The 144,179-nt window shown below is 46.5% G+C and overlaps 1 protein-coding gene across 2 annotated transcripts; it reads left to right on the top strand.

Moving 5' to 3' along the window:
• The first annotated feature begins 25,625 nt into the window (after positions 1 to 25,625).
• Positions 25,626 to 142,888, top strand: GABPB2 (GA binding protein transcription factor subunit beta 2). 2 transcript variants are annotated; one of them, XM_086947432.1, is made up of 9 exons: positions 25,626 to 25,777; positions 38,399 to 38,530; positions 41,731 to 41,838; positions 54,001 to 54,168; positions 54,808 to 55,002; positions 76,064 to 76,205; positions 81,358 to 81,546; positions 91,156 to 91,313; positions 138,418 to 142,888. In XM_086947432.1, the coding sequence occupies exons 3-9, from the start codon at positions 41,731 to 41,733 to the stop codon at positions 138,712 to 138,714; spliced, it is 1,257 nt and encodes a 418-aa protein (XP_086803558.1). In that variant the 5' UTR covers positions 25,626 to 25,777; positions 38,399 to 38,530; the 3' UTR covers positions 138,715 to 142,888. The 2 variants fall into 2 exon arrangements, with proteins under 2 accessions (XP_086803558.1, XP_086803559.1); XM_086947433.1 differs by having other exon boundaries at positions 25,642 to 25,777; positions 54,001 to 54,162.
• The last annotated feature ends 1,291 nt before the right edge of the window (positions 142,889 to 144,179 follow it).

The following is a 144,179-nucleotide window of genomic DNA, read 5'->3' as shown; positions in this document are numbered from 1 at the left end:
CCACCACCGGTAGTGGTATAAGGGGGTCCTTTGTAGTGCCGCCTGATTTGCCACTGGCTTGGCAGGTGACACAGGAGCGACAAAACTCCTTGGTGTCTTCTGACATGTGAAGGCAGTGAAAGTGAGGGACAAGCCTGTCCCAAGTCTTGTTCTGGCCAAGATGTCCTGCAAGGGGAATATCATGGGCTAGTGTCAAAAGGAAGTCCCTGAATGCCAAAAGTATGACCAACCTCCTGGAAGCTCCAGGCTTGGGGTGTCTAGCCTCTGAATACAGGAGCCCTTCATCCCAATAGACTCTATGGGTTCCACTAGCATTCCCTGCAGCCTCAGCAGCAGCTTGCTGTCTGAGGAGTTCAAGAGAAGGGCAGTCCAACTGCGCCTGCCTCAGATCTGCCGTGGAAGGCCCCCCTGTCCCAAGAAACTCAACCTGATCAGGCTCAAGCTCTTCTAGGACAGGTCCTTCTTCAGGCTCACAATCAGCTTCCTCAGAAGGCTGATCCTCTTCCTGAGGCAAGGGGGAAGGCACTGCCTTAACCCTACTGCTTCTCCTCCTGGTAGGCAACTGGTCCATTATTCCAGAATCCAGGGCCTGTTCAGTGTTGGTTGCAATTTTCGACCTGTGACCTAGTCACAGCAAGCACATGTGCTGAGATGCCTAACATTTCTGCATGTGTCCTATACTCCACTTCAGACTGGCTGAAGTCTCTAGGTCATTGCCAAGCAAACATTCTACAGGGAGGTCTGAGCTAACAACAACCTTCTTTAGGCCAGGTACCCCTCCCCAGGAGAAATTAACAACTGTCATACTGTGTGTGGTAGCAACATTGCTAGCATTGGTCACTAGGTAATTTTCCCCTAGTATGATCTGGGTGTCACCATTGTGACACTAGCACATGTGTCATTGTAGGCCTGTGCCACTTTTTCATTAATTAAAGGAGTTTGTCTGTACTTGCCCAAGTTATTGGGACTCACAGTAGAGGACATGGGTATGTCCACATCACAAATCAAAACAGCTTGAGTTGGTATCCTGACTAGGCCAGAATCCATCTCAGTTCCCAGGGTTTACCCTACTACACCCTTCTGTTGAGAACCACCACTTGTAGCTGAACTAGGGGAAACAGTTGCCTTAGGGGCAATGGTGGCTGGAGCTGTCTCCTTCTTGGTGCATTCACTGGTCCAGTGAGAATTTACTTTACAAACTTTGCACCATAATTCTTAGGACCTTCTTTATTTTTAGATTGGTGGATCCCCCACCATTAGAAGCTTTTCGGGGACCTTTAGAAGACTTCTGGTCTTTTGCTTTCTCGCCACCCTTTTGGTCACCACCTTGGTTCTGTAACTTCTGCTTCACCCTGGTTCTGACCCATTTGTCTGCCTTCTTACCCAATTCTTGGGGAGAGGTGAAATCAGAGTCAACCAAGTGCTGATGCAATAACTGTTCTGACAATTATTAAGAATATGTTCTCTCATTATAAGGTTATACAATCCTGTATAGTCACATACTTTACACCCCAGTAACCATCCTTCCAGAGCCTTAGTAGCACAATCTACAAAGTCAGTCCAGTCCTGAGTCTGTGTCTTCTGGGTGTCTCTGAACAGCAACCTGTACTGTTCAGTGGTTAGGCCAAACCCATCTATTAGAGTACTCTTCAGGACATAGTATTTGTCAGCATCTTCTTCTCTAACAGTGAGGAGTTTGTCTCTGCCTTTCTCTGCGACGGAGAGCCACAACATTGCTGCCCACTGACTTTGGGGTACCTGCTGTACTTTGCAGGCCCTCTCCAAAGCAGTTATCCACTTGTGGATGTCATCCCAAATCTGATAGGGAGGGACAATTTTGTTGAGGTTTCTATGGTCATGAGACCTTTCCCTACCACTAGGGTTGTTGCTGCCACCAGTGGGCTCAAGCCCACACAATTCTTTCTCTCTTTCAAGAGCTAGGGTCTCTTTTGCAAGGGCAATTTCTTGCCTCTTGATCCTAAGCTTGACTTCTTTCATTCTAGCTTCATGCTCTCTTCTCTGAGGGGAAAACATTCTCCTTAGAGCTGAGGCATTGGACCCTACTGACGAGTCAGAATGTTCCGATTCATCTGAAAGAGATCTGTGTCTTCTGTTCTGACCATTAGGGCTAATTGGAGGTCTGGAGTGAGGTCTTCCTAGGTAGTCCTGTGTTTCCCAGGTTGATGTCATAAACCTCATCCTGGCCTACATCCTCATCACCAGCATCATCATCCTGGTGGGGAACCCCACTAGGATCTTCTTCTGATGAGGGATGGCCCCTCTCCCTGCTACCCTGTGTATCTGTGTCTGATGCTTTTTAGGTCTCGCCCTGGCGAAAGCGCGAAGCGCGCTCTCGCCACGAGACTGTAGCTGTCGGCTCAGCCGACAACTAGTGGAGACAAGAGATGGCCACGCGCAGATTCAGAAGCATGGCAGAGTCGGATTCAGACACGCGCTTTGGGATTTGGTCGCGCTCGTGAGCTTGTACCGTAGACAGCTCACGTCGCGCAGCTTGTGTTTTCTATTTCCTGTCTATTCCTGTCTTTGTTTACCTGGGTTTTGGTCTCCATTGTTTCCTTTCAGTTTCTGGTTTCTATCTCGTTTTATTGTGCCACACACTTTGCCTTCGCACCCTTTCTTCTTTGTATTTCTGCTCTTTACTCTTTCTTTTCCCTAATTTATGTTATTGCCCCCGGCCCCCCCATCCCCGAGGCCCCATCTGCTTCCATTTGCCAGGGCCTGTTCTCTGTTCTTTCCTGTCGTTTGGAAGTCTTCGTTTTTTTTCCAAGCGGGAGACATTGATGCAAAGGCAACTTAATTATTACAAATCAATTAAAAGGTGCCGTTAGTGAGAGGGAATCCGGGCCCGGCCTTCTAGTCGCCTCCCCGTCTTTCACTCATCCACTTATTTTATTTCCCTGCTTCCGCCCTCCCTTCCTCTCCAACCTCCACAAACGCGCCTTCCTTCTCTGCGCACTCCTCTTTTCTTCCCCCCTCCCCCTATTTCTCCCGCCGTTCCTAATTTCTATCCTATCTCTCTTCTTCCCTCCGCCTTCCTTGATTTTTCTTCTCTTTCCTTTTTCCCCCTCTCGCTTCAACCTTTCGTCCACCCTTTCATCCGTTCTCATTGAGTCCCTTGCCCCATGCCCTTCTTCCTCATACCCCCACCCTTTCCTTCTTTTTTTATTTCCTTTTATTTCCCATTTTCCTTTCCTCCTTCCTCCCAACTTTCCTATCCGCCACATTCGCTCCTTTTGCTTCATTTATTCTTTTCTCTGTTCAACCCTTCTCCTGTTTGTTCGCATCCCCCCTGCACTTTCGTTTTCCTCTTCTTTTCCCACCCACCCTTTAACACCCCTACTAGTTGTTGATTGCCCTCTGTTTCCTCTTGCTTTTCATTCTTTCCTTTCAGATTCCTTCTGCCCCGTGCCCTCCGTCCTGCCCCCTCGTCCATTCTAATCTCTTTTACTGCCCGCTCCCTCTTCCTTCCGCCGCTCGCTCACACAGTTTCCCCTTTTCGGTGACTCACCCTCTATTTCTTCCTTTTCACCCCCCCCCCCCCACCCCCCTCAGTATTCCCAGCCGTCCTTAGGGTTCCATTCTTGGCTGATGTCCCCCCTCCCATCCCATGCCCCCCTTTTCACCAAGCGCTGCCCTCCACCTTCCTTCTCTGCTCCTCCCACTTGTGCCCCCATGCACCGTGGGTCCCACCTTCTTTCCCTGCCCTCCCCCGCCCACACCTTGTTCTGAGTCATCTGTCACTAAAAGATTTACTAGGTGCTGGGTGGTTTGGACTCTGTCCTTGTCTTAACTTTCTGACAACACACAAGCTTCTCAAATCTTGGAAACTAAAGGTGTCATACTTAATTGTCTGCACATGGCTGACATCTGGCAGAGAGGTACTACCTCCTGCTCTTAAAGACATGACTAGTGAGGTGTGGTGTGTGCACCTACCTACACTACTTGTTTTCCTACTAGAACCTCTCTAGGAGTTGTAGTCAGGGTGTGCTAAGCCCTTACCACCTTCAGTAGAACTTATGTATTATAAGACTTGATTCATATGTACCTACAGGTAACTTGATGTGATTTTTCAAATGATAGTCTCAAGACTATTTGGTAAAGCAATGCAAGCTCTTATCCCATTCGCTGCCTACCAATGTGAGAAGTTAGCCTGGCATTTGATGTCCACTACAGTGTAATCAACCCTTATTGATGGTGGTTGTAAAGTCAACCTTATAAAAAGCTATCCTAGTGGTAGCGTGGACCAGCAGTCATCAGGCTAAGACTCCAGTAAGCTATGTTAAGCAAGTTGTTTTACCAATTATAATCCCTTGAGTACCAAATGAAAGCACACCACACAAGGTATATATCAAATATATATGTATTTATTTGAAACACAACCCCTCTGCACTCTTTATGAGGTCAGAGGTAAAAGTACAATACAAGTTACTTAATTGGCATACGAGTTGCACAGTATACGTTTTGCCCTAGGGGCCTCACAACCCATATACTAAAATAGTGGTATAAGAACCACATCTGAGATAGAAAGTAGGCCTAGGGCTTAGGGAATCGCTGGGGCTTCTAGGAACAACCAAGGGTTAGGAAGTAGGAGGCCCACAGGAGATGCGTGCAGTGTCTAAACACAGCCGCGAGTTACCATTGACTTTCTATGGGAAACAAACAAGTTACAAATTTACAGTTTAAGGATACTTCCGGATGGACTACGATGAAACCCTTTTAGACTTAGACACTGGGAGGGCCAATACCCTCGAGACTACCAGAGTACTCACCCACGGAAGCCGGGTGCATAGGTGTCTTTTGATGTCGGGTTTCGTCATCGATTTCAGTGGAGAGCTGCAAAGAAGTGCTGCAGGCGACTAGAGGAAAAGTGTCCCGATGGATCCAAGGGTGGATTGAAGATCTGAAGAACCTGAAAACAGAAGGGACAGAGTCTGGGTCACTTGCCAGTGACCAGGATGGTGATGGAAAGCTGCCAGCCAATGTCGGGTGATTTTAGGTGAAAAGGTGAAGCTTGTCTCTTCAGCCACGAGGTCCAGGAGGTGTTGACGACAACCAGGAGCTGGATTCGAGCTGTCCCACGAAGGATCTAGTTGACTGCCATGTCGGTATCCGGATTGGACCCAACAAGCCTTGGCAAACGCAATCCACACAAGATGTCGAGATTGGCTTTGGTGCAGACCAGCAAGATCTGTGGCGCTTCTCCTTTGTAGGGAAGCTGGAGCAAGCCTGGAGCAACCGGGAAAGCAAGTCACATTCAAAAGGAAGTCTTCCGGGGGCTCACTAGCCAACGGACTAGGAACCGGGAAGACGCGTTGAGCTGAAATGCAAAAGCGGGGCCCACGGGACACTCGTGGAGTGTGGGTGCCTGAGCTTCGGTGCAAATGGTGCTCGGGGCTGGGGCTTCAAGTACCCCAATGCACAACTGCGAGATACCTCGGGAGTCGATGCAAGCAAAATGCAGGATGTCCAGGAGTTCCGGTCCCACGTCTCTCGTGTCAGCCACGGGTCTCAGCTTTGCTGTGAGCGAAGGTCGGGGTCAGAGATGTCTGGAAGCCATGTCCTGTGTCGCAGATTCTTCTGGATCCGGCGGGAGCCTCGAAAATGCAGACCGGCAAAGTTGCCGTTGGTGCCTGCTTGAACAGGGTGGTCAGTCCTTGACCACAAGGGAGATGTCTTCCATCTTTCAGTCGGAATGGAATGGAATGTCGAAGGTCCAGGATTTATGCTTCAGAGTTTGGTCCAGGGTAATCTAAAGTCCTAGGGACTGGGTTCCTATACCTGTACTACGTTTAGGGGCTGGACTACCTTTAAGGTCCCTCCTATGGGTGGACCTGGGAAGGGGGTGGTTACACCCCTTTCCCTTTGTCCAGTTTCGCGCCAGAGCTGGGGCAGAGTGCCCCAGCAACCGGTTTGAACTGGGAAATGCATGGAGCACCTAGTGTGCCCCAGGCAGTGTCTGGAAAGCATTCACTTAATGCAGCCTCCCTGCCCCAATACACAAAAGTTTGTCTGAGGAGGTGCCACCACCTCCTTGGACAGGAAACCTATTGTCCAGACCTCCCCTGCCGGAGTTTCGTCCAGCAGCAGGAGGGTGGACTCGTGTCTGTGGCAGCAGCATCCATTTTGTGATGCTGAGGCTCTGTTTAACTTTAACGGGGTTTACCAGTAACTACATGTCTTCTCCCTCTAGAAGGGTGGAATGCTACCCCCGCCACCAGGACTGGCCGGGCGGTAGTATACCAAAGTGTTTGACACCTTACACAACATGTTTTGATAAAGCCAAACCAAAGTTAGCATTAACCGCGAGGATTATAATGCACTTAAGAGTATAAGGTATGGCTATATCATAGAACAACTATAAGGAGATGCTTCCGAAAGCTGCAGAGGGGCTCAGCTCATGCTAGGGCACCTCTCACATAAAACCAAGCACTCTACCTCCAGGATTGTCGAGGTCTGCCATAGGACTGACTTATAGGTGTATATGTGTCTATATAGGTATACTATATTTAAGTAAGGGGTGATTACAACACCTTACCCAGACTGTGTGAACAGACCTGTGGTGTCAGTTTGGGAGGCAAACCAGGGGTGGCACAATACATGCTGCAGCCCCTGGTAGGCCTAGGGTGCACCTATGCCCTGGGTACCTAGGGTATACTATACAGGGGCTCACAGGGGTGACCCAGTAACCAATCTGGTATGTACCTAAAGTACATGGTATCAATTTAGAGAGAGACAGCTAGGCTGTGGGCCTGATTAGCAGGGCCACAGTCAGACTAAAGTCGAAAAACCAGAGAATCACAGCAAAAAGTGGGGGTAACCATAGGAAGCAGACCCTATCCTACATCCAATGTGTATTAAAAATAACACTTCTGTAATTAAAAATTATATCATAGTATTTATTGTTTCAATACAATAAAAATTCCAACTTTCATTAATAAAATATGCTATTGATCACATATTATAAATATTTAAAAGACAATAAAATGTAAAACACACTTCTTCCCATCATTATATAAAATTCATAACACATAATAAAAGTAGTTCTGTTTAATTGGATGGATGGTGATGAAAGACTGGTGATGCAAAATTTAGGTGGAATAAAGAGTTTAGCCCACTTTTTAAAGGACATATATTGCAAAAACATCTATTAATACTGTATCCAATCAATACACTATTAACAACATTAGCATTGCATTATACAGCTACTCTTATTCTTCTACTTGACAGTACTCAGACTAAACGGGTCCAAGACTGAGATACTCCTGATGGGCCACAAGGAGCCATCTCTGCCAACTCACCTTTGGCCTAGCTGCCTAGGTGACCCTCCCGCACCCAAGGAAGAGGTCAAGAGCCTTGGTGTGTGGATCGAGAAGGACATGAGCTTTAAGACCCAGGCTAAAAAGACAGCAGGAACATGTTTCGGGTTACTCAGAGCCTGCAGGAAGATCTTCCCCCTGCTCCCCGACACCGCAAGAAGGCTCCTCGTTCAGGGTCTAATCCTAGCAAGATTAGATTACTGTAACGCCATCTACCTGGGAGCTCCTGAAGCCACCCTAAACACTCTGCAAAAGGTCCAAAACGCCGCTGCCCGCCTACTCACGGGAACACCAGGAAGATCCTCCGCCAAACCGGCTCTTAAATCCCTTCACTGGCTCCCAGTGAGAGAAAGGGTCGTCTTCAAAGCCCTCTGCTTGGCCCATAAAACCCTCAACAACAACGGCCCCCCTCTTCTCAAAGAAATCCTAATTCCCTACAAAGCGGACAGAGATCTTTGATCCAGTACAGAAAATCTCATCGCGACTCCCAGAGTCAAAAAAGCCAAGACTGGCGGCCGTCGTTTCTCGGTTCACACGGCCAAACATTGGAACCATCTTCCACGAAGACTCAGGATAGAACCGAACTATCTCCAGTTCAGAAAATCCCTTAAAACCTCCCTTTTCCCCCAAACATAATGTCATCAGACGGCAGAAACCCCTGGAGAAGCAGGTCAGCGCTGGGATGCTCTTTGAGTTACTACGCGCTTTACAAAACCATTAAATAAATAAATAAATAAATACTCTTATATAGTCATGATGGGTTCTCTTGCTTAAACTTGTTATTTATCTAATTATTGAAAAACCCATCACCACTTAGGATTCCATCTCACATTAGTGGCTCCTCTGTGCTTGATAAATTCTATTAAACACTTTCATGATCCCCTCTAAAATGTATTACCATCATTTTGGAAATCGTTTTTTTCCTTTTTAATTCCATACTTAGTTTCAATTCAATCACATATGGCATCAATATGGATCAATCTTATATTTCTTGATCATTATAGCAATCCTAGTTTACTTATATTTGGTTGACACATATGCTTCCAACTGATTGTATCCATGGCCTTGCCGTGCGCTGTCAGCTGAAGTATATTTGAGAGCGAACCAACCACATTCAATAATCTATCTTGTCAAACCACCCATGAGTTGTCAATTTATTTTTTTGAGATCCTTCATGCACTTTGCAAATAATGTGCGCATTTTGCAACCTCTGGCAAGGTCACTTGAGCCCCCCAAAGAGGATCTTGGGCACTCAGCCCTCAATCTCATTCTCACCTTTTTATCAAAATGCTGCCTAATCTTCTCTACTAAATAGTCTCCCACCTTCTACTCTGGTATCAATTATTAAATTCCAGATTGTTATAGATGCTCTGCTTCAAACATGTCTGAGTGAACTATTCCATTATATGTCACTCCCGAAGGAATGACAGTCATGGTCTACAACCACCCAGATCTTTGTCTGATGTCTGATCACCATCAGTGACCCCCACCCATTATGGCGGACCCTGACGTTCATTCGATGTCTGCAGCAACGTCTTTGCAAATCTTTCCAGGTACTACTGCCTCTGGAGAAGAAACATGATTAATGTACGGGCACTTTTAAAAAAGGATTCTCATGATTTGTTGAACCACTCCAGGGGACCTGCCTCATGTTTTCTAGGTGCCTTCTTAGGCCATTGACCATCCAATCCCTCACATTTATCCTGACTTTACCCTGCTAGGTTAAACTCTTCCCAAACAAGTTGGGGAGTCTTATCATCGGCATGAGGAGCTGTCCATGAATAGGCCTGCAGTTTCTGAAACTTCCTGGGAAGGGTCCTTTCTGCATTATGACAGACCTTGCCCCGATGGGAGCCACTCGTTTCCACTCCATCAAAATACAGTGAGTATTTGTGATCCTTCAAGAAATCAATTCTATGATGGGGTAGGTCACAGTATAAAGCCCCTGACATGCCCCAGTTATTGGCGTTCAACATTAAAATACTCCCTCATGGGGATGAATCTCACTGCATTTGCAGTGTTACCTAAGCTGAGCAGGGTTGAAAGTTGGCAAAAGAACACTTTAAAGTAGGTATTCCCTGCATGCATTGGTCCTATCGGGAGGCCTCCTCTCCGCCCACTCTGACTGGGCATGCTTTGGGAGCACTCTACACTGACTGACACTGCACAGCACCACTGAGTGCCATCCCTCTGGTTAAACGCAGGGGCTTCCCCTGTTAAGGGCCTATTGCTTCTACTTGCCAGAGAAAAATAACTAACATCAAAATCAGAGTAAAGTAATTACACAAGGATCGTCTTAACTATGACTCCAGCAGATCTTTAAGTTTACAGGCCACCCTGCAGCCCCACCAGTGTCTTGCTACATCAGACACCCTTTGGAGCAGGGTGTATGCCTCAATTTTAATTTCAAAAGGTGAAAGTTTGTTTGATGTCTATATCCAGCTGATCAAAAGCAGCATTATTTTACGCATTGGACAAGGACGAGTGTAAAGATGATGTAAGCAGAGACTTTTGAATTTATTTTTGGTGGAGGCAGCATGTGTGGCAGACACCATCTGGCGGAGGAGTCAAGCTATCCTGGCTGAAGACGGCTGATAGCCAGAAACCGGTCCTAGGATGCCAGATTCCGGTCCAAGGAAGACATGGCTTGGCAGTTCGGTGTGGACTGTTCCCATGAGGCACAGGGTCAAGACTGATTTGCATATGGCCATGTCTAAACTGGGGTGGCGTGTTGAGCAAAATAACGATCGATTAAACCCAGATCTGTGACTGGGGGTGAATGTTTTGCCAGTGTGCAACATTCCGTCCATCACCTTGTGTGTTTTACCATCTAGCGGAGGCCCAGATGTTTTGGTGGAAAGACTGTCACACTCGGAGGCCAGGATCCTTATTCGGGTCTGCACGTTTGGGAAGAACGATATTTTGGATGGTGCAGTGTTTGAAGTGTAAACTTCTGCGCATTTCACAGCGCGAACCTACAAGTTTCATCTCTGGAGGTTCCCTCTGAGGTGCGCGTGCTCCCTTACCGTTTGCCATTGTGGTGTGGAGTGTGCTACAGAGCAAGTGATGACTCCATTTGAATGTCCATTCTTGCAGGACAGTGTTGTGCAGTGCTGTAGTTGCACGCCTGTGCCTGGAGCCGCACAGCACATATTTTATTGTGTGCCGCCATCTTGGTTTTGGAGCAAGCTGTCCAGTACCAGCCTGGATTCTAACCGAGCTCCGCTGTTCCAGTATGGTGGGAAGTGCTGTGATCACCTGTATTGGAAGTTCGCATAGCAGGATGTTTGTTAAGTGGGAAGGAACGTCAAGTGCGCTGGGGCATGCACAGATGAAACGAGGCCCTTACTGCTTCGTCCGACTGCCGTCTTAAGTCATGGAGGCTATGGACTGTACATTGCTGTTTCTCTTTTTGCCTCAAGTCGACTGGTTGAACTGACGTTTTGTAGTGGGATAGGGTTTAACATCGTAATTCTGATAGCCTCTATGCCATCCTGTCATCGCTGATTTGCTGCATTCCTCCATGACATGTGTCAGAAAACAGGAGTATAAACCCATCAACCGATTGGGATTGGGGTCTGAAGAGGTGCATATGAAACAATATCCCAAGGGGTATAATTATACAGATTAATAATAAATTACTGGTAAGGATATCTCTACAGTATTATCCTAAAAGAATCAAGGAGTCAAGTGTTTCATTCAAAGTAGTGCTAAAAAAGCATCATTTTTTATATACTGGTCAAGAAAGGATGGGGGAAGGAAGGGGAGAACAATGGGAGGGGGGGCAATAAACACAATTAATTACAGCACTGTGAGAACAATTAAACAAATGACAAATGACAAGTATCAGCCCAAAAGGTTGTACAAGGTGCACGAGTGCAGTGAATTGTGACACTACGGCAGCGCAAGTGACAAGAGATACAGCGTGAGCTGCGCAAAGTGCAAGGTGCAAATATATACAGTGACAATACAATGGTTTCCAGTTCAATTATGGTATCCTAATTTAATCTTTCTAAGGAGAACCACTGTAGGGGGGCGCCTAAAGTCTGGCTGTTTGGTCGACGACGTTTCGATCCGGTTGAATGAGGATCATCTTCAGGACATACAGGGCTGGGTGCAGTGCGTTGATCAATGAATATCTGATCAATAGAAGGGAGTTAGCTTGGGGTCAGGCCAAATAAGGTCCAGGTCCGGGCAGCACGTGGAGAACAGCAAATTACTTGAATTGGCTACAGTGCTGTAATTAATTGTGTTTATTGCCCCCCCCCCTCCCATTGTTCTCCCCTTCCTTCCCCCATCCTTTCTTGACCCGTATATAAAAAATGATGCTTTTTTAGCACTACTTTGAATGAAACACTTGACTCCTTGATTCTTTTAGGATAATACTGTAGAGATATCCTTACCAGTAATTTATTATTAATTCCTCCATGACAGGCACACCAGGGTAAAGTACTGCGTACAATGAACAAGTTACCTTGGATTGTCCATGCTATTGTATGACAATTGTTTTCTAAGCAGGTCAGCGCCGTCTCCTCCTCCTGCTTCAACACCCTCTGCATGCTTCGCAGGATCTACAAGTGGATCCCCACCAAAACAAGCACGTTCATCCAGACCCTCGTCAGCAGTAGACTGGACTACGGAAACACACTCTAAGCAGGAGCCCCGGCCACACTCCTGAAATGGCTCCAACGCATCCAGAACGCCTCAACACACATGATCCTCGACAACCCTCGCCGCAGCCACTTTACACCCCACTTGCGGAACCTACACTGGATTCCCATCGACAAGAGGATAACCTTCAAACTCCTCACCCATGCACACAAGGCACACCACAACACAGGACCAGCATACCTCAACAGCCGGCTCAGCCTCTACACCCCCACCCGCCAGCTCTATTCCGCAGACGGCGCCCTCGCCACAGTCCCCCGCATCCAAAGAGTGACCGCTGGCGTCAGATCATTCTCCCACCTCGCCGCCATGACATGGAACACCCTCTCCATCTGCCTGCAGCAAAACGAAGACTTTCTAACCTTCAGGAGACTTCTCAAGACCTGGCTCTTCGAACAGTAGCAGCTCCCCCCCATAGCGCCTTGAGACCCTCACGGGTATGTAGCGCACTTTATAAATACTATGATTGATTGATCGATTGCCATGTATTAATCTAGTCTTTGTTTTGCTGCAATGTTTTCTTTCACTTTTCTCAACGGATCGTATCAGTTTAAGGGTTATTTGTTGTTTTAAAGTATGGTGTGGTTACTTGTGCAATATATATTTTCTTTTAATTTTAGTTGGAGACAGTATAGTTGTAGTGTGATGCTAATGTGGGCATGGTATGTAGGAGACGGTGTTGTTAAGGATATTCCTGTGTGGGTATCTTTACTGTGTGTCAGCCATGATACTCCATTTACAGTGCATGTGTCATTTACTATTGGACGCAAACTTTCCATGGGAATTGTTACTGAAATTCTGTTAGGTCAAGTATTTCCTGTGACAATGTGAATTCCTACCTGTGCGCAAATTCCTGTGAGTGGAATCATCACCTATATTTCTGTGTTGTTGATTTGAGGTTCTGTTATTGATTTGCAAGTTTTCCTGTACGTGGGAATTTTTACTGTGATTCTACCACGTTATAAGGTTTCCTGTGACTGTGTGTAAGTTTCTTGTGCATGGAATCATCACTTATAGTACTTTCCGGATGGTTTGATTTTTCTGATTTGGTACATAAGTTTTCTGTGCCAGGGAAATATTGCTGTCATTCTACTATGTGATAAGGTTTTCCATGACTGTGTGTATTCCTACTTGTGTGCAAGTTCCTTGTGCATGGAATCGTCACCTATATCACTGTCATGGTGGTTTGAGTTGTCTGTTACTAGTATGTAAGTTTTCCTGTACGTGGGAATTTCTATTGTGATTCTGCTGCGTTAGAAGGTTACCTGTGACAATGCGGATTCCTACCTGTGCGCAAATTCTTGGACGGGAATCATCACTTATTTACTGTCATGTTGTTTGTTGATTTTACACTAAATGTCCTTGATTCAAGGTTGAAATGTGGATGTATTCTCGCATTTTCTTCAGTGTGGGGTGCTGGTTGCCCATTGATTCCTATTGCACCTTATGCCTTGTTTAGGGGATGACCTGTGAGGTGTTTCACCCATTGCTTCTGTACGAGGTTAGTGTTTTTGTAGGGTCTGTGTGTAGGAGAGTTCTTTGTGGTGTAGATGTTTGGTAGGTGTTGGTGGTGGTGTCTCAGTGGATTTGAAGTGCAGTGCCTCATTATTATTGGTGAAATGAAATGAAATGAAAAGGGGTTTTATTGAGCGCGACTGCTGCCTTTAGGCGTCCAAGCGCTGGGAAGAAGAAATTGTGCCTCACGAAGCAACAGCTTGGAGAAGAGTTCAGTTGGTAAAGAGGAAGGTTTTAAGCTGTTTGAGGAATGATAGAAGGTTGGAATTCGATCTTAGATGTACAGGGAGTGAATTCCACAACTTAGCTGCGTTGAGCGAAAACGATCTTCCTCCTTATCTTTTGATCCGGGGGACAACAGCTAAAAAAGCGTGAGTAGAGCGAAGTTGTCTGCTGGGGCAGTAAGGGGAGAGGAGGGAATGGTTGATCTTGGGACCGGCTCTCCAAAGGGCTTGATTGGATACGCACAGGGCTTTGAATTTTATTCTCTCCCTGACGGGGAGCCAATGTAGAGTTCTCATCCCGGATTCTATTGATGCTCTACGTGTGATCTGAAGCAGCATGCGTGCAGTGCAGTTCTGGACCCGCTGGAGTTTTTGCAGCACATATTCCGGTGCCCCCAAGTACAGGGCATTGCTGAAATTGAGTCGGGATTGTATTAGGCCCTGTATCACAATCTGTTTGGCTTCAAAAGGTAAGAGTGGAAGGATTTTTTTGAGCATCCTGATAAGCCTGAAGCAGATTGCAGATGTTTTCGTTGCTTGGGTATTGAGAGTTAAAGATTTGTCCAACAAAACCCCTAGACTTTTTATGTTATCTTTCGGGGTAGGTGGTGTGCCCAGGCTGATTGGGCATAAGCGGTCGATAGTGAGCAGCGCTGGGGGGCCGAGTAGCATAAGCTCGGTTTTATCTCCGTTGAGATTATGAGAGGATGTCGTCATCCATCTCCTGATCTCTTCCATGCATGCCGCCAGGTTGGTCTGTGCCAGCTCACTGTTCTTCTGTGCAAGGAATACCACTAACTGTTTATCGTCCGCATATGTAATGATCTTAATGTCATATGGGCGGACGATCTCAGCCAGTGGTCCCATGTACACATTGAACAGCGTGGGGCTCAGCGACGATCCCTGCGGAACCCCACAGTCCAAAGGCTTGCTTATGGAGGTGGAATCTCCCTCAAAGACTTGGAAAGTCCTTCCACTCAGGAAGGATCCCAACCAGGCCAGAGCATCCCCGGACACTCCTAAATTGGAGAGTCGACACAGCAGAGTTTTGTGACATACCGTGTCGAATGCGGCACTCAGATCGAGGAGGATAACTGCCACTGATCCTCCTCGGTCCAGAATCCGCCTAGCTTCTTCTGTCACGGCTAGCAAGGCAGTTTCCGTCCCATGTTTGGGACGGAACCCTGTCTGCGAGGCATTGAGTAGATGGTTGCACTCAAGATACCTTGTTAGGTGGAGGTTAATGTGTTTTTCCAAGATCTTACTCGCCCAAGGCAGCAGGAAGATTGGGCGGTAATTGTTGAGGTTATTAGGGTCCAGGTTTGGCTTTTTCAGGAGTGCTCTCACCGTGGCTTTCTTCCAGAGGGGTGGAACGCTGCTTTTTATTAGGGAGTTGTTGAGCAGCTCCATAAGAGTGGGGAGAATGACTTGGCTGGCGGCGACCATTGAACGGGGTGGGGCTGGGTCACTGGGTGAGCCTACCTTTACTTGAAGTGTCAAGGGTTCCAAAGACTCTAGGTCCAGCAAAGGTAAGTGATTCAGAGTTATTTGAGGAGAGAGCTCTGCTTCCAATAGGGGCTGGAGAACATCAGTGGGGGGTTCCAATAATGGGCTAGCGAATGTGACATAAATTGTATTTATTTTCTGGTAGAAAAATTCAGCTAGGTCATTACAGCGCGCAGTGGGGTTGTCATTAGGAGCTGTGGGTGGGGGGAGTTTAGTGAGGCGTTTAACTGTTTGATAGATCTCTCTCGGTTTTGATCTGTTTAGTGAGGCGTTTAACTGTTTGATAGATCTCTCTCGGTTTTGATCTAGCCATCATTATTTGTCCATTGTAGTAAGTGGATTGAGACATTTTTATTTCAAGTTTGTAGGCTCGGATAGCTTCCCTATAGATGACTTTGTCTGTAGTGGCATATTCCAGGCGCCACTTCCTTTTGAGCTTCTTACAATGGCGTTTTTTCGTTCTGAGCTCCTCTGAATACCATGGGGAAGTGACCCGGGGCCTTTTTAAGCTGATTTCCCGGATGGGGAGTATGGAATCAAGAGACTTCAGAATCCAGTTATCAAAATTCATGTTGTCAGAGGAGGGGTCCTGTGAGAAAGAGGGTCTTGAGTCTGCCAAGGAGCTAGACCACTGTTCTAGAGGGAGCCTGGACCAGTTCCTCATTTTTCACGGAGATGGGGTACGCCAGACGGGTTTGTAAGTGGACCAGGTAAGGGGGATTAAAAAGTGGTCGGTCCACGGAAGATGAATAATGGGGGCTACCTTGAGCTCAGCGCAGTTGCTGAACACAGGGTCCAGCAAATGTCCTTTAATGTGCGTGGGGGTATGGACAAGTTGTTCTAACTGAACTGCGCCCAAGCTCGCGGTTAGCTCTTTTACTACACTATCTAAGCTGTTATCAAAATGAATGTTGAAGTCGCCCAGCAGCGTATAGTTGGAGGGGGAGGAGACCAGTTCTGCTGCTATTGATGGCAGTGTTGTATGAAATTGGTTCAGAGGGCCTGGGGGGTGGTATACGAGGGTTCCTGTAAAGCTCTCATTAGGGGTAAGTTTGAGGGAAAGGGACATGCTTTTGCAGTCGGGGACAGTATCTGAGATGCAATAGCACTGATATAGATCTTTATAGACAATTGCAATTCCCCCGCCCTTCCCCTGTGCCCGGTCTCTGCGTGTAATCTGATAACATGGGGGAAGTGCTTGTTACAGATCAGGGTCGGAGTCAGGGGTTAACCAGGTTTCGGTTAAAAAGACTGCGTCTGGCGCGAGTTTCTCTAGTAATAGTGAAATTTCCGTACTATGCTTTGGCAGAGATCTGCAGTTTAGAAGAAACATAGTAAAGTCCTGTAAGTTAGTTCTTTCCTGGGCAGTGTTGAGCCTCGTCTTGCAATGTGAAGAGAGGGTGGGTAAATTGAGGGGTTGAAAAGGATGGCAGCATCTGTTTTCTGAGGGGGGCCTTAGGTTGTGAAGGGTGCCTAAGCTGTATACCTTCCTAGGGGTCTTGGAATTACCAGGGGTTGTGGCCTCTTGCCCCGGTCGGCCGCGGACGGGCGCAGACGGGCTTGCCTTTGGCGCGCCCGCTGCACGGCTGGGGTAAGCACATTGTTTAAGGGGGAACAGGGGGGGCGTGGCCGAGTGGCAATGGGCGTGGCCTGGCTCGAGGGCTTCCCTCGTAATGGCGGCAATCCCGCGGCAGCGTTAAGATCGGCTGCGCCTCAAGAGTCAATTCCTTCTAATGCTCTGATTTATTCCCCTTTTCATGCTAGTCTGGCTAGCTGGTGTGTTTTGGTGGTTGTAGCAGGATCGGCATGTGTTTACATGTGTTTGCATTTGATGTGTGTGTGATGTCCTTAGGTGTTCTGTGAAGGGGTGGTGTGATGCATGCATGACCCCTGAGGTATGGCATGTTTCCTTGTATTAGTGCTTATATTTTTCCATTCATATTCCTTTATGTAACGCAATGTTTCCACCTAGTATTACATTAATATATTTTTCCAAGCATGTTCCTCTATGTTATGCAATGTTTCTACTTAGCATTTTGTGGTATGGTTGCTGGTTCTGTAAAGGGGGAGATGTGTTATATCTGGTGTTGTACTTTGCATCTTCCCTGTTGCTTTGTCCTTCATCAATAATCTACACCTCGGCTACTGGATTTATTCATTACAACACAGTGACTGGTGACCTATAAGGCTATTTTATTTGATTTATATTTCTCTGTGATTTTGGGAAACAGCCCTGCCAAGTATCACGCACCAGGCGTTTATACTAATGCATTTCAGTGTGGTGATCCGCATCACCGCACTGAAATACAAAGTCACGCATAATAGCGCCTCCTCAGCTGTCAAGCTGGAGCGCTAGTTCAAGTACCATACTGAGACTGAAATTAAGCTGGAGCTCAGCAGCAGCGATATTCCCGGCATGCTTTAGAGCTGGCTCAGAGTCCACAGAGCTAGCTGGTACTCTCACAATGTAACAATATTCAACCGCGACAACCCGACGCGTCTTTGATACATCGGTGAGGACGTGACGCACGCTTCAGTAGCCAAGACGGGACATCCTGCTGCTGCCGCCCGCGGCTGCCTCTAGGAGAATAAAGTTGCAGGCTCTTCAAGTCAATGGCAGCGCTGATCGCACCACGTGTGCCAAGGTACATTATTTAAAAACGGGGGATATCATGACACCTGACAACCCACCGGCGGCTGAGAGCACCGCAGGGACCGCTGAGGTTGCTGGAGTGGTTCCCCAGCAGCGCCAGCCCAGAGAACACAGCACCAGTACACCTAACTATGAAGAGCTGCGAGCCTGTCTCCGAATCATGACCGGCCGCGTTGTTTGCCGTGGGATAAAGTGCGGCCACGAGGGGCGCGTAAAATTGCTTGCCATACTGACAAAATAATTAAAGTGAGCAATATGACAACAACTCCGAAATTTGCTGACCGTGGCATTCAGGAATACTAGGTTCCTAGGAAGAAAAAAAAATGGGACACCCACACTTGTTTCCTAATTAACGCTGCTGCTGAAAGAAATGATTGGAACTAAGAGTCCATGGAAGAACAAAGCTATAAATGCAACTATCCAAATCGAAACAAGGTTGATGCGAAGAGGTCTTTATATAACTTAATTCTGGGTTCCCACGTGGAACACAACCACTTCCTCCACATGAGGACTTTTCAGAGCGTCTGGTGGTTTTAACTAGCAATTGAGCTGGAATTCAGGCCCATTAATATATTCGATGTGTGGTTGGTGGAGAGGTGGGGGCAGAAGTTAGGTGCTGGAGGTAAACTTCTGCCTCTAATCCTTCAAATTAAGTAGCGCATGGGCATGATGAACAGCTGCAGCTGCCTGGTGCCCTGTTTCAAGCAGGCACGCTTTCAGGCAGTGATGCCTGATAATAATGTTTCCTAGCAGGTTTGCGCGAAGCTATAAAGGATTTTTGGAAGCCTTTGTGTAGGTCTCTTGAAAACCTTACATCTTCACAAGAATTGCAAACATTTCCATATTTGTATTTCTGTTAGAAAGACTTTTCTGACAATTTATGCGGCACATTTACATAACGTGAACAAATCGATTTGTCTAAGATAAACTTAACAGGAAAGAGGTTGGGCCTGATGTTCATACAATGTTTACATGGTGTGTGAGCCATCTCTCTTATTGAGTGGTAAATTGTGCTCAAAGCTTCACCAACCCCCCACCTCAAAAACTTTATAGAGAAAGCAATAGATTGCACCTGCTTGTGAAAAGCAATGCTGAGGCCTGCGTGAGACAGCAGAGTTCCAGCCCAGCATTTGTTACTGTGGTTTGCCTCAGTTTGTGCAGGGGATTCTCAGCACAGCATGATCAGTTCATGCTGAGGGAGGTACATGACTCTGTGTATGTCCACCCTTGAAAGATCTACCCTCTTTTTTTTGGGGGGTGGGGGGAGAAGGGGGCGCTATGGAACATGAGACTCATTTACAGGCATTATGGTCTCTCACGTCCTGTTTGGTATAGTCGGTTCCCAGTGTGTAAAGATGCGGAGGAGGCAAATTAGGGTTTCAAAATATGGATTTATTTAGCTCAATCCAAGGACCCACCAGAGCACAGAGCAAAGCTTCTAAATCAGATAAGCTCCAACCGCTCCTCTGATTTAGAACACAAAACGTAATACATTCTAAATTGCATAGGCAACACTCTACAATGACATATTAAAGCTCTACAATGGAAAGGAAAGAAGGATATACCACATGTATCCTTTTTACAGAAAACAAAAAAAGGTGGAAAACCAAAAGAACAAAGAAAAGTAAAACAAAAGAAAGAAAATCAATCCAAAACATAGTCATCAAACTTCTTAGGCAACTTAACAAATCTTTTTGCAGGAACATGAGAATCTAGAACAGATGAACTAGAAGCAGCCACATCGACAGGAGCATGTGAGTCCAAAACTGGGTCTGGACAAGGACTAGAAGACGAATCACATGAATCCTCAGGTGATGGACTGAGGGACGAGTCATATGAGTCATCAAACCAGACATCATCCTCACCATCTCCCTCTTTATCAAAAAAAAATTCTTGGCCAGGTTTCAGAACAACCACAGAACTTTTACACCACCACCCTCTACCCTTGAGGAAAACAGAGGAATCAGAAACTCGTTCCACCAGGAATGGCTTACTGAACTTTGACAAACCCTTAGGAGTATGAGAGGGATTAACAATCCTGACCCAATCGCCAATATTTACAACTTTGCTCTTACAATGATGAAACTTGTCATGATAAGATTTGCCAGACAGCCGTGCAGAGGTGATATTATCCCTAGCTTTAGAGACAGAAGTCTCAAAATTCCCAGACACACAGCTCTTGTTTGCAAAATGAGGTAAAAACAAAGATTTAGCTTGTGTGCCTCTCATAAGACAAAAAGGAGAGACTCCTGTACAGGTATTGGGAGTAGTGTGATAACTCCAAATTTTGTCTTTTAAAAAGTCAAAAACATCCAAATCACTCTCCAATGCAGCTTGGATCCCCTCCTTAAAAAACTTGTTGGCCCTCTCAACCTGTCCATTAGAACGTGGACTATAAAGAGGGGCCCTCTTAGTAGACACACCAAACTTTTTTAAAAAACGCTCCCATTTTACTAGAGGTGAATTGAACACCATTGTCAGACCTAATGAAGGTAGGTGCCCCTTCATGTCTAAAGACATTGTCCAAAAAACCAATGACAGCATCAGTACTGGGATGCTCCACAAAAGAATAATGTAGCCACTTGGAAAAATCATCAACAAGGACAATGAGAAATCTGTTCTCCCTGCCAAGACAATCGTAAGGCCCGGAAAAGTCAATAGAGAGGCTTTCCCACGGACCAGTAGGAGCTTCACAAACAGACAGAGGTTCAGTGGACACCTTCCAATGTTTGTCAGACCTGACACAAACGGCACAGTTGTTGATAAACCTCTCAACAAAGGAATCCAGCCCAGGCCACCAATAGTGACACTTAAGTATCCTTTTAGTACCAGAGATACCAGGATGACCAAAATGAGCCAACCTGACAATCTTCTCTCTAAGGCTACCAGGTGGAACAAATAAATCATTCCTCAACAGAATATCATTTTCAATGGATAACTCACTTGCTACCTGCGCAAAACTCCTCAAAGAAGACTCAATATTATTAACAGAAGGCCAACCACTAACCACATAAGATTTGACTTTAGCTAAAACATTGTCCTTAGAAGCATGATCGTTCCATTCACACGTATCAATACCGGAATTGCTAGATTCCACAGCATCCACAGCAGCTACAACACACTCATGCAGATCAGTGACTTCATCATGAGTATCACCAAGTGGAGGCAACCTGGACAAACAGTCAGCAGCAAAATTCTTCCCACCAGGAATGTGCTGAATCTCAAAATTAAACTCCTGCAGTCTTGCAATCAACCGAACCAACCTAGAGGAAGCGCTACCACTCCTGACCCCATCCATCATATAGACTAACGGTTTATGGTCAGTCACCAAAACAAAGGGTCTACCCCACAAAAAATTCTTCAATTTCTCCACAGCCCACACACAGGCAAGGGCCTCCTTTTCGACCGTGCTATAATGCACCTCAGCACCTCTAACAGCCCTTGAAATAAAAGAGATGACTCTCTCCTTGCCATTAACCATCTGAGTGAAAACAGCTCCTAAACCAATAGCGCTGGCATCCACAGTAACAAAAGATTTCCCCTCAGGATCAAAAGTTTTGAGACTCGGGGCATTGGCAATAAGCTTGATGACACCATAAAAAGCAGAATCATGCACATCAGTCCAAATGAATCTAGCCCCTTTCTTAAGCAATTGCCTGAGAGGCTCAACAACCAAGGCATAACCTTTAACAAATTTTGCGTAGTACTCTCCTAGCCCGAGAAAGGAACGTAAAGCATCCTTGTCCTGAGGTTTACTGGCATTCTCAAGATTACTGATGATATCCTTTTTAGGAAAGATCCCTTCTTGAGTGATTTTATGACCCAAATAGTCAATTTCCTTAACAAGAAATTTACACTTTTCTTTACTCACAGTCATGCCTTTGCTGCTAAGAATCCTCAAGACTGTTTCTAAAGTGACATTGTGTTCATCAATAGACTTAGCGAAAATTAAAATGTCGTCTTGAAAAGACTGTACCCCCTTCACGCCACGAAACAAATTTTCAATTAATTTCTGGAAAACGCTGGCCGCTGACGCCAGGCCAAAAGGCATTCTCAGGAATCTAAATAATCCAAACGGAGTTATGAACGCCGTCAAATCTTTAGACTCCTGATCCAGAGTGACTTGATGGTACGCAGCCTTTAAATCGATAATAGAAAAAATTTTTGCTCCATTTACAGCAGCCAACATTTCCTGTATTCTGGGCAAAGGGTATGTTTCTACTACAATATTTTTATTGAGAGATCGAAGATCAACACAGAGCCTAATCTCTTGGTTCTTTTTAAGGGCAATAACAATAGCCGAAACCCATTCGGAGCTATCAGTAGGTTCAATGATCCCCTGGGAACAGAGACCATCCAAATGCAACTTGAGCTTGTCTCTCACCCCCAATGGTACCATGCGAACCTTGTGTTGCACAGGTAAGGCTCCTTTTTTAAGTTTGATCCTGTGCGAAAAGCCTTTGACCTCCCCCACAACATCCTCAAAGACATTCTTATATTTATTGAGAATAGGAGAAATAGGATAATCCAAAGAAATACTGTGTACAGGCATTTCCCTCAACTGAATAGGATGATCAGATCCAGGACATAAATTAACGCCAAGTTTACCCAGGTCATACCAACCAACAATGTTCTGCCCATCAATTGCGACATAAATTTTGGTGAAAATGACACGAGACTCAAATTTTAATGAGTCCTCAAAGAAGCCTAGCATTTTGATCTTAAAATTACCAAAAGCTTTAGGGTTGATATCAGATTTGGCCAGTTTAACATCCTTCCATCTCTCATAAAAGAAAATATCAGATAAAATGGTCACAGGCGAGCCGGAATCAGCCATAGCCTCAAAGGCAATCTTCCCTACCTGAACTATCCCTAAAGGAGCCTTGAAGGGAAGAAAAACACTATTTATGTAACTGTCAAAGGAATCATCATAAATGGTAATGACTAAATTCTCCAAATCATCATGAACACAAGAAACACTGGAAACAGCGGTATCAGGTTTACCACCCTTCCTTTGAATTCTACAAGAAGATGCAAGATGACCAATCTTACCGCACTTGGTACATTTCCTCTTGAGAGCAGGACAATCTGGAGAATTCGCCAAGTGTGCCTTTGAGCCACACCTAAAACAGCTTAAAACTTTACCAGGCTGAAAATTACTTTTACTGCGCATTTGAACAGCACAAATTGGGGCATCATTGGTACACTTATTTTCATTAGCAGAAATGACTTTAGAAGACTCAATAGATCTCTCAATCCCCTTGGCCAAATCAATTACTTCAGCCAGGGTGGGATTGCGACAGGCTAAGAGTCGTTCTTGAACTTTTTTAGCTGCGCAATTAAAAACAAATTGATCCCTTAAAGCAGTATCAACATAGGCACCAAATTCACAATTAGCAGCTAGCACTCTTAGAGCTGCTATATAATCCTCTACAGATTCATCTGGAAGCTGTTTTCTCTTATGAACGGAATGTCTTTCAATCATGACGTTAGGCTCATCTTCGAATTGTTTTTCCAGTCTTGCAACAGCTTCGACAAAAACGTTCCATCCATCACCACCCTCAAGTGGAGGTGCAATGGGCACAAGGTTCTTGAAGATCTCAATGGCAGCTGTTCCCAAATAACTGAAAAGGATGGCCTTCTTCCTCTCCGCTGAAAATTTAGTACCATCAATAGCAACTAAATAATTATCAAAAGTATCAAACCATTTTTTCCAGCTAAGTTTAGGTTTGCCAGGTATCTGTAGAAATATGGAAGGTTGATTGCAGATTTGAGATGCTGCCATCAGTAATACAAACAAATAAGTGAAATTGCTATAAAATGTGTGCAAATCACAGTAGAGATAAAATAGCAAAATGCACTTTCAGCAAAAGAAGTGTGCACACCACTGTGGAAAAGAGAAGATAAGATGTGATTGTGCGCAAGTCACAGAAGTAAAAACTGCAACCTTATTTAAATATTGTGTGCAAATCACAGTAGAAATAAAATAGCAAAATGCACCTTCAGTAAAAGTAAAGTGTGCACATCACTGTAGAAATAAAAGTAAAGTGTGCACATCACTGTAGAAAAGAGTGCAACCTCGTTTAAATATTGTGTGCAAATCACAGAAGTAATGATTGCAGCAAGCACAAGTGAACACGACTGAAGGCAAAATAGAATTCCCAGTTTACCACACCTGTGCTGTGATCAAGAAAACAAAATAAATACCAACTTTAAATAGTCGTGAGCAAACCACTGAATTCGCCTGCAGAAATCTTCATGTAGACGTAGTAAGAGTGAGCGAATCACTGAATTCGCCAGTAGAAACCTTCATATAATCGCTTTAAGTGCGATGCGAAGAAAATGTTTCCGCGCTGTGAAGCCGATTTCAGAAAACAGCTGACTAAAATGGCCGCTACGCAGCGTGATGTGCGCTGCGTTTCAGTGAAGCGCGGTGCGTCTCAATGATGCGCATGGAATTCCCAATAGAAGGGGCGTTGCGTGCTGAGTGCACCGCGTTCCATCAGAAGTCCGTTGTAATTCACAGACGTCATCAGTTGGGAAAAGGCAGGAACGCGTGATGACCAACTGCCACAGAGACGCTTAAGCAATAAGCGAGTGGGAATCCAAAAATAGAACGTAAATAACAGTACCTTAAAGCTTCAAAGAGACATCACCTCAACCAGCATTGAGAACAGCGCTTGAAGGAAATTGCAGCGTAAGTCCGAATCTTGAATTAAAATCGTCGTAAATTTAAAATGTGCTCAAAATCATAGTGGGTCCAAAAATGTATTTAAAAGAACCTCGTCGCCATTGTAAAGATGCGGAGGAGGCAAATTAGGGTTTCAAAATATGGATTTATTTAGCTCAATCCAAGGACCCACCAGAGCACAGAGCAAAGCTTCTAAATCAGATAAGCTCCAACCGCTCCTCTGATTTAGAACACAAAACGTAATACATTCTAAATTGCATAGGCAACACTCTACAATGACATATTAAAGCTCTACAATGGAAAGGAAAGAAGGATATACCACACAGTGCCTTTCTATTGCTGGTGCTTTGCAGTAGTTTTAAGATGATCTTAGAGTTTCTCGTTGCTTAAGCTGTAGTAATTCTGACATTGATATGTTTCCCTCTTTTTCATTGCTTGATTTTGATCACGAGAAAATGTCACTCATAGTCGTTGAAAGACACTCATAATTACAATGAAATTATGAAAATGTCACACATAAGCAATCTGAAGCCTTGGCAGTTATGGACATGTACTTGTTATTGTAGTAGAGAAGTGCCCTCACATAAAATTGCCACATTACAAAAGAATCTGGAAAATTTCACACTACTTATTTTTCATCTTCTAGCTCACGGCTGTCCCAGAATAACAAACCAAAAACAAACGACCACTATTTTTCAATTTTTTCCATGTTGGTCTACAAGAACACATTCTTGGCACTCACACTCTCAAACTTACAGTACAGATATTAACTGAAATTATGATCTTCACATGTTTCTAGCTTTTAAGAGCATGAAACCTAGGACCCAAGTCCTCGTCACGGTCATTATTCTTCTCTTGATTACCTTATTCCTGCCACTACAAAATGATGAAAACAGAATGTTTATCCAGTGTGACGTTTCAATCACGTGATAGTGCGTCGCACGAATCATTTATCTTCAGGTTGCACGCTCTTTAGTCCTTTGTCTTTGTCTAAATACGTAGCCACGCCCCTTCAGATCTCCTCTCTCGCTGCTCTCTCCTCTGAGCTAGAGCGTCTGCGGCCTGCGAGCTTTCACTTCCGGTGCGACCGCCATTTTGTAACCTCCTGAGAGGGAGAAATAAATAATATTTTAAAAAATAAACTCTAAAACCAGTGGCGATAAGAGTGGCGGGGCCAGAGAGGGTGAGTACCGTGGAGGTTAGTCGTTGACTGTATATGTTAGTCTGAAACGCTGCTTCTCCTCTCACGACGGCCAACAGCATGGCTGTATTTTTATGTGTCCGGGAGGTGAATAGTGAAGGCGCCAAAGCGCCCCCATCCGGCATACGCGTAGCCGATATACTCACTTTAGTGTGTACCGACCTACAAGTGTAACGTGTCTTGCATTCGGGAGGGTGCTGTCCTGGCTGGGAAAGGGTGTCTTGTGCTTTACAATCTTAATATTGCCACACCACGTCAGTCTCGTGGGGATGTTCTCCAGATATACAACTCTATTGGAAGTGGCGCCAGCGTTGGAGTCGTTTTCACTTGTGCCCTCATGCTTTTGCGCAGTCTCTCGCCCTGTAACACTTTTAACCGTACCCCAAAGTCAAATATACAGCCTCATTGCAGATTGAACTATTAGACAGTTGTGGTACCTTTGTATCGACTTCTGCTCCCAAAACTGTGGGTCAGTTGATGCAGTTCTCATGTGTGCACACTTTGCGGGCGACCAAAAGTGCTGAGTCGTTCTTAATTCTGTACATATATAGGCGCGTTTTTGTTAACAAAATAGGTATCACAGAGAAAGCGGGGATGTTATGCTCATGTGCAAGTCTCCTCTGTCATGTCATCCATCTAATGAGTTGAATGTCAGACCGCTCTGAAGATCCCGTTCGCGTGCCCCCCATAAATGTCTTCTTGTAGCTTTGTGCTCTGTGGTGTCCACGTCAGCCGGACACGCCCTATGTGGATTCAGATCTCCTTAATATAGAGCCATTTAGTTTACATGGAGGATGCTACGCGAGTGAGATTACACACGGAGTCACGGTTTGCGGGAGGGAACAGGCATACTGGCCGACACAAAAGCAAAATACGGAAGTGTACATTGAATGGACAGATAGATCCACGTGCATATTCCCGAGCAGTTAATACGGAAATGGCTTCATATGGAGTTCATTGTATCACTTGATTCATTTCATTATGGTATTGGTAGTATTTTATCTTCAGCTGTGATTGCCATTATTACGCTGAAATGCTAAATGTCAATGTTTCACCCCCGATTTACACTATTTGGTTAATGTTTAACATTTCTCAAAATGTTGCAGAATTGAACTATAGCCCTACATTGGTGAATTAGTTTCCTTGTTTGGGAAGTTCAATTTTTTTCTGAGTAGTGTTAAGAATATTGTTAAATAGAAATTTAGCCTTCTTTGCACATGTTAAACGTCTACATCCTGAGTGCACACCTGAAGGAAAGACATTTAAGGCAGTTAGTTGATTTGCTTGTCAAAGAGACTAGTGAACAGTGTTTGTGTGGGAGCATGGGCTACGGATTGGATTTATTAGGTGACTAAAGATTTTTTTTCCGAGGCGGTGAAGATTGGTAAACGTGATGTATGCAGTAAGCACCTGGCTTGAATGGTGTCTAGCAGGTTGTGAACGCTAATATCGGTGGCTGGATCTTTTAGGAAAGTTTGACGTTTTATTGAGGTGGTGAGTGAGTTGTGGCATTTGCCTGCATATTCAGTAATATCTTCGTAGTAAATGGGTGTGGTAGGACGATTTAATCGGTTTATATACCACCCTTATATGGAAAAATATATTTTCCATAATGTCTGTTACACCTAGACCTGTCAAATCTCGTGTTATATTTTTACCAATCCTGTCTATGCAACTGGCATGTAACAAACATTAAGAGTTTTTAATGTTTGTTGTGTATTTGTCTGTAGGCAGAGTCAGTGACGGGTTGAGCAGAATCTATGTCATCTACATGCAATCAGACAGGTTACTTTTGTTTTCTTTTTCTTTGACTAAGCTGAAACAAATGGTTAATGAGCTGGTGTGGTTGCAATTGGAAGTGGTCTTAGTTTAGTTGCATGGTAACTAGACATTGTAGCTATACATTTTTTGCTGTTTTATAGGCATTTAGTCGTGGTGCCTTTTTGGGACTTGTTTTGGGTAGGAGAGCCCATAGACTGGCTGCAGGAGACATGCACTTTCTAACTGTATATAAGTGTGAGCTAACCGGTAAAACTGAAAGTTTGGCATGCTGGACTGGTGGGATTTTCTAGTTTATATTCCTTTTGAAAATTACTGAACTGTGCGATTGCCTGTTTTGTGTGTTCTGTTTAATTTATCGTTTATTTTATGCTGGCAGTAGTTGATGTTCACTATTGTGTGGACAGCTTATGTGTGTCTGGCCTTCATACTCGCGTACGTTTTTGGGTAACCATGTGGACATAATATGCGGCTGTTTGGCCTTGTTATTGCAATGTTTAATATTCCTCATTATGTGGAGGAACTGTGTGTTTGTTCACTTGCCTGGCTTCATTATGGGAGGACTTCCGCTTTAGCTCCAGTGGTAGAAAAATGTTTAGTTTTTCTTTTGGTTTGAAAGTCTTGGTTTGGGTTGTTATTAGATCCTTGTGTTTGCTTTTTGGTTCAAGACTCCAAATTGCCTAACACATTTTCTATCGGTTGAAATACCAGATTTTTTTTTTTTTTATGAGAGCTAAAGGCAGGAGAGGCAGACTGCTGTGTGGTCCATTGGAAAGGTTTATTGCAAGAAATGTAAACCCACTACTAACAACATAGTTGGAATAGTAACTTTTTATATAGTGTGTCATACGCACATCTGCTGCGTCTAGTCCCTTTAAATCCCAGAGTTGCTGTTATCCATACCCGCTCATGGTCTCAATTTACTGAGCTTTGGTAGGGTGGAAGGTAGAGTTGACCTTGCCAGGATTCAAAGTCATGACTTACCAATCAACACATTATTCCAGCGACAAACGTGCAGTTCATTTAGGATACCCATCAGACTTAGAATCATCTTGGCTTCCTAATATCACAATGGGTTATTTAGAACAATTGGTCCTTCGAACAATTGGTCCTTCAAACAATTCTAAGTCAAGAACAGTATATATAGACCAGAATCAGTACTATATTGATTCACTATGTCCAGCCAGACATATGGATTTAATATTTTCAAAAAGTGAGTATTTAAGATCGAGACAGAAGGTAATAGAGTGGGACACAGTCCTGTATCCTTCAAGTACAGAACATAAAGACATTCACAAATAAACAAACATTTTTCAGGCCAAACGGAAGAGCTTATCGCCGATACAAAATAGTTAGGGCAAGCTTTTTAAGAAGTAGACAACAATGCACAGGCTTTAACACATAGGTTTAACAACATGCATATTGTCTAAAGAGTCGACGACGTTTCGATCTATAACGAGATACATAGATCATCATCAGGACGAAAGGTATTGGCACGCCTGAAAATTACACTGCCTAGTTGGCGAGTGTAGGTTTGGCGGGTCCAAGGGTTATAGGTGTATCAAGTAAGCACTAATTGTCATGAGTAAGGCTGGGACCCATTTCAAATAATACAACCATGTTCAACCACATTGGATTACAGCAGCGCCTGTCCGCAGTAGGGCGGCGTCTGCGGCGGTCAATAATGTATTCGGGGTAAAGGGCAGTGTCTTGCTGATCACAAGGGATGCCGTGAGTGCTGGCAGCAACTACGAAGCGGAATCGCTGATCGATCCTAGCACCAGCGATTCCGCTTCGTAGTTGCTTCAAGGCATCCTTTGTGATCGGCAAGACGCCGCCATTTACCCTGAATACGCCATTGACCGCCGCGGACGCCGTCCTACTGCTGAAAGGTGCTGCTGTAATCCAATGTGGTTGAGCATGGTTGTATTATTTGAAATGGGTCCCAACCTTACTCGTGACAATTGGTGCTTACTTGATACGCCTATAACCCTTGGACCCGCCGAACCTACACTCTCCAACTAGGCAGTGTAATTTTCGAGCGTGCCAATAACTTTCGTCCTGATGATGATCTATGTATCTCGTTATAGATCGAAATGTCGTCGACTCTTTAGACAATATGCTTGTTAAAGCTTGTGCGTTGTCTACTTCTTGAAAAGCTTGCCCTCACTATTTTGCATCGGCGATAAGCTCTTCCGTTTTGCCTGAAAAATGTTTATTTGTGAATGTCTTTATGTTCTCTCCTTGAAGGATACAGGACTGTGTCCCACTCTATTACGTCCTGTCTTGATCTTAAATACTCACTTTTTGAAAATATAAAATCCATATGTCCGGCTGGACATAGCGAATCAATATAGTACTGATTCTGGTCTATATTTACTGTTCTTGACTTATAATTGTTTGAAGGACCAATTGTTCTAAATAACTAGTTGATACCCAGGGTCCTTCCTACCTTGCGGGTTCCCCTGTTCATAATATACATAATATCACAATGGGGCACGAAAAGGTGGATTTTGAATGCTTACATTTGTCTTACCTCCTAGGACTTCCTCATTGTCTGTCCGTTAGGACCAGTATCTCTCGAGGTACTTGTTGGAGAACCCTGTCTTAGACCATGTAAATTAAATTTCTGTTTAGGCCAATTGCATATAAACACATCTTATGTGGAAATACACCTTGATAATCTGCCAAGAGTACAAACCTCTGTAAATTATGTCAGGCATTTTTCTCTAAAACTTTCAGACAAGGAAAGTCGATGAGTGTACATCGATCATTGTAACTCCTCGGGCCAAAGCGTTTGACCAAATATGAGTTGATTCCTTAAGTTCGTCCTTCATAGAATTTCTGGGTGATCTGTTAACTGCTTTGGACAATATATTCATACCTTTGGAGGTGCTGCCGGGGATTAAACACTGCCTTTGACAAAGTAGATATTTAGACCCTATTAATACATTTGAAGTTGCTGCTATTGAACCAAGCTTTTGTGTGGTATATGCATTTTTATTTTTGTGTGTGTCATAATGTGTGACTAAAGGACCCCTGTGTCGTATTCCGTTGGGGTTACTTTAGGAGTTCCCCAGGGTTCCCCTCTTTCATCATTTTATTTTTTGACACCTAAGACTAGTAATAAACATGCCACGGGTGTGCCATCTGTCCTTCCATACCTAGACCAACGAGTCATAAATGTATCTGCAAGTGAAGGGACTAGCATCAGTTGATGCCTGGATTTGTGGTAGTTTGAATGGCAGAAAAAAAGAACCCCGCCAATGGGGGTCCATATTCCTACATTTTGTTTTAATCCCTCATCTTTAAGCGTGGTGTCAGCCAAGACCTTTTGATCTTAAATTATATGTATGATATACTTACTTATAAGGACACTCAGCCAGCCATCTTCATTGTTGCTTTGTTGTGTCCTTCACGTTATGCTCATTGCACGAATGGGCATTGCTTCAATCCAAAACAGCCATTGGCTAACTTAACAGTGAGTGACAGCATTTTGTGCATTCACATGGAACACATCAGCATATGAAATAGTTCCATTTCGTGCTACCATAGCAGTGTGTTTTTGTTTTTTAACCCAAAAATAGTTTTTCATTTAGCGCGCGTGTGTGTGTGTGTGTGTGTGTGTATATATATATATAATATATATATATATATATATATATCACTGTTCACTTCCTTTGAGAAACCGGGACACTCGGACTGCGGTGCATCCAGGGTCAAAGGCACCCTGTCCGTATTCCGTTTCACCACACGCTCAAAGCAGGCGTGGAATGCACTCGTAATCCAGTAGATATTCACCATTTAATCACACCATCCAGCAAAGTTCATAGATATTCTTTATTCCAGCATGGTAAACAGTTCATGGAACCAAACCTACCTGCTTAATAAAAGGTGAATGCCACGCCGTGTGTGGGAGCTTCTTTCATATGGATGTGTAGCGGACCGCGAGGTGCCCTGCTGCTGATGCTGCAGCCTCTAAACACGAATGAACCACTAGGCGTGAAAGGGACGACGTGACCGATTTGATGAGGAGAAAATGAAGCCGGGCCCCAGCCTCGCTTGGCTTCAGCGACCTACTTTGGTGATTAAAGACAATGGCGGCAGCCCACTATGGATGAAAAAACTTTGATAAGAACTCATGAGACCACAATGCAGGTAGTGCATATGCCCATGGGAGCGGGATATAAATTGAATTGCTGCGAGTGTGGTGAAAGACTCATGCTGCTCTTTCCCCTCCTCTGAGATACCAGTGAACAAGGGATAAGGAAGCCCGAAACCAGTTTAGTTTTAATCTTAGCTGGAAGGGTGAAGCTGTTATCCTGCTTACCTGACAAATAAAAGGAGAATGACACGCCGTGTGTGGCACCTCAATTGGGAGCTGTTTTCTTATAGATGTGTTGCGGACCGCGAGCTGTCCTGCAGCTGATGCTGCAGCCCCTAAACGCAGAATGAACCACGAGGCGTGACAGGGACGACGTAACGATTTGGTGAGGAGAAAATGGAGCTAGGCCCCAGCCTCGCCTGGCTTCAGCAACCCACTGTGGTGATTAAAGACAATTGGGGTATAGTGGCATCCCACTATGGATGAAAAAACTTTGATAACTCATGAGAACACAATGCATTTAGCACATACGCCCATCGGGGCGGGAAATAAATTGAATCTCTGCGAGTGCGGTGAAAGACTTGTGCTGCTATCCACCCCTCTGAGATACCAGTGAACAAGGGCTAAGGAAGCCCGAAACGCATTTGGTTTTAATCTTTGCTGGAAGGGTGAAGCTGTTGTCCCGCTTACCTGCCAAATAAAAGGTGAATGACACGCCTTGTGTGGCGCCTCATTTGGGAGCTTCTTTCATATGGGTATATATATATATATATATATATATATATATATATATATATATATATGTGTGTGTTTTTGTTCTGCTGTTGTGGGCCCAGCATCTACCTATCAAAGTAAATAAAAACAAAAAAAACTGGCTAAACAAGGGTTGACTAACCAGGAAAGTTTGGAATCAGTGCCAGACCGATTCTCTTTGCGAATGCTTGTCAGTTATTGAGATTCTAATAAAGTGGTAGTTGGTACTGACTTTTTCTAAAGTGCTAGAATTGACTAAACAGTTCCAGTTCAAACTTTTAATGGGATCCTTCGTATTAACTCTAGAAGAAAACGGGGAGGATCCACTGTGAGCTTGTGATTAGGCTGCTCTTACTCTGTGTTCTGGCCTGCGTCATTATCAATTCATCTGTCCTAAAGAGAGTGGAGCATGCTGATGTCCTGCCAATTTTTCACCTTTCCAAAAGGGCTGTCCTTTGTAGCTGAGACAATCGCTAGATGCAGTCCAGACCAGATTCACTTAGACTCTGTGCCTAGTTTTTAAGTGCTTGCATAGTTAAACTCTGATTTGCTTAGCTTGGCATGCTGCGTTGTCCGAAGCTTCTGTGGTTGCTATTTTCCAGGTCTGTGAGCAACAAAGAAAGAAAGCGTTTGGGTCCCCCTTATCAAAAGAAATTCTTTGCGTATTTATTCTCTCATTTGTGCACAGGTATTTGTAAAAATCCATCTTTTTCCCAGATGCTTGGTTTGACATAGAAGGCGAAAATCCCAAAAACAGTTTTTCATCAAATCCATACAAAAACCTAAAGTCAATTCTAGTCACGCTCTCCCTGCTCACCTAGGCTTTATGAAAGGTTTTTAACTTGACTTAAACATCTTCAAAATGTTGAGTGTCGCTAAGGTTTTAAACACTGCTTGCCCTCTTGAGCTTTGAGTCCTGAGTGTCCAGGTAGTTCTTAAGCATCCACTTTACAAAATCAAATAAGAGAGCAGGCACACTTCTGTCCAGGCCTTAAATCTATTATGTTCCCTTAATGCTGTGAAGAATGCATGGTCTCTTAACTATGAAATACACTTAATCTGTTTTTCTCACAGTTTTTCCTCCCTGTCCATTCTTCATTTGAGTTGGTTAGTGTGCTATGGACACCCTTGATTTCTTAATACTAAACGAATTCCTGCAAGGTTAGATGTGCATGGAGTGGCAAAACTACAAACCGGCACAGGTAGCCATGGAAAATCTTTTGTGGGGTTGGATCTCGCTATGCTCCAGTGAAAATAATCTGGAAAGTCCCACTGTAAAATATTGTAAGGGAGCCACATGGGAGGTTGTTAACTGTTAGAACTTGGCTTAATGCCTAATGATAGAAATGTACCTCAATCATTCTGCCTTTTCCCCGAGTAGCATTTCCCAAGCCAAATACTTTCCAGAAATCACACAATGTGACTACTGTTGTGCATTTTTTAAAGGTTGCACTTGTGTTTCTTAGTGTGATTTTTCGTGGTGTTTTTGTCTGCCTCTTTATTACATGTACTTAATTTCTCTCCAGTTAAAAGGAGAGTTACCATTTTTTGTAATTTCTTTTTACTGTTTATCAATTAGAGCATGCATAGATGCTCTCCTGTTCTTTGTCACATTTTCCTCTCCCTCCACATCCCATTTTAGGTTCTATAGTGCTTACAAGGAATTAATAAGCAACAGTTCTAATGTAGAAAAAGGTTTGATAGGCCTTGTTCAGGAAACATGGAACCTGAAGACTGCATGTTGACATTGATGTATTTGACGAAAACTTCAGCTGGGTGGTTAGCAGATAAGTTACCATACTCTGGTTGTACTTAAGATGGTTGATTGCTGTGACTCCTTTGTCGATGTGTTGACTCATTTTCAAAATTAATTTTTTTAGGAACGATCCAACCAGCGTTGATGTTTTCTGAACCATATTTATTTATTAAAAAGCGCTAACTTCAGTGTTTTTCACACTTTACTAAGATCTGTCCAGGTGAAGAAGTAGTGGTGGTGTCTTCTCCCAAAACGTCAGGGGGACGTCATTTGGCTGCCCTTCAGTATCCTGTCGGGGAAAGGCAAAAATAAGTGTTATATGGAAATTTACACCCACTTCACAATTTAACAGTTTATTCAAGTACATGACTATTGTTGTAATACTGACGACGATGGTTTGGAGGAGTGCATGATATTTTCATTATCAATTGAAATCTTTTTTTTCCTGAATATTTCTCAGATGCTCACCTCCAAGAATGCTTAATGTTGCATGGGAAAACAGTAAGATGAAAAAGATAAGTATTGGAACTGGGCAGTTCACGTAAAGTAAAACTGCTGAAGCAAAGGCTACACAATGCTTACTTAAAGCTGTGATTTATAATCGTTATTCACAAATTTCAGTTTTTGCAGTTCCAGTTGGATTAAATGTTGTAGGTAGTTTTTCTGGGTAGTTGTTTGTATTTATGCTCATGGTCCCCCAAAGGGTCTGGGTGCGTTCTTGTTTCTTTGATACGTATTATAGGTGATCAATGCAGAGAGAATCGTAAAATAATAATTTCCATCACCCACAAGGGTTATTGGCTGTTACTTGTGTGGGTAGTGGAGGCATTGGGTGCACTCAGGTCGAATCCCTCCTGGATAAAATCCATTCCCTGATTTAAGAAATAATACAGCCATCTGTCCAAAATCTTTTCTGCCATTGGTGCAGATTTATCCTTGAACATGTTCAGTTTACTGACAAACATAAACATTTTACTCAGCTGAACTGCTACTCTGTTTCCTCGCACTGTCATCCACAGTATTGATTTTTATTATTTCCTGCGCTCCTAGCACTGAATTGAACATCCTGTCCTAACTGCTGTTCTATTTCCTGTTTTCAAAGAGCCTTAAACGAAGGAGTAAGTGGCAGCATTGTTTGAAAGCTGACAACCATTTTGTTGCAGCAGGGTCATAAAGGGGATTTTCTCCAGGAAATATGATAACAAATTCAGCCTTTAATATATTTGTGTTTTACTTTTCCAGTCAGCTCATATCGTAGTTGGGTGCATTTCTTTTACTTCAGTTTATCTGTAATTCTTGTGTGAAAAATGTTGTAGAAGAGCACACAGCAATACAACAATATCTAGTCCCCAGGCCAGTTAGTACACCAAGGAACTCAGAATGATGAAACATTACTGCAAACAACTAAAGCACAAATGGAACATGTCGAAAATGCAGATGGGAGCACATACCAAATTATCGGAACCACCAAATGCGCTGTCCTGGCAGATCGCATTAATGTCAGCACTAGAAATCTGTCCCGTTGTGAAGGATTTCAACTCGTCGGGCAGCCACTACAACTCAGCAACCCCCTCACAGGACCGCTGCAACAATCTCTCTGTTATTCAGACACAAATTCACTGCCATTGACAGCAACATCAACTCCTAACTGGACCACACAGATCGCTCCAAAAGCCTTCCGATCTTATCCAAAGAACCAATGCTAACCACATAGTCCATCATCACCCCAGAAGAAACCACTGCAACCATGAAGTTCACTGTCTCCACTAAGTCTGCAACCCATCAGCGCCATTCTCACTTCCATTTTGAAAGCCTCCACCTCTTCCGTGGCCTTTACAGATGCTTAGAAGGACGCAACTGGCCTCCCATTGCTAAAGAAACCCTTTACGGACCCTTTAACATTTGCCCACTGTAGTCCGATCTCTCTTCTGCCATACCTGACCAAGGTCTTAGAGGAAATCAACAAGTGCCGCAACAAATACCTTAAAGACCAGCAATTTCTGTTTTCAGACCCAACAGCAGTCCCGAAACTGCCCTCCTCTCTGCCACAGGTGACATCCTCATGACTATGAACAGAGGAGACATGGTGGTCCTCATCCACGTGGATCTCTCTTCTGCTTTTGTCTCCCACCCCATCCAATACCTAAACAGTTTCGGAATCCAAGGGCATGCACTCTGATGGATCTGTTACTTCCTGCTTGAAGTACCCTGTCAGTCATTCTGGCACAGAACACCTCTGACGCTGAATAGTATCTTCTGCAGAGTTCTGCATGGATCCTCCCTGATCCCCACTTTCTTCAATGCATTTATGATCCCTGTAGCCAACATCATCCGCTCTCTTTCAATATCCATGTCCACTCCTACGCCAAGGACTCTCAACTCATTCTCTCCCTCATGGATAAGACACCTAGTACCTGGATGAATTTCAATGACTGCATGACTGATATCCTACTGGATGAAGACCAACCGTCCGAAGGTGAACCCCAACAAGACCAAAATAATGATCTTCAGGAAGAGCACTTCGCCATGGGACTCCATGGTGCCCATAGAGCTAGGGCTGACACCCATGCCAAGAATCTCAGGATTGTCATCAACAGCAAACTCAACATGACCCCATCCCCACCTCATGCTTATTTACCTTGAAGTTATTGAGAAAGATTTTCAAATGGCTCCAAATCAGCACCTGGAAACCCGTCATGCATGCCTTTGTCACAAGCAGGCTGGACTGAGAGAACACCCTCTATGCAATGATCAATAAATAACTCGTTAGCACGCTGCGGACCATTCAGAACTCTGCTGTCAGAATCACTTTCAACATCCCAAATGGAAAGGATCCCCTTCAGTGGAGAAGGCTACAGTCTAAGTGTCTGACGAGGAATAGACTTATGGGGGCAGGTAGTCAATCTCTATTTAGGGGCTATTTGCTCAGGGAATTTTAGAATGCATCAAGTTCTACATTTACAATTTCCTTTATTTCTTATTCTGAAAACAAACCGGTTCTCACACTCTTTGTCTTATGGTTTTAGTGTTTGAATCAAGTTTCCAGTAGGTGATTCTGGTGGGCTACCCCTTTTAAGCCTCCCATTCTTGTCTGTGAAGACATTTTACACTGTAAAATATATTCATTATTGCTAGAACATCTGGTGATTGACTCTGGATGTTTGTATCAAGCTTCTTTCTTCAGTTTTTTTCCTTGTTGGCATGGTATTGACATTTTAGCCTCCCTTAGAAATATTTTGTCCAGGTTTAATTTGATGTGAAGCGGGCTATTGGATTTGATCTGTCCTCTTTATTCTTCCAAGGTGGTGGATAGGTCACTAATTGTTAGTCCTCAATAAACATTAATTTTTGTTCATTGTATGCGGAGAAGGGTGAGAACCAGTGTGGTTTTCTCTGGAGCTAAACAGACTGAGTAGCAACTAAGTAAATTCTTTGGATGGTTGATTGTACTTGCATAACAAATAATGACCCCCGCATGGTATTTGTCCCATTTGACTCGAAGTTCTATGGTGGTCTTGCTGGAGATATTAGTCCTTGACATTTCCAGGTGTCTTGTTGGTTGCTTTGCATACATCTTCCAAGCAGTATTGCAGGGCCTTTCATTTTGATATCCAAAGTTAATTCTTGACTCTGAATTTCATTGTTTTTGTTGATGCTTTCTCGCGCCCGCCCCAAATTAGAAGTCTTGTTTAGGCCGTTACCAAAGGTGAGGCGGAAGGAGCTGTTAAAAGGGGACACTAGTTTGCTAATTATTTACCTGTAGATATTGTATCTTATATTTCTCTATCGTTTCTGTTGTGTGCACTCCTCACTAACATTGTTTATCATTGTGCCAGTTTGATGGTTGTTCTTGTGAATTCCTAAGCAGAGGTAATTAGTCCAAACCAACATAACTGATCCAGGTGGCGCCTTTATGGACACATGCCACAATGTTATGGATTGGTCTAGCCCTCCTGCAGAGTGAGAACAGTTGGGGGGTGGGGAGGGGCAGAGATTTTGGGGACACTTAACTACTGTTTGACTATCAATACCTACCTAGAGGTATCCTGATGATACTTCTAGAGTATGAATTTCTGCAAAGATTGAGTATTTATCAGAAAACCTATTTCAGAAGCACAGTACATTGTTTTCTAAATGTCGAATTGCAGCAGGGCCAGTTGGCTGAATATTTACACACCTCTTTGATTTCTCTGATCTTATTTAAGTACAGATGCAAAATGGGCTGGATGTTCTAAGCGGAACAGACTGAAGACTGGATATCTTGCTCAGGTTACAACTGCTTCACCCCTGCCCTAACATCTCTTCCAGCCAACCAGTACAGCTGCATGCCCAGGAAAGCCAGGTAGGGAAAGGAATTTAGCTGGTAAAACATGGTCCACCCTGTCTGTTTACTATTAACTTTCTGTAGACTGTTTCCTTTAATATTGAATTCTTTGATTTTTCTTACTCTGAATCTTTCTCAGAGTTCTGTATTTAGTTGTCTAGCATCCTACATGCTTTCAAGTCAGCTAAGTATTTGGAGGTAGTGGACACATACTTTCTGCAAGGGGACCTGTTATGTACAAGAAAGTCTGTTTTCTCTGCCATTGTTTGTAAATGGGACCAGTATTGTTTTTCATAAGTATCCCCATGACTAACTTGCAAAGTCATGGCATAAAGGCAGAAGATATATGTGACTTCAAAGCTGGTAATAGTTTTTCACATAGTTTGTGGCATATGTACATGGCTGCGCCTAAGTGAACTTCCATTGCGCAGTGAGTGGTCTAGTGAAATTTTTTTCCCTATGGTTTCAATCTGGCAGAATATTTTTGGTACGATTATCAGTTGTTCTGTTCACATTTGAAATGCTTTGTTCATCCATTAATTCAAACTTCTGGATGACCAATGAGAAGTTTCCAGGTGACTTGCCCATGTGCAGGAATGAATGTTTATTTGCTGATACTGCTTGTTCCAAGGCACTACTATGGGTTAGTATGGATCTGATACCCAATTGAGGACATTTTTTTTTTGATGTCTGGTATTGTTGGGCCATGTTCGAGTGCCTGTACACAGAGCAATATAGGGGTATAGATTGATTAATCACTGTTCACGCCGCAAGTGAAGACCGCAGCAAAGTGACATCTTGTAGGAAAGTGCCCATTTTTTACATGGTCCCCTCCACGTTTTGCCTGGTATTTGATGCAATTTTGACACTGTGCACTGGGTTCCTGCTATCCAGGTCCTCCATGCCAGATCCCTTTCCCTAAATACTGCAATTATTACCCGAATTTGCAATACCTTTAACACTATCTGCAAGTCCCTGATAAATGGTACCCCTGGTACCTTGGGTGTGGAGTACTAACTCACCTAGCCTATGCAGACTGCCATTGCAGGCTGCATGTCTTGGTACAGACAAAAGTTATAACACAACATGGCTCACAGACTTATGTACCATGCCGGGAGACACTGCATGCAGTATAGTAAATAACCCCTACAGCAGGCCTTATAAGGCAGGGTAAACTATACTACATGTGTGGACACATCTGCATGAGCAGATATGCCTCTGTGCTGGCCAGTTCAATTACTCCCATTATAAGCGATCAGAGAAGCCATTTGTAATGCAGGTGCTGAACACTGGTAAAAACGAGTTCCCCCAGCTACATGATGGCTTCATTGAAACCAAAGATGTTTGGTATATTGTATTAATAAACCCACACTGATTCAAGTGATGGGTTCATTAATACATGCAACCAGAGAACACCTTAGAGGTGCCCCCCTGAAAACCTACCAACTGCTATTCTGCTGGCTGACGAGTCCTGACCAGCCTGTCACCACAGATGAGTTTCTGACCCCCAGGAGTTAGAGCCCACCCTCTCAGGAGGTCAGGAACAAAGCCTGCTCTGGCAGGAGATGGTTACACCCCCTCAAACAGGATGACACATAAAATAGCATTCCAAGACTGGGAGCTTGAAAGAGCCCATTATCTTTGGTACACATATCTGCATTCCCTCCGAGGTGAGGCGATGCCAATTCCCCTGACCAGAGCCCATTTGGCACCTGGACAGGCAGTAAAATTAGTAGTCAGAAGGTGTGTTCACCCTAAGGCTAGTTCCACCCCTTTGGTGGGCTACCTGATGTGGATACGAAAATCAGAATTCTGTCATTTTGGTGACGGCAGAATTAGAAACTTTGAACAGTGCTATGCCCATTTCCCACAGAAAGTGGTCATATAGGGGGGCATAGTGACCCCAAGTGTAAGTATCCCATTGGCTATTACCCTAGACTCCCCTAACGCCCTTAAATGTAGTATTTAGGGGAGCCCCTGGCACCAGGAAATCCGATCCTGCCAACCTGAAGGAATGACACAGAAGAGCCACAAAAGCAAGAACAGAGGAGCAGCAACTGACTTGGTGCCAACCCTGCTGGCCTGCCTGCTGTCCCCAACAATTCTGTCCAAGATGACTCGTCCTACAGCAGCTGTGCCTCCGAAAGCCTCGGGGGACTACCAGTCCTTCACCCAAGACCTAGGAACTCCTGTGGAGTAGCGGAGCCCAGAAGAAATGCGAGGACTCTGGACTGCTGAAAACCCAACACCGGGAAGCACTACTGACCCTGTGCCTCCTAACCAGAGTCAAAGGGAGCTAGCCGTGCCAGCGTGGTCCCCAGACCCTCCAGAGACTAAGTCCACCGTAGGTTTGCCAACAGTGGACTTTGCGCCTCTGCCTGCAGCCTCTTATTGCAAGCCCCCTCTGCTGCGAGTGTCTCAGGTCGTGAAACCCTGACTCCTCAGGACACCTCTGTGCCTGAGCCCCCGGCCGAGAAGGGGACTAAAGCTGTTCCTATGTCTCCAAGAATCGTGAAACCTGTGCTCCTTTATTGGTTCACCCGGACTGCCCCCCCCCCCCCCCTCCCCTCTCCATCCCACCTTACTGCCTCTTTGTGAGTGGGCTGATCCCCATTGACTTACACAGGAGACCTGATGCTGAAAACCACCTCTGCACCTGGCCGCCCAAGGGGACCGGTTGGTCATGCCTTGGACAATGCCCCATTCCCACCTTAAGTCTAAAAGATTTGTCCTGCAAGTCGCTGTAAAGTACCTGTATACCGTATATGTCTTTCCTCCATAGGATGAGATTACAGCTCCAGAAATTGTACTGTTGATTTTTAAAAACTTTAACATTGGTAACTCGAAATGTACTTGCCTGATTTTGATCTTGGTGCCTAAGGTTGTATAAAGATGCGTGTTATTTTGTATAAATTGGTGTGGATCTCCGTGTGTCATTTATTAAACTGGTGTCTGAAGCAAGCTTCTCGACCAAACTACCCCCCCCAAGAGAGCACCTTGGGTTGCTAGAGCAAGCTCCTGTCCACTTAAAAGGGACTACTGGACTCTTTGCGCAGTATGTCTTTTTGGTATACTGTATATGCGCCAGCTTCTTACACTCCTCACAGTGAACACTGCTGAGTTGCTTGAGACATAGTGAAATTGCTTAAGATCTCAATGTGTCCTGTACTAATGTGTGTATGAATTATTGTTATCATATTTAATGTGTTCGTCTGCAGATGTCGCTGGTGGACCTGGGGAAGCGGTTGCTGGAAGCAGCGCGCAAAGGACAAGATGATGAAGTCCGAACCTTAATGGCAAATGGTGCTCCATTCACTACTGACTGGGTAAACCTTTTGTTCAGTAGGAGTGTACTCCAAAAACTAATAAGAACAGAGAGGGAAACCATATTTCATATTGTGTTACTTGCTATGACAGAAATATGTATATATCTCCATTAATTTATTAGCAGTCTGCACATATAGAAAAAGACCAGCTTTGCACCAGGAAAATACAAATTGATGCAAACATTTCCATATCTTTTTATTGCATATTTCCACATACAGCGTAATTACAGAGGCATTAAGACATCTCTGCATTTAACAGTGACACTTTGCTCTATATTTAATCTGTTATAGCTCACTTAGTACCTTTTATCTCCCCAATGACCCCCCCCCCCCCCAATTACCGTAAACGAATTTGCAGCAAATCTATGAGAATCTGGAAAATCAAGAAATCCTTCATAGAGATGTTAGTCGTAGGTACTACATATGCTCTTAATGTCAAGCCATTAATTCCCAATGATTACAAATATAGTCTAATTGGTGTTTCTAAAATGGTGCCTGGCCATATTTTTGTATTTATATATAAATCTATTCAGGAGAGATGCTTATGTATCTCAAGTTAGATACAGAGGTTTTATACTTATTAATGTCTTATTTAGAATTTCATTTTCTTCCGAAACTGTGTGTGTATGTGTATATATGTGTATATATATTTTTCCCTTGTTTATATCATGACATTTCTGACTGTGTTTATAACCTTAAAAATAGCAAGCATTGGCAATGCAAATGGGTCTGGCTTTAAAAACAATGTTGTATGGTAATTTGAGCGTTTCAAATAGTATGTAATGAATGGATATTTATTTGAGTGGAAGCAAAGATCTATAGTGTAGGTTAAAAGGTCAGTTGACAGTTTCACTGTCAAGTCAGCTCTAAAAATCCATGTAGGTTAATGACTGCCCTCCCTTCTGTGCTGCACCCAGAGAACAACACCATAAACTATCTTGTTATCGAAGACACTTTAATAGAATTTCATTGTCATGTGTGTACCTCTAAAAGTTCATCTTCAGGAAGCTGGATGCATAAACAAAATGATCATAGCTGTGTGAAGGGCAAGCACTTTTTTTGTGGAAGCATTCAACTTCTTCCCAATCAAAATGTGTACTCCTGGCCATAGTTCCCCTTTAAGGTGCGCGCGCACCTAAGTTACCCTGAGAGCGCAGTGTCTTGTTTGGAGCGCGCAACACAGCACATCCCGCGAGAGCCCAGTATTCATATGAATTGCAGCACCCGTATGGCGCTTCAATTAACATGGATACTTTCAAAAGAGCACTCAATCTGCCCTGCAGAAGCGCTCTATTGACAAGGAATTCGGCAACTTTAGAAGCACATGTGTGCTTTCAGAATCACTGATGTATATTAGTGATTCTGACACTTGTTGCAAGCCTTTTGATAATACAGCGTGGCTGCAGGGCAGATTGTTTGCTTTTTAAAAATTATTCATATTAATTGCAGCGCCTGTGTGTCGCTTCAATTAACATGGTGACTTTCAAAAAGGTACACAATCTGTCCTGCAGCCACGCTCTATTAACAAGGAATGCAGCAAATCTAGAACCACATGCGTGCTTTCAGAGACAGTAATGTATAGTGCTTCTAGACTTGCTACATTCCTTGTTAATAGAGCACGGCTGCGGAGCAGATTGATTACCTGCCACAGACAGGCCGATGTGAGCTAAGACTTCTGCTCAAGGGAGGTCCCTGGCTCCTCTGCTTTTGTGAAGCGACTGAGCTTTCCTGTATGTCCACAACTCCTGGAAATAGCCATATTTCTGTGTTTTAGCAGGGGCAATATGTGGTGCAAGCAGCACATATATATATTTGACAAGTTAAGCACTGGATCACAGGGACCCCAGAAAAAGCGCGATATGAGGCTCTATACAGTACTGCTATTAGCAATGTTTGCAGTCATGTTCTCTAACGCTTCCTCTGGCTGCAGGAATCCCCCAGAACAAACAGGAAGAAGGATTCTTTTACTGGGACCCTAAACTCTGGAATAAACTTCCACGAGTCAAGACAGCTTCGAAGTGAGGGGTACTTTGCCGCTTTGGCAGTACTCTGCAGAGGGAGACCAGGAAATATGCTGCCCCGAAGTGAGGGGCTACTCCGCAGAGCGAGGCAATGTGGAGCCAGCTGGCAGTGCAAGATTCCACAGAGTTGCCTTGCTATGTTTTATTTTTATTTGATGTTCGGTCTGTTCATGGCATATCCCAGGGTTCGCCACAGAGTGAACCCCCGAAAGTGAGTAAATAACCTGTTATATTTCATACTCTTTGCATTGTGGTTGTCTATAGTCCTGTAGATCATTTTAGCAGTTATTTACTCTGTTTTACAGTTTTATCTCGGTTATTTGCATCACTTCTCATATATTTTTTATTTGCGTTATATATAGCTCTGCATGCGCCGAGAGATGCTTCAGAGCTCTTGTAATAAAGTAATCACTAAGAAGAGAGTTTTACTAGAATAACCTGATGTTATATTCTTTGGAGGTAACTGACAAATAATGCTCCTCTTCTTCTGGGTCCCCGTGAAAACTGTACGGCTCAACGCGTGCTTCCAAGCTCTAGGTGCTATTGGGAGCAGTGCGGCTGTACTGCGAGAGAGGTGGTGAATCCTTATATCCTTTATTGTATGGAGGAAAGGATGCCTCCTGTGAGTGTCCCCGGTACCTGTCCCCTCATGCACATGATTCAGCCTTTTAAGTCTCAGAGGAGTGAGAGATTCGTGGGGAGGGGAGTAAATAGAAGAAACTGGAAATGGGCATTCTTTTGGGATAGAGAGCTGTCCCAATGAGGTCTAAGAGATACGTCTCCTGTTTAGAGGGTGTAGATTACTCTAGTGAAGGTGTCATCTTCCAGACGTGGGTGAGTAGAGAGGTGTGTCTATCTCTAGTGGCCTACAGTGCTTCTGCATCTGTCCGCTAGGGCACACCTTTCAACATTTCTCCTGAGGTGCCAAGGGCTTCCTTTATCGAGAAGCTGTGTCTGTAGGGGATATGCTGTGTCAGACAGTATAAGACACGATCCTGCAAATTCCAGGTGCCTCTTTGCATGCTAGACCTATCTCCTCGGAACCTCATACTATGTGCTTGATTTCAAATTTCGAGTCTGGTGGACACTGCGCTTAGTCCAGTGGTTTTGCCATCAGGTTTTACTTGAATGAAATATTGTAGCTAAAACGTCAAACAGTGGAATACCACACGGCACTTACGTTTGCAAAGAACATTCTCTGTGCTAGTCCCCATTACGCTGGGAGAATGTGGGACCAGAGGCTTCGCATTGGGCTCAAAAGATGCCATGGCCATATATTTTCAGTCTAATTTGAAACACTGTATGGCCGCCAATGCTGGCAGGATGACTGTGTTAAATGCTCACCACTGAGACATGCTGTAATCTGAGAACCAGGTGTAAACCACCAGCAAGGTCAACAAAGTCTTCTATCTTTATAAGGTCAAGCAGAAGTTTAGAGTGGTATTTGCACTGATGTGTTGCTGTACCCACACGCACGATCGGGTTTTTGGCGCACATCGCCTTGGCTTCAGCGCACTGAGACCTTACACTGTCGCACACCGAGGAAATATATTAGAGGAAAGATTGCTCCTAGCTCCCAATATATGAATGGAGCCAAACCCAATTTTCTGGCGACAGCTGCTCTGTCCAGCCAGACTATACATATTGGGCCAGATTAGTCACACAGTTCAGAAGTTATAAAAAGTAGGCGTTCCAAAAAAAAGTGACGCTTTAACATGCTGTTTTTCCTACAGGACATGGGCCTTCCCCACAGAAAACGCAGCTTGTGCAAACCTAGAAACTGCTGGACCAAACTTCACCAAAATGTAACTTGAGTGGCCTTTACACCATTTTAAGCCATTTTGTGTTTGGTAAAGTTTGCCCGGAAAACACCAGCCCAAGATTTATTTTTAATTTTTTGATCGCCAGATTGAAATAAGGAAAACTCATCACAGACACTGAGCGTTAAAAAGTGCATGTGTGCAGTAGATACTTTGTTCACCTCTCTTTATGAAATTGTGGATTTTGGAGTGGAGGAGGAGCAAAAATAAGTCTGGAAGCCGATGAACAACAAGTCAACAGACTTGTCCCGCTGTCTTATGGCTGCAATTCTTGTTTAAAATACAGAACCAAGCTCAAAATATTTAAACCGGCTTTCATAAAGCCCTGGAGTAATTTGTTTAGCAATGTCACTGCCATTCCCACAGGCGGATATCTTTTGCTCGCTTTACGCCTTGCCTAAGGTAGAACTTGGTATAACCTAACAATGAGGGACCTAATTATATGTTGGGTTGATTTTAATTAAGCTGCAACAAAAGGCAAATTATGTTGTGTAAAGAGACATTCTGTGGTCGTATTATGTCACTATTTGCATATTTTAATGTGCATTAATACAAACTGGGCAAATGTTTTGCCTAGTGCCGGTTTAATAACTGATTTCAACAACTGGCAAAAAGTTGTTAAGTCATGCAAATGGCCTGCTGTAGCGTGCTCTGTTTTTAGTTACTCCATGCATTTTGGCTAGTGTGTGCTGGGGGCTTCTTTAAACCGGACGCCATGTTGTAGTGGTGGTCACAAAGTACTTTTTGTCTCTATCTGCACACTATCCCACCTCTCAATCTGTACCCTATGAACTGGACTTTTCCTAATAGACTCTTAATGTAATTTCCTTTACTGTGTTGTTGGGCAAATATTTTTTTATTACCCTAAAACCTTCCCCCCCCCCCCCCTCACTTCCTTCACCCACATCTCCTGCCTCTTCTCTTTTGTCATCATTTGCCTCAGTTGCCATTGAACCATATGTGTGCCACAGCTGCCACCTTCAGGGGCTGGCTTATGGTTGTCTTTTCTTGAAAAAATGGGTGTGCTTGGGTTTTTCCCTCCCATTGCACCCTCCTGTATTCTTCCTGAAATGTATTTCATTCTTCATCTTTCACTGCAATCTGGATGTCTCGCCTCTGAAGCAGGGCACTGGTAGATTAACTGGTTGCACAATTTACTCCTAAAAAGTCCTCCTTTTTAGGTCTCGCCTGGCGTTGAAGCGCGAAAGCGCTGTTGCCAGCGACACCTATTGTTGTTTTCCCTCCCAAGTGGCACAGACCGGTGCACGAGGCGATTAGGGTCTGTGGACACGCTTACGCAGGCCGGCCGAAGGCACGCACATACACACACAGAATGACGCACACACACACGCGCACCGCCCCACGACAGGCGTGCCGCTCCCGAACTTCGGTTTTGGGATGTGCACGCTCACGGCTTGTCTATAAATGAAACTTAAGGCAGGCTCCCTCACTAGTGTCGGAAAGTATATTGAATATTTGTGCAGTGAATCATGTCAGCACTGGTGTCGTACAAATAAAGAAACAAAAATAAGTTGTAACTGGAAAATAAACAAATAAATTACAGTAGTCCGTCTAGAAATCTCAAAATGTCTCATTAGGTAGGTGTGGATTATGTAAACCACCAGGTACTGCAATACATGGAATACAACGAGATCTGCTTTTTGTACTGTCCCATACACGCGTTAGTGTTAACCGATGTCACACACGAGGACGAAGCTGCGCCCCTTATTGCAGACACCGGCCCAACCGGAGAACAACAACGTGGGCAGCAGCCAGCTTGCTCTGCCCATTCAGCCAGCAATGGGCCGGCTCAAACATCTGACTGGTCGCCGGGGACGAACCGTGACCAGGCCCACCCGTCGATAACTCTGACCACCCTGAGGAAGCAATACTCAGCGACAAGTACTCCTTACTCGCTCTTCCCCCTCAGAAGCGTGGGCAACGACAACCAGGCCTGCCCGGGCGGAGGTACATTCCTCATACGCGACTTCCAGTTAATACACATGCTTCGGGCTCCAAAATGAGCAGTGTGCACCAAAGCGTCCGCAGGCGTATTAGCCAAAGGCGCGTGCGGAAAGCTCGTCCAGTCAGTACTTCCGAATCATGTGCGGTGCGCCTGGATTGGCTAAAATGACTCCAATCCTAGATCACCTTACACAGTAGCAGAAATACCCCCCCCCCCCCCCGCCCCCCCCCCCCTCCTCTCTAGTACTCCCAGATGACTCTCACAGTATGTTTAGTTGTGGGATTGGTGGTATGCGACCCGGAAGTGCTAAAATTACGTTAAAAGATCAATAACGGACATTAGGCTGAATTCACGGACTGACCGTGTAAGTACCTTACAAGTTGACAGTTGACACGTGGTAGCAGTAAAGGCTGTGACTGGTGAGTAGAATTGACACTTGAGCATGGCTGACATCCCTCCCCAACCAATGTAACCCGCCAACAGCATGCATGTGTCCTTACGTTTTGGAGGCTTCTCTGGCATTTCTTCCTGTTAGCACCAAAATGTGCTGATAATGAAATTGACAGTAGCCTAATTTCCCTAGAATGTACCAGGCCCGGTTCTTAACATTTGCGTGTACTCTGTATTATGAACACCACAATCCTGCTTTCAGTACTTGGGGTCAAGGTACTGTTGATACGTTGTTCAGACTCGCCGAGGCACATATCCAGCCCTTGGGTTTCATTTGACAAAGTAATGTGTTTTGGATGTGGTAATCGTAGATTGTTACTACTGAGCCAAATGTCATACGATCCTAATGATAGATATCAGGACTGAAGCTCGGGTCTAGAAACGGCAGTGGCGCTGAAGGAGTCGAAAGCAGTAATGGCAGAGTATCCAGTGATACTGCAAACGTTTGAGGTGTATCTGGTCGGTGTTTTTATTGAGCCAAGAATATTGTGATCGGTACAAAAGGGGGTGGTAATGGACGGAGCATCTGAACCAATCAAACACTCGCACCCAGTCAAGAGATTTGGGTTTAATCCATCACCGTTCTTTAGCCCACTCTGCCACCCCAGTTCAGACATGGCTATATGCAAATCAGTCTGACCCTGTGCCTCATGGGAACAGTCCAGCCCGAACTGCCAAGCCATGCCTTCCCTGGACCGGAAACAAGCTTCTGAGGACCGTTTTCTGGCATTCCAGCCGTCTTCAGCCCGGCTTGCTTGCTGAAAGTGTGGCTCATACTTTGGAGCGGTTGGCTGTTGTAAAATGTGAACAAGTAGGACGTGGAAAAAACAATTTCAGATTTCACAAGTAACGTTGCTGAATGGTAGTAGAAATGTTATTTTTTTCCTCGTGGGAGAATCAAAGTTTTAAGGATGAGAGATGCAAGCGACATTGTCATCTCTTCTAACTCAGTTGCTTGGAAGTGGCCATAAAGTTATAGATCGGCTTAGCATGTTGGTGGCTTTCCAAACCTACTATTGAGAACAAGGCAGGCCGAGGGGGGATTCACCTGTACTCTAATGCAGTGGAAAACATGCGTTTTATCTTTACATAAATCTGTCAAAAGAAGCTAGTGATCAAAATGCCCTTTTGAGCTGTAAGCACAGTTTTACTTTAGAATTTTTTTAAGTATTGTCGGCTTTTTTGGGGGGGTGTGGGGGATAACTCGTGCTGCATCTCTTTGCCTCAAAAGTGTACAGACAGACACGCCTTCATATATGTGTTATTCATACACACTCTTCATCAGTTGATCAAAACAATCTAACGAGACACAAACCTTCTCAAACCAATATCCAAGCCTGAATCTTTCCAGTGAAAACTGAAACCTCTTCTGATGAACCACAAAACAAACATCAAAGGATGAACTGTTGGATAGAATAGCTGGAAATATTTAAGGACACTCCAGCCAACAATGCACTTGGAATCAGGGGTGTAATCCAGGCCCCTGCAGCGCCTGTGGCGCAGAGGGGCCTAACCCTTCAGTGGCCCCATCAGTCTAAGGGCTACGAATATCTGTCAGACATGCGAGACTCATGGGCCCCTTATCACCTTCTGCAGGGTAGTCCCACCATTTTACATTATGCCACGCCACTGCTTGGCATTGTACATTGTAAGTGTGTTACGCAAGAGAATCATTGTTTTTTTTCAATAGCATTTGTCAGTTAAAGTTTACTTTTAAATAGACTTTGCTAGAAATATGTCAAAAATGTGTGGATGTAGTTGAGCTGAAAAACGTTAGCCGTTTTAGGAGCAACCATTAAAAGCTTGATGGTTATCTAAAGAGTGCTTCTTGTTTGTACTTTTGATGGCCCATCTCCCTGCTGTCGTTCCCGGCAAAGGTCATCGAGAAATTCGTCAACATGCAATTGGCCCGCCACCTGGAAGACAACAACATCTTGAACCCGTCCCGGTCCGGATTTAGACGAAACCACAGCACTGAGACAGCCCTCATCGCCTCCACAGACGACATCAGGCGCCAACTAGACAACGGCGAAACATCAGCCTTCATCCTCCTGGACCTGTCAGCTGCCTTCGACACGGTCTGCCATCGCACTCTAAAGACACGCCTCCTAGAAGCCGGAATCCAAGAGAAGGCCCTTGACTGGACCACGTCCTTCCTCTCCGGCAGAACCCAGAGCGGCCGCCTCCCACCCTTCCGATCCAAAGCCACCGACATCGTCTGCGGCGTCCCCCAGGGCTCATCCCTCAGACCGACGTTGTTCCACATCTACATGGCCCCCCTCGCACAAGTGGCCCACCATCACAACCTCAACATCATCACCTATGCCGACGACACCCAGCTCATCCTCTCCCTCACCAAGGACCCACACACCGCCAAAACCAACCTCCAAGAGGGAATGAATGCAGTCGCCGACTGGATGAGGAGCAGCCGTCTGAAGCTGAACTCGGACAAGATGGAGGTTCTCATCCTCGGACCCACCCCCTCAGCCTGGGACGACTCCTGGTGGCCGACCACACTGGGAACAGCACCAACACCCACCGACCATGCACACAACCTAGGATTCATCCTTGACTCCTCCCTCTCCATGTCTAAGCATGTCAACGCCGTCTCCTCCTCCTGCTACAACACCCTCCGCATGCTCCGCAGGATCTACAAGTGGATCCCGACCGAAACAAGAAGAACGGTGACACATGCCCTCGTCAGCACAAGACTGGACTACAGCAACGCACTCTACGCAGGAATCCCAGCCAAACGCCTACAAAGACTACAACGCCTCCAAAACGCGTCCGCCCGACTGATCGTCAACGTCCCCCACCGCAGCCACATCAACCCCACCTGAGAGACCTACACTGGCTCCCCGTCGACAAGAGGATCACCTTCAAGCTCCTCACCCACGCACACAAAGCACTCCACAACGCCGGACCAGCCTACCTGAACAGCAAACTCAGCTTCTACACCCCCACCCGCCAGCTCCGCTCCGCCAGCCGCGCCCTCACCGCTGTGCCCCCGCATCCAACGAACGACCTCCGGCGGCAGATCCTTCTCCAACCTCGCCGGCAAGACCTGGACAACCCTCCCTACCCACATACGGCAGACCCAAGACCTACTCGCCTTCAGAAGACTCCTCAAGACCTGACTCTTCGAGCAGTAGCAGCAACCCCCCCTCCCTCCCCCCTTAGCGCCTTGAGACCCTCACAGGTAAGTAGCGCGCTTTACAAGTACTCTGATTTATTGATTGATGGCTTGTGTAATGACAGGTTGGCAATAGTGACTTTAAATCGGCGAGGGAATCAGGCAGGAAGTCGATGCTCAGTCACAATTTTATAGTCTACAGGATGGATGTGTTCCATAGGACACTTTGAACTGGATTGTATCCAACGAGTTGAAGATTAGCTAGATAAACAAATCAAATGTTCTCTCTAGATTCATAAGTTCTTATCTAGGAGGAAACTGACCGCATATTTCCGTGGTGCAATGTAAACTTTTGCTTAACAGAAACTACCTTACCTCCATTCATTGTCTGCTTCGTAGGAGGGTTTGAGTAAGTTTACTATTCGTTTTATTATCACGCTCTTCTTTGTTCTTTCATTAAAACAACTGTTTGGATTCTGATATTCACTTCCATGGCATCTGTCTGCAGCCTCAAGTTCACATCGAACAAAATTCCCATGAACGACTGTGACACAAACATATTCTATTGACCGCTGTCAGTGGGTTACATAACTTCTTAATGGCAGTTTTCTGATTGCCAGTGCTTTCAGAAACACATTATCATTAATTCAGCAGGTTCATAGTTTCTTAGGACACATGCAGCATAATACACACCTGCTCATTCATAAACTGCTTACTCCGCTACATCCAGGCGATTGGTTTTCTCGCTCCTCCTTAAAGTTGTATGTGATGTTCAGATAATAAAAACATATAAGGGAACCTAGAGTGGAGAAACTTTCTCTACTAACCTGTTTCCACGACTTTTCCAAATGAATGGCATTTCATGGAATTTCAATCCATCATGGCAAATGTCCTTTATGTTGGTAAAGTATGTGTGTGTGTATATATATATATATCTATATCTATCTGGTGAAGCTCTTGCGGCCTCAATTACAAGAGAAAATATCTTTGTTTTCCCCTTCTTTCTGCTCCTCCTCTAGTCCCTCTTAGTCTCTTATGGTGGGGAGAGCTATCTTTATTGTTGAGGAGAGGCCGTGGGGCCGCAACCGCTCCCATATTGTATCTTCTCATTCCACTTCCCACTCCTGGCCGATTCCACTATTTTATTTCTTTACCCATCACCTATAGCCCTGGTAGATACAGTTGCATAAAGCCATTCCACCAATTTAGTACCTCTACACCTCCCAGTACTTAGTACATCGACCCTAGTACCATTGCCCTTACCTACACCATATTTAAGCAAGCATTTGCAATGCAATAGGTCTCGCTTTTGCGAGAGTTTAAGCTATTGGCATTGTAAATGACTGCCTTTTCTTTGTTTTAAAAACCAACACGTAAATAAAAGGCATTGCCATTTACAATGCCAATAGCTCAAACTCTCACAACTGCGAGACCTATTGCATTGAAAATGCTTGATTGTATTAATTTCTCGAAGCAAAAATGTCTTTTGGAATTTTCAAACTAGTCCTTCTGCTCCTTGACTCATTCAATCTCCATAGGTAAATCTCTGGCATTTATGCCCTAGACTATGCCTCGTCATGGCCAAGACTCCTGTTTACTAACTTTGGAATATAGGGCAAGATTCTAAAGCTATACATCAGAGACCTGCTTCTTCTTTATGGCAAAGTGCGAAAGTGGGTCAAAGGCTTACCTGCTTTACAACATTCCCAATTCTTAAACGGCTGCAGGAAGTGGTGTGGGTAAAAAAGGAACCCATTGCTGTATTACGGTGGTTGTCCAAGCATGCATTGCTGCTTTTAAACCTATTTTTTCATGTTTAGGAAAACGCAGCATACGTCAAGAACTGCTGAACCACTATTAACCTAGCAGCTTGAGTTCAAGCCTTGCAGCCTTTCACATAACGTTTTAGTTTGTGCTGCATACATTTGCAATGGGTAAAAGGAGATTGATTAGAGTAAGTTCAGTAGAGTATACTGAGATTCGTACGGAGGGGAATTGAAGGTATGTGGTGTTGGTATTTTGAAGCATGAATGCTGCCAACTGCTCCAGCTTGGTTGGTAAGAGCTTCACATTATCAGAGATTAGAAGAGGAAACTTGGCTGAGACAAATAAGGACCTAATTGAGTTGAAAGTCAAAGAGCACCCAGATTTTTTGTGCATCATGAAGAGATCCAAGTGAAGTAGTTGTATGTGCCCCATATCTATGGCTGGCGCAGTAAGACTCCTACAGGTGTGTCCCTTAAATTCAAGAGGGCTGATCCCGAAGTTACTGTTGGACTTTTCCAAACCTTTCTTAGCACTTGACTGCCTTTCCTCTTGGCATCCAGTCACTATTAGTTAATGCGGGGCACTGTCTGATTAATATTTATTATTTTTTGTCTAAATCTGAATGTCCAAAACTCTTAATAGCGGTTCCTCCAGCGAGCATGGTTTTCCTGTCTCTACGTAAAAATGAAAGAAGTTAGACTAACTCATGCAGTGATGCTTTCAAACTCTCTGTAACCTCTTTTGCAGCATCCTTGAACATAAAGAACATTGTGATCCCATTAGTTTTTATTTGACTTAATCTAAACATTGAGTGTAATTTCTTAGAAATCTGGTCCCTCTAAAATGTGTATAGTAGTGAGATGGTCTTCCTGAGTGGCTACACCAGCAGGAGTTTGTGGAGTAAACCTATTCTTTGCTGTCTTTATGCTGGCCGTTTCTGTGCCATTCCCTGATACATCAATGCTATCACAGTGTACGTAAGTACTCTGTTCTTTTTGATTACAGCTGGGGACTTCTCCTCTTCACCTGGCGGCTCAGCATGGACACTATTCTACTGCTGAAGTTCTTCTGCGTGCTGGTGTCAGCAGAGATGCCCGAACCAAAGTGGACAGAACCCCGTTGCACATGGCAGCAGCCGATGGTCACACGCACATTGTAGAACTGCTGGTTAGGGTAAACACTTATTTTGAGCTATTTTAGCAATGATGATCTGAAAAGTATGTTATGATTGAGGGTTGTGTTGTGTTTAGAAGCGTACTTACAATGATTGCCCCGCCAAGAAAACTCTTTCTCTGGGTGTCCCCTTCTGAAATTAAAGTTAGCAAGTAGACAAAATACTTGCTGTACTGACATCTGCTGAGATCTCCTGATAACTCCGTACATGAATTCCTACTGCGTGAGTGTGTGTGCACGTACGCACTTTGCAGGTGGGCAGCCCACCTTTGATTTTATGTCTGTAACTCTATAATTTCCCTTTATGCCCTGAATTTGACGACTCACTCGCTTTTAAATAATTGTAATGCAGAACAAGAATCCTAGGAAACAACACTGTAAAAAGCTGTGACGTATTTTCAATGATAACCATAATATTATGGATCCCTTAAAGCTAGACTGTGCGTTTATGGAGTAAAGCTAAGCAATGTTGCTGCACGGAACTGAGCAAGAAGTATCCTAGCATGGAGCAACAGAGGGATTTTCTTGGATTGAATCTTGTTTTGTACCTGCTCTTGGTTAGTCCTCATTTATAAGTGTGCCTTACCGATATCGTGGTCTTCTAATATTGAGGTTTGTCACAATTCTATTCGCTTTCAGAACGGGGCTGACATCAATGCCAAGGATATGCTGAAGATGACTGCTTTGCACTGGGCAACAGAGCACAACCATCGTGATGTTGTGGAGATGCTCATTAAATATGGCGCGGATGTGCACGCCTGTAGCAAGTTCGATAAAACTGCGTTTGATATAGCGCTGGGCAAGAATAACCCAGATGTTTTGGTCATACTGCAGGTCAGTACAATGTGCAAACAGCACAGACTTTGACAATGTTTTTGATGATAATGTGCAATGACTATCTAAACTATTACCAGATTTGGGATTTAGAACATGATTTGAAATGGTCTTCAGAACCTTTGACAAAGAAAATATGTTTTTACAAGCAGCCTGACCTTTGTTAATAATTGAGGCAGACTGAGGTGGGTCGTCCAAATCTTTCTGTTCAATTTGCACATTTTGTCTTTCTGTGTATATTTTTGGACAGAAATGTCTGTTAGCTTGAAAAAAATCTGGTTACAACAAAGATTTATGGTACTAATTAACCTGTTTCCATCTTGTTGCTCAAAAAACCTGCTGCAGGCAAAAGTTAACTATGGTTAATCTTCCAACCCCTCACTAATGTTCTGTTGGATTTAATTTGGATTGTGGTTCAGTGGTAAATGTGTTGACTGTGGAAGCAATAGGCGTAAAGTCTAATCCAACTTGCTTAATTTGTTTTCATGGGTGAACAACTTAAGCTTCCCACCCTGCTGTTCATTGATCAGGAAAATTGTAAAAACATAGGGCAGTCTGCAATTTGAATCAGCAGTAAATAAAGACAATCGCCTTTGCCCTCTATTTTTATTATCTATACTGCAATGCCATCCAGCTCCTGTTACTTCTTGCTGGGAAGAACCGGTCTTCAAATGTTCCTGCAGCCCACAGACTGTAAATAATGTAACCAGTTTCTTAAATGATCGTGTAACATAAAGTTAGGGTTTCCTATTTGCAGTGGCGTTTTTGCTATGATTCTATAGGGCTCTCCAGTATTTTCGAGATCTGTAAAATCAGTAAATTTATTTACAGTTTTTTGCCACAAATTAAAACAAGCATTTGCAATGCAATAGGTCTCGCCTTTGTGAGAGTTTGAGCTATTGGCATTGTAAATGATAGCGCCTTTCATTTGTGTTTTGGAAACCTGTAAGCGGTGTGTAAACACACACTTTGCACTTATAGTCTTTGCTTACGAGAAGCAAGGCTGGCAGTACAAGATTCGCAGTTACTGCCAGCCTTGCTTCTCGTAAGCAACGACTATAAGTACAAAGTGCGTGTTTACGCACCGCTTGCAGGTTTTCAAAAAATAAATAAAAGGCATACAATGCCAATAGCTCAAACCTTCGCAAAGGTGAGACCTATTGCATTGCAAATGCTTGTTTTCTACTTTTTCTCATCACCGGCTAAGCTTATGGGGCAGACTTTAATGTGATAAATAGCATTTGTGCATGCAGCACGTCAAAAGCTTTTTAGAATGACTATGTTTATATGAGTCGGCAAATTGAATTCACAACAATTTTCTTTGCCATGGGTTCTTGTGCTAGTTATATATGGCAGCCCTGTGTAAAGTGCTGGGACAGCTCTCAGAGCCGGTAAGGGCTGAATATTTCCATAAAAATAAAAAAGATAGAGAAACCAAGTGCAGTAACATGTAAACCCCCGGGAACGCTTAGTAAATGAATACATCTCTAAAAATTAAAAATAAATACCAAACTGACCTCGACTTTGTCCATTTCTCCTCGTTCTGCTAATTCCTGTAGTACTTGTGCTGGCGGCATGAATTTACAAAGGAACTACTGCCAAATCCAGATGTATTAGAAAATACCTATTCCTAGACCTTTTAACCTGAATCTGTGTCCATAACTCATCTGTCCATATTTGTCAACTTTCCTTGCTAAACCCCATTGAATCCTCGCTCTAGTTTAAATGACCCAGCATGAATAAGCATGTGCTAAAACACTACATATATACTACAAAGCTAACACCGTGCCCTTTCGATAGCTCTAGGCAACTAATTATGTATGGAAGAGCACACACACTTGACTGCTTACTCCCCTTTTATCCCCAAATTAAAAATATAACTAGAATATAACATTTCAATAACTAAAACATCGGCGTTAAATAACGATAACAACTTCCTTTAGACAATAAACACCATTCAATACTTAGTCGGGCATTCTCGAATAGTGTGACTTAATGTAGGGCAAACTGAAATACTTACTAATAGCATGAAAAACGAGTTCGGGCTGCATCGAGTAGCGTGCTACCAGTCTGCCAAGCGCTTCAACACCTCTTCAGAGCAGTAAGCATTGTACAATTTCACAATACAATAAAAACACTACAATGCTATAGCTACATTACTATTCTTTGAGGGACTTGAAGTTGTGTTTAGGGGCAAGAAGGATTGAAACTTTCTCAGTGCCCATCAGAAGTATCTCTGAAAAGGAAGGAAATGTTGCCAATTTACATGTCAAAAGTGTTTTAAAAGCTAAAACTGAACATTTTAGTGTATGTAATGAGAGAAAATTAAAAGTGAAGCTCAGCTTTTTGGCACACGAATCAGCATGGAATATGATTTACAACTTTTTTTTCTTGTTATATTTCAAAATTTCCCCTTCCAATGTCAACTTAAACATTTACCACGCTTGGGATGTTTTAAATAACATGTTTTTATTGTGATAAACTGAAAAGCGCGATTGAGTAGCACTCTATTCACATTGCTTAACCCTTTACGTTATTTTCCCTAGCTCACGTTGTACGTAACTGTGTCAGGGGTGTGTGGGAGAAAGCCAACTGAATTATTTACCACAAGGCAGGGCGCGAGGGAGGCATGGCTTAAATTGCTGAACCTCACATTTTCAGAAGGATGGCTGTCTTAGTTCAGCCTTCGGTGTGACTGTACATATCCACTGAGCCTATTGCGTTTTTTTTGGGGGGCCAAAAGAGCCTGCTAGAACCCATGCTTCGTGGCTCTTTAGGGTCACGAAGGTAGACTGATGCTTGCAGTTGTGGGTTTGCCTGTCAGCGGATCTCTGTGGGAAGGAGGCAACCAGAGAGAGAGAACAGGGTGGAAGGAGAGGGTGGAGAGAAAAAAGAAACCAAGAGCAGCGGAAGAGAAGGAAAGAAAGAAGGAGAAAAAGAAGTAGACTAAGATAACGAGGGAAATGGGAGGTCACATAGTGTAGTCCTGGCGCTCATTTATACTCAGTTTTCCCTTTTTCTCTGATCTGATAAGGCTCGTTCTCCGCGACCCAGAAAGGCACTGACTGCCAGCAGGGCCCGAGGGAGGCAGGGTTCCCACAGAGCACGCAGGTTCTAATATTCCAGCGCATCATCTACACTAGGGTGCCACATTTAACACGCAAACAGCACTTCTCGAACCAACCTCTAAAGAGACCAGCAACAGCAAAGGTATTCTGGGAATATACGCATCTCTTGGCATTTCAAACGCAAACGAGACCTCCAGTTATCGACTGTGTTCGGGACTGCGAGTTTGGTGCAAGAAAGGGTGTGCCGTCAGTCTCCCCAGGTGACAGCATAGACTCAGTCACTGAGTGGACGTTCCGCTCTGTTGAACAGTCTCGCTAGTGGGGTTAATCTATTGAAGTTTCATTCATTGAGTGCAAGTCTCACTGTGGGGGGGAGTGTGTTAAGCGCTTCGGGCGCTCTCTCCCTTGTCGAGCGGGTGGGTGTTTGTTTATCTTGATCTGGGTGTGTGTGACTCCTGAGTGCCACATGGGGTGCGAGTGCCGATCACTGGTACAGTCCTCATTGGGCTTGAGAATAGCTCCTCGAAGCGCTCACTCGTGGGTATCCTCCGTAGCACCATTTGTTTAACCGTGCCTCGAAAACAATGTAAAACCTGAGGGTCTAGGTGATATCTTGCTTGGAGGTGAGGGGCTGTGCCAGTGTCCCTCAGTGAGGAGTGAGTGTGCTAAAGGGCGTTGCAGAGCAGTCAGGGTGTGGGGCTGAGTGGGTGGCACCCGCACTTTACTTTTAAAATGTTACAAGTAAAGTGTGGGTGCCAAGATTATACTAAAATGAAAGAAATAGATGTTTTTTCTATTTTTCATTTTGGTATAACCGCAGCACCCGCGCTTTACTTGTAACATTTTAAAAGTAAAGCGCGGGTGCCGCTATTATACCAAAATGAAAGAAATAGAAAAACATCTATTTCTGTCATTTTGGTATAATTGCGGCACCCGCGCTTTACTTTTAAAATGTTACAAGTAAAGCGCGGGTGCCGCTTATACTAAAATAAAAGAAATTTCTCTTTCGGAGCCGTCCCACTCAGACGGCGTAAAACGTTTATCATCTTTATGGGGCCATCTGTTTGGACCCATAAAGAAGATATGAAAGCTTTTACCACAGCAGTAAGTCCAGGAAGCCAATCCAAGTGGGACGGCTCTAAAAGAGAAAAGAGTACGTCACTAGGACCTCTTTTCCAATGACTGGCCACAGTTTAGCATATACGGTGACGCCAGCCAATAGAAAAGAGGGGCGGGCCTTAACCTCGCTAGTGAAATTTATTCAATCTCATTAAATCTCGCCAGCAAGACTGCGCATGTGCGCAGTCTTACACTAGCCGAGACCTAAAAATCTAGTTGGCTGTAGTTATCTGGCTATTCCACATATTGGTATACAGATTGAAATAGTTTTTTGATTTCACTCGGAGCTCAATTTGCAAGCCAGATCTATAGACTTTCCCAGTGCTTTTCTTTAGGAAGGAGAGAGATGCTGTTTGAGAGCATGAAAAAATGATCTAACATTGTTTGCTTTATTCCTTCCACCAATAACTTATGGCAGTGCTTCGTCTGCTCAGCAAGTTTTGATAATCTGTTTTCAAAAGGATTGCGGGTGCATAACCCTGTTAAGTATATATAGTATGTTACACTTGAGATGCTTCAGCACACACAATCCGCATACTGCAAGTAACGCACAGATGGATACATCACTGTGGTTTCATCAAAGGTCGGCTAACGCTTTAGGTATACAAAATTTAAGGTCCGGAAATTATGCTTTTTGTTTATCCTACAGCCATATAAAATATAGATACCATGTTTCGTCATCAGAACACCATTTACCTAGTCCTGGGATTTACTTCTACAGGTAATTGTTTTCACATGTCTAACTTAACTGAACAATCTCTGGCCCCTAATAACAAACTTTCTTCAGATCTGCGTTTTCTGAAACCAGTTATGGAGGTTTCAGATTCTAGCTTTAGCGAGTTCCTATCTTCACAGATGTGAGGTGTAAATATAGACCTCCTCTGTGGGGTTGCATGATGCAATCACACATGCGATTACCACACATGCCTTTGCAACACTGTACCGTTACCACGCGTTACTATTACCACGCATGCCTTCCAATGAATTTCATTGTAAAGACACGAATAGTAAAGGTATATGCATGGCAAAGGTTAGGCTTGTTAAAGGTTCCCCGCTTTGTAACCAACCGCTGACACTTGCCAATGTCCCCTTCCACGCCTGAGCCCCACTCTTCCCCTGCCCTGAAAACCATCCCCCCCAGCCCTGAAACCTAAAGCCAGACTCCCAGCCCTAAAGTCAAACCCCCCCCCCATGTCCATGTCCCGATCCCTATGATGTCCCAACGATTTGTTAATTTTTTTTTTTTACCTCAAATACCCACCTCACTCTATGCCCATTTGCTCAGAGCCTACAGCACTAACTACCTTTACCACGCTTTTCCTTTGCCTCCTTTACAACAAAAATTGTTGCAACGGCATGAATGGTAAAAGAATATGCGTGGTAAAAAGCATATGCATGCTAAAGGCAAGCAGGGTAACGCTTGTGTTGTGATGGAATGCGTAGTTGAGACCAGGTGGTACATTTTGTTTCCTCTCTGAGGGAACCACTTCATTTGAGGGATAACTGGCTTACGGATTGAGCCAAGTTTCAGCTGAGTAGATAAGCCGATATTGTTAACTATAATTCTCCGGACAACCATAGAGCCGAATGAGGAGGCCAGTAGGGAAAGAAAGTGTTGTTCTTCAAACACTTTGGCTGTGAGGGCCCCATACTAATTAGGTTGCATCGTGTGCTTATCAGGAAGTCATGGATTTGCTTTTCTGAGGTAAAGCTTTAATGGACCCTCTGGTGAATGGAAAAAATGACACGATAGAAAAACCCTAAAATCTGTAGGATTATAAAAAAGATTGCACAAAGTGCTGAAGAACACTTAATAAGGATGCCTTTCATAGAATCCAAGCTCCAGGTATCAGCCATACCTCACAGGGTCCTGGTAAAGCCATCTATAGTGCCAGAAAGGCTCTTTTCAATTAGTCAAAACAGTGACTTCTTAGTTCTCCCTCCATCATTTGTCCCTTGGGTAGAAAGAAAGATTTCTAATTCCATTCGGGCTTTGTGGGGAATCTCCTTAGACGCTGAAATACTAAATGCTGTTTTAGAATAATAGTGCTCTGCAGTTTCAGTACCATCTCTACTATCTACAGCAAAGTAGAGTTTCCTTCGATGACATTTACTGCAGTTGCAACAAGTCTCTCCCCTATCTTGTTTGATAAAGAGGCAATAAGAAAAGGACCACTGGGCCCCCATTAAGACAGAATACTTTTGCTTTATTAGTCGTTGCTCCCCATAGGTATTCAGAGGTAAGAAAAATCTATTATGTGGTAATTTTTCTTTCATGTAGTTTAGTTCCAGAAATATAGATGTATTTCTTGAGAGATTGTCTTACAAAGACAGCACACTGTGTGGCAACCTACATATTCTAGTACAACGACTATTTGCCAATGCAGAGACCGGATTTTCTTTCCCGTTCTCAAAATACTGACCACCTCAGATATCAGTGAATGGGTAACGCCATAATGTTTGTTAGTCAAACACTATTTTCATAGTTCCAGGCACTGTTGAGCGCATTTTCCTTCTTGCAATTTCCTGTTCACATTTACAAAAAAAGTTTACGCCTTGACAGGTTCCCTAAACAGAGCTTCTTGGAAGAATTTTTGAATACTTGTTAGAGACCATTCCTAATTTCCATGCTGACTTCTGTCTCCAATGTCTACAGCCAGTTTCTACAGTAGTTTAGGATTTTTTTGTAAGATCCCAGAGTATTACTTTTTGATTCTTCTTTGCTGTACCTGTGCTAATATACTGAGAGGTTCCTCGGGTTTCTGGCATGCAAACCCCACTGTTTAATGTCTGTGTTATACCATGGTTCGCTGTTTGAGAAATGCGGCCTAATGCACTCCTAAACTAACAATAAACAAATAATTTAGTAATGTTATGCATTTACTATCATGACTACAGCTATTTCCTCATTTTACCCAGGATTGGATCCAGATGTACTGCTTAACAGAGAACATTCTGAAAGGATCAGTTTGTGTGTATTGACAAATCCTCTCTCACATATCTATCTGACTCTTCCTTTAAAAAATAAAAATAAGATCTATTACTACCAAGTTGCAGGAAGGTGACACTTTATATAAGATATCTAAAAGAGGTATATTGTGTAGAGTGTCCTGGTATCCCTTCTGATTGGACAGGTGCTTGCTTTCACAATCCCATGGGGCTTGTGAGGAAAAAATAAATATCGATCTATCATAATACCCCCACCCCCCCACACACACACACCCTTTGGGCTTAACACAGAGCAGTGTAGGACATTTGCAAATACACACAATCATCAATAAATGACACTCTAATCATGAAGGAGATCCACACTAATTTATAAAAATAGAAAGCATCTTTATATATGTTTAGGTGTCAGAGAAAAATCATTCAGATAAGTACTTTTTAAATATAAATTCTTTTCACTTTAAAAAGTGGACCAAGTGCAATTTCTGAGTTCTGCAATGTTCTCCTATGGAAGGAGGAAAACGTTCTGCAAACAGGTTTAGTACAGTGACTTATGGGACCAATCTCCAGGAATTGAGGTTGGTAGTGGGCAAGGTCCAAGGCAGCACCAGTAGTACAAGACCTGCACCACGGGGACGGCAGGGTGCAAAACCGTATTGGGAGCCCAATAGGTTTCTGTAGAGATCGGTCACACTGAAAAGAGTCTGTAGGCTCTGACTGAATGGGCAACTGGTGGTTTAAGTCTTGTGATGCTCTGGGACGTAGGGACACTTGGGGTCTACTTCTCCACTGCCCGGGGGCGACGGATGCAGAGGTGACTTTAGGCGTCTGGTTTTCTTACTAGGAGTAGTCACAATCCAGGGCACCTGCGTGCAGAGGCTGCAGGCAACGTTGGGGTGAGACCACGATGGACTTGAGCTCTGGTGGGCTGGGGGAGCTTGCTGACATGGGCGGCCCACTTCAACTCAGGCTGGAGGCAACAGGTGCAGTGGTGGCTTCAGGTGTCAGATTTTGGTGGGTCCGGATTACTCAGAGTCTTTGCTTTGAAGTTCACCGAAGGCGGGCAGTCCTCCCGGTTTTTATTTTTGAGTCAACAGCTGCAAGTTTTTGCATAGTTTTGGATGAGCGATGCCGATAGGCCAGTAGGGTTGGCACCAGGTCAGCTGCTACTTTTTGCCACTCTGCTTTTGCGGCTCTTCGGTGTCCTCTTTCTTCTTAGGTCGTCAGGATCTGCCTTTCTGGTGGCAGGGGCTCCCTTAAATACTAAATTTAGGGACCCTTGGTAGCAGTTGGGCTACTGACCCTTGGAGTCACTACGCCTTCTATATGACCACTTCCTGTGGGCATAACCCTGTCCCCGAATTCCTAAGTATTCCATCACAAAGATGGCTACTTCTGAAAAATCGTGTCCACCTTACAGTACCCCTCCTTAGGGGTGGTACTGGCCTGGAGGTGGCACTCCTACCTGACTAGCTAATTTTCCCACCTGTCCAGGTGCCAGGGGGGCTCGTGGGAGTGGCTTCCTCTCATGTGAGGGGAGCCATATTTGCGTTCCAAAGGCAGCATCTTCTTTGAAGCTTGCCAGCCCAAGGCAGCTAATCGGCAGATCATTCAGTGGGAGGGGGTGTTGCACCCTCTTCCTGAACTGGTTTTTGTTCTGGGTCTTATGTGAGAAAGGGATCACACCCTAGGAAGTCAGAACAGCCTCTCGGGTGGCAGGCTGGCTGAAACCAGTCAGCAAGCACACTAGACCAATACATGCACTTAGAGGGCACCTCTAACCGGGTCTGGTGGCTCAGTGGACTAATGCGTCCATTGCAGGGGCCGGTGTTCGACCTCATGGTCACAGGTTCAAATCCCGGCGGGTCCACTCAGCCTTTCCTCCATCTGAGGTCGATAAAATGAGTATCATTGTGTTGGGTAACAATGAACATCTGTTATTCAGCGCCAAGAGACCTCTGGGTGAAAGTGCGCTTTACAAATACACATGTTATGTTATATTATGTTATGTTAGGCGTGTATTGGTAAATCCAACACTGGCTTCAGTGTGTGTTTACCAATATGAGATGTTTGATATCCAGCATCCCTGTTTTCAGTGAAGCCATCATGAAACTGGGGAACTCCGTTTTTTAACCAGTTTCAGCATGTGTTTTAACTTGGCTTCCCTCGTCACAGGTACCGGCAGTAATAGAACTGACCAGCACATCTGCTCTTGCAAGTATACCCACACATGTAATATTCAACACCCTGCCTTAGGGCTGTCAGGCCTGCTGTAGGGGTGACTTGCAAATATTACATGCCGTGAAAGAAGACATTGCAAAAACAACAAGTGATGGACTGAATGTGGATCAATGTCACACACTCCCCCAGTCAAAAGATCTGGGCCCAAATCCATCGTTTTTTTGCACTCCACACCACCCTGGGTTAGACAATGGCGATATGCAAATCAGCTCTGACCCTGTTGCCCCATGGGAACAGTCCAGTCCGAACTACAAAAGCCATGTCCTTCCCAGAACGGAATCAAGCATCCGAGGACCGGACCGGTTTCGAGGTAACACCTCTCATCAGCCCGGCTAGCTTGACTCCAAGTGGTGTGGAGTGCCTGGGACCCACGTCTGGGCATCCCCAGCGCACTTAGGGCGGCAATTGCAAAAACAACAAGTGATGGACTGAATGTGGATCAATGTCACACACTCCCCCAGTCAAAAGATCTGGGCCCAAATCCATCGTTTTTTTGCACTCCACACCACCCTGGGTTAGACAATGGCGATATGCAAATCAGCTCTGACCCTGTTGCCCCATGGGAACAGTCCAGTCCGAACTACAAAAGCCATGTCCTTCCCAGAACGGAATCAAGCATCCGAGGACCGTACCGGTTTCGAGGTAACACCTCTCATCAGCCCGGCTAGCTTGACTCCAAGTGGTGTGGAGTGCCTGGGACCCACGTCTGGGCATCCCCAGCGCACTTAGGGCGGCAATTGCAAAAACAACAAGTGATGGACTGAATGTGGATCAATGTCACACACTCCCCCAGTCAAAAGATCTGGGCCCAAATCCATCGTTTTTTTGCACTCCACACCACCCTGGGTTAGACAATGGCGCTATGCAAATCAGCTCTGACCCTGTTGCCCCATGGGAACAGTCCAGTCCGAACTACAAAAGCCATGTCCTTCCCAGAACGGAATCAAGCATCCGAGGACCGGACCGGTTTCGAGGTAACACCTCATCAGCCCGGCTAGCTTGACTCCAAGTGGTGTGGAGAAGACATGGCACACAGGGATGTGACATGTCCTGTTTTCACTTTTGTCTGCACCAAGACATGCAGCCTGTGATGATAGCCTTACATGTGCTTGGTGAGGGGTCCCTTAGGGTGGCACAATTCGTGCTATTGCCCTTAGGGACCCTATTTAGTACCTCAGGCCCTAGGTACCAGGAATACCATTTACTAGGGGCTTACAGAGTGCGCTGAAGATTTTGCCACTTGGGGAAAACAATTGACCTTTTTTAGGGAAAGAACACTGGTACTGGGGACCTGGTTAGCAGGAACTCAGTACAGTTCAGTCAAAGTTGCATCAAATACTTGGCAAAAAGAGTTTGGAGGGCTGGTAGGGGGATACTGCAACAAAACCCCAGGTTTCTACAGTAAGTACTGTGCCAAATTAGCAGTTTTGAAGTAAACAGATGGGTAACTTATTTTGTTTCTAATGTGGTAATGTTATCCTATTGGAAAAAACACATATACTGCATATGGGTACTTACAGAACCAATCTTCTGGAGTTAAGATGAGTACGGGGCAGGGTCCAAGAAAGCACCAACAGGTCACCTTGGGTGGCACTGGAGCGGCGGCCAGTTGCAGAGGTGCATTCTAGCGTTTGGTGCCCCATTGGTTTCAGTGGGAAACTGTCTGAGAAAAAGAAGCTGCAAGCTACGTCAGGGTGGGGCAGTCCTGTTGAAGCCCACATGCATCTTGGTCTTCGAGATGTTCGGGCATGTAGAGAAACTGTCTGACCACTTCTCCTCGGGCTGTAGGGCTCAGGTGCAATGTGCTGCAGGATACACTTGCGTTTGAGGGGGCCTGCACAAAGAGGCTCCAAGCGGCGACCGGAAGTCCAGTTTGGGCAACCCAAGGTGGGGTTTGGCTCTCTAGGGTCTCAGGACCTAGTTGGCACTGTTGGCCCATTTCGACTCTGGCTGTGGGGGGGGCTCGGGTGCAATGGTGCTTTCTGGTGTCAGGTTTTCGCGGCCCAGAGTCCTCTCTTTCTTCTTGGGTGCCTGCCGGGAAGTAGCTCCGCTACTCCACAGCAGATGCCGGTTGCTCCTAAGTGCTGGCAATTCTCCCAGGTGTTTGGAGGCAATTGTCAGGGGCAATAGGTAGGCTGGCAGTGTTGCCTCGGAGTCAGTTACTGCTCCTCAGTTCTTGCTCTTCGTGGCTCTTCGGTGTCCTCCTCTCAGGTCAACAGAATCAATGTTCCGGGATGTAGGGGTCCCACCTAAAGACTCAATTTAGGGAGAGACAGGTGGTAGCCAATGGGCTACTTACCTTTATGGTTGTCTAAACCCTCTTTATGACCACTTTCTGTGGGAATTGGGCATAACCCTGAGCCAAAGAGCCTACTTCCACCAAAACTAAGATGGTGGGATTCTAAAAGTCATGTCCACTGCAGGTAGCCTACCTTAGGAGTGGTACTAGCCTGAGAGGGGTACGCACAACTTCTGACTAGCTAATTTTCCCACCTGTCCTAGTACCAAATGGGCCCAGGGCAGGGGTGGCATTTCCCCTGACTGGGGAAATCTTGGGTCACATATCAAAGGCGGCAGAGGCCTTTTATGTCTCCTCCCTTGATATACTGATCACATTATTTCTGCCCTCAGAGAGCGCAGGCTTTCACTTGAAGGGGGTCAGGAACCTGTCTGGTGGGAGGCTGAGCTGTAACAGTCAGCCAGTACACAGGTAGGTTTTCAGGAAGCACCTCTAAGGTGCCCTCTGAGATTGTATTAATAAATTAATTAGTGGAATCAGTGTGGGCTTATTAAGACGACATATTTGATACCAAACCTCTCTAGTTTTAGTGAAGCCACCATGTAACCGGGAAACTCATAACCACTAGTGTCCAGCACATGGACTCAAAACGGATGCCCTGTTCACATGTAATTTTTTTTTATATAAAGAATTTTTATTGCAGACTTATAAGGCACACAGTACTTCCATGCAGATATTCCAATTCTGGCGTTGATTGGGCGCCAGTATCTGTCCAGTTCTATACACAGCCATTAAGCCCACATCCCAGAGGTCGGGCGGCATTAAGTAGGCAAATGTCAGATGTAATAAATCCACACGAAGCCGTTATTGGTGTGCTAAATAAATAAATAAAGATACCCCTACGGGGGTTTATTCATAGTGCTATATAAACACGCAAATAAATAAAATAAATAAAGGTTCTCACGTCTGCTTTTTCGTTATTGTCACCCCCATCGCCCACCCCTCTATCCCCTAATAAACCCCAACTACCCCCCTCCTCCCCCCAAAGTCCACCACCTACGCGCGTGAGCTTGTATAGTCTACCTCTGTGTATGATATCAGGAGCTAACAATTGTCTAGGTGTGCGATGTGCCTGACGTGTCCCGGGGAACTTCAATGTGAACGGCAGGGTCGTCCCCTTCATCTTGCAGCGCGCAGTCGCGTAAGGCCTGTACTAATGCTTCCCACGCAGCAGCTGCGTCTAGCGCCTTATCGTCTAATCTCCGCCGCGCCATTTGGTGCCGAAGTGTGCTTTCGCTAGCGGCCCATTTCTGCATCTCATTAATCCACCTCTTGTATGTGGGGACTGATCTTGTCTTCCAAAGTCTTGTGATTTCCCTTTTGGCAAGGAGAAGGCCCATATCAATGAATTTACTTGTGACCTTGTTTTTAGGAGTGTGCGGGAACCAGTGTAAAATACTGACAGCCATGTCAAAGTGCAATCGCCTCTCCGTCACCTCATTCAATGTGTCACCAACCGCCCGCCAATAATCTCCCAGCGCAGGGCAGGCCCACATCATATGATCTAGTTCCGCTCCCTCTGTAGTACATCTGGGACATGTTGCCTCAGCTGCCCCGAAGTATTTTTTAGGGCTCGCCTGCTGATGCGCTTCTGCGCATCGCTGGCGAAGCTCAATTATGGCCTATCCAGACTTTATCTACCACTGGCGATTTCTTGAAGTGCATGTGCTTTTTAGGTCATTGCGCAAGCGCAAGCCCTAAAAAGCGCGTGCACAATGCCACCAGCCGCCTGCCTGCCTGCCTCGCATTACCACATCAAAGGCAGCCCTCCCAGCGCATTTCTCACCCCCTAATTATTCACGGCCAGCCGGCCGTACTTTCAGTCTCCTTTTACAACCTGTTTAACTTGTTTTCTCAATTGCTGACTCCCATCTTTCGCCACCAGGGCTTCAGCTTTACAGTCTGTGCCAGGGTTTCCCTGACTCGGTGCTTTATTATTCAGATGCTCAAAAACAGAGGTGGTCGTCTCCGCTCCCTCCCTTTGTTTGCAAAGCAATTCAGGGCTTCGCCACCCATCAAGGCTTGCAGTTTGCCTAATCTAAAAATCCCAAGGCCCCCACACCATCTCCTGCACATTGCTGCTTATAAATTTCAGTGCTTTAGCAAAATATGACAGATGTGCAGCGCAGACTTTGCTTGTTTTTTTCTACAATGGCTTCGATTGTTGGCTTGAAATGTACACTGTTCGATTGCCAGAAGCAGGGCTTCGTAGAAATAAATACAGGCTTATATCTAAATGTGTTACAAATAAAAAACGACATATTTCCTCTATCACAAACCCTAATGGAACTCGCAGACTGTGTTGACATGGCGGTCTGTGAGTGTTAGGTAAGAGAGGCAGAGTGCTGTACTATCACAGAGGAGACATCAAAATGTATTTTCTTCAAATGTGTGCTCCTATTAGGTATAGGGCTAACAATCTGCCATTCGAAAACTTCAGAACACTTAGACGTTCCAGAGCAGCAAGTACTCACTTTTTGGTATACTATATTATATTACTATTGTAGGTATCGGTGCTTTGTATAGCACCAACATGTAGCCCTCCAGTCACGTCCGATCACTTGCATAGCCTGCAGCGATTGAAGAAAAGCTAGATATGCCACGCGGCATTGTTTACAAGCTAGACACATTTCTTCATTTATATATTTATTTGTTTATTTATTGGTATTTTCCGTAGTGCCTACATATTGCGTTTATACATTTTAGAGCTTTTTGACTCCCCGAAGGAGGAATGAGCCGGGCTTGAGCTAGCCTGTAAGCTAAAGAGACTTTTTAAAAATGTTTTATTTGCTGGATATTAGTATAGGTCCTGTCGTTTGTATAGCGTCAACATGCCATCTTTCAGACACCTTATAGCACATTTTGATCCTAGAGTGCAAAAAGGTAGTTGCTGTATATTCCCTGGTAGCTCCGTTTACCTGACTCCTTTACAAAATAGAAAGAAAATAACCGAGGCATCCACCACACAGCTCCACAGATGCACCCACCACACAGCTCCACAGATGCACCCACCACACAGCTCCACAGATGCACCCACCACACAGCTCCACAGATGCACCCACCACACAGCTCAACAGATGCACCCACCACACAGCTCCACCGACACAGCTCCACCGATGCACCCACCACACAGCTCCACAGATGCACCCACCACACAGCTCAACAGATGCACCCACCACACAGCTCCACCTACACAGCTCCACCGATGCACCCACCACCCAGCTCCACCGATGCACACAGCTCCAACGACACAGCTCCACCGATGCACCCACCACACAGCTCCACTGATGCACCCACCACACAGCTCCACCGATGCACCCACCACACAGCTCCACCGATGCTCCAACTAAGCTCCACCAATGCACCCACCACACAGCTCCACCAATTCACCCACTAAGCTCCACCGATGCACCCACCACACAGCTTCACTGATGCCACAGCTCCACCGATGCACCCACCACACAGCTCCACTGAATCACCCACCACATAGCTCCACCGATGCACCCACCACACAGCTCCACCAATGCTCCAACTAAGCTCCACCAATGCACCCACCACACAGCTCCACCAATGCACCCACTAAGCTCCACCCGTGCACCCACCACACAGCTTCACCGATGCACCCGTCACAGAGCTCCACAGAGGCACCCACCACACAGCTCCACTGATGAACCCACCACACAGCTCCACCAATGCACCCACCACACAGCTCCACCGATGCACCCACCACACAGCTCCACCGATGCACCCACCACACAGCTCCACCGATGCACCCACCACACAGCTCCACCGATGCACCCACCACACAGCTCCACCTACACAGCTCCACCGATGCACCCACTGCCCAGCTCCACCGATGCACACAGCTCCAACGACACAGCTCCACCGATGCACCCACCACACAGATCCACCGATGCACCCACCACACAGCTCCACCGATGCACCCACCACACAGCTCCACCGATGCTCCACCAATGCACCCACCACACAGCTCCACCAATGCACCCACTAAGCTCCACCGATGCACCCACCACACAGCTTCACTGATGCCACAGCTCCACCGATGCACCCACCACACAGCTCCACTGAATCACCCACCACACAGCTCCACCGATGAACCCACCACACAGCTCCACCAATGCACCCACCACACAGCTCCACCGATGCACCCACCACACAGCTCCACCGATGCCCCCACCACACAGCTCCACCGATGCACCCACCACACAGCTCCACCGATGCACCCACCACACAGCTCCACCGATGCTCCAACTAAGCTCCACTAATGCACCCACCACACAGCTCCACCAATGCACCCACTAAGCTCCACCGATGCACCCACCACACAGCTTCACCGATGCCACAGCTCCACCGATGCACCCACCACACAGCTCCACCGATGCACCCACCACACAGCTCCACTGATGCACCCACCACACAGCTCCACCGATGCACCCACCACACAGCTCCACCGAGGCACCCACCAGACAGCTCCACCGAGGCACCCACCAGACAGCTCCACCGAGGCACCCACCACACAGCTCCACCGAGGCACCCACCACACAGCTCCACCAAGGCACCCACCACACAGCTCCACCGATGCAACCACCACACAGCTCCACCGATGCAACCACCACACAGCTCCACCAACACAGCTCCACCGATGCACCCACCACCCAGCTCCACCGATGCACCCACCACCCAGCTCCACCAATGCCCCACCACACAGCTCCACCGACACAGCTCCACTGATGCACCCACCACCCAGCTCCACCGAGGCACCCACCACAGCTCCACCGATGCACCCAGCACACAGCTCCACAGATGCACCCACCACAAAGCTCCACCGAGGCACCCACCACAGCTCCACCGATGCACCCACCACACAGCTCCACTGATGCACCCACCACAAAGCTCCACCGAGGCACCCACCACACAGCTCCACTGATGCACCCACCACACAGCTCCACTGATGCACCCACCACACAGCTCCACTGATGCACCCACCACACAGCTCCACTGATGCACCCACCACACAGCTCCACTGATGCACCCACCACACAGCTCCACTGATGCAACCACCACACAGCTCCACCAACACAGTTCCACCGATGCACCCACCACCCAGCTCCACCGATGCAACCACCACACAGCTCCACCGATGCAACCACCACACAGCTCCACCGATGCACCCACCACACAGCTCCACCGATGCACCCACCACACAGCTCCACCGATGCACCCACCACACAGCTCCACCGATGCACCCACCACACAGCTCCACCGATGCAACCACCACACAGCTCCACCGATGCACCCACCACACAGCTCCACCGATGCAACCACCACACAGCTCCACCAACACAGCTCCACCGATGCACCCACCACCCAGCTCCACCGATGCACCCACCACCCAGCTCCACCGATGCACCCACCACCCAGCTCCACCAATGCCCCACCACACAGCTCCACCGACACAGCTCCACTGATGCACCCACCACCCAGCTCCACCGATGCACCCAGCACACAGCTCCACAGATGCACCCACCGCATAGCTCCACCGATGCACCCACCGCACAGCTCCACCGATGCACCCACCACAAAGCTCCACCGAGGCACCCACCACAGCTCCACCGATGCACCCACCACACAGCTCCACTGATGCACCCACCACAAAGCTCCACCGAGGCACCCACCACACAGCTCCACTGATGCACCCACCACACAGCTCCACTGATGCACCCACCACACAGCTCCACTGATGCACCCACCACACAGCTCCACTGATGCAACCACCACACAGCTCCACCAACACAGTTCCACCGATGCACCCACCACCCAGCTCCACCGATGCCCCACCACACAGCTCCACCGACACAGCTCCACCGGTGCACCCACCACCCAGCTCCACCGATGCCCCCACCACACAGCTCAGCCGAAACAGCTCCACTGATGCACCCACCACACAGCTCCACCGATGCACCCACCGCACAGCTCCACGGATGCAACCACCACACAGCTCCACCGATGCAACCACCACACAGCTCCACCGATGCAACCACCACACAGCTCCACCGATGCAACCACCACACAGCTCCACCGATGCAACCACCACACAGCTCCACCGATGCACCCACCACACAGCTCCACCGATGCACCCACCACCCAGCTCCACCGATGCCCCCACCACACAGCTCCATCGATGCACCCACCACACAGCTCCACTGATGCAACCACCACACAGCTCCACCAACACAGCTCCACCGATGCACCCAGCTCCACCGATGCCCCCACCACACAGCTCCACCGATGCACCCACCACACAGCTTCACTGATGCAACCACCACACAGCTCCACCAACACAGCTCCACCGATGCACCCACCACCCAGCTCCACCGATGCCCCACCACACAGCTCCACCGACACAGCTCCACCGATGCCCCCACCACACAGCTCAACCGACACAGCTCCACCGATGCACCCACCACAAGCTCCACCGATGCACCCACCACACAGCTCCACCGATGCACCCACCACACAGCTCAACCGATGCACCCACCACACAGCTCAACCGATGCAACCACCACACAGCTCCACCGATGCAACCACCACACAGCTCCACCGATGCAACCACCACACAGCTCCACCGATGCAACCACCACACAGCTCCACCAATGCCCCCACCACACAGCTCCACCGATGCACCCACCACACAGCTCCACCGATGCACCCACCACACAGCTCCATCGATGCACCCACCGCACAGCTCCATCGATGCACCCACCGCACAGCTCCATCGATGCACCCAGCGCACAGCTCCATCGATGCACCCACCGCACAGCTCCATCGATGCACCCACCGCACAGCTCCATCGATGCACCCACCGCACAGCTCCATCGATGCACCCACCGCACAGCTCCATCGATGCACCCACCGCACAGCTCTACCGATGCACCCACCACACAGCTCCACCGATGCACCCACCACACAGCTCCACCGATGCACCCACCACACAGCTCCACCTGTGCTCCAACTAAGCTCCACCAATGCACCCACCACACAGCTCCACCGATGCACCCACTAAGCTCCACCGATGCGCCCACCACACAGCTCCACCGATGCTCCAACTAAGCTCACCAATGCACACACCAAACATCTCCACCAATGCACCCACTAAGCTACACCGATGCAGACACCACTCAGCGCAACCACAGCATGGTTCAGCGCAACCACAGCATGACTCAGCGCAACCACAGCATGACTCAGCGCAACCACAGCATGACTCAGCGCAACCACAGCATGACTCAGCGCAACCACAGCATGACTCAGCGCAACCACAGCATAACTCAGCGCAACCACAGCATAACTCAGCGCAACCACAGCATCACTGGTTCAAATATGTTCTTTCAATGTTTCAAGCTGTTTTCAAGCTTTCACGCTTTATTACAAATCACAAAAAATGTTAATATTTCATTTCTGTTCTTGGATTTTCGTCACAATAAAAAACACTGAACATAATCTTCACAAAAGTTATTTACAAAAGTTTAAGCTATTGCCATTACAAATTAAATAAATTATTTAAGTATTAATCATTTAAAAAAATTAAAAGCCATTGTTATTTGTAATATCAATACATCTAAGTCACGTAAATACAAAACATGTTGCATTACAAATGCTATAGGTGTCACGTTTGCAAAAGTTATAACTATTGGCATTGTAAATGACCAAGCTAATAATTTAGCTATTTTAAAATATAACACATAAATAACAAAAAAATCATTTATAAGACCAATAGCTCAAACTTTCCTAATGCGAGCCCTATTGCATTTCCAATGCTTGTTTATTTTACCAGGTGTTAAATAGGCTCTGTGGAGGATGAAGAAGTGTATCTGCTGGAAGCGTGCGTTTCTCGTAATCTTCCGTGCCCGTCGCACTATATGTGCCCAGGCTGTCTCGGGGATCTCTTTGCCCAAGTCTGCCTCGCACTTGGCTTTCAAAGCCGTCAGGGGTGGCAGGTTCTCTCGAAGCATTCTAGAGTACAGGCATGTGACCGCTTTGTAGGTCCCTGCTGGTGCCATGTTCACTTGTAATGTCTGCGAATTTACTTGGACATCACAGGGGCATATTTGCTTATGCAGATATGTCCTCATATATTGTATAGTGCACCTTGCCTTAGGGCTGTAAGGCCTGCTTTTGGGTTGACTGACCTATACTGCATGCAGTGTCAATAGGCATAGCACACAGGAGATGTGCCATGTTATTGTGTCTTCAAGTTTTCTCTGTACCATGGCATGCAGCCTGCAATGGCAGTTCGCATGGTGGTGCTTAGGGGTCTCTTAGGGTGGCACAATACACGCTCCAGCCCTAAGAGACCCTATTTTAGCTTCCCTGCCCTAGGTACCAGGGGTGCCATTTACCAGGGATGTATAAGAGGTTCTAAGGTATTGCCAATAGGGAGAACAGTTGTACAGTTTTAGGGAAAGAGATATCTGGCACTGGTGACCTGGATAGCAGGAACACAGTGTACTCCTCTCAGAATTGCATCAGGCACCGGGCAAAAAGTAGGGGGTTACCATTTCAAAAAGGGGCACTTTTCTACACTAGTTCTATAGGCTTCATCTGTAGTTATTGATTCTTCTATAAGTTACAAAAACTGGAATTAATTTTTAATTTAAGGGCGTTGAAAATATAGTCTCTGCGTTCTACTTTTTGTTCCATTGACTTAAATTAAGAATTGATTTCTTACATTGAGAAGCTTATCAAATGGAATCTAGTCTGCAGGTAACATTATGGGGGAAAGTGATTATGGTTACATATTATGAGAATTTTCCAAATCCATCCACGCACTGGTGTGCCTATAAGATATTGCTATGTTAGAAAACCAGGGTTACAAGTAAGTAACTTTTCCTTCTCTATTCAAAACAGCTTCCAAAAATATACAATCGGCTAGGGCTGGAGGTGATGTTTTTTTCTGCTAGTGTTTACATCCATTCTGTTGCAATTTCATGCTGCAGGTTACACTATGTACATCACCTAAAGACCTAGAAATCATAAGCGCTATATAATGTAGTCCAAGATCGAAGTACACCAAATTAGTTGTCTGATATACTGCATAAACTTAACGGTGCGTAATAAGGAAGGAAGGAAGCAAGCAAGCAATATTGATTATCCAATTAATCTCACTGCTGTTAAGGTTTACTGCTGTAGGATTAATTGTTTAGGGAAGTTCACCTGTTGATTAAGCTTAATTTTAATTCATACTGTGTTTAAAGGTCTTGTGTGCCAGACCAATTTAGGAAGGCAGGTTTTTGTGAGTCTGATGATTGGAGAATGATTTTACAACGTAAATTGTTTGTATTTTAAGCATTTTACCATCCCTATCCCTTAGGAAGCTATGCAGAATCAGGTGAACACGAATGAGGAGCAGTCAGAAACTGTTTCAATGGCCTCCCCGCAGTTTATATACACATCGGGTGGACTTGTCAACCTTGCCAGCCTGGTATCCTCAGCCAATGCCAAGCGCGCCTCAGGTCAGATTCCTTCGTTAGTCACACAGTCTTAAATGTAAGCCAGACTTTGAACTATGCTGATGGTCTTTCCTCAAGAGTGCATTGCATTTGTATGGTGTATGTGGGAGATGGTTGTTTCAAGATAAAGCATGATCAGGGTGAGAGGTCGTTTTTTATCCTAAGCAGATAAAAACAAGTGTGAATGTTTTTTGGCAGAAATATAATTTTCGATTTAATTAATTTCAATGTTTGCCCTGTGGTAGGTTACTAGATTTGTTGATAAGTTTTAGTTATTTTTTTTAAACAAAATTTGAGGTCAGTAAATATATCTTGCAGACAATGGTTTGAACAGTTCAAATGTCAGACAACCATTTATAATTGTTGTTGATTCCAAATTTTCAGAAAAAAATCTATTAGTGGTGTTTTGGCACCCTTACTTTGCAAATTTAGTAACTAGGACCTATTTTACTATTGGCATGGGTTCAGCAGTGCACAGATAAGCTGAAGATTTGCTGCCAGGGAAACCACAAGCACACTCGATAAAAGTTAACATTTCCACAGTGGTGATTGTTTTGGGAAAACCTATCTTAACAGATTCTTCATTGAGGTGTCAGATGGCAATCCATTTACCCTTTCTTTAAACATTATTTTCAGGGCGATACTAAGAAATGGGACAAGCAGCACAGCAATTTATTTAAGGAAGATCCTCTCTCTCAAACACTAATAGTACTTTATGCACTTACGATGATTCTGTAACAGATTTGGACTGCAAAAGAACATGTTAATGTGCGGTCTTTGGGTTTGATCTATGTGTTCTAGATTGAAGGCTGAACAGTAGTTAGAGGTTGATTAGGATCGAACACATGCATTACTTTAGAAAGGCCTCTACAACGGAGGTCTTCAAACTTGTTTTGCTCTGACCCTCCTAAGGAAAATGTTTTGAGGTCAGGCACCCTCCAAAACTTTATGTCCAGACTTGTGGGAGCTGGAGTGGTACGGCTGGGAGTATGAGAGAATTTCAGGTGTACTTTTCTGTAGTTCAAATTCTGCACTAAATGTGAGAAGTATAAAAGAGCAAATATGTTAAACAAAAACTGTCTGAATAACTCTGCCCCATCTAATTTGGGTGTTGTGAGCCCCCTTTTTTTAGCACACTTTATTGGTGACAACTGTACAATATAAAGCATACACAACATACAATCGGGACAGTCTTTTCTCTTTTCTTTCCATACAATTCTCTATCGGGTGTTGTGAGCCCCTTATTCTTCTGGGCCCCAATGGAACTGTAACTGTTGCACTAATGAAAGCTGCAGTCCTGAGTATCAAGCTGTCTCTCTGCCTTTCCCACCATGCCTGGCCTTTCCTCCAGTCCTGAAGAAGACTCTGTCCCTTTTTAGGAAACAATTGAGCCCCCATATGTTGCCCCCACTTTGTAGCAATGGTTACCTCTGCTCAATTCCTAGCAAGGCCCTGTGCCTCTTTTGGGGATTAGGACAGTCATGATTCTGATGCAATTGGCCCCTCAACCCTCTGGGGTGCAGTGCCACTTTACCTGCTTCACTAATGATAGCTACGGCCTTGCGAAACAGGCAGTCTTCTCTGATCTTTGTTTAAATACCCTTCTGTCATCTCTCCAAGGTCCAAGCTAAGCTGTCTCCTCTGCTTAAATATTCACCTCCATTGGGCCATTGGTATGAGGCCAAAAATACTGGCACAACAAGGGTGCACCGAGGCCTAAAACAAACAAGGAAGGATAGTAAAACAATCATAACTGGGGTTTAATGCCACCTCACACCACTGGCCTCAGTGCCGTTGCAACTGCAGCACCAACGGTACCTACTGCCCTACGAAACTGGCTTCATCCTCTGCTTGCTACACAAAGCTTTACTCCTAGGCCTGAGGCTCAGTGTAGGCTGTTTGCCCCTTTCTGTAATAAAAAAAAGGGAAGAGAGCCCCACATTTCGCCCCCGTCTTGGTGCAGGGGCCCTGTTCCCTGTGTGGTAAGGGTGACCTGTGCCCCAATACTAGCAAGGAAAAGGGGTCTCCACTCCCCTTTTTGATAGTAAGAGAGTCATAATTGGGTGTAGTGGCCCCCTCACACTCTTGGTCCCAGTGCCACTGCACCTGCTATATTAATAGTAGTGCTGACTGTTAGACCTGTCAGCCCTAGGGTGGTCTTTCCCTACTTTTTTCGCCCTTGCCTCATTTTTTCCCACCTTCTTTTTGTTGGCCCTTAGGTCTTCGGGCACCTTTTCATGGCTAATCCATGTTAGGGTGCAGGTGCTCTCTACTACAAACATGGCTGCCACTGGCCCCTGCTACTGCAGCGTGGTGTTTAGGGGAGCACCCTAGTTGCCAGGAGCTGGCTGGGACCCCATACATTGTTGCAATGCCAGCCTGCCATCGCCTGCCCATAGGTAGAGTGGGGAAGCTCCTGGAACCTATTTTTGCCGCCTTAGAGAGTGGTCACCTGACCTGGGCATATATAAGCAAGGGAGGGAACTTTTTCTAGTCAGTTGGGGCATCACTGACCTGGGGGACCCACGCAGGAGATTAAGGCGGAAGGACCTAGTCAGGGACCTATGCCACTGGGAGTGACAGGATTTAGGTGCTGCCTCTTAAGTTGAGTGAGGTATCCTAGACTAGCCTCCTGATCTGGCCCAGCGATAGGGGAACCATCTCAGTGACCTGAGGTAACTTGTAAGCCTCCAACTCACCCCCCCCCCCCCTTTAAGAAACCACCTCATAAGGGCGCAGAACCAACTAAGCGCCGAGAAGACTACTTGCCCTACAACCAGAGACTGCTGGGGGATCGACCAGGTACGCCGGTGCTGCCCCTGCGCACTACCTGCCTCCATCTGGGCCTATCCTGTCCTGCCTGCCTCCCCCTGACTGGAATGCTCCGATCCCCATCCTGCCTACATTCCCTGCTGTATCGCTTGAAAAGCGCTGTAATCTGCTCCCCTGCACAGCGCTGTGTGATAGACTGCCTGCCAAGCGCTCTTGCCCTAAGCCCTGCCGAGCTGCTGGGAGTGCCCCACATCGAGTGTCATCAAGCTCTTCCCTGAGCTGAGTGAACTGTCACCCAAAACGCTTGGCTGCTGCCCCCCCCCCCCCCTTGTGAAACACCATACTGTCCGGACCTGCTGTGGTACCTCGACCTGCGATGCGCGAGCTAGCACTGTACTTGGGCCCCGGAACGCTGCCTCTCACGAGGCGCTAACATTCCCCCACTCACCGCCGCAGTCCCTGTGACGCGCTGGGTCTTAAGCGCTGTGGTTCCCCTCGGCGGCCCTCGGTGCCAGGAGAGGGCCGCCGCCGTGTTGCCAGGCCCAACCTGACTGAGAGGAGGTCCCGCGGCGGCCCCCAGAGCTTGAGGAAGGCCGCCGCGTATTCCAGTCAGGCCTCGCTAGGCCTGAAGCCATCGCCACCTCCACCACGTGACGGGGGTGCCCGGCCTCGTCACTGGCCGCACCCCGCCTCTCCTGAGCTGCCATTGGTCCTGCGGCCCGGCCCTGTCACTGGCAGCGCCGCGATTGGCGGTTGACTCCCCCTGCCTCCCGAGGACGCGACTGGATTGGTCCAGGGCCCCCGCAAGGGCCGAGAAGGAAGCCGGCACTGCTCTGGGCCGAGGAGGAAGACCCGGGAAGAGCGCGAGTGTAGCGCGGGTCTCCCCCGACGGCCCATCACACGCTGGGCCTGCCCCTCGGGCGCCGGAGCCCCGCAACTGTCCCCATCACCGCGCTGGGCCGAGTGAGGCCCCCGGGAGGGCCGAGCCCCTCCCCCTGCGCCAGAGTCAACGCAAGGGCCCCGGAGGGCCGAAGATAGCAGGTAACCCCAGGGGAGGAGGGCGGAAGGCCGGTCAAGGCCCCGAGTTCGCCCCTCCCCCGGGCAGAACTGTGACTGGGCCCTGTTGGCCCCAATGAGCCTCGAGTGACTGTGAGGCCTTGATTAAGCTCCTAGGTGACCCGGGCCAATTAACTGTGTATGCCTGGGGACAGGCTCATGCTCCATTAACTGTGTTTGCCTGGGGACAGGCTCATGCTTCATTAACTGTTCGTGCCTGGAGCCCTGTTTACACCTAATTGACTGCTTAGGCCCGATGACAGGCTTACACCTAATTAATTGTTTATGCCTAAATGACCTGTTGATTATCCAGAAGTGGTTCAGCCCTGCATAAGGGAGTTGTCAGCCTCAATGCAATGAATTACCTTTAATGAACTGCTTATTCTTATAGGAGGTAGTGCCCATTCTTACTGCCTGAAATGGGGGTCCATGATTAATGAAGTACCCACTTTATGCAATGAAAAGGTTATTGCGACAGGCTATGTTATTTTAATGAATTGCTAACTTTGCTCCTATGATGAAAACGCTTTAATGAAATTTCCTAGGAAATGTTGATGAATTGATTGCCTGATCTTATTCATATAAAAAGCTATTGATTTTACTCAGAAGTACTGGTGTGGTCTCCATCATTACGCACACTTCTTGTCTCAGTGGATGAGTGTGTTTATGTAGCTACTTTACACATAAGCCCCTGGTTGCCTACCTGCTCGAGCCAAGCTACCCCCCCCCCCGGAGAACTGGAGGTCCCAGTTCTTACACTGACCCTTTTATTTAAAAAAAAAAAAAGAAAATCTCATAGGTCTGTCCATTTGTAGATGGAAAAATTTGCCCCTAGATAGCGCATCTTCCATGGGCCATGTTTGGATCTCGTTCTTTTTCTCTTTCCACAGTTTGAAGACCTCTGAGCTACAACATTCTTACAGTAGATAAAGTCTTTCTTCTGTGTGTTAAGTGAAGACGCAGCAAAAGATGAGGTGGCATATAATCTGGTGCATGTGAAAATATTTTTTTCTCTGTCTTTTTAGTGACAAAATGTGTTAAGAAATGTGGGTGGAGACTGAGCCTAATTAGCCCACTCTTTTAAGAAAGTAATGTGTATAGATATATATATATCCCCTGACATACTTTTACTGGCAATGAACTATCATATAAAAAAATATTTTGCCCATTCCATATGTTGATTTTTATAGCCTTGCATCAGCATCACGTGCCAAGGGATTTGAATTCAGACGTGCTATTGTTTGGTATTTTTTTATATAGTTATGGTTACTTGCTGTCAATGTCTTGCAGAATAGTTGCTGATTTGTTTGGCTTTGTGTTTCTACAGGTGGCTCTGAAGAGATCATGGAAGCGGATTCTGTGGACTCTGCTATCCAGCAGATGGTTGGTGGTGGTGGTCAGAGAGTTATTACCATTGTTACAGATGGTGGTGTGCAACTGGGTAACTTGCAAGGAAGTCTTTCCTCTAGTGGCATCGGTCAGCAGTTCATCGTTACCATGCAGGATGGCCAGCAAGGTAAAGGGGAAGAATGTGTGTGTGTGTGTGTGTATTTTTACTCTACAGATATTCACAATTTAAAGCACTTTGCAATAGGGACGGTGTTCAGTTCCAAACCGTTAAGTTACTTCATTGTTTTGGTCAAGTACGATAGTTTGGATTAGACCAAAAGTCTTCAGGTTCCAGGATCATCTATTCAAAATGAGGTGCCGTCTCCTCAAGGGACATCAGACACTGCCTAGTTGTAGGTGGGCATGGAAGTGTTTCATTGCTATGGCTTGCTTACGGCAAGAGGTAGGCATGCATATATGTCCAATCTTCAGATACTATGGCCGAGGTAATAGTCCTGCAAATGTTTTCCCTAAATTTCCCTAAATTTCAATTCACCTCTCAATGAAGTGCTGGTACAGTTGTGAAAGCAATAACGATTTGTCCCATGGTGCATTTTGTTGGATACAACTCAATGGTGTATATGGTGTCTAATAGACTTGATTTGCGCTGCACTTGTACAACAAAACGTTATTGGCCAAGAACTATTAATTCCTCTCCCACAACTGTCTTTTAAAAAATATATATATATATATAATAATTTAAAGGCATGACGAGCCATAAATGTAATGCACAATAAAACTTAAATCGTTAAATGCTGTTAATATTGAAATAATGAAAATAGAAAAATATTAATAAAGAAAAAAAACCTAATGTTTTTATATTAAGCAAACACAATAAAAAAAAACCTAGGGAACGAGTTTGTTACAGACCACAGTGTTTCTGTTGGTGTTAAACACCTTTACTGCACTGTTCAACATTTGTATAAGTGACATCCATAGACGGGACAGTCCTGGTCGATACAGATAAATCTAGAAACTGGATGAAAACAGAGAACTGACTAAGCATTTCAGCTGTTGATACATGCGCCTGCAGTCTGCTAAATGGCAATAGTCACATGAAAAGAAGATTGTGGTACCTTACAGCTTTGCGGCAGCCCTTAGAGACCCAAATCGTGGAGGGGAATGGCGTGAGAACATTGTTAAAAACGTAGGCAGTAGAGCAATGTGCAGCCTTATGTGTATGTAGCCTTTGGAATTTCATATTGTCTTATTTCAGTATAAGATGAATGCCGTTGTGTGGAAAGATTTTCCAGCAGTCTAAGAATAAAAGGCAAGCTTCTAAAGGACGATGGAGGTGGGTGTCAAAGGTGAAAGAGATGTATACAGACAAACTCCATTCTGTGTTCTAGTGCTTAAGAAACACAAGAGTTTTTGTGAAAGATGAAGCAAAATTAAAATTTTGATTTTCAAAAGCTGAATATGTAGCTTTGGAAACCTGAAAGTGAATGGCCTGCCTGAAAGAAAGCATTTTTATTTTTGATTTGTTTTAATGAGGTACCTAGTTGAGATTCTGTTATGCTCTCTTCTAATGCGTACACATAAAGTGTATTCTGATGAAAATTATTCACCGAGGCAATTCCGTTATTAAGCAAGTGGTACCTGTTACAAGAGATCACTGTATATTTTACCTTTGACACTGAAATCGTACGCACCTCATTGCAAAATGGGCCTGACTCTTGCATGTCCCTCTTCTTGGCCAGTTGTGGTAAGTACCCTAATCACAAAGAATAAAGCTTCCTTGAAAATGAGTGAATGTTGGGTTTAAGTCTGCATGCACAAAAGGTAGTTTAATGGCAAGGACTTGATAAATAATATTGTGTGTAAATATTGGGCTGAATATTCCAGCTCATTGTTACTTACCCAATTCCAGACTCTCAGAAGCCCAGACGAGATATGCTGCTCTGATTTGAAGTTTGCATAGGGCCAGTTCGTATTCCGATAAGCACCTCTTTGTATGAGCCTTGTGGACTCCTTCCCTTGTTGCGTATGTTATGACTTGAGAGTAACTCTACAAGGGGTACTTTTCCCATCCACAGGTGACGCAGGTGAGCTTAGTTCAATGCACCAGGTTGAATACGAGAAACTGATTAATGTATCGGTGTATCTGTCATTAATTAAAGAACTTGGTCAAGAGGGAGTCTGACCTACATGAGACTGAGTCGGACTGTAGGGACTTAACGTCACCCTACTAATAAGCAGGACTACTGGAATTATGCGATTGTGCAGCGATTTTAGCATAATTACAGATTTGCTACATTTGCCGTATAATCTGCAGATTTGAAGAAAAAGAATAGTTTCTAGCTCAAACTGGTCAAAAGTATCTAAAAATGCAGCGATGTGTTGCCGTGCTCCTCAAGGCCCTTTGCAAAGCTAGAGTGGTCACCTTTTTTGTTGCCGATTGCTATATTTGGGTGTTAAATTGGTACTAATGAGGCACAAACAATGCCCATACAGTGTTACCAAGTTTAAAAAGGACAAAATAATGAAGTAACACTATTCCAAAATGCGCCACATTATGCAGCATAATTTGCCCATCTTGCTGCATAATTTACTCAACCCTATAATTTGGCCCTCTCTTGCTGCATAATTCCAATGGCCCTGCTAATAAGTCATGTAGTCGAAATGGTGTGGTTGTCATTCACATTGTTCATCTCACCCTGAACTGTTTGAAATTTGAAAAGCAAAAATGGCTTGGAGGCTTCTATTCTTCTCTCTCAAAATTAAGATGTAGGCCCAGGTAAAATTGTTTATTTCAGCATTATCTTGCCTAAATCCTAATTACTGTGCGCTTGGTTCAAGTAGAAAGTGTCGCTTGGATGAGTCTATTTAGCGGTTATCGCGAATGATATCTGAAAGAAACACGTTAGTATTAGATTCTTTACCTTAGAATATCCCCAGGCGTCAGTCTGGATCCGGAAACTTTTGCGTAGCAGTACCCCTGCGCGTCGGTAGGCGTCGTCTGCAGGCGTCCCCTGCGGCTCCGCGTCCGTCGTCGGCGTCGTGCGCCGTGATGACGTCGCTGGAGTATATAGACGCCGCCTCCGCGCGCTGACGTCAGTTCTTTTTTCCGCGCCAGTTAGCGCAGATCCGAAGAGCAGCACTCCGGTCTTTGACCAAGTTTGTTTGATCTTTTTGATCTCTGAAATCTTCTACGGTGCCGGTAGGATGCCCGGTTTTAAGAAATGTGACGGCTGTGACCGGGCGATGTCGGTCACGGATCATCACCGACTCTGCCTCCGGTGCCTGGGCCCCGACCACGACGTGGACGCCTGCGTCGACTGCCGGGCCTTGACTAATAAAGCTAGGCGGGAGCGGTCCCGCAAGCTGCTCGAGCTCCGGGTGTCGGCCCCGCGTCGAGAGCGGTCCCGGTCCGGCCGGAGGTCAAGGGAGCGATCGAGGGAGCGGTCGCGGAGCCGTCACGGGCGCTCCGGGAGTCGTCATCATTCTTCTGGCTCCTCAGGTAGGAAGCACAAAAAGTCGGGGCGTCGTCATCGTGCCCCCGACTCCCCCCGACGCTCGCACGAGGCGGCCGGGGGTTCGGGTGACCCCACCCACGCGGCTCCGCGTAAGTCGCCGACGCGGCCTGCCCCATACCCTGCGGTCCCTGGGCAAGGCGCGTCCCTCGAGGAGATAGAGGCGTTCCTCGTGGCCATGAGGGCTCTTTCTCCTCCGGAGGGTTCCGCGGCGCCTTCGGTCCCTGTGAACCCGTCTGGGGGCCCTAGCGGCTCGGGTGACCCTGCCTCGACGCCGTCGGGTGCTCCGGCGCCGCCGACGGCTCCGATCCCGGCGCCGCAGGGGCCCTCGGGGTCGGCGCCGGCTGGTCGACCGGCCTCTCCGGGCGGCGCCGTCCCCATTCCCTCTCCGAATCCGGATGCAGAGTCGGACCGGCGTTGGGGCCTGTGAACCCAGAGGAGCCGGTCTACATTGTTGACTCCGAGTATGGTGAGGATGTAGAATACGGAGAGGGGTGGGAGGGGTCTGAGGACCCTCTGACACATGAATGTCAGTATGACATGGACTGGACAGGTGACTTGGGTGACGCCAGTGGTCTGGATGACTCCCCCCAACCCTGGCTTTGTCTCGCCTCCTACCGTGGCTACGGAGGAGGGGGCTGCCTATTCAGTGGTGTTGACGAGGGCTGCCAAGGCCTTACACCTTGAGCTCCCCGTCGCGGCCGTGAGGACTAACATCCTCACCGAGGTCCTCAAACCGCAGTCATGCCCCCAGGAGCCACTGCTGCCGTTTAACGAGGCCTTAACGGACGTTCTTTTGGGCACGTGGTCCAGGCCCGCTTCAGGTTCGCCTGTTGATAGGAACGTGGCCAGACGCCACCGTCCATGTGCGGATGACCCCAAGTTTCTGTCCACCCACCCCACCCCTGAGAGTCTGGTGATCCAGGCCTCCACCTCCCAGACCGCATTCCCGTCGGCCCCGCCCGACAGAGAATCAAAGAGGTACGACCAGTATGGCAAAAAGGTCTTCTCGTCCCTGAGTCTGGGACTGCGGTCTTGCAACACCGCGTGCCTCTTGGGCCGTTACACCCACTCTCTGTGGGACACGGTCGCGGACCTGCTGCCTGAATGCCCCCCGGAGGTACGGGCTAAGCTCGGCAAGGCTATGATTGAAGGCCGAGACGCAGCAAGATATTCCATCAGGTGTGGTCTTGATACGACCGACTCGCTGGGCAGAGCGATGTCCACGACGGTGGCGATTCGTCGCCACGCCTGGCTGAGATCCGCCAACTTCTCGGCTGATGTCCAAAATGCATTGATGGACATGCCGTTTGATGGCAGTCGCCTGTTTGGCGACAAAGCGGACCACGCGCTGGAGCGCTTCAAGGACTCCAGGGTCACGGCCAAGTCCTTAGGTCTCTCGACCCAGCGCCAGCAAAAGGCTTCGTTTCGCTCCTTTCGTGGCCAAGGAAGGGGCGGTCCCACACGTGCTGCCAGCCACGCTCCGCAACAGACTTATCAACGCGGTGGCGGCCGTGGAAACCGCCGCGGTGGCGGTCGGGGACAGCGGCGAGGTCAGGCCACACCTCCCCCCGCAGCATCTGCCACTAAATCCTCCTAGTCCGAGCTTTCAGGCCCATGTGACACCGGTGGGAGGCAGGGTTCGCCATCACCTCTCCCACTGGCGCACAATAACGTCGGACAGGTGGGTGCTGCAGCTCGTCCGAAGGGGCTACTCCCTCCCCTTCGAGACAACTCCTCCAGCCATGCCACCGCAGAACCACCGTGTGTCGGGGGACCACTTGGCACTTCTGAGGGAGGAAGTTACGGCCCTCTTGGCCAAGGGGGCCATCGAGCGCGTTCCTGGGCCAGAAGTAGGTCGTGGTTGCTATTCCCACTACTTTCTGGTACCCAAGAAGGACAAAGGGGGCCTACGTCCTATCTTGGATCTAAGGAACGTCAACGGCTTCCTCCGGAAGGAGAAGTTCAAGATGTTGACTTTAGCTCAGGTCTTGGCTGCTCTAGACCCACAAGACTGGATGGTAGCATTGGACTTGCAGGATGCGTATTTTCACATCCCCGTCCTGCCGGCCCACCGGCGTTACCTGCGGTTCACGGTAGGCCTCGAGCATTTTCAGTTTATCGTGCTCCCCTTCGGCCTTACCAGCGCCCCACGGGTGTTCACCAAGGTGATGGCGGTGGTCGCAGCCCATCTGCGCAGGTTAGGGGTTTCAGTCTTCCCCTACCTAGACGACTGGTTGTTGAAGGCGGGCTCGCCCCAGACAGTCGTCCACCACCACCTTCAGATGACGGCAGACCTCTTGCACGACCTGGGGTTCTCCATCAATGTGCCGAAATCACACCTGTGTCCCTCTCAAAAGCTCCTTTTCATCGGAGCGGTTCTCGACTCGGCGCAGTTTCGGGTCTATCCTCCGAAACGGCGAGTCCAGGATATACAGGCTTTGATTCCCATCTTTCAGCCGTTATCCCGGGTTTCGGTCAGGTTGACGCCTGGGGTTCTCCATCAATGTGCCGAAATCACACCTGTGTCCCTCTCAAAAGCTCCTTTTCATCGGAGCGGTTCTCGACTCGGCGCAGTTTCGGGTCTATCCTCCGAAACGGCGAGTCCAGGATATACAGGCTTTGATTCCCATCTTTCAGCCGTTATCCCGGGTTTCGGTCAGGTTGACGCTGCGGCTTCTGGGGCTGATGGCCTCCTGCATCCTTCTGGTGCATCACGCCCGGTGGCGGATGCGGGCTCTGCAGTGGGACCTGAAGTTTCAGTGGGCCCAGCATCAGGGCAACCTGTCCGACCATGTCTTGATCTCAGAGGGCACTGCAAGACAACTGCAGTGGTGGCTTACGGACCGCGATTGGGTCAGAGGCAGATCCCTCTCCCTTCCCCAACCGGAGCACGTTGTTGTGACGGACGCGTCCCTCCAGGGCTGGGGAGGCCACCTGGGAGAGGCAGAGATCAGAGGCATCTGGTCTCCGGCGGAGTCCCGGCTCCATATAAACCTGCTGGAGCTGTGGGCGATTCGTTTGGCACTGAAAGCGTTCCTCCCCTTTGTCAACGGGAGTGTAGTGCAGGTGTTCACGGACAACACCACCGCCATGTGGTACTGCAACAAACAGGGCGGGGTGGGGTCGTGGACCCTTTGCCAGGAGGCTCTGCGCCTCTGGCAATGGCTGGAACGTCAGGGCGTGACTCTGACGGTTCAACACCTGGCAGGTTCTCTGAACGCCGGGGCGGACGAACTCAGCCGTCGGTGCTCGATGGATCACGAATGGCGTCTGAACTCGGACGTGGCGCAAGGCATCTTTCGGCAATGGGGAGAGCCTTGGTTAGATCTATTCGCCACAGAAGAGAACGCGGAATGTCATCAGTTCTGCGCGTTGGAGTTTCCAAGACGGCACTCGCACGGCGACGCCTTTCGGCGCGAGTGGAGTTGCGGTCTGTTATACGCCTTTCCGCCTATACCACTTCTGCCCAGAGTGCTGAAGAAGATCAGGCGCGACCGGGCCCAAGTCATCCTTGTGGCTCCGGACTGGGCTCGAAGGTACTGGTATCCCGAGCTACTCAGCATGTCAGTCGGTCCCCCGATCCGCCTGCCCCTTCAGGAGGACCTTCTGTCGCTGCAACAGGGGACGGTCCTCCACCCGAACCTGTCCAGCCTCCACCTCCATGCGTGGAGATTGAGCGGCGGCAGTTGAGGCCATTTGACTTGCCTCCTGAAGTTTGTGATGTAATTCTGGCAGCCAGGCGTTCCTCCGCGAAATCGGTATACGCCTGTCGGTGGAACAAGTTTGTGGCATGGTGCACAGCAAAGGCTGTGGATCCTCTCTCTGCCCCTCTTTCTGAGGTTCTTCTCTTCCTTCTTTCTCTTGCCCAGCAGGGCTCTGCTCTGGGCACTATCAAGGGCTACCTTTCAGCCTTTGAGGCTGCCTGATCAACCTTCTTTGTTCTAGTCCCCCATTGTAACGAGATTCTTGAAGGGCATCACACACATGTATCCACCTGTTCCGTTTGTGATGCCTCAGTGGGACTTGAATCTGGTTCTAACATTCTTGATGTGTGCTCCCTTTGAGCCGCTTCATTCTTGTCCTCTCCGTCTCCTGACTTTAAAGACGGCCTTCCTGGTTGCCATCACCTCTGCCAGGAGGGTGAGTGAGCTCCAGGCTCTTTCTGTCGAACCTCCTTTCATGTCCATTCATCCAGATAAAGTGGTTCTGAGAACTAGGCCTTCTTTCCTGCCCAAAGTTGTCTCTGCTTTTCACATCGGGCAGTCCATCACCCTCCCTTCCCTCTTTCCGCATCCGCATCCTTCAAAGGATGAAGAGCGGCTCCATCGTCTGGACCCAAAACGTGCGCTTTCATTTTATATGGATCGCACACGCCAGTTCCGGGTGGATGACCAACTGTTTGTTGGCTACGTGGGTGCGAAGAAGGGATGGGCGGTACATAAACGGACCATCTCTCGGTGGGTCGTTCTGTGCATCAAAGCGTGCTACTCTTTGGCTCGGAAGGAGCCACCTGTTGGGCTGAGGGCCCATTCCACTCGGGCCACGGTGGCTACTACTGCCCTGGGCCGGGGAGTCCCCTTGCAGGACATTTGCCAGGCGGCTATGTGGGCCTCGCTGCACACCTTTGCGAGGCACTACTGCCTGGACAGTCAAGTCCGGAGGGATGGCTTCTTTGGCCGTTCTGTCCTCCAGGACTTTCTGGTGTAGGAATGTATTGGTTCGCAGACCCACCACCGGGGTTGGTATTGCTGGGGTATCTATTCTAAGGTAAGGAATCTAATACTAACGTGTTTCTTTCAGATGAACAAGTTACTTACCTTCGGTAACGATATATCTGTAAGAAACATTAGTTAGTATTAGATTCCTTACCGACCCACCCATCCTCCCCGTTCTGCGAACTGATACCTAGGGTTAAGGACATTCCCTTTCAGGGCCCTAGTTTCAAATGGCACCAGTGTTGGTTCTCACATGGCTCTGCGTGTTCTGGCGCGGAAAAGCTGTGTGCAAAGAACTGACGTCAGCGCGCGGAGGCGGCGTCTATATACTCCAGCGACATCATCACGGCGCACGACGCCGACGACGGACGCGGAGCCGCAGGGGATGCCTGCAGACTACGCCTACCGACGCGCAGGGGTACTGCTACGCAAAAGTTTCCGGATCCAGACTGACGCCTGGGGATATTCTAAGGTAAGGAATCTAATACTAACTAATGTTTCTTACAGATATATCGTTACCGAAGGTAAGTAACTTGTTCTTATGTGCTTGAGGGCAAGCCTCCTGTACTTGACAAGTGCGCGGTCATAATTCACGTAGTTTTTGAGAGAATTCTGATTATGTGCAAAAAAGAAAACACTCTGTTTTTGAGCCCTATTTAGAAGCTTTGTTAAAATCTTCTGTTTGTATAATGTATTCTCTGCTCTTCTCACCTTACTGAATGATGTCCTAGAATTTTGATGAAGGACTGTGAGGCTAGGAAAGCATTTAGAGTGGGTTGAGTGGAGAGCTCCTGGTGGGCATTCTACTGAGTAACCTGCAACTTACCTCCTACAAATATCTTCATGTTCCTATAGCATTACTTACCGTCACTCCTGCAGAGAAGTACCAAACAATACCACAGCATGAGAAAAGTAACATATAAACTGTCACAGATGTCTCTGATATGTCCAATGTTTTTTTGACACATGATGTGAAGGAACAGCTTACATTGTTTTGGGGGTGCTTTGAAAGTGCTAGCACCATTACGTGCTAGGACAAGTAGATCTCAGTTGCACCATTTAGCAAAATGGTCTATTACATATAACAAAGTAAAATTCTTACCAGTAATTACTCTTTTTAATTGGAATCCATGTTTTAATATAGTCATTGCTAAAGTAAACCAATTCAACTGTAAAAAAAATGCATATTTAACAAACTTGTGGATGAGAATCACCCACATGGACCACATTGCTTACTGGGTTTGAGGCAGGTCAGCTTGCAGGTCTAGAGCGCTGGTTGGGGTAGTAACTCTTGCATTTGTTCATCAGTGTGTGATTCGTCCTAGATCATTTTCCAGGAATGTCAAGCACATGAATCTGTTAATCACCGTGCTTCGTGGGTTCATTCCCTGTTGGTGTTGCTCTTATGAACGGGGGCATTCCAAACAGTAGTTAAAAAGCTCGAGTGTGTGATAGACCAGCTGGAACACTACGTTGATATTTAGGCCAAAGGGCTCCACCCTGATGTCATTAGTTATGTTTGAATAATGCTTCTGTTGATTCCAGTGTTAACTGTACCTGCTGGCCACTTTGCGGAAGAGACGATCATAGAGGAGGAGGAAGAAGAGGAAGAGGTGTTGGAGGACGATGGTGAAGAGGAGGAACAGCCACCTTCAAAGAAAGTGAGATTTGAACACGTCATAAACAACGTGGAGGAAAATAAGGTGAGCGAGACCTGTCTCTTGGCGTTTTGTGTAGTTACTTTAATCTTTTGTAGATTCACATGCTTGACTCATTCCCCGTCGTCGAGATGGGAGTCCCATGGTAAAATAATCAAGCTGTAATTAACAAATATAATAGGCTATAATGGCCCTAGGCCATGTTATGGATATCCTATATATATATATATATATATATATGTCCTTTTAAAAAAAGGACCAAATGTTGAACACAGCCAATCAACTGTCGGCACCCTCTAGAACACTCCCAACAGAGCCAGATTCCCTCCAATTTCACTGCACTTCGTGTGGAAGGGAGTCTCCCTGAGTTCTACTCCGTTTCTTTCTACAACTTCTGGAATTTCTACAGTCTGGACACCATGTCTGACAAAAGAGGCCTTTTCTGCCCATGTAAGGCCTGTGGCAGAAAAAGGGTCCATGTGAATGATCCACATAAGTAGTGTAAATATTGCCTCCATCCTAAGCATGAGGTGAGGGAATGCAAGATCTGCTGTACCTTTTCCTCAAAAACCGTCTAGGATGGAGAGGGAAGGTTGTTGCTGTGGCTCCAGACCATTAAGCACCAAACAGTTTGTATCGGATGAAGAGAGTGAGAGATCTTCCACATCTCACTAGAGGGCCTGGTCGAGGGACAGTTCCTCTGGAGAAAGTAGGAAACACCATAAACCTTCTCATGGCACCAAGGTCTGTACGAAGGAGAAAGGAGTGAAACACTCCTCAGAGCCTACATTGCCTGTAACCTCCACGCCATCCAGAAAGGACAAAGACCGTCCAAGAGCCTCCTCCTCAGACCCTGTGAGGCTAAAATCTGGCAAAAAAACATTGTCCACAACATTACTACAATCGACGACGATATGTGAGACCTCGACGGCAACTGTGATGGCGGCAATATTGGCCCCTACATCGTCTCCCTCTCTAAGAGCCCGTCGAAATTGAGATCTCCCTCTTCATCGCTCACCGTGGACGAAAATGCCATCTACAAGCGATTCGTCGGCGAGCGCCCCGTCGATCACCACCCCAGTGACAATGTCAAAGACGACACCTTTGACGATGGAATCTGCCCTTCCGGCTATGTCTGTTCCGTCTACGCCACCATCGACTAGGGTTACTCAGATCACAAAGGTAACCAAGACTTTTTTACACCCAACCATATCTGAATACAGTAAGGTGTCACCGTTAATCCCATCCCATAATATATTTTTGACATACAGGACTCTGATGATGATGATAGTGTTTATGGTGTAGCTCATAGTCCATCAGAACTGCACATGAAATGTCAAGATAATAAGGATTACCAGGATGAAAATCGATACAATCATCAGAGCTATATGGCTCCACCTCATCCCTACCATCCATATGGTTTTAATCCAGGTTTGAGTCCCAGAAACATGGCCTTCTGCTGCCAACTCTCATCCAAGATCTGCAGGCTATGTTGGTGTATAACAGGCAATGGTTTCCGCTGCAAGGGGATCACCCTGAGAACCATTACCTCAGGCAGATCCACTGGGTACGCCAGTTTTGCAGCCTCCAGTTACACCTACAATTACTCCTCGCCCCTTACCAACAGACCCTGTTGCAGGGGATACTTCTGCTTCGGACAAGGAGAGAGAGAAAAGAGGGAGCTACAGGATCCTATCTCTGCAACAGCTCTTTGGAGGTCTATATCATACCAACGCCTTCCCCTCCACCACACCTTCCCCTCCACCACACCTTCCATCAGATTCTCCCCCAGAGGACATTGAAGTATTTCATAGTTTGATAGAGAGAGTATCCACTAGGTTTCACTTGCCAATGACGGTCAAGCAGACCAACTGCTTTCTATACGATTTCAAGGGGAACACCAGGAAGTCCGTGCGCTCCATACCCTTTATTGATTACATATGGCAAGAAGACATCAAGATTATGAGAACACCGGCGACCATACCACCGGTACTCCCTCGAATTGAGAAAAAGTATAGAGCTCCAGAGGTTTCTCCATCTTGCCCGAAATTACACCCTAAGTCATCTCCCATGTGGCACAAAGAAGATCCAAGAACCCTTTAATCCCAATCAGGTGCAGGATGGACATTCTTGGAAAGCGCTTCACTATAGCAGCTGTCACGATCGGGGTGGTGAATGCATTAGCTATCCTCGGCCGCTATGCCTGCCAGGTGTGCTCCGATATGGGAGCTTTGGTGGATCTTATACCGGAGGACAGTAGGCATGAAGCAAGGAAGATCCTGTTGGAAGGAGAATGCGCAGCGTCAAACAATTGAATGATCTCGACGTAGCCAACATGGGCTTACAACAATTGGCGGGTGCCACGGTGCTCAGAAGACGGGGGTGTTTGAAGGCGACATTCTTTAGGGTCAGAGGTACAGACGAAGATCTTGGATATCGTTTTCGGGGATTCCATGTTTGGAAAGCATATGGATGAGGCACTTTTAGAGATCAAGACTGATGCAGACACTGCAAAATCGTTAGGCTTGTTACCATATCAAAGTGCCATTCAGAGGGGCTATAGGATGAGGTTTTACCTCATACAAAGGAGGTTATCAGAGAGCCCAACAGAATCCACCTCAATAACGACAAAGTAATAACCCTCCAGCTGACCACGAGTCTTCTACAGCTGGTTTCTCTCGCCAACGGGATCGCAAAAGAACGCCTTCACAAGGTTGTGACACTAACAGATTTTCAACCATGTGCATTGTTGCTCAGTATAACCGATCAGTAGGTGTTAGACCTCTTCACCTTTGGACACACCCTAGAATTCCCACTGAATACTCCATCCAGACTGACCCCTCTCGTCTTCACTTACTGCTCAAGGAAGCTCAGGTCATGCTCTCCAAAGGAGTGATTGAGGAGGTCCCTTTATCTCAAAGGGGAAGAGATTTCTATTCCAGTTTTGTCTTGATACAGGAATCAGGGTAATGGAGACCAATACTAGACCTCTGGAATCTCAACAAGTTAGTCAGAAAACAGACATTCAGGATGGTAACACACGCCGAGATACTTCATCGTCTCAACAAAGGAGACTTCATGACCTCCCTCGACATGGAAGACTCATATTTTCACATCCCGATCCTTCAGAAACATGAGAAATGTTTAAGATTTACGGTAGCTGGTACCCACTACCAATTCAAAGTAATTCCATTGGGCGTCAAATAGTTGTCAAGAATCTTTACCAAGTGCCTTTGCTCGGTAACAGCAGCCCTACGATCTCAAAGTCTCCAGGTATTCCCATACCTAGATAATTGGCTGCTCAGAGCACCAGCAGCACGGAAGGCCAGTCAAACTACAAATGCCTGCCTTCAGTTGTTCCAGGCTCTAGGCCTCCCTGTAAACAAGGAACAATCTTCACTCCTTCCCAGTCAAATTATATTGTTCCTGGGAGCTACGATAGGTACCATCCACTGCAAAGCTTTCCTATCACAAGGGTGGCAGATATGATTGCAACAAATGGCAAAGAATATGTCAAAAAAAGGGTCTGTTTCAGTACGAATATACAAATTTCTCTTGGTATGTAAAAAAATGTCTCAAATTCTACCTGCAGAAGACTAAAGCCACAAGAAAGTCTGACCAGCTACTGGTGGCTTACGAACAGGGCCAGGACGGAAAAGCAGTTACTAAGGCAACTGACGCCAGATGGTATCTACAGCAATCCAATTCTGCCATGACTAGGCTAACAAGCCCTTAACAAGAAAGACTAAGGCACGTTCTACCAGGGCAGTGTCTACGTCGGCAGCTTTTTTTGTTGGAGTGAGACTGGAAACAATTTGTCGTGCTCAATGTGGGAAAGTGTCCACACTTAACCGCAGCACTACTGTCTGTAATCTACGGAGCGTAAAGATGCAGTGGTGGGTCAAACGGTGCTGTGTCCTCTCTTCAATTAAGGTGGGCCTCTTTCTAGTAAAGAAGATATTTATGCTTTCCATTTCTTGAAATTGCATAGCATTGCCTAATATTATTTGTTAAAGTCTAAGATAGAAAGGAGGTAACTTTTACTATTGCTACGCATTCTATTGAATGCCTCGTATCCATATCATGATATAGGTGCTTTCATGTCTTATTGTATACATATGGTAAAGCTTCTGGGATTGGAAGGATGTTTGCAAACTTACAATTGTCTGTTTTGATGTACTGGTTTTATTTATTTATGATTGGAATGTCTCCCTCCATCCACTACCGACAGTACAATTTTTAGGGTACTGTTTGCTGTTCTGATTCAAGCATGTGAATCTATGAAACATGCAACAAATGTCAAACAGAACCTGTCTGAACCTAAGGGCGCACTTTGCACAAGCCCAATATAGGTTCTCTAAATTTTTCAAAATTAGTTTAAGAAAATCAGCAAGGTTATATATGTGTTCTCACAATGTATTCCGTGGTTGATACAAACAATATTTTTCAACAACAGTTAGTAACCCAAAAGTTCTTCGGACAGAATGTGCAATAAATCAAAACACAAAATGACAAGGCAAGTGAAAGTCATGAAATGCGCAAACACACTAGTAACAGTTCAAAGCACTGTGTTCTTGCTTATTTTCCTTTTCATGTTTTCATTTCTTGATGGAACAATACGGCATCAAACAGTTCCCAGTGCATTTCGGTGCGAACACCTTCGTCAGGGGAATGCTGCAAAAGTATATATAATGCACATTTCTGATATTCAAAATGTATACACATACTTGTAAAAAATGAACGAATTACATTTGCAATTTACAGTAAAAATCCAAGGAGTTATCAGGCCAAGCCACTGGTCCTGTGAGATGAAAGGAAAATGGTCAAGGGAGGAAAGCAAAGGGGGAAGGGGAGCAGCGGGAAGGAGAGAAGATGGAGGGGGAATGTTCCGTTTGATATTAGCAATCTTCTCAAGAAAAAAGTCGTTCAAGGAAAGGCAAAGAGATTGGGAGGGGATGGGATTGAGATTAGTTCTGTCTGATGCGGCCAGGTTATAAACAATGGAGAAAATCTCCTTAGATTTGTTAGCTGGTGACAGAATTTTACCCGAAAAATATTCCAGTTTGGCTGAGAGAATAGCTCTCTTGTAGTTTTTAAGAAGAGACCTGTATCGGTCCCTCAGAAAGGGGCAGTAGTTGCGCCTCCACTGGCGCCCTGACTGACGGAGGGCCAGTTTGAGAACTTTAAGGTCACTGGAAAACCATTTGTTAGCTTTGTGGAGGCGACAAGCCTTGACCCTTCTGAGGGGGGCGACCAGGTCGCAGGAAGAGGACAGCCAGGAATTAATAGCGTCGACTTGAGAATCGAGAGGAAGGTCAGATAGATCGGGAAGAGAGGTCGCCAGGTAGGAGTGGAGGGTGTTAAAATCCACCCGGTTCCAGTTCCGTGCTAAGATGTTCTTGGGCAGGGAGGGCCTGTTGGTGACTGAGAGGTCGATAGAAAAAGAGATGATCGAATGATCCGACCAAGTGCAGGGGAAAATGATAGTGGGAGATATGGTTCGACCAGCCGACCATATCTGATCAAGAATATGGCCATGGACATGGGTCGGGGCATGAATATGAGAAGTGAAATTAAAGCAGCGGAGAGTGTCGGAGAAATCTTTGGAGGTCTGATCTTCCCGGGGGTCACCAGGCCAATAGTTGAAGTCACCCAGTAAGAGAACAGACGAATTGTTGATAGCAAGAGTGGCCAACAAATCTTGAAGAGCCGGCACAAAGTGAGGCATGGTTTGGGGGGGTCGGTATAGAAGAACAATGGTAAGGGGAGCTAAAAGGTTCGTTGATCGGGCGACTAGGAAGTCCACATTAGGTATAGGAGGATAGGCCAAGGGTTGGAATTGGAGGTGAGACAGAATAATCATGGCCACACCTCCACCAGTTTTCCCATCAGGGCGATCTGCTCGAAGGGCATAATAGGAAGCGGGTAGTGCGGATAGAACGTCGGGCGCGGAGGCAGTAGAGAACCACGTTTCCGTCAGGAACAGAAAATCAGGGGACTCGGTATCGAGGAGATTGAACAGTTGCAGTTGGTGTTTGCCAGCTGAGCGAGTGTTATGAAGATAGGCAGGAGCCGAAGAGGGTAAGGGAAAGGGGGGAGTAGGAGGACACATCGGGTGAGGAGCAGGCTTGGGCTTAGGTGGTAAGACAGGGGTAGGAACGGGGGAAGGGGTTAAAATTCCAAGGGCTGCTATGCATTCAAGCGTAGGAGGGCTAATGGACGGGGGCGTGGCCTGAAGCCGAAGATGGTGGACGTGTAGCCCGAGAGCTCCGTCCGTAATCCTCAAAATAAGCTGATTATCCTGCTTTCCCCCACCGCGACCCACCTGATACTTGCACCGGAGGTCCCCGGGGGTGTCATCCTGGAAGCGGAGCGGTGCTTCTCCAGTCCGCCCGCTCTGCTGACGCTCGACGCGGCTACTCTGGAAGCGGCCTACTGCACAGGGTGAAGCCCCGGGCTCGAGTAGACATTCTCCCCGGCCTCCCCATGGCCTCTGGCGCGGTCAGACCAGCTCCGCGCCGGACCTCCGAGGCGGAAACCGGCGGCAGACCTCGCCTGTAGAGGGCTGTCCTGATAATACGGCGACCCTGCGGCCCCCGACTACGCTGCGGGGCCCTGCACGACCATCCTGCTGGGTGCCCTGCGGATCGGGCGGAGGCTCTCTTCACCTGGCTGACCGGCTGAATCCACGGGGAGGGCTGGACGCCCGTTTCCTGCTGCGCCGCCCGGGACAGTGGGGCGGACAGCGCCGGACATCAGATACAAGCGCCGCTTGCTCCGGGCCCCCCCCCCTGCAGGCCTCATTAGCAGTTTTTTTTTGGGCGCCATCTTGTTACTGGGGCCCGGACGGGAAGAGCTCTTCTGACCCACAAACTGGTCGATTGCTGGAACCGCGACTAGGATTCCACGCGGTGCAACGCCCTGCGGAGGGCGGTGTGCCCGGCGGTGTGCAGGGGACGGTGGACTGCAGGACCTGGCTATTAGGGCGACTGGCCTAGGACAGCAGCAGGAGAGTGAGACACCGCTCTGCAGGCCTACCACCACGCACTGGCCCGGACTTCTAGAGTGCACCTGCGTAAGGCCGATTCACTGAACACTGGCAGAAGGCCACCTTACCTCCTTCATCTGTACTGCGGGAAGCTAAAGACGACTCTGCACTCGGGGCCTCCCTGGGTGGGCCGCCTGTTCTGCAACTGACGTCAAGGACAGGGATTCTACGCGCTCCCTGCCGGCCCTGGGCCTGTGCTGCTCTCACCCTTGCACAACACCACTCCCTGACCCTGCGGCGGACACAGCCCGGCGCCCGGAGTAGATACGGGAGAGGGCGGCGGCGATCTGCTGTGCCCTTTCCGGCGCCACCCTGCTAACAAGAGCCATGGGCAAGCAAAGGGGCAAGACTCATGGACAGGGCGCTGCGACGGACCTGCAGTCCACGGGCTCCGAGGACCCTCTGGCCTCCTCCAACGTGGACATCATCCCGCAGACTGGGAAAAGGTCCCAGGACGCAAAGTTGGACCTTATCCTTAATGAGATACGAGCGACCCGTGAGGCCCTGGAATCGCGTATTGACAACATGGCGACGGGCCTATCACTACTAAGGGCGGACCATAACAAATTGGCGGAACGAGTGGCGGAGCAGAAGCTAGCGCTGAATGACCTAGTGCCACAGCAGACGGAGCATTCCACGAGGCTGGAGGGAGTGGAAAAACAGCTTAAACATCTCTGGGATAAAGTGGATGAGGCAGAAGGACGTGCGCGTCGCAACAACGTCCGCATCTTAGGCATTCCGGAGAGAAGTGAGGGGAGGGACCCCACCCAATTCGTGGAGGACTGGCTACGGAAACTAGTGGGCCAAGAAGATCTCACTGCACTGTACAGTGTGGAGAGGGCACATCGGATGCCTCCTCGGCCCCCCAAGCCAGGGGCGCCCCCTCGTCCCCTGATCGCGCGCCTCCTTCATTTCAGAGACCGGGACACTGTTGCGTGCGGCCAGGGAGAAAGCACCGATACGATTTGAAGATAAAAACATTTCAGTCTATCCTGATTTCACGCCCACTGTACAGCGCGCCAGGTCCACCTTCATGGGTGTCAAACGCAAGTTAAGGGACAGAAATATGAAGTATGCGCTGCTGTTCCCTGCTCGGCTCAAAATCATGCACGACAACAAATCCCACTTCTTCGAGTCACCAGAAGAGGCAGAGGAATGGATGGAGGTCACTCTGACACCGCCGACCTCACAGGACCCATTCGAGGAGCACCGAGGGGACGGCCGCAACGAGCGCGGAGACACACCGGACAGACGACACAACACTCCAGGCCCTGGACTCCACTCTTCCCATGGACCCCCTGTGAAGACGCATCCTCCTGATGCTCGAATGGCAAGCCACCCATCGTCATCTCACCGGCAGCAGCTCACGGAGGCGGCACTAGCAGCACACGACGCCCAAGCACGTAGCGACAGGCACTCCGCCACCACTGACACCCATACAGAGGTATCCGGCTCAATGGACAGCTTGCCGCTGTTCCCGAAAATTACAGCCCAAATGGCGGAGGAGTTCTGATTTGCTGAAAAAATGATCCCCTCCGGGTGGTAATGTATACTTGAACTCCCCCCCCCCCCCCCCCTCTCCCCCTCTTTTCGCACTTGGTGGGTTGCGTGGGGAACCCACTTTGTTGAGGACTACCGAGCCTATGCAGACCGTTCAATGACAGTCGACAGAGGCCTGTCACCCCCCGGTCTGCACACGGACTCCAATGACTTGTGCCCACGTTGGGCACCACAGTTTGGATCCCGGGCACGTTGGCTTGGGGACCTTTTTGTTAAGGGGTTATTTGTTTCCACAACACACTCACCTTATCTCAACGCAAAACTGACATGGGGCCCAGGGAGTTTCACTGAGTCGCACCACATGGTTGGATATGGGGCCGCTTAATAATTACCAAATGTGCACTTGGAACGTGCGTGGCATGGGAGCAGTCCAGAAACGCCATAGAATTTTGGCCCAGCTCAACCGCAGGGGAACCCAGATTGCATGCCTGCAAGAGACGCATTTGAACGCCTCTGAAGCTGTGAAGCTGCGCAAAAAATGGAGGGGACAGTTATTTGCTACCTCTTATTCTGCATTTTCAAGGGGGGCGGCGATCTGGTTCCGTGGCTCTGTCCCCTTTCAGATGTTAGAGCAAAGAATTGATAAAGAGGGCCGATATGTATTTGTGCGGGGGATGTTGGACGGGGATGCTGTTGTAATTGGATGTGTTTACTCGCCGAACTCTAATCAATCGGAGTTCTTGTTGACGGTGAACGGGGTGCTGACGGGATGGGCTGATCATCGATGGTTTATTGGGGGTGATTTTAATGCTGTGCTTGATGTTACGATGGATAGGTCACATCCCCCTTTACAGGCGACTGAGAGTAGGAAACAAGCGGATGCTCTTAATCGTTGGGCTGAGGGCTGGGACCTGACTGATGTATGGCGCAGTACACACTCACAGGAAAGGGAATATACCTTTTTCTCCCCACCACACCAGCTTCATACTAGAATTGACCACATTTTCTGTTCCCGCTCTGTAGCGGATACAATTGTTAAGGCCCAACACATGGGGAAAACTCTGTCCGATCATAGCTCTGTAGAACTCACATGGCAGTGGGGCAGGCGGCTGGCCCCCATCCCTACTTGGAGACTGTCCCCAGATCTTCTTGAAGACTCAGTGTTCAGGGCCTCCCTGTCCGACGCTATAGGAACATATTTCTCCACAAACATGAACACAGCCAGCACCCGTCAAGTGGAATGGGACGCATTTAAGGTCTGTCTTAGGGGGGCGGCCATGGCCGCTGGAATGGGCAGGAAAAGGGAGATAATGAATCAATTGAAGGAGGTGGAGGGCTCCCTGGCTTCCCTAGAAAGTGAGGCTGCCGGCACACGTGCGCCCTTCACACCACTACAGGAGGCTCACATTCGACACGCAGAGCTATTGGAAGACCTGAGGCTCCTAGACTATAGGGAATATACGAACAGGCAGCATGCACAGGCAGATAGAGCTGGCCCCCTCCTAGCCCGCCTATTAAGGGACTCCCCAGTGAGCCACCCCATTCTGAGAATCTTGGACCAAGCAGGAAATCCAGTCACCACCCAGGTCGGGATCAATACTGCGTTCAGGGAATACTACACAGCGCTGTACAGCCCCCCACAGCCCCTTCCAGAGGTCGCATTCGAGGCCTTTACGAGGGACTTAGCCCTGCCTCGACTTACAGAGGGGCAGATCAAAGACCTTAAGCGCACCATTACCATAGCTGAAATCAGACAGGCAATACGCGCCCTTCCTAAGGGCAAGACCCCTGGGACAGACGGCCTACCGGCCGACTTTTATGCAACATACATAGACCTACTGGCCCCACGGTTACACGCTATCTACTTGGAAGCACTGCGAACAACCACCCTACCGCAGTCGTCTATGCAGGCGTTAATCACGTCCCTTTTAAAGCCTAATAAAGAAGGGCTTCAAATGGCTGACTATAGACCCCTGTCCCTTCTCAATACTGACTCCAAGATATTGAGCAAGGTGCTGGCATCAAGGCTCGAGCAATATGTACCTCAACTAGTCCACTCGGATCAATGTGGTTTTGTCCCGGGCCGCAATACAGCCATGAACCTCAGGCGACTAGCCCAGCTCATGCTCGGTGATCGAGAGGGCACGAGCTCTGAAGGCTGCATCTCACTGGACTTGAAACAAGCATTTGACTCCCTTAGATGGGATTACATGTTTGACACACTGTCGAAATTTGGGATACCCCCCGAATTCCTCGCTTGGGTCAGATTGCTGTATACAGCCCCCACTGCTAGAGTGCGCACCTCAGGTCATATATCAGTTCCTATAGCTATTGCACGGGGCACCAGACAGGGCTGCCCACTTTCCCCCCTCCTATTTGTCCTTGCCCTTGAGCCGATGCTCTGTAGGCTCCGCCACATGGCCCCCCGGTTTGGCATTCTGCGGCATGGGACGGCGCATATAGTGTCCGCTTATGCGGATGATATTATCTTATATTTCCGAGACTTGAGGAGCGACTTGAGCCCTGTTGCCCAGGTATTTGAGGTCTTTAGGTCGATCTCAGGCCTGACCATAAGCGAGTCCAAATCATATGGCTTCACATTTGCAGCCGCTGGTCTGACTACTCCATTGCCCTTCGCCCCCCATGAGGTCCAGATAGCTGAAACCACCTTCAGATATCTGGGGATGCAGATTTACAGGGAAGCAGGTCAGATGATCGACGGTAACCTTGGGAGGGCCATTAGAGCACTGAAGTCGCAGATACAATTTTGGCTCACACTGCCACTCTCTATACCCGGCAGAGTGGCGATATCCAAGATGGTGATGCTCCCCCGCCTTCTCTACCACTTCACTAACTTGCCACACCTGATCCCGGCAGCTACCTTTAAGGCCCTAGACACTCTACTCTCCGAACTTGTATGGGGGCACGGCCGCAGGCGTGTAGGTCTGTCCAAGCTGCAGCTCCCCTCTGAAGCCGGTGGCATGGGTTTGCCTGATTTTAGGGCCTACAACTATGCGTGTCAACTGCAATGGCTGGCCTTCTGGGTAGCGGGTCGCAATCTTCAGGAGATTAACATGACGGACAGGGATCATGCATTGGGGAAAATACACACGTTACTTTTGCCCAACTCAATTGTACCTAGGGATGTCCCACCTCTCCTCAAACTGGCGATAACATACTGGCGGAAGGCGTTAAAGTACACATCCCCTGAGTCGTCCTATGCCCCCACGATCCCGCTCTTGGGTATCCCACTGGCTACGGGGACTCTGTCGGCGGACTCGCTGGAGCAATGGCATGACGCCGGAGTGTCGCACGTGGGTGACCTGTTCGCGGAAGAGCGCCTACTGTCCTTTGCAGACTTTAGAACTACTCATGGAGTCCCTGGAGGCACCTTCCTGCTACACTCTGGCCTTCGCCACTATATCACACATAAGTGGTCCCCTAGGGGCATGGAGCCAGCTACGAATCCTCTCATCACCATGCACTACCTGATGGGCACGGGCGCCCACCTTACTAAGTGGCTCACTACTAGTATTAAGAAGGGGAGGGCTTTCGATCTGTCGCCACTCCGGGCAGCATGGGAGGTGGACATTGGTAGGCCCCTGAGGGATAAGGAGTGGGAACGTATCCTTCAGTTCCCCAAAAAAGTAGCTAGGAACCCCAAGTTCAAGTTTATTCAGTCGATGCTTCTACACAGAGCCTACCTGACCCCACGCCGCATACACATGATGTTTCCTGATGCGAACAGTAATTGCCCCCGATGTGACACCGAGGACGCAACACTGATACACATGCTTTGGCAATGCCCCAAACTAGGATACTACTGGACCACGGTCCATGCCTCGCTCCAGGAAGCAGGTGCTTTGACCCGATCCCCAACACTGGAATGCACGTTACTGGGGTTGGGGCCCTCACAGCGCACTAGAACCGTGGCGGCACGTTTCGCGGATCTGGCCCTGTTGCTGGCGAAACGTGCCATCACTATGAGGTGGAAGTCAGCTAGGCCTCCTGACCCGGAGTTGTGGAGGGCGGAAGTGGTGAGATGGGGTAAGGCGGAGGGAGTTGCACTACAGAGGGAGGAATACAGGGGTCTGAGGAAAAAGCCAATTTCACTGGACTGGTATACCATATTAGGTATGTTTGAATCTGGGGGAGACGGAGAAGACGAGGGTACAAGTGCCTCTTCGATTGCACGATAAATGTGTCCTTGGTCGGACTGACATGCACTGTCACTAACCGTGGTGCGCTACGGAGAAATGAGGGGGGACCCCCATTTTATATTTTCTGTATTGGCCTAGTTCCATCTATGTGGACATTCGAATAGAGCCATATGTTGTGATTCTCTGAGTGCCCCGGTCTACTGATTAATCAATTATATGTTGTTGTGTGAGTGTCGGATGGATTTGTTGAGGGTGGGGGGAGGGATAGTTTTTGACAGGGGTTTGCATAAACTGTGACGGTTAATGTCACCAACAAAATGAAAAATTAAGACAACTATGCAATTATATGTTCTAAGCAACCTTATATGTGTATTACTCTGTATCCCTCCGGGATTGGAAGTATTTGTGACTGCTTTACCTACTATGCTAATAAACAGATTTTCAAAAAAAAAGGAGGGCTAATGGACCAATTGCCCTGATGGGCAAGGAGCTGCGCATAAGTGTACATTAAAAAAGGAGCAGGGTCGGTGGCCCCTGGTCCCGGTCGGTCGCGGACGGGCGCAGACGGGTTCGCCTTTGGCACGCCGCCGGCGCGCCCGCTGCGCTTCCGGGGAGGAGGTGCCATTTAATAGTAGTCGGGGTGGGAGGGCCGAGCAAGTAATCTGCGCGCCCTCTCACTCACCCAAGATGGCGGCGGTGTTACTCTGTGCAGCGTCGAATCGGCTGCTGTAGCCCCCGCTGCACAGCGCAGGTCTGAACCGGAGGTAGGGAGTGCTCAGGGGGTAGTTTCCGGTTAAATGACACAAAAAATGCAATTTTAACAATTTTTAAAAGTTTCGTTTTTAAAATGAACAAACCACTGTTCCCGGCTCACGCCTCAGGAACCATGCGATCTAACTATCAATGGGGAGAGTGCCGACGGAATGAGCTTTTATAGTAGTCAGGGTGGGAGGGCCGAGCAACTAATCTGCTCGCCCTCTCACTCACCCAAGATGGCGGCGGTGTTACTCTGTGCAGCGTTGAATCGGCTGCTGTAGCCCCCGCTGCAAAGCGCACGTCTGAACCGGAGGTAGGGAGTGCTCGGGGGGTAGTTTCCGGTTAAATGACACACAAAATGCAATTTAACAATTTTTTAAAGTTTCGTTTTTAAAATAAACAAACCACTTTTCCCGGCTCACGCCTCAGGAACCATGCGATCGAACTATCAATGGGGAGAGTGCCGACGGAATGAGCTTTTATAGTAGTCAGGGTGGGAGGGCCGAGCAACTAATCTGCTCGCCCTCTCACTCACCCAAGATGGCGGCGGTGTTACTCTGTGCAGCGTTGAATCGGCTGCTGTAGCCCCCGCTGCAAAGCGCACGTCTGAACCGGAGGTAGGGAGTGCTCAGGGGGTAGTTTCCGGTTAAATGACACACAAAATGCAATTTAACAATTTTTAAAAGTTTCGTTTTTAAAATAAACAAACCACTTTTCCCGGCTCACGCCTCAGGAACCATGCGATCGAACTATACAAGCCTAATGCTCTACAGAGCCTTATCTAGTTTTTCATGCAGAGTGGTGTTACGTACTCACCTGAGGTTCCTTCCTAAGGTGGTCTCAGAGTTTCACATCAACTAGTCGGTTACTCTTCTACTATCTTTTCAAACCCAGTCACCCCTGCGGAGAAAGCTGTGCACTCTCTAGATGTAAAAAGAGTGTTAAAATTCTATCTTGATAAAACAAAAGTGTACAAAAGTTTGACCACTGTTTGTGAATTATGGTCCATTGAACACTGGTTTCCCTGCCTCAAAAAGGTCCCTTTATAGATGGATAGTGTCATGTATCATGTTATCTTCTCAACTAGCACATACGCAGCTCCCGGGCAAGCCAAGGGCGCATTCTACAAGAGGCAAAACTGCTACGATAGCGATGCTTAGGAATGTATCTATTCAAGAAATTTGTAAAGCAGCCACATGGCGCTTCGGTCCATACTTTCGCACGCCATTACTGCCTTGATTCTGACACTCAAGAGGATGCTCAATTTGGTCAAGCATCCTCGAGAAATTTGTTTGGGTAATATATGTTTTTGGTAAAATGATTTGATATGTTGATATTCGTCCGCAGGGTAGGGGGATGGGCTTGCTACTCTATTTAGTGCTTATGACTATTGATGAGTATCCCCTGGAAGATAAGGATAAGTACCTACCTGTATTTCTAGTTCTCTTCCAGGGGTATACTTGTCAGTCATCTTCCAGGGGTATACTTGTCAGTCATAAGCAACCCTCCCTCCTACCCGGACAAATACCATGGCCTTATATATGTATCTGTTACCCATAATGTGATTACACTGTTGTATGCCGTTCAAAAGAACTGACCTGTCACCTGTGGTGCATGATGGGAGCCTGGGGGTTCCTGGAGGTCTTAAAGGCACGGTGCCAATTTTCCAATAGTCTAAATGCAGCCTTTCTAGGCTAATCTGCCTCTATGATTTTGCCTTTTTACCCTTGAAAATAAAGGTTGTGTTATGTTACGTTATGATACTTTATTTTGTAATGCGCACAGCTACCCAACAAGGGTTTCCCAGCGCAAACCACAACAGAAGCTAGGGGACATCTGAATTAGCAATGTTGATTAAAAAAAAACAGGTTTTTAATTGCTTCCGGAAGATGGGGAACAGCTTCTCCCTCCTCATCACATCAGGTAAGGAATTCCATATGGTTGGCCCAAGTAGAGAAAAGGAGCGCCCTCCCATTCTCGACAATTTGAACCTAGGGATTTCAAAAAGCTCTCCTGAAGAGTGTGTTTCAAAGCAAACTTAAAGCAGTTTTCTTTATATGTATCAGAAGTATATCATGACTTGTATGTCTTTATTTTTTCACATGTAAAAGATTTACAATGCAATTGTGGCTGGCAGTTTTGAGCCTAGTACATGTTTTCTGGTTGCATATGCATATATATATATGGGTATTTATGTAGATATTTATTGGCTATTGCTCCAGGGTCCCCCCATGTGGGTGGGACTATTCAGTGCTTATGGCTTTCATGAGTATATCCCTGGAAGAGAACTAGGATTACAGGTGTAGGAGAGTAGGGTCTGCTTCCTATGGTCACCCCCACATTTTGCTGTGATTTTCTGGTTTTTCGACTTTAGTGTGGTTGTGGGCCTGCTAATCAGACCCACTGCCCAGCTGTTCTCTCTCTAAATTGATACCATTTACTTTAGGTACATACCAGATTCGGTATTGGGTCACCTTTGTGAGCCCCTGTATAGTGTACCATAGGTACCTAGGGCATAGGTGCACCCAAGGCCTACCAGGGGTTGCAGCATGTATTATGCCACCCCTGGCTGGCCCTCCAAACTGACACCACAGGCTGACCACTCAGCTTGGGTAAGGTGGTGTAATCACCCCTTACTTAGATATAGTACATCTATATCTACCTATACATATAGACACATATGCACCTATAAGTCACTCCTATGGTAGGCCTCGACAATCCTGAAGGCAGAGTGCTTGGTTTTATGTGAGAGGGTGCCCTAGCATGAGCTGAGCCCCTCTGCAGTTTTCGGAACCATCTCCTTATAGCTGTTCTATGATATAGCCATACCATATACTCTTAAGTGCATTATAATCCTCGCGGTTAATGCTAACTTTGGTTTGGCTTTATCAAAACATGTTGTGTAAGGTGTCAAACACTTTGGAATACTACCCCCGCCAATTCTGGCGGCGGGGGTAGCATTCCACACTTCTAGAGGGAAAAGACATGTCAAATGTCAAAAGCTTTTATATAGCGCAACAATTCACCAAAAAGGTCTCAGGGCACATGTATGTTACTGCTTTACCCGGTTAAAGTTAAACAGCCCACAAAATGGATGCTGGTGCCACAGACACAAGTCTGACCTCCTGCTGCTGGACTAAACGCAAAAACCACAGTTGGACAGAATGCAGAACAATGTCATACATTCAACCCAGTACAGAGATCTGGGCCTAAATCCATCGTTTTTTTGCACTCCACACCACCCCAGTTCAGACATGGCCATATGCAAATCAGCCTTGACCCTGTGCCTCATGGGAACAGTCCAGCCCGAACTGCCAAGCCATGTCTTTTGCTGGACCGGAATCAAGCATCCTAGGGCCGGTTTCTGGCTATCAGCCGTCTTCAGCCAGGATAGCTTGACTCCAGTGGTGTGGAGAGCATGGGACTCACGTCTGAGCATACCCATCCCACTCGGGGTGACAAATGCAAAAACCACAGTTGATGGACAGAATGCAGAACCATGTCATACATTCACCCCAGTAACTCCGGCAGGGGAGGCCTGGACAATAGGTTTCCTGCCCAGGGAGGTGCCAACACCTCCCCAGACAGGCAGATGTGTATTGGGACAGGGAGGGCTGCATCAGCAGATGCTTTTTGAGACACTGCCTGGGGCACATAAGGTGCTCCATGCATAGCCTGGTTCAAACCAGTTGCTGGGGTACTCCAGCCCCGCTCTGGCGCGAAACTGGACAAAGGGAAAGGGGTGTAACCAGCCCCTTCCCAGGTCCACCCATAGGAGGGACCTTGGCAGGTAATCCAGCCCCTTAGCTTAGTATAAGTATAGGAGCTGTGTCCCCAGGACTTTAGATTATCCTGGAAAGAAACTTTGATACAGAACTCTTGAACCTTCGACATTCTATTCTAACTAGAAGACTGAAGACATCTTCCTTGTGGTCAAGGAGTGACCACCCTGTGCAAACAGGCACCACCAGTAACTTGCCAGTCTGCTTTGTCGGCGCTCCTGCCGGAACCCGAAGACTCAGCGACACAGGAACTGGACTCTCAGACTTCTCTAACTCCGACCCACAGCAAAGCTGAGACCCGTGGCGGACACAAGCGACGTGGGACTGGACACCCTGGACATCCTGTATTTTGCTAACAGCTCGACTACCAAGGTACCCTCGCAGTTGTGCATTGGGGTACGAGAAGCCCCAGAACCGAGCTCCATTTGCACCAAAGCTCAGCACTCCACGAGTGCCGCGTGGGGCCCGCTCTTGCATTTCAGCTTGACGTGTCTTCCTGGTTCCTTGCCCGTTGGCTAGTGAGCCCCCTGAAGACTTTTCTTCTGAACTAAACTGCTTTCCTGGTTGCGCCAGCTTCCCTTCAAAGGAGAAGCGCCACAGACCTTGCTGGTCTTCAACAGAGCCAATCTCAACATCCTGCATGGGTTGTGTTTGCCAAGGCTTGTTGGGTCCAATCCGGATACCGACTCCGCAGTCGACTAGATCCTTCGTGGGACAGCTCGAATCCAGCGCCTGGTCATCGTCGATGCCTCCTGGACCTTATGGCTGAAGAGACAAGCTCACCTTCTTCACCTTCAAGCATGCAACATCCCCTGGTTCCTTCCTGGTCACTGGCTAGTGACCCAGAGTCTGTCCCCTCTGCTTTCAGGTTCTTCACATAGTCGATCCACCCGGACACTTTTCCTCTGGTCGCCTGCAGCAATTCTTTGCAGATCTCCATAGAAAACAACGACGAAACCCGACACCAAAAGGCACCTATGCACCCGGCCTCCCTGGGTGAGGTAACACGAGTACTCTGCTGCTCCTGTGGGTCTTGACTCTCGAAGTGTCCTAGTCTAAAGTGGTTTTATCGTGGTCCCTCCGGAAGTGTCCTAAAACAGTAACTTTGTAACTTCTTCGTTTCCCATTATAAGTCAATGGTAACTCGCGACTATGTTTAGACACTGCACGCGTCTCCCGTGGACCTCCTACTTCCTAACCTTTGGTTGTTTAGTGTAGTCCCAGCGATTCTACAGGCCCTAGGCCTGCTGTCTAACTCTCACGTGGTTCTTATACCACTTCTTTAGTATATGGTTTGTGAGGCCCCTAGGGCATAACTGTATTTGTGCAACTTATCGTATGCTAATTGAGTAACTTTTGATGTACTTTTACCTCTGACCTCACAAAGAGTGCAGAGGGGTTGTGTTTAGAATAAATATATATATTTGATATATACCTTGTGTGGTGTCCTTTCATTTGGTATTCAAGGGATTATAATTGGTAAAACAGCTTGCTTCATATGCTCTCTGAAGTCTTAGCCTAAGACTGCTGGTCCATGCTACCACTAGGATAGCTTATCTATAAGGTTGACTTTACAACCATCAATAGGGGTCGATTAGACTGGTGTAAGGTGCCCACTAGAATAGTGGGCATAATATCCAGGCTAACTTCTCACAACAGGTAAGTACATTTTCTCACAATGCTCTGAAGCATCCTGGAAAAATGGTGAAAAGCGTTCAAGGATCCAGCCTAAACAAAAGCAGTGGCTTTCCTGGGTTGTGAAGAAGCACACATATTGGAGATGGTGTGGCACAAGGTTATAGAGGTGGTCTCCTGTTAGATAATTGTGAATAGGCACCTCTAATGCAATGATAAAAAAATGGGAGTAGATAGTGGAGTTAATGGAGCATATCTTAGAGCAGTTTAAATGGGTGAAGGCCGTTATCCAAGGAGGGATGGACCATTTGCAACACATGCCTTGAAGAAGCGCTGAATGTTGTGGATGCATCCAGCAGGCAGTTGTTCTTGGGCATCACCCTATGGAGACCTTAATGACTGACTGTGTTTGACTTCAAGCAGAAAGTACAGGCGGCAGTAGTCAACATGCCTTTCATGAGTGAAAATGTAGGAAGGTGGCTACCTGACTATGGTTACCCCAGATTTTTTGCCTTGTGTTTAGCTGGTTTTCGACTTAGTTGGCCTGGTTCCCTGCTAATCAGGGCCCCAGGCTATCTGCTCTCTCTGTAAAATGGATTCCATGTACCCTAGGTGCATAACTAGATTGGCTTGGGTCACCTTATCAGCCCCTGTACAGAGCACTATAGGTGCCCAGGGCATAGGTGCATCCAAGGCCTACCAGGGGCTGCAGCATATCTTTTGCCACCCCTGGCTGGCTATCTAAAATTGACACAACTGGCTGATCACTCAGCTGGGGCAAGGTGGTGTAATCACCCCTTGCTTAGATATAGTATACCTATATCTAAACCTATCTGGACACATATAAACCTGTGAGCCACTCCTATGGCAGGCCTTAACAATCCTGAAGGCAGAGTGCATGGTTTAATGTGAGATGGTGCTCTAGCATGAGCTGAGCCTGTCTGCAGCTGTCGGGACCAATTCCCTTAGCTGTTCCGGGATAATGCCAAACCATATACTATTAAGTGCATTATAATCCTCGCGGTTATATGTCAACTTTGGTTTGGCTTTATCAAAACATGTCGTGTAAGGTGTCATACGATTTGGAATACTACCCCCTCGCCAGTCCTGGCGACGGGGGTAGCATTCCACCCCTCTAGAGGGGACGACATGTTACTTTTGCTAAAATGCGGTTGATTTTTAAAAGAGCCTCAGATCCACAAAATGGATGCTTCTGCCACAGACACATGTCTGACCTCCTGCTGCTGACCGAAACTCAGCAGAGGAGGCCTGGACAAAGGATTTCCTGTCACAGGGAGGTGTGACACCACCCCAGACAGGAGATAGTGGATTGTAGCAGGGAGGTTTGAATGAAACCAGACAGTGCCTGGGGAGCACAAGGCTTCCCCTTGCATAATCCGGTCAAACCGGTTCTGGGGCAGCCCAGCCCCAGCTCCAGTGAGACCTGGACAAAGGAAAGGGGGTGTAACCACCCCCCTTCCTGGTCCCACCCATAGGGGAGGGACCTAGCAGGAGATCCACCCCTCAGATTCGAATAAGAGGGGGAGCAGTGCCAAAGCAACTCAGATCATCCTGAAATCAACTTTAAACTAAGAAGACGACTGGACTTCGACATTCTGATGACAGAAGACTGAAGAGCATCTCCCTTGTGGCCTAGGAGGGGCCACCCTGTGAACACAGGCATCACCCAGCACCTCGACGTCTGCCTTGCCGCCGCCTCCCGCCGGAGTCCGAGTGCAAAGCCTAACAAGACCCAGCTTCCCAGACTTCTCCCAGCCCGATCCACAGTCCCTGCAAAGAAGGGACCCGTGGAGGCACCGAGAGACGTGGGAGCGGCCATCTTGAAAGACCCCCGAGACGCTGACTGCGCAGCACCCGAGGCACCCTCGACTCTGTGCTTTGGGGTTTGAGAAGCCCCATAACCGAGCAGCATTTGCACCAAAGATCAGCCCTCCAGCATCTCCACGATCTGCGTGGGGCCCTTTTGTTTTGTGCCACTCGACTCGCCATCCCGTCCGCTTGTCACGTGGTCAGCGGCCATCTTGGCGACGAAACCTACAATTTACACTGTGGGTCTGGTTGCTCCAGACCTGCCCTCGCTCCTGTAGAAAGGAGTACCCGCTCTGACCTTGCTGGTCCGAGTAATAAGCCTTTTTCACTTTCCCCGTGGCTTGCATTAGCCAAGGCTTGTTTGCTTCAATCGAGTTGCCGACACCGCCATCAGCTAGAGCCTTCGAGGGACAGCTCGTGATCGACTCCTGGACGTCCTTGACCTCTTCGTGTCCACGTGGCTGCAGAGAGAAGCAACCCCTGATCACCTGTTTGCACCCGACTTTGCCTGGTTCCAATCTGGTTCCACGGTGGTCACTGGTCAGTGACTTTGAACATTGTCCCCTCTGCTTTCAGGTCTTCACCACTTCAGATCCACCCTTGGATCCACCGGACACTTCTGCTTCACAGCGCCTGCAGCTGCAACAGCTTCAAGCACCAAGAACCTGCGTGACAGAACCCGACGCCACTTCGACCCTGTGCACCCACGGCCTGGGGGTGAGGTAACTTTGCAACGCCGGTGTCCTTACACTGGTACACACCTCTAGGGTCTGTGACTAAAGTTTTGTGTTCCTAGGTTCAGCGGAAGTATCATTTAATTCACTTTATCCAACTTTTACGCACCATTGACTTTACATTGGTGCGCGCCGCACTTTCCGTGCTGCACCCGTCTCCTGTGGGCTACTCCCGACTTCATCATTGCTAGTCCTGACTGCTCCCAGCGAATCTCTAGGCCCTAGGCCTAACCACTGCTCGAGAAGTGTTACTTATACCACTTTTTTAGTATATGGTCTGAGTGGCCACCCGCCCTCATCCATAATTGTGCAACTTTATATGTTTTACTGTGCTTTTGATTTAACGCTTGTGCCCCTTTCCTCATAAAGAGTACTGGGGAGTAATTTAGAAATAAATACATATATTTTTACAATATATACTTGTGTGGTGTCCTTTCATTTGATTACAGGATTGTATGTGGTAAAACAGCTCGCTTAACACGACCTCTTAAGTTAAGCCTTTAAGGCTGCTTAGTCCATGCTACCATTAGGATAGCTTGTCTACAAGGTTGACTTACAACCAGACATCTTTGGGGTTTGTTTGGACTGATACCAAGTGGTTCCAGAATTGGAAACACTACATATCAGGCCAACTTCTCACATTGGTGTGCAGCGGTGCGGATTTGAGCTTGCTGTTTGTTTTACCATTGCAATCTTTATCAAATTGAAAGATCACATCAAGTACCTCTAGGTACATATAAATCAAAAGCTTAGCATATTAAGTTCTACTGAACTTAGTAGTTGTAGATTAAAGGGATTAGCACACCCTGACTACAACTCACTAGCAAGGTACAGTAGGAAAACACTTAGTGTAGGTAAGTGCATCACTTACACCTCACTAGCAGTCATGTCTGATACAGGTAGAGCCTCAGGCTCTGCTCCTGTAGAAGTTGATCCTATAGGGACAACATCCAGATATGACAACCTTAGCCACAAAGACCTGAGTGCCTTGTGCACAGCCAGGGGGCTAAAAAAGGGCAGAGGCCCTACCATTCCTTCCCTAATAGCTCTCCTAGAAAAGGATGACCTAGATAAGGTGAGTCAGGCTCCCTTAGAATCAGGTGAAGGGATAAACTCCCCTGAAAATGAAGTAGTGGAGGAGGAGGAAGAGGAAGACTCTGATTTAGAAGAGCCTGAAGATCAGGATCAGGGGGGAAACCAGGTACAGGTTGCCAGGCTTAACCAGGCCAACTTGGACCTACATGAGAATGGAGAGGGCCAGCACCACTCCAGATCTCATAACCAAATTCTCCCAGGCAACAGGAGGGTGAGATCTCCATCAGGGGACTCATCTTTCTAGTGCCTCAAGAGAATCTCAAAGAGGGATGACTTCCTCCCAGAGAAAAGAGCATAGGGCCAGAATGAGGGCTGTCCAACTCCAGATAGAGAGGGAGGAGGTAGCTCTGGCTCAAGCTAAACTTACATTGGCTCAAGCTAAACTTACCTTGGCTAGGGAACAGAAATTAAGTGGCTTAGATGCCACTGGTGGCAGCAATATTCCTAAAGAGAAACCCAGGTCCTATGATAGTAGAAACCTGACAAAGATTGTGCCCCCCTATCAGGAAGGGGATGACATCCACAAATGGATGACTGCTCTGGAGAGAGCCTGCATGGTACAGCAGGTTCCTGGGGAACAGTGGGCAGCAATCTTATGGTACTCCTTTTCAGAGAAAGGGAGAGATAGGCTCCTCACTGTCAGACATGAGGATGCCAGCAATTACAGAGTCCTGAAGAGTGTCCTAATAGATGGGTTTGGCTTAACCACTGAACAGTACAGGTTAAAGTTCAGAGACACCCAGAAGACACAGACTCAGGACTGGACTGATTTTGTTGATTGTGCAACTAAGGCTCTGGAGGGTTGGCTAAATGGCAGCAAAGTACATGACTTCAAAGGATTGTATAATTTGATTATGAGGGAGCAGATCCTAAGTAATTGTCAGAACCAGCTCTTACACCAGCACCTGGTGGACTCAGATTTGACCTCTCCCCAAGAATTGGGAAAGAGGGCAGATAAATGGGTCAGAACCAGGATTAGGCCTAAGAATCAGGACAGTAACCAGAAGAAGGAGTCTACCAAGCCTCAAGATAAGGGTGGGGATAAAAGTAAAGAAAAGACTTCCCCAGGGCCCCAAAACTCCAAGAATGGGGGTGGGTCCCAAGACACTTCATCAACTGAGAAAAAGCCTTATTGTCATGCCTGTAAACAGGTTGGGCATTACAAAACAGACAGCTGTTGTCCCAAGAATGGCAATAAAGAAAACATACCTCCAAAGCCAGCTCCAACACCTCCTGTTACTGTCAGCAGTAATCCCCCAGGAAGTGGGAGCACACCCAGGAATCTGGGTGGGTTTACTTTTGGAGCCCAAGGGGACCCTGGCCTATCCAGGTCTCCATCCCCAAATAATCTTGTTTATGAGACTGGCATGGGGTTTGCCAACTTCTCTGTTTGCCTAAATACCTTGAGCAAATATAGACAAGAACCCATCATCAATGGTTTGAAAGTTGATGCTTTTAGAGACACAGGGGCTAGCATCACCATGGTGGCTGACTGTATAGTCCCCTCTAAGCAACTTTTACCTGGTGCCACATACCAGGTAACAAACATTGATGGCATCCAAAAAAATCATCCCATGGCAGTAGTAAGTCTCAGCTGGGGAGGTGTCATTGGCCCAAAGAGAGTGGCAGTGTCATCAAACTTGCCTGTAGACTGTCTACTGGGTAATGATTTGGAAATCTCAGCCTGGGCTGAGGTTGAACAGGAAATCCATTCTAGAATGGTAAATTCCAATGGAAAGGTTAGTGGGGCTGTACTGGCTATAGCCCCAATTCAAGATGTCCTTCCTGAAAGGGTTGGTAGGGCTGAGCAACTCTCTGCCCCATCTTTACCAGAAGCTCTTCCAAAACAGAATAGCAAAGCTGTTATGATAACAGCAGAAACCCAAACTGAGTCTCCTCCTGAAAAGGTTGGTGGGGCTGTGATGGCCACAGCCCAAACTCAAACAGATATGTGTGTTGTGAAGCCTGAAATGATGGATCACTCCACCCAAACTGAGAGCATGGAGGAGGAAGAGAAATCTCCCCCTCACCAGACAGTAGGACAGGATCAGCCTCCTCAGGGAACTGATCTTACCCCTGATGAAGGAACTGCCCCAGAGGTTGTTAGGCCTGGCCTGGCAGAGCCTCTGATGGCAGTGGACCCTTCTCAGGTGGGATCCAGTCTGGAGCAGGTAACCTGCCCCTCTCTACCTTGCCTCAGTCAGCCCAGGGCTGCAGAGGACAAGAAGGACAGTGAGACCCAGAGGGCCCCCTGTCAAATAAAGCACCCCCATCAACAGATTAGGGGCACCAAAACTAGTAGGCCTAGTAAGGTGAAAACTTTAAAAACTCCTGAGGGAGCCCCCTTAAAAACAGTTAGGGACCTCCCACAGATGGATTCTGTTGGGCACAGCCAAACCTGGGACCCAAAGGGCCCAAACCTGAACTGTCCCTCCAGCAAGCCAAACAGAGGGACCCAGCCTCCAGCTTTAGGTAGCCAGAGGTTGACCCTGAGAGCTCAGTGCAACTCAGTTGAAGAAAGAAAGGCACACATGGTGGAAGATAATTGGAGGAAGTTGAGCCCAAAAATAGTGGAGCCTCACTTCAATACTCCATATCCAAACCAGCCTTTAACTTTGCATAAACACACCCAAGGTAGTGATTCCCTATGGTGGAGACCCTCTAATACCCCTAGGGTGAGGGACTGCTTAGTGGACCATGAGACAGGGGGTACCCATGCTAGTGCAGGTACTTCCTTATATGGCCACTCAGGCAATAAAGGCTTACCTGGCCAAGGATAGCCTTATCTCCTTTCGTTTGGGGGGGGGTTATGTAGGAAGGTGGCTACCTGACTATGGTTACCCCAGATTTTTTGCCTTGTGTTTAGCTGGTTTTCGACTTAGTTGGCCTGGTTCCCTGCTAATCAGGGCCCCAGGCTATCTGCTCTCTCTGTAAAATGGATTCCATGTACCCTAGGTGCATAACTAGATTGGCTTGGGTCACCTTATCAGCCCCTGTACAGAGCACTATAGGTGCCCAGGGCATAGGTGCATCCAAGGCCTACCAGGGGCTGCAGCATATCTTTTGCCACCCCTGGCTGGCTATCTAAAATTGACACAACTGGCTGATCACTCAGCTGGGGCAAGGTGGTGTAATCACCCCTTGCTTAGATATAGTATACCTATATCTAAACCTATCTGGACACATATAAACCTGTGAGCCACTCCTATGGCAGGCCTTAACAATCCTGAAGGCAGAGTGCATGGTTTAATGTGAGATGGTGCTCTAGCATGAGCTGAGCCTGTCTGCAGCTGTCGGGACCAATTCCCTTAGCTGTTCCGGGATAATGCCAAACCATATACTATTAAGTGCATTATAATCCTCGCGGTTATATGTCAACTTTGGTTTGGCTTTATCAAAACATGTCGTGTAAGGTGTCATACGATTTGGAATACTACCCCCTCGCCAGTCCTGGCGACGGGGGTAGCATTCCACCCCTCTAGAGGGGACGACATGTTACTTTTGCTAAAATGCGGTTGATTTTTAAAAGAGCCTCAGATCCACAAAATGGATGCTTCTGCCACAGACACATGTCTGACCTCCTGCTGCTGACCGAAACTCAGCAGAGGAGGCCTGGACAAAGGATTTCCTGTCACAGGGAGGTGTGACACCACCCCAGACAGGAGATAGTGGATTGTAGCAGGGAGGTTTGAATGAAACCAGACAGTGCCTGGGGAGCACAAGGCTTCCCCTTGCATAATCCGGTCAAACCGGTTCTGGGGCAGCCCAGCCCCAGCTCCAGTGAGACCTGGACAAAGGAAAGGGGGTGTAACCACCCCCCTTCCTGGTCCCACCCATAGGGGAGGGACCTAGCAGGAGATCCACCCCTCAGATTCGAATAAGAGGGGGAGCAGTGCCAAAGCAACTCAGATCATCCTGAAATCAACTTTAAACTAAGACGACGACTGGACTTCGACATTCTGATGACAGAAGACTGAAGAGCATCTCCCTTGTGGCCTAGGAGGGGCCACCCTGTGAACACAGGCATCACCCAGCACCTCGACGTCTGCTTTGCCGCCGCCTCCCGCCGGAGTCCGAGTGCAAAGCCTAACAAGACCCAGCTTCCCAGACTTCTCCCAGCCCGATCCACAGTCCCTGCAAAGAAGGGACCCGTGGAGGCACCGAGAGACGTGGGAGCGGCCATCTTGAAAGACCCCCGAGACGCTGACTGCGCAGCACCCGAGGCACCCTCGACTCTGTGCTTTGGGGTTTAAGAAGCCCCATAACCGAGCAGCATTTGCACCAAAGATCAGCCCTCCAGCATCTCCACGATCTGCGTGGGGCCCTTTTGTTTTGTGCCACTCGACTCGCCATCCCGTCCGCTTGTCACGTGGTCAGCGGCCATCTTGGCGACGAAACCTACAATTTACACTGTGGGTCTGGTTGCTCCAGACCTGCCCTCGCTCCTGTAGAAAGGAGTACCCGCTCTGACCTTGCTGGTCCGAGTAATAAGCCTTTTTCACTTTCCCCTCTGGCTTGCATTAGCCAAGGCTTGTTTGCTTCAATCGAGTTGCCGACACCGCCATCAGCTAGAGCCTTCGAGGGACAGCTCGTGATCGACTCCTGGACGTCCTTGACCTCTTCGTGTCCACGTGGCTGCAGAGAGAAGCAACCCCTGATCACCTGTTTGCACCCGACTTTGCCTGGTTCCAATCTGGTTCCACGGTGGTCACTGGTCAGTGACTTTGAACATTGTCCCCTCTGCTTTCAGGTCTTCACCACTTCAGATCCACCCTTGGATCCACCGGACACTTCTGCTTCACAGCGCCTGCAGCTGCAACAGCTTCAAGCACCAAGAACCTGCGTGACAGAACCCGACGCCACTTCGACCCTGTGCACCCACGGCCTGGGGGTGAGGTAACTTTGCAACGCCGGTGTCCTTACACTGGTACACACCTCTAGGGTCTGTGACTAAAGTTTTGTGTTCCTAGGTTCAGCGGAAGTATCATTTAATTCACTTTATCCAACTTTTACGCACCATTGACTTTACATTGGTGCGCGCCGCACTTTCCGTGCTGCACCCGTCTCCTGTGGGCTACTCCCGACTTCATCATTGCTAGTCCTGACTGCTCCCAGCGAATCTCTAGGCCCTAGGCCTAACCACTGCTCGAGAAGTGTTACTTATACCACTTTTTTAGTATATGGTCTGAGTGGCCACCCGCCCTCATCCATAATTGTGCAACTTTATATGTTTTACTGTGCTTTTGATTTAACGCTTGTGCCCCTTTCCTCATAAAGAGTACTGGGGAGTAATTTAGAAATAAATACATATATTTTTACAATATATACTTGTGTGGTGTCCTTTCATTTGATTACAGGATTGTATGTGGTAAAACAGCTCGCTTAACACGACCTCTTAAGTTAAGCCTTTAAGGCTGCTTAGTCCATGCTACCATTAGGATAGCTTGTCTACAAGGTTGACTTACAACCAGACATCTTTGGGGTTTGTTTGGACTGATACCAAGTGGTTCCAGAATTGGAAACACTACATATCAGGCCAACTTCTCACAGAAAACCTCTTTGGACCTGCAGTGGACTGGTTTCTGCAGAAAATGAAAAAGGATAACAAGACCACAAAGGTAATGGGTGCTTGCAGAACAGGGTTTTGTTCTGAGGAGACCCACCAGAGGAGGGTTGCAGCCCTTCACTCCCCCATGCTGCCATCACACAACACTGAGGGAGTCCTTTCAAAGAAGAGGGAGAGGTCACACCACTCGGATGTCAGGATCAGCAAGAAACTTGCCAATTGATCACCCTACACACAATGCCGGTAGGTGACAGAATTGAAGGGTTCTTCCTAAAGGTGGAGGGCAGTCATCTGACAAATTGACGCTAAACCTAATACTGCATAGTTATTGTATAGAACTGGTACGAAAGCCTCCAAAAATCAAGCCAAAAGTTTGAACCTGAAGCAGGGAAGAACCGGTATGCGCAAGAAAAGGTCAAGCACCTTCTAAGAAAACGGGCAATAGAGAAAGTCCCAAAGGAGAAAACACATTGGGTATCTATTTTGTTTACTTCTGGATGGCAAAACCAGACCAGATATTCAGACATAACCCAGACCTCATAAAGACTCAAAAATTCAAGAAGGCCGTGCTGCAAGAAGTCAGCTCGCAACAGCACTACATGTCAACCATAGACCTCAAAGATGTCTACCTGCATATGCAGATGAACAGCTGACACAAGAAATTATGGCATGCTGCAAATCCCCAGTCCAGGTTAAACATGAAATCAATCTAAGATTGTCTTCGTCATTGGTGACTAGGAGTTGGGAGGATCTAGTGGATGGCACGGAGAAGGTGCAAAAAGAAATGCAGTGGTGGAATACATACATCATCATAGTGGACCCTGCAAACAACCAACTTCCTCTGTAGCCATCACACCAAGCTCATCCTACACAGGGTGTCGAGCTCCTGTGAGGGGGCTGATCATCAAGAGCCTGAGGAGCAAGGAGGAGGTTTTGAAACCTATAAATGAACATATAAAGTATTTTAGCACTAAAAGTCTTCTAAACTTATGTCATGGGATCTTTGTTTCAAATCCAGACAGACAACACTATTGCTATGTTTCATCACCGCACTAAGGGAAGAACAAGGTGACATGTGCTGTCCAGGTTGGCCCGGACATATGGAGAGGGGCTAAGCAGAGAAGCACATCTTTACAGAATGGGGCACATTGCAGATATATTATTTTGCAACTCAAGAGAAGGCAAAATGCCCAAGCTTCGCATCCAGGTTCCCGGAACACCAATCTCTGGGAACTGCCCTATTGATATATTGGCCACAAATTTGTACAAGCATTTTACCCCCAAATACTGCTGTAACCACTAATGCCAGGGCATTGAAGAAAAACTCCCATGACATTAATTTTGATAGTGCCTCAATGGGCCATACCAAAGTTGTTCTCCGATCTCGTGGGAGATGGAGAGCAGGATGATGCAGCAGCCAGCGCATCAATGCTTGTTGAAAATACAAAGGTGCCAGGTATGCAAACCGAAGCCAGACGCTGTCAGCCTAGCCGCATTGCTGCTGAAGACCCAGAATTCAGGCACCTGGGACTGCCCGTAAGATCCATGTAAAGTAACGAGAGAGGCTAGAAGGCCTAACGCATGAACGTTCTACACTGCAGCATGGAAGAGGTTCATATACTGGTGTAATTGGGAAGAACTTGGAGATGGTTGAACAAGAGACAATGTTGTCTCGTATTTCACCCACCTTCTAGATTAGATCCTCTCCTACCACTCATTGAAGGTATGTCTGACGGTTATCGTGGCATTCACAAGGGGGGCCACCCACACCAATGTGGAACCAAAACTGAGTACTAACACAGTTGGTGAAGCAGCTGCTTGAACCAATGCATTGGGTTGGTCTTGTTTGCTTAACAATTGAGATAGCCTTTCTGATCACTGTCTCTTCTTGACAGTTAATGAGCGGCAAGTACTCTCAACAGAAGAACCTAAAATACAGATACAGAGTGATAATAGGGACAAATCCACAATTTCTGCCCAAGGTAATTTCATGCTTCCATGTCAATTAAGCTATACAGCTACCAACTTGTTTCCAACAACCATGATCACAAGCAGAAAGAGCCCTCCATGCCCTGGAGACCATGGCAGCACTGTATTACCTACAGGAAACCAATCCAATCAGGAAGGGGAGCCACTTCATCTCCTTTGCACCAACAAGCAATAGCTCGACTGCCACCAAACCAGAATACTAAAAGGCATCTGGAGTAGCGCTTGGAGGTGGTGGGAAATGAGGGGTAACCACCAAGGTTGGACTCTGCAAAACAAAATGGAGAGAATTGTTTCCATAAATGACATCTGTATGGCAGCCACATGGTGTACCTTAAACACCTTCGCAAAACATTGTGAATATTCAAGGTAATGGAAAAGCGCAGGTTTGTGAAAAGTTACTAAATGAGCTGCTCCCAAATGAATGCTCCTTTCAATCAGGTCTCCCAAGTAGGGAGAATACAGCTACAGAATCTGGGCAGTGCAGGTGAACCCAGAAAAGATTCAAGTTGCAAAACAAATTGGTTACATACCTGTAGGAGCAGTTAGCAACTTTTTGATTCACATGCAACCCTCTCACCTTCCTAGAAATTAGGAGGTTCACAACCAATAGGGGTAGGCAACATGTACAAAGAAATGGGGGCCTGAATAAAGGTAAACCGATGTGTTAAAGGCGGGGGTGGGGAGGGGGTTGAATCTGAAGATGGCTACCACACAGAGCGTTTTCTAGGTGCTGGGGGTAGTAGGGGAGTAGTCTTATGTCACAAGAGGATGTACATTGCACCAAATAGTCAATACTCGAGCCAGTCACCAGATGGCAAAATGATGCACAGTGTGTGAGTACAAAAAATTCTTCAAGCTGCAGAACTAGTCTTGCAGGTAATTAACCATTTTGTTTGTTTACCGATCTCACATCTCTTCCTGTATCACACTGATCTGCGCTGCATCCGAAGCAAGATAAGATCAACTCTCTGCAGACAGTAAAATGCTTCCCTCATAGAATCACTAGAAATACAACAGTTTCTGATAGATACATCTGCCGTGTGGATTCCTCACCTGGGCGGAACTGACGTCATCACGCCGGCGTGGGCCTGATATGGGGTCGGTGACGTCAGACGGAGTCGCGCGCGATGCCGTGCTCCTGTGACGTCGCCCACGTCGGCGTGCTACCAAGAAAATTTCCGAACGTTGCTGACGCAAGGGGGAAATTCACAAGGTGAGGAATCCACAGGCAGATTTAGTATCTACCAGAAAAAGCGTTACCGAAGGTAAGTAACTTGTTCATCAGTCACAAACTCCTCCACAATATAGTGCGATAGCCGTCCAAAATTGTGTTTTATTACACATAATTGGTATGAAGTGCTGTGTAAGTGCTACATTATAATACGGTAATCCTTCTCCAAAACATGACTGCTAATGACAATCTAAGATTGTGTTGCATGGGATCCTATTTGTTTGGATAGTAGTTTTTGTGGCTCCAGATTTTTTGGGTGAGACCTTTCATTTTGGCCAGAACTTTGCTCTGAAATGGAAAACTGTTCTGCCTCTTCCTATTTTTTTTATATATAGGAGGTTTGGATTGGTTTCTCTGGGTGGCAGTCTTTTCAATCTAGAGTTTTATGTTAGCCCAGACAAATCATTTGACTTACTGTGGAAACATAACCCTACGTCTCAAACGGCAAAGCTTGAAGAGCACTGCGTTTAGCCGAACTTCAAGGACTAAGCCTTATTTTTGAAGCAGAGTGCCATGTAGCTTATCAAGCTCCTGCACATGTGTCCTAGCTTTTTTGTCTTCTCACACTAGACCTGTGCATCATAAACGGCAACAGAGACCACCGTCCCTGATTATACTTGGAGAAGTGTGGCTCAATGGTTAGAGCGGCAGACGCTGATGCAGAGGTCTGGCCGGGGACCAGGTTTCAATACCCTCCTCGGCGGGTCTTGGGCTAAATTTCCTCGGACCTGATAATACTTTCCTCAGTGCCTATTCTAATCATGGGTCCCACTCTGCAACTCTGGGCAATAACTTGCTTAATCTCCACAACAGCCCCAACAGCGCTGGGATGCCTGGCTTCACCTTGGGGATGCCCAGGAGTGGACATTTCAAAGGGAAAAGCCAGGAAGGGTTCCTAAGCGGTATACGGACAGCGCCGGGACACTTCCGTTGGAGGTAGCTGAGCGCTTTACAAATGCTGGCATTTACATTTACATTATAAGGGATGGAGCACCTTTTTATGACGCCAAGTCTTTTGAGGCCTTTTCAGAAGTCTGTCATTTTTGTAGTGTAAACTGAGGGTAGTAACGATAGATAGTCACATGGCTCAAATCCAGGCTTCATTTAGCGAAAGGTGCCATCATGATTTTTTATTCCTCTTTGAGTGTGTTGTACAATATGGCAACTGGGCGTGGCACTCTGCAGTCTGAATAATCTCTTGCTAGGCACTATAGTGGTTATTTGGATGGCAAAGGATACATACGGTTGAGGGATCAATGTGGGTGGTTATCATGAAAGTAGAATCTTGTGTCAGGGTATTTTGTGATAGATGAAAGAAAAATAACTGTTAAGAAAAAAATAGAAACCTTTTTGGCTAAAGAATTGAAAATATGAAGACAATATTTTCCTCTGCCAGTGCCTACTTTCCAGTTTTGTTGTTGTTGCAACATTTCTTTATTACATTTCGAAAAAATAAAATTCACATTAGTAGTCTGATTGGATAGATAAATGCTGCATGAACCTTAATTTTCCTAACGAAGCGTTTCTGGTTTTTGGGAAAGAAATCCATCCCACTTCGAACACTGCTTTCCAGGTCAGCATTGAGCTGGATGGTATTAGTCTACAGCATAGCCCAAGTAATGTATCACATAGGCTCCAAGCTCCTATAGGACTATATTGTGGGACTAGAACTGAAAGTCCATGGCCACCATTTTTCTTAAACGTGTCTTTTCCTTAGTGTCCGCATAACCTCAGCAGTCCAAACAGTGATTCTTTTTTGCCACAGTAGTCTGTCACTAACCATGTGCTTACAATGCTGTTGCTTCATTGTCTTAATTAACCATTACTTTCCAGCCATCACTTCTACCTATCCATATATCGTCTTCCTGTTCCTAATATTTAAATGACTGTTACCTCAAGTTCATATCTACACCCCAATTTTTAATACCTACCAAGATTCTAACCTAAAAAATCCAAATCTCTACATGTTTTATTGCCCATATGTTAATTTCATGTAATAGATTTAAATACATTGTTTTTTTTTTTTTAGGTCTAGGCAGCGCATGCGCAGTCTCTTCGAGACATGCTGTAGCTAGGACATGGGCTTGAAAAAACAGTCTTTTTCATTGGTTCCTCCTGCTGGCCTTAACAAATGCTGGCTTTTTATTGGCAAATACACTGAGTAGTCCCTCCTTTTGGAATTTTGTATCCTCCCATGAAGACTGCCCCTCTTACATCTGTTCTTACTGTTCAGATTATTTATAATTGGAGAACTTCTTTGCTTTTTTTCTTTTGGGGCCTGCATCTTTGCTAGTTAACTTTTCTGTTTACTTGTGCGATGAAACTTAGGTCATTTCATTTGCTTGCTGTGTGCCTCCCCCTCACCCCTCCTTCAACACTCCTAGGAGACTCCCACCACTCCTCTGAGGCCACTGCTCTTTTGCTCCTTTGGTTAATTTACACAGTCTACCCTCACACCACACTCCTTGCCCACTCACTATCATGTTTGAATTCTTATGCGATTTTAAATTAGTCATGCGCTTTGAATTCTTATGTTATTTCAAAACAGTGGCTTTTATTTATATAGTATGCTGCTTTTATTTATATAGTATAGTGCTCAACAGTTGAGCCGACATCAGACTCCATCACCAATCCCAAGCTTCCCAGTCAGCAGCGCTCACCACTGAGTCGTAGCCTTTCCCTAGCCATGTTGCTGGGTGCAGTGCCATATGTGGTCAAAAAAAGTCCCAAGGAACCCCTAGTGACCTCCTATGGTACTGCAACCTCGCAGCATTGCTTGTTAGGTCTCGCCTCTCAATGCGCATGCGCATTGAGCAGAGCGAGACTATAGGGGCTTAAATAAGCTTTACCTAGACTGGCGATTGACTGGCGATTTGATGCTGTGCCCGTGCACTTTTAGGTCAATGCGCAAGCGCATTGACCTAAAATGCGCGTGCACATCATCAAATCGCCATCTGTTCCCCAACAGCACTCCTCCCACACCTTTGAAGTGAAGCTTAGCTTCACTTCAAAGGCCCCTGCTGCTTCACACCCTCATTGTCCCTCTCCCCGCTCGGCTCCCTGCCCGCCGTGTCGCATTTCTCCTCCCCCCTCCCCTTCTCTGCCTTCCCTTGTCTTTTTTTTTTTTCCCGCTCCGCCCCCTCCCCTGCCCGCTGTGTCGCATTTCTCTTCCCCCCTCCCCTTCTCTGCCTTCCCTCCGTCCTTAGCCGAGAGGAGGCTTGTCTCTCAAACTCTCCGCACTAGGGCTCCCGGTAACCGCCATCTTTCTGCGGCAAAACCAAATGACTTTACTCACAGTCCTAACACTGTGTGAGCGCATGCGAGTGAAGCCTCGACCTCACATACGGGATGTACTTCCGTTACGCTTGGGTCGCACAAGCAAAGTAATACTGGGAGACATTTTACATTGGGAGGATGCAACAATTTAAAATGCCGAGACCACGGGCTATTACTAGGGAGAAGTTATTTACCCGTACAGAATAGAGAAGAGATTGGCAGTAGTATTCCGGTAATTTTAGAATGGGATGTTCACGTAATTTCACTGAAACGAAAACACCTGTTTCGATAATCTTTTAAGTAAATTTGCAGGTTAAAAGTCAGTAACTCTTTTAAATGTCCCGTATTTGCAAGCGGCGGCCATTTATTTACAATTTCATTTGGGATTTTACTTTTACGAAGAGCAACAAGGGCGGCCATCGTAGAGCGTGAGTATGGTTACATTTGTTATAGTACTCGCTGATTCTTACAAGTGATACGGAAGGGAGGTTAACTGATCATGTCACTTCATCACCGTACATGCTAACAAGTTCGATTTAGACTGGAGACTATATTTTTAAAGCCAGAAGTGGCTTTATTGTAACTGTCTCCTGCCTAATAGTGCCCTTATTCCAATGTTAGTAAATGGGTAAAGAAAATACATTCCCCCGATTATTTTCCCCCCATTACCTCCTTTTTTGCAGTTTTTTTGCCAACTAGACCCGAACCAGACAGTTATATTATACAATAAATGTCGGCATGTATGCTTCAGTTGTACGCTCGATAGCTCCGCCTTGTTAAATACTCGAGGATTGCTCTATTGATTCAATGGCTGGTGGAACCACCTTCTATCCATGGCTTTCACAGCCCACTCACTGATATACGATCCGGTTACGTAGTGTACTTGATGTTACCACTTTACTTACTTAATTTAGTTGATTATTATGTTGTTGTTTTCTTGGAGTTATCCTCTCTCTGGGTTCCCAACCAACAACTCCTTAAGCAGAGAAGGTGGCTGTGCTAGACCTGGGCTTTATATGTAGAAATCATGTGCTTTTCTCCCTTCCACTTGTTGGTAGGACATCATCTAAGACTCTGCCTACCAGTTTTTCCTATCCTGGCCTTAAGTCTGAGCCTTAGCTGCAGTGTTTTAAGTTTGCTTATGTGTCTCACTTACATCGTTTCTGTTTACATACGAGTGCCATTCTGCTGTCAAATGTGTGACACTTTCTTGTGAGTAAAGCAAGGCAACAAGCATTAGTAGTTGAACAACTCTTTGAATTGTCTATTACTGTATCTATTTTATACTGGAAGCGATACATTGATGACATCATCATGATCTGGGACAAAAATTTGGACCTACAAGCATTTATGAATTGGCTCAATAGCCTTGACCCATGGCTTAAGTTCACACATACAGCCACAAACTGCAACCTTGACTTCCTTGACATAACAATCTTTGTCAAGAATAATGAGCTACATACCAAAACATACAGGAAACCCACGGCTAAGAACAGCATTCTGTCCTATCACAGCTTCCACCCCAAACCTTTAAGGGACAACCTCCCTTACAGCCAGTTCCTGCGTTTAAAGAGGAATTGCAGTAACAACTCTGATTTTGTAGCACAAGCCAATGAACTAAGTGGCAGACTAAGACAAAGAAATTACACAGAGAAAACCATCAAACTCTGCAAAAAGAGAGCCTCTAACCAACCAAGGGAATGCCTTCTGCAAACTTTTGAAAAAGAAACAGTACCTGACCTAACCACCTGTGTCACAACATTCAGCCAGGCGTCTTACGCAGTAAAAAAACTTGTAAACAAGAACTGGCATATCCTCCAGACCGGACATTTTGACTGGCCCAGACCGAGATTTGCCAATAGGAGGTCTAAAAATATCAAGGATGTCCTAGTACACACCCGACCAGTACGTAAAAAACTGCAAGCAATCCCTTTAAGAGACATAACCATGGCACCAGTAATGGGACACTACCCATGTGGGTCTTGTGTGGCATGTAAAACCACAACGACCACGAAAACATTGCAACTATCCGACACCTTTGTGTGGCAACAACGACAGCATACGAACTGTAACTCGACCCACGTCATCTACACTGTCACCTGCCCATGTGGCAAACGTTACATCGGGATGACATGTAGAAAGATAAAAACAAGGATTGGCGAACATCGCAGTAACATTAGATTAAAAAAGAACACCACCAAACTCTGTACCCACTTTGTGCAAGCAGGCCACTCCTGCGACGACATCCAATGGTCAGTAATCGAAATGCTTACCGATAAATCACAAAGATGTGAAAGAACATTGTTTGAAAAAGAACAAAGATGGGTGGAACGCCTTAGAACCCATGAAAACGGTCTTAATGATTCCATACCGTGGCACCAATTCTCTAAATGATGGACCGCTATCGTAGTGCCATTGTAAATACCTCCCAATGTGTTATCAGCTCTAACACAAGAGACTGTTGATCCAGTGCCTCTGACAAAACCACATAATGAATTACAATCTCCAACACAAGTGATTTCCATTCAGATATGAACATTCAAAACTCCGCTTTTGATGAGATCAATAAAGCCGAGTTGAAAAAACACATCAGCCCACGATGCAGATATGAGCATCCAAAACTCCGCTTCTGATGAGATCAATAAAGTTGAGTTCGAGAAAGAAAAAATACATCAGCCTACGTTGCAGGTAACACGTGAGTCATCAGCGCCTGGCCCTTTAAAAATATCTGCACAGCCGGCCTCCCCAGCTTCCGGGGGCAGAGTCAGCACTAGACGAATGTGCAGACGCATGCGGGTAATGGCGGAACCAAACAATACAGCCAACTGAATCCCGGTAAGGTGACACAACATGATACTAATCAACCCGATATTCTCTTAATATAGCTCTGAGTCCCGAGGGCCCCCCGACGCAAGCAAGTACTCCTGGTTATAAGGTACTAGAAACGAACTGCGTTTTTACATAAACTCGCCAACTCTGCTTTAGAAGCTTATTGCGCTTTAATGTTACTCGACCCAACATTATTTACCTCATTGCGCATGCAAGACTCGCTAGATAAGAGGTTCATGTGTGGAAACAAGTTATAATGCAACTTTGCCTAATGTGCCGGCTGCGTACCCTCAGCCCTGACGGGAGTGCGCTCAGTCTATTTCACGCGCTGTCCTCCTGCTTAGCTTGTTAGACACTTGACTAACGCGCATTGCCAGCACTGCATCACAGCGGAATGCGATTTCTTTTCATCACCTAGTCTATAGCGCGATAAGTTCTTCCCAGTAACACTACCCTGCCCATCTTTAAGACGATATGTCTTGCATTTTCGAGTACTAAATGAAAAACAATGTTATTTCATATGAATTGTACTAGCCTAAATAAGGTTTTGTCAATAATAGAGTGTGTCTTCTTTCGATGTTGTCTCCCGATTACTTTTCAGAAACCAGTGGAGTCAATACCCTGCAAATAATACAGGTTATTTAAGCATTACAACACAAAAAGGTGTGAGTAAATTTAAATATTGTTTGTCCTTTGTTAGTCCTGACGAATGCTCTATAGACCCCTATGGGCCGACAGAGCAGAAACATGTCGACGTTTATGTAATAAGTGTTTTTTTCCCACTACTATGATCCAGTAACCCGATCAATTCAGTAGTACCAACTATTTTTAACCAATTGGTAACCACTCCACTTAATAAACCTACTGGGGGTGAGTTTCCAGTTTTCTTAAACTATTTTTTCCCTAATTCCCCCTTTTTTTGACACACCACTTTTTTCTCTCTGGACACTGCACTATATGCCAGAGGTGCCTCCGGTTGAGGCTGGCTAAATCACTCATTTAGAGTAACCGATGATAACGGCCGTTAACCCATGTGCGGGGCGGATGAACCACATATACCGCTATATTCCAATTTGCATAGGGTTTATGAGGTTACTCTAAAATTTACTAAACCAATGGCTTAGTGTTACAAGTGTCTGTTTCTCCTTTGATAAATCTATTACTGTATCTAAACATATCTTGTAGCTGCATTGGGACACTGACAGCGAACTTGCCTGTATTTGGATTTGGGAACCAGCCTTCACGAAGGAAACTCTGCTGCCAATACCCAGGGGCCGGGACTGCGAGACCCAGGGTTCCGCGCACGACCAACTGAGCGCAACTGGAGTCTCTTCCCGCCCCCTGCTCCTCCCTGGTTAATTGCAGCTCGCGGCTCCTGCTTCCCGGGTGCCGCTTGTAGCTGCATTGGGACACCGACAGCGAACTTGCCTGTATTTGGATTTGGGAACCAGCCTTCACAAAGGAAACTCTGCTGCCAATACCCAGGGGCCGGGACTGCGAGACCCAGGGTTCCGCGCACGACCAACTGAGCGCACCTGAAGTCTCTTCCCGCCCCCTGCTCCTCCCTGGTTAATTGCAGCTCGCGGCTCCCGCTTCCCGGGTGCCGCTTGTAGCTCCATTGGGACACTGACAGCGAACTTGCCTGTATTTGGATTTGGGAACCAGCCTTCACGAAGGAAACTCTGCTGCCAATACCCAGGGGCCGGGACTGCGAGACCCAGGGTTCCGCGCACGACCAACTGAGCGCACCTGGAGTCTCTTCCCGCCCCCTGCTCCTCCCTGGTTAATTGCAGCTCGCGGCTCCCGCTTCCCGGGTGCCGCTTGTAGCTGCATTGGGACACTGACAGCGAACTTGCCTGTATTTGGATTTGGGAACCAGCCTTCACGAAGGAAACTCTGCTGCCAATACCCAGGGGCCGGGACTGCGAGACCCAGGGTTCCGCACGACCAACTGAGCGCACCTGGAGTCTCTTCCCGCCCCCTGCTCCTCCCTGGTTAATTGCAGCTCGCGGCTCCCGCTTCCCGGGTGCCGCTTGTAGCTGCATTGGGACACTGACAGCGAACTTGCCTGTATTTGGATTTGGGAACCAGCCTTCACGAAGGAAACTCTGCTGCCAATACCCAGGGGCCGGGACTGCGAGACCCAGGGTTCCGCGCACGACCAACTGAGCGCACCTGGAGTCTCTTCCCGCCCCCTACTCCTCCTACTTAGTTACGCCCGCATCGCTCAGCGGGACGTGAGCGGGACGCCGGGCGAAGCCCGGGCAAAGGGCGGGCCCTCTGAGGCCCTCGTAGGCCAGAGGAGGCCGGGCTGGGCCAACCCTTTAACATTTGTAGTTCAGTGGCCCTTGTCCAGCCACACGTTGGATATGGCGACAGAAGAGGTAACCCCTGGGAAAAAAGGAAGATTACGCAATGGGTCATTGGAGAACTATTTTCCCAAGAAAAGTGAGGGTGAAAAGGATTCTATCCTAGCAGAGCGTAGGGCAGAGCGGCGTCGCTCAGTTGAGAGCATGAAACATAGACCCCTCACTGATAGTTCCCTGCTTGTTTTGACCTGGGAGGGAGGTTCTGTTGACTTGAGTGAGGATAACGCTAGCCAAGAAGGCGTTCCCCTCTTGTTCCGTGATTTTGTATCCACACCCTGTTTGCCTTTGGATAACATTACAATTGTTTCTCCTACCCCAAGTCTAAGTTGCATTAAGGTCACATCTAAACCTAGGAAACAGAAACCTAAGCTTTTACTTGCAGTTCAGACTCATCGTCCACCACCTAGTAAAAAAAGGAGGAAACAAAGGGTGGCTCCAGGCAAAGCCAAAATCCCACATACTGAGTTTGGTAAAAGGGCAAAATCCCCCATTTTAACTGAGATTACCCTAGCAGAGGTTCAGGACTCTACACCAGCTGTAGTACCACCATTGGTTCATAGTTCATCTGAAGTAGCTATACAGGCGGTGGTTTCTGACAGTAAAACTAGAGATACAGCAGCTGTTACTTCACCTCCCCCCACATTGATAGGGAACTTGGAGTTCATGTTGAGATCTCTCCTTTTACCAATTAATGAGTCCATTAAAAAGGTGGAAATCAGACTGACCATATTGGAAGCCGCCATAACTAGTATGGCCACTCTGACTAAAACCTGGGGGAGTGGGGTGGCGCATCCTACACCCTTGATAAGGCCCCCTCCCACCTCTGTTCAAAAGAACCCATCTGCCCCAGCTCAGCCGGCCAAGCAAACTTTACAGTCCCAGGGTAAAGTTGACCTTCCCTCCCAAAACCCACCGCCTCCAAAACAAGTAAAGACACCAGTAATTGAATCGGGTGATGCCCCAAATAAATCAATCTTAAAGGCCCCGGCAAATAACAACCAGGACGCCCATGGGAAAGGTAGAAATAATAGAATACCACATAAAAAGGTGCCACAAGTGGAGATTCCCCCGGAAGCAGTGCCCTTTGTGGTGGTCTTGACTGGGGTCCCTCAGTTAGCAGAAAATAAGAAGGAGGGATATGTTGACCTCAAGAATAAAATCATCCATTGGTTGAGGACGTATAGGCCGATAGCGCCCAATATAGATGGAGATATAGTCCATGTCAGACGGATTAACTGGCTGGGGAGTAGAACTAAAAATATGGAGGGGGATCTAGTGGTGGTCAATTTTAGAGACCCTCGGGCTGTTGATTATATCCTAAACTGGCCACCAGGAAACGGGGAAACTTGCATCATCCCTCGGGCCCTAACATACTTCTATCCGAGGTCAGAGGATATCCCCTTTAAATATCCAAATAAATTTCAATCCTATAGACCATCTCTTACCCTGCCCTACAATAACAATTACCCCCATTACGGGCAACATTTTGCCTTGGTGCCTGACCAGCACCCTGCCTGGTCTACGGTCCCTTATAGACACACGATGAACCATGGCACCAGGATGAATCATCTGAGACCTTTTACCCCACTGGACACTTACAATCGGTTTTCTCAGCTCTCCGGGCTGGAAGATTGCGATTGAAGTTCAGTGCCCGGGGGGGAGGTAAGTGAACTCCTGGGGGAGGAGGCCCCAAGACGACTCTGTGGTAGTATAGATACAGGGGAAGTTAGTCCTCCTTCAGCCCAAACTGTTATTACTAACAACATTACTGAGGCTTCTATCTCAGTTGGGCCTATGACTAGCATGGGTGGTTGCCCTGCAACCCCTATTCCTTTGGCACAGGAGGGGGGGAGCTGCAAGACCATGGCGGATAATGAGGGTATGAATGGGGAGGGGTACACCATAATGCCTAAAGGACGGCGGGTAGTAAACCTCCTTTCTTGGAACATTGCGGGGTTAAAAAGGAAGTTAGAAATTCCAGAGTGGCACACGTTCATTGAGAGGTTTGATGTTTGCCTGTTCCAGGAAACTTGGAGCCTATTACCGTTATATAAATCGGGGTATACCACCCACTTTTTGCCAGCAGTAAGCAAGGGAAAGGGTAGACCAGCGGGTGGCCTCTTGGTCTGGATTAAAATAGAGCTGGATTGGGTGGTTACACGCCACAACTTGGAGTGTAATGATATACTCCACCTATCCTCTAGAGGAAAGGGGGAGGGTAGTAGGTTTGACCTTTTCAATGTTTACGCTAGAGGGGCACCTGGGGACTCTGCCTCTCTGACTTTAACTGCTCTAGACTCCGCCTTAGCTAATTGCCCTTCATCAGCAAAAATCATCGTGGGGGGTGATTTTAATTGCACGTTTGAACCCCTCCTCGGAGATGACCCCTTGGGTATTGAAGAGGAGGATTCAAAATGGTCCATCCCAACCTTATCCTTGCCCCCCATTAGGAAATGGTCAGCTAGGGCAATCCAAATCAATGCACTGACTAGGGACCACAAGTTAAGAGCCCTCAATGGTAGGACTATATCCGATCAGGCAGGGGCACTGACCTTCAACAGACTTACTGGGCCGTCCCGAATTAACTACATCCTAATGGATGTTAGGTTTTGGGCAGACCTTATTGACATGGAGGTCCTCCCAAGTCAGGATAGCGACCACAATCCCCTGTGTTGCAAGTTTAATTGGGGTACCCTTAAAGATAGGAGGGTGAATGTCACCTTAAAAACATCTAAAGAGATTATCCCATATAACAACAACCGTAGATTGAAATGGGATAAGGCTAAACTCAAGGAGGATGATCTAGGGGCCATAAAATCACTGGTAGAGGGCTTGTCTTCTGATTTGGAGGTCTGGGTCACTGAAAATCAGATTATCAGGTTCCCATACCCCTCCCTTGACTCAGCTTATAAAGCCACAATAGATCATGTTGGTCAATTTTTTACCTCGAAAGGGAAAAGCAATAGGGATACTGTTACTCCCCCCTCTTCTAATAAACCTTGGTATACAGATCAGTGTAAGGGCAAAAGAAAAAACCTGACAAAAGCCCTGATTTCTGGGGATCCTTTGCTGGTTAGAGCGGCCAGGAAGGAATACCTAAAAGCATTATCACTGGCCAAACGCGAGTGGGAGGAACAGCATTGGCAGGACCTAGCCAATGCTGTGAGTAGTAGGAACCCAAAACTTTTTTGGGATCTGATTAATAGAACTAGGCAGAGGAAATCGCAACCATTGGCTGCACACATAACCAGTCAGCAATGGTTTGATCATTTCTCATCCCTATATGGAGGTACTGAGGAAACAGCCAGCCCTGGGGCAGATAGTTTGGGTGATGGAGATTTCTTAGGGGTGGACGACCTTCCATTTACGACCACAGAAGTAGTGATGGCGATAAGCCATCTAACCCCAAAGAAAGCAGCTGGGCAGGATGGGAGTCCTGGAGACCTGTTGATAGCGGAGCCGCAGGCTTGGGCCAAATTAATCGCCACAATAATGAATTTGATTACCAGGGGTCACCAGGTGCCAGACTCTTGGAAGGGGGCCGAGGTAGTAACCGCGTTCAAGAAGGGGGCAAGAGATGACCCTGCGAACTACAGACCTATCAGTCTGATAGACATAATTCAGAAAGTGGTTGGCAGGGTCATCATTTCAAGAGTAGGAGATTGGATGGAGGAGGCCAGTATTCTCTCCCACCTACAAGCGGGGTTTAGAAGGAAGGTAGGCACAATGGACCAGGTCTTTCGCTTTTTTGTTATCTATTGGAAGGCAGTTACCATCAAGAAAGGCAGTTTATACATGGCCTTCATAGATCTCAAAACGGCCTTCGACCTGGTCCCGCGCGCAAAATTATGGGAGATCCTAGGAGAGATGGGTTTTCCCAGTGGTCTCCTGAACCTAATCGTAAAGCTCCACGAGGGGAATTACACGAGGGTCAGATGGGGATCCCAGGGACAGTTAACAGATAGGGTCCCTGTGAGGCGAGGAGTACGCCAGGGCTGTGTTATGGCTCCGACCCTTTTCTCCCTATTTGTGAATGGAGTGGTGGACCATCTGAAGGGAGAGGAGGCGGATGCCCCATCCCTGGCGGGGGAAAGAATCCCCACTTTACTCTTCGCCGACGACACCTTATTAATCTCCAAATCCCCAGTGGGTTTGCAAAAACTCTTGAACCGGTTTAGCTCCTTCTGTACCATCCGAGGCTTAACCATCAATACCTCAAAAACTAAATTGATGGCACTCTCCCCCTCTAAAAGATTCAAAAACAACTTCCTGCTCAATGGGGTTCCTTTGGAGCTGGTCGAGTCTTTTGACTATCTCGGTGTCCGGATAAACAGCCGCATGACCTGGAAGGACCACTTGGCCAAAATGTTACTCAGCCACCAAAGAGTATCGGGGTGATTTTGAGGGAGCTCCGTGAATCATGTAGTAAACCTGTCTCCCCGGCCATGGCCATTTATGAGGGTCAGATTCTCCCAGCGGCATTATATGGCTCCGAACTCTGGGGGTTCGAAAATGTTTCAGATCTATCGACAGCGGAAAATAACTTTTTAAGGAAAGTGGTGGCTCTCCTTGCTTCCACCCCATTGATCCCCCTGAGACTAGATCTGGGCAGAAGAGCACTAAAGGACTTGGTAAGGCTACGCCCGTTGCTCTTTTGGACTCGTTTAAGAAGAACTGAGGAGCTTGCAAAATATGCTGAAGGGTTGGACGATCTTCTTCTACTGGACACGGGTAAAAAAATAGGATGGCTGAATAAATTGAAAGACCTGGCTCTTAACGTGGGGCTAAGGGATGCTTGGGAGTCACAATCGCCGCCACCCAAGGAAGTGATCAAAAAGTTATATTGGGATTGGGTTCAGAGTAATGCACTGAGGATTACGGATGGGGGCTCACTCACGGACCAATTTTTGTTATTTAAATGTGTGAGAAAATTGGAGCCCATCCTCGACCTGATAACCAAACCCTTAGATCGTGCACTATATCTAAAACTGCAATATGGGACGCTTCCGGTGCATGACTTCACGGTGAGGTGGTCAAGCTCTGGTGCCCCCCTGCGTTCATGCCCTGGCTGTGTAGCACCAACAGAGTCTGTGGCCCATCTATTTTTTGCCTGCCCAGCTTACAAAGGGGCGTGGAAATTTTGGCTGAAACCTGTTTGCAGGGAACTGGGGTTGAGGTGCCATAGCCAGGCACTACGTGTACTCTCTACGGACTCTTCATCTTCCTTCATGATTTGCGGGGTGGCAAAATTCTTGGGTAGTGCGTGGATGACGTGCTCCCGTTTATTGAAATTGCATTCGGGGGGACCTATGGCCTGATGCTATATCCGCTGATAGCAAACTAGTGACTGTGGTGCATCTCCTTCTTTTATTCGTATTTTATTAATTTTATTGGAGAATCGGAAATGTATTGTATATGTATTCTTTTATGGTGATTAATTTGCTGAATAAAGATATTTCAACATATCTCACACACCAATTAACAAATGCTTAAAACTAGCCGAGCTATTGGCAGTTCTAATGATTGTTAACAGTAGTAGTTCAGTGGGTAATAATTGTTTTGTTGTGAATAATTAGAAAGGGAAAGACAACAGCCTTGTGAACAACATAATAACAAGAATCTTCAAACAAGTGCTGAGCCTTCCAAAAACCTAATCCCCCGCTCAAATATGACCTGAGTTTGGTCTCCAAGATCACCGAGCGTGCTATTATAAATTACAAGAACTTTTATTTCAGTATTAATTATTTAAAAAAGTTAAAAGCAATTTGTATTTGTTAGATGAATACATCTAAGTCACGTACATACAAAACATGTTGCATTACAAATGCTATAGGTGTCGCATTTGAAAATTTTTCAAGACCAACACATTAAAAAAAAATCATTTATAAAACCAATAGCTCCAACTTTTCTAATGCGAGACCTATTGCATTTCCAATGCTTGTTTTTCTTCATGGCAGCACCGCTCTAGTTTCTTGGCGAGGTCGGCGCTTATCACTTCTTTTTAGCTCCAGTATTAGTCGGGCAGGTATCAAGGCTGCCTTCTTTTATTGTGTTGTTGACACTTTTTGCTTGGTTAATATTTGTTCCAGGCAGGCAATGGTTCTATGTGACAATTATATACATGTTTTAAAAAGCAGCCTTTGTTGAATGTATTTTACATTCTTTATAAGAATTGTTAAAATAAGTTTTATTTTTAAACATGCTCGTGGATTGTTCCGCAATTTTTTTTGAAATTTCACACTCAAGACTGAATTCCCTCCATTATTACATTTATTTGCCTGCAATGTGCAGTATGTTGAATGCATAGCATGCGAACATGTGCTGAGTAACTTTGATTCCGGTTTTTTTTCTCTTTATTTGTTGGCTCTTGTTTCTGGTTGTATTGTTATAGTTTCTATACACTTTGAAATTGTATTTGTTGCCAGATAAGTCTGATGGGTTTTAATCGGAAGTGCAATATGCTATGCTCTGGCGGTTTCAGAAATATCACTGCATATATCAGTTTATAATTTAAATTTCTTCTTATGAAAGGCATTTCTTGTCAGAGACTTAATATTTCACCAAGCCTTTTTTTGCTTCTTATATTTGCACAAATTCCACACATGGCAAAATTCGCAATCACAGAAGATGAAAATTTAACAAAATTGCGGGGGATTCAATTCCCTTGTTTAAGTTCACTGCAGAGGGCGGTATTTTAAGTGTAACCTTAAAAATTGTGAGCCGCTCGTATACATCGCGAGGCTGGTATGTATGTCCTTCCGACAATAAAAAATAGTAAATGAAACCAGAATTTTCGATACAATAGGCCTCGCATTACTGAAACTTTGACCTCAAACTTAAAGTAATGCGAGATCTATTGCATTGCAAATGCTTGTTTTAATAGTGTTAACACTAAAAAGTTGGTTTAAATTACAGAAGATGAAATATTGGATATATTAAGTTAATGTTAAACTAAAATAGGATGCTAACCTTTAGTCTAATAAATGTTAAATACTCAATTAGATTAATTTTCCATTGCTTCAAGTAAAAAACTCAACCCTAAAACATGTTTAAAACATTTACTATATTAAGTGAATTAATTTGAATTTGAGAAATGGACATTGCTCAATATTTACTCTAAATGAATGTCAATAGTTAACTACTTTTAAGTTACTTCTTTTCTTTCCTCTTGCTGTGGAAGTAGTAGTATGTCTCAGTAAACAGGAGTTGTACATATGATTGGCAAACCCAACCAATTCTGAACCACGGGAACTTGCTCACTGTTTTGAAGTGTGAGGGTTTGTTGTCTTTGTTTGACCTCTTGTGTCCTGGTTAACCACTAAGCCTAAACTTATTTTTTCACTCAACAGACCAGTATTGATGACCGAGAGCGGGAGCTACTGCAACAGCAACTGCATGAAGCCAACTGCAAAGCTCAGGAATATCGCCAACAGCTGCTTAGGAAGGAGCAAGAAGCGGAACAGTACCGACTAAAACTGGAAGCCATGCGCCAGCACCAGACCAACGGAGATGAGCTTCCGGTTCTGGAGGAGATCAGTGGAGTGGACTCCGTCATTGTAACGTCTGATTTAATGGATGGCACAGTGACCACAGAAGTGGTGACAATGGAACAGTCAGCAGAAATTCCTATGGACACAGTGACATAGCTTTCTCTCTTGAAAAGCTCTGAACCCTGGGCGCCGACGAGCTGTCGCTGCTTCCTGCATGGGCTGCACAGTCGCAGGGAAGAGGCAGTCTGTAAAACTGGAAACGCAAGCAATGAATTTGGTGGGAAAGCTACCTAAGGTCAGCTGTTGCACAGCAAAGAATCCTCAGGCCTTGAGTAAAAAAGAAAACTGTACACAACCGTGCAGGCCTTTTGTGGAAGAGAGAGCTAAATAAAAATATGCTTCCGTACAATAAAACTTTTCCAGCGTGAGGCAAACCTGAGTACTATACACGCCCATTTGCTGATGACCAACCTAAGTGCACCGATCAGGAGGAACCTCCGAGCCAAGCCTCTTGTGATCCTTGTTCATGCCCTGAATTTATTTTATTTTTTGCAACCAGCAAATATACTATTTTTATTTTATAGCTCAGCAGTGCCTGCTTGGATCTTTCCAAACCATAATGACAGGCTTATAAATAACAAAGTTGAAAGTGTTGCATTCATTTTTATTTTGTTTTTTGGAAAAATAATTTGGCTTGATGATCACTATGACAGACTCTCACTGGTTTTGGTCTTCCAAATCTGTTGGCCGCTGAGGGGCGTTTGGCATAAAAAAAAGATTTAACTGGTATGTATTGGGACAGATGCAAGTCCTACACAAAGCGCTTGTATTGGGGACTTCAGATGTGTGGAAACCTGTTGTAATCACATTTTTTGTTTACTCTAAAGTAGAGATGTCTTTGGCAAGTGCAGTGTACTTTCTGTGAGGTATGCTAGAAAACAGACCCTTCAGTTTTATGAAACCTTGGTCACGTTTTCGTTAGTATGTTGACACTGTTGGACAGTGGTGTTTAATCTGAATTGAATTTGCAAACCACAGGCTCCTCCAGGCTGTGATGGACGTTCTTGAGGCGGCCAGATCATCATTTGTGGCCAATATCCCTCACCCACCTTTGAAAATGTTGCTTTTCACTCTTTAGCTCTGAAACCTCTATAAGCCAGGCTGGGCCAATAGTCAATGCTTTAATTGCTGTGCAATGAGCAAGCCTAATATTTGTATTAGATTAACAACTATTAATTTTTGGCATGCTATTACAATTGCTGAGGTTTTGTGCTGGGTTTAATGATTGCACATCCTTAATAAGAGTAGCTACATTAAATCGGAGAGCCACATATAAATAGCTGCCGTTCCTGAGGGGACAGGACAGGTTTTCCTTGGTGTCATCACCTTTAGGCTGAAACCGTTTGTACGGCTGTCTTGGCCTACCATGTCAAGTATAGATCCAATATGCATCTTTGTAGACCGCAATGTGGCTTGCCCGAGTTATGACTTGTAGTTGAAGGTCAGACCTATAGATGCAGCTTCTGCAAGGAGATCTCTGCCTTTTTGGGAGGCTGCAGATTTAGGCATCAACACTTGTACTGGGTAAAAAGGACTTAATGGTAACATTTTAAAGATGTTGGGGATATCTCCTCCACCTTTCATGCGTTTTTCAGTTCTCTCTCCCACATTGTTTGGTCCCAGTAGGAGCATGTGGGTGTAACAAACAGCTAAATGCTTCCTTTTCTTTCACTGACACGCGCTGTGCCTTTTGTAAGGAGGTTGCCTTATTTTTTTACTTGTACATAATATGATGAAGTCTGTGCTGCTCCACATGCTTTGGCTGCACTGAGCAATCTAAATCTATTTTTAATGCAGACATCGTGAGGATGTAATGTTTTTTTACGTGGTCTTGTATTGACTGTTGGTGCCTAAATGACTAACAAGTGATATTGACAACTACTAGCCAGGGATCGAACCTCCGGCTTCAACTTTAATTTTGCCCTTGAAAGTTGTCTGAGCTGCAGTTGTCCTTTGTAATTATTGCTCGCTCAGCATTATCTCTGGGGGATTCAAATTGTACTTGCTCACACCATTCTCCAAAGCAATAAGCAGCATTGTAGAGAAGATATATTATGCAACTGTCTGTTCTGTTCTGTTCCATTATAGGTCGGATCATGAGTTGTTTGTAATAAGAAACTACCCTAATTTATTTTTTTCTTTCGTTTTTTTTGTGCTTGGCTGACGTTTTAGTAATGGAAGCTAAATGAGTAGCAGGGTTTTTATCCTCTTCATTCACTTCCCACAGCTGCGTTTCATGCGCTAATGTCACAGTAAAGTACCTGAATGTGTCCTTAGTATAATCCTAAAGAAAAAGCATCAGGGTTTATTTCAATCGGTTTAAGGAGGCACAGTTCAGCCTATATATTTTGTCACAGGTACCTCTTCTTTTATATTCTTCTCCCTTTATTGGATTAGTTAAGTATTTTTACATTGTGTATGTTGGAAAATCTGCTATCTTTGTAAAGGATGGAAGTGCTTGCTTTCCCACAACCATCAATTTTCTGATCCGTTTTGTTTTATTATCCACATCTAAAAACAAGCAGTGAATCTGCTCTTATTGTGAAGTAACATGTTTTGACAGCCAATTTCAACAGGCCTATAACAGGCCGTTGATGACCACTTTAGTTGTATGTGCTTGCGTAAGATGCGAATGCAGGACTTTCAGATCACCATTAAAAATTCAATTTCCTGTGTTACATCTTGTCATTCCTGGATGTTGATCTTTTCAAGCTTACTTGGGAGAACCTGATCTCTACTTTTGGCCTGGTAGCCGACTTACCGGCATTCAACTAACCATTCATTTAAGGTGTGTGCTACTGCATGATTCAGGTAACTCTTTTGCACAGGTTAAAACACAAGGGTCCACAATTGCTGGAAATACATTTGTAACCTTTCCCTCGTTTGATATAGAATGTATTTTTGCATTCTACTGTCTGTTTTTCTCATGACACCATTAATGAGCCGTGCGTTTGTGGCTCCCAAAATGTCTGTTGCCCAATTTCCACTAAGTGGCACGTTTGTTGATGTTTGTGTCAGGCAGTAGGGAATGTGCTATTTAAACTTGTCATTAGGGCTGATTCAGACTTCCCTTCAACACCCTAGACCAGACTAGGTGAATTGTCTCATTCATAGTTTCATGTCTGCATTATGATCTTAGCCCACGCAAATCGAAGCTTAATGAACAAGGATGTTCTACTCTGGCATCTGACTTGCGCAAACTTGAATGTAAGTGCACTAGATTTTAGCTTTGGTGGAGCCTTGTGTTTTTTCTACAAGGGGCAAATCTTTGTAGAATCTTTTAGGAACTGTGAAGGGTTGAAGGTGTCTACATACATCTCTGCCTTTAATTGCAGTGATTAGGGTTTGTTGATTGCCTCTTACTTCCCAGTGTGGACATTAGAGGCCATTGGTTGATGCAATACCGTTTCAGGACGAATAATTCTGTGATTTTCAAATATCCTAAAATGTTTCTTTAAAAGAAAACTTTACTTTAACACAATATATCAGGCCAAACTTGTTTTTGGATTATGGTTGGCTATAAGCATCAACATTTTGCTTTGTAACTGTAGAATATAGTGACAAATGATAAAGTAGATTAATATATAAAACCCCAAATATATGCAAATTATGATATTGCTTCCAACCATTAAGTAGTCTGCAATGCTTGTGCATGAATCCTTGCTACCTTCACTTTGTGAGCTAGTTAAGTGCCTTCGCTTTGTTTTAAATTAGTCTTTAGCGGCTTTGGATAGCTTAGTAATGTCTGCAAAGGTTCCATTTCCGGCATGTTATGGGAATGTGGTTTGGGTTTTTCTCTTGTTCTTTGCTTCTTATTTTATTTCCCTGGGATACCACATCTCAGGACACTTTCACCACCGTAGCCTTCCTCTGTTACTGAGTAAGTGGCAGACAAAGAATAGACACCGCCATAGGAAATATGTAAATTGAAAAAAAGTAAAACAGTCGCACTGATTGCTCCTTCCCACAATGCCATGAACGAGCTACCAGACAGAAGCGGTTCCCGCTGCGTTGTGCGCTACCTACACCCACCCACTCACAGCCAGGATAAAGGTTTGCACTGTGATTTCAGCATTTCCAAGTGCCGGAAACTGTCAAGGAGTCTAATAGCTTTATGTACAGGATACCATTTAGAAAGTATTCTTTTTTTATATAATTAGGATAATGTTTTTAAAATATTGTTTAATGCTAATGTGTACATACATTTTGTACTATTGTTATAAAAATGTTTTCTAAATAAAACTCCAGTCTCTTTGTCTGTTCCATGTGAGCTAATAGGTTTTCATTGTGCCGTGATGTAGATAAACACAAGCACGCTCTACAGTTGCAAAAAACACAGGCAATTGAAGGCCAAATCTTTCTATTTTTTTTCTCAGTTGTTTTGCGTTTAATGCTTCGTTTCAGGGGGTTCTTTTCTAGTCTACCTTTATTTTAATCTTCTGGCTTTCAATTTAGACTTGAAGGAAGAGTGGCATTTCTCTGAGGGTGGAGCTGTCCTGGTACATGCAAATAGGGGAAAATGCTTGGAAAGACGTGGTAAAACGCCAACAATCTTGTTGGTGAACAGCTACATAACATTTGTGTCCTTAAAACAATGGTTTCACCCTTGTTTTTCCCTTATCTTTTCAGTTTAACCCCCTCCTTCTCACTCCATCTGCGGTCCTCCAGTTGCAATACATTGGAGTCTTCCAGGGATAGCAGGCAGTGTTTCATTTGTTAAAGAACAATAATTTACCAATAGTTTTGATCTGTCATGGGTCGGGGTGCCAAGGTTGTGCTGTCTTGATTCCACCTCACTTTCTTTCTTCACCACGAGACACCTTTATCCTACTTACTCTTGCCGGTTCCTTTTCATCTCTGCCTTCCACCTTTGTAATTTTTATCTGTACTTCTCTTCCTCCTTCCCTTGTGTGTTTTAGTCACGGTCATCTTCTGGATTAGTCTGAAAAATTAGTGCAGGTGGGCCCCACTGGCTCAAATTAAGCACCAGGCCAGTGCCTTATCTTTGTGCATGTTGAAAGCGTTCACTGCTGCGTTCCAGGCTGTCTCTGTTCTTTTTGTGAAAATCTTGTATTTTCTTTCCCTGTGTACTGCTGGTTTTTAGGTCGAGTAATTTATTACTCGAACCTATTACATCTGAACCAAAGTCTCTTGAACCAGCCGGATTTCCTACAATGCATGTTAATTTTTCAACCGTGATGCTTCTTCAGCGTGCGCTTGGCCCGTTCCCTCTCACTCGCTCGCATCCCGCCCCCCCACCAGGTTCTTTAAACGCTATGCTTTGCCAGCGCTTCCCTCCCACTCGCTCACTCCCCCGCCCGACTTGTTTTTTTATAGCAGAGACTTCGCCTCCCTCCTCCTTTGCCATATCTCCGCTCACCAATCACTGTGTATTAGAATTTAATGTATTATTTTCATCTTGCTCCAGTGCGTCTCTTGTTTTCCAAACCTTTTCCCATTATCGCACCCATTTCTCCTGCGCTCTGCACACTTCCTCATTTCTCTCCTTAACCCACATCTTTCCTGATTCTTTCCCAGCTCCTCTACTTGTTAGGCTCATT

Source organism: Lissotriton vulgaris, chromosome 12 (assembly GCF_964263255.1).
Source record: "Lissotriton vulgaris chromosome 12, aLisVul1.2, whole genome shotgun sequence".
NCBI lineage: Eukaryota > Metazoa > Chordata > Amphibia > Caudata > Salamandridae > Lissotriton > Lissotriton vulgaris.
This window is presented reverse-complemented; position numbering and strand designations above follow the sequence as displayed.

What these genes read in the sequence shown, in the direction of transcription:
- GABPB2 (XM_086947432.1), top strand. Translation starts at nt 41,731, where the DNA reads ATGTCGCTGGTGGACCTGGGGAAGCGGTTGCTGGAAGCAGCGCGCAAA. An exon ending in TTGTAGAACTGCTGGTTAGG is followed by an intron (nt 54,169 to 54,807) that starts GTAAACACTTAT and finishes ATTCGCTTTCAG; the next exon opens with AACGGGGCTGACATCAATGC. An exon ending in CATGCAGGATGGCCAGCAAG is followed by an intron (nt 81,547 to 91,155) that starts GTAAAGGGGAAG and finishes TGTTGATTCCAG; the next exon opens with TGTTAACTGTACCTGCTGGC.